Source organism: Cherax quadricarinatus, chromosome 30, assembly GCF_038502225.1.
Source record: "Cherax quadricarinatus isolate ZL_2023a chromosome 30, ASM3850222v1, whole genome shotgun sequence".
Taxonomy (NCBI): Eukaryota; Metazoa; Arthropoda; class Malacostraca; order Decapoda; family Parastacidae; genus Cherax; species Cherax quadricarinatus.
This window is the reverse complement of record NC_091321.1, coordinates 34,929,602-35,073,780: the sequence shown is the minus strand read 5'-3', so window position 1 is coordinate 35,073,780 and position 144,179 is coordinate 34,929,602. Positions and strand designations below refer to the sequence as shown.

Here is a 144,179-nt window from a genome sequence, read left to right as displayed (position 1 = left end):
AGGTACTGTATTATTCTCAGATAGACCAGGTACTCTATTACCTTCAGATAGACCAGGTACTGCATTATCCTCAGGTAGACCAAGTTCTGTATTACCCTCATATAGACTAGATACTGTATTATCCTCAGATAGACCAGGTACTGTATAACCTTCAGATAGACCAGGTACTGTATTTCCCTCAGATAGACCAGGTACTGTATAAGCTTCAGATAGACCAGGTACTGTATTACCCTCAGATAGACCAGGTACTGTTTTACCTTCAGATAGACCAGGTACTGTATAACCTTCAGATAGACCAGGTACTGTATTACCCTCAGATAGACCAGGTACTGTATTACCTTCAGATAGACCAGGTACTGTATTACCTTCAGATAGACCAGGTACTGTATTACCTTCAGATAGACCAGGTACTGTATTACCTTCAGATAGACCAGGTACTGTATTACCCTCAGATAGACCAGGTACTGTATTATTCTCAGATAGACCAGGTACTGTATTACCCTCAGATAGACCAGGTACTGTATTACCTTCAGATAGACCAGGTACTGTATTACCTTCAGATAGACCAGGTACTGTATTACCTTCAGATAGACCAGGTACTGCATTACCTTCAGATAGACCAGGTACTGTATTACCCTCAGATAGACCAGGTAGACCAGGTACTGTATTACCTTCAGATAGACCAGGTACTGTATTATCCTCATAAATAAAATATTTCTTTGTCTATAAAATAAAATGTTTAACGACAACTTGTTTTTTTCCAGCGACCAGTCAGTGTGGTACTTCTGGTGTTTTGCTAAATGTCAGAAGCCGCCGACACCTGAAGATCACACAGCAGCAAGTGACGCTTGAATCATGCTTGTATCAAATTTATTATGTATGGTCTATTAGGTTAAGAAAGAATATACGTGAAAATGACAGCAAAATGATCATAGCGACAGTAAAATGCGAACTATTTCGCTAGACTCTGGTTGTTTGTAGGACAGTTTGGTCCAGTGGTTTCTAGCGTCGTGAGTTTTCGCTCTCTTCCCACGAGACGGGCTAAAACAACACGGGTTCGATCCTCCGGCTAGCCGCAGTTTGTTATTGATTAAGTACCACTTGGTCGTGGTTACAATAATAGGTAAAGTTGGTCAATTAGCAAGAACTCATTTAAAATTAAGTCCTTTCTAAAATTTTCTCTCGAACGATTAAAGATATATTTTTTTCATTAGTGTTAATGTGAAAATGTTTAATTTTGCTCCAAAAGAAAAAGAGGAAAACTTACCTAACCTCATTATAACAAGAACAATTTATTTTAGCCTAACCCAACTAAATATATTTTAGATTTGTTTACAATAATTTAATACTAAACAAACACAGTGAAATATATTTTTTTTCGTTAGGTTCAGAATGATTTTGGCGAAATTATTGCATACAAAAATTTTCACTTGTCCTATATGGCAAGATGAGCGTTGCTATTTAAGCCAAGATCGCAAGTTCTGCCTATTCAGCACCACACACACACACATATATATATATATATATATATATATATATATATATATATATATATATATATATATATATATATATATATATATATATATTATAAGCCAAGGCAGTGGAGATGTATCTAAGAGCAATGTGTAGTGTAAGTATTATGCAGAGAATTAGTATTATGGGAATTAAGAGGTGTGGAGTTACTAAAAATATTCAGAGGGCTGAAGAGGGATTGAGGTGGTTTGGTTATTTAGTGAGAATGGATCAAAGTAAAATGACATGGAGAGCATATAAATCTGTAGGCGAAGGAAGGTGGGTAGGGGTCGTCCTCGAAAAGGTTGGAGGGAGAGGGTGAAGGAGGTTTTGTGGGTGAGGCCTCTTCAAGGGGGGCTCCTTGGCGTGGTGAAGAGGCTCTTGGTCTGAGGAATTAGACCTGTCGGCCTCTTCCTCAGACCGAACCTAATTACCCACCAATCCCCCCTTCCCTATCCCATCCTCCCCTTTCTCCTTTCCTCCTCCTCCTCCCCACTCCTCCCTTTTGCCCTTCCTTTTGGCCTTTGAGATTTTTTCCCACGTGCGCGCTAGTTCCTAGGTAGGGGAAATGGTACCAGGGTCCATCCCATTCCGTTGAGGTTCTTGGCGGTGGCGTAGTTTTCAGTGGAATCTGGATCGCCTTGGGATGTCCCGATCCCTCTCCTGTATCCCGGAGGGTGGCTTTGGGTGTCTTTCGGGCGACGGGTGTATCTCTGGAAGCCACCTTTCGGATTGTAGGGGTGGTGGCCTATATCTGGCCGCCCTTGTGGCAGATATCTAGCCACCCTCTCTTTTGTCCACCGAGGTAGCTCGGCAGATGTGAGGTTGCTATCCCGGATTGCTGGTTTACTGGCATGATGGGTAGGGTATTGCATGGGTTCCATGCTGCATCTGCGCTACTTGCGGTGCTGAGGTCCTCTTGGGCACGGAGAGAGATTTCTGGCCCTTTCATTCCTCCTAGGAACTATCCCTCCCCGGTCCTCCCTTTTGTTTTTATTCTTTTTTTTTTAATTTTCCTCTCTTTCTTTTTTTTCTTAAAAACAAAAAGAAAGAAGCAACCTAACCATGGAGTACCCGATCCATGACCCCGCTACGCCCGGGCACCTTATTGTTACTGCACCCCGCTCTGACCTCGCCTCATCTTTTGGCCACTCTTCGGACATTCCTAAGGCCCCTGTACCTCTTGCTAGTGCTGTTTCGTCACCAGCTTCAGGTGCCGGGGTTTCGACTGACTCCTTCGATTTGTCTGACCTCCACTCTCCTTTGACTATGCTTCCGGCTTCTAACTCTACGGTGTGGCGATTTTCGAATTGCTAGCCCGTCCCACGTCGGACCGACTCTGGTCCCACTTCTAAACGTCAATGACAATCTCCTGAAGTTACTTCGTTACCTTCCCATTCTACTAGGAAAAGACCGACACATCATGCACTCCCTCTCCACACTCAGTTTCGGACCACACGATGGACTAAATTCTTTACATTAAGACCGACTTCTTCTACTGCCTATCTTTCCGACCATAGTATTGGCAAAGTGTTCCTACACCTCGTTGGTAGAGATATTTCCTTTCATGCTCTTAAGAGTGGTATGCACATCATCACAGTCCAGAATTCTACCCAAGCTCATGATCTTTCTCTTTCACATATCGATACTATTCCTATCACTATCGAAAACATCATTCCCTCCATTCTTGAGGTGGTACTGTTATTCTGCCCAATACCATTGTCCAACAGAATTTCCAGAAATGTGGCACTGACATTCTCGAACAGCTGAAACTCCAAGATCTCCCAATTCTCAAGGTAGACACTTATGTTCTTCCTGCCCATGGGCGAAGACGATACCCTTGCAATGTGGCTCGTTTGACTTTTGACAGCCGTGAACTCCCATCCTCTGTTTATGTAGCAAGACATGGGTTACAAGTTCGGAAGGTGATCTCTACACCGCAACAGTGTAGGAATCGCTGGCAATTTGGCCACCCAGCAAAATATTGCAGATCTATAGCTGAATGCCCAGTCTGTGGTGTCGATGACCATTCTAATACGTCTTGCAGTCGAACTCCCTCTTGCCTTAATTGTCATGAGGCTCGCCCTTCATACTCTCCCTGTTGTCAGGTCTACTTACATGAGCGGGAAATTCGATGCCTCAAAGAGGCAGAAGGTCTCCCTTATGCTATGGCGGTTTCTCATCTCCGCCTCCAAGGGAGACTGCCCCATGTTTCTTATTCTCGTGTTTCAAAATGCCCCCCCACTTCTGGGGTCACATCTTCTGCAGCCTTCTCTGCGGTTGCCAGTCCCATAGTCACTCCTGTATCTAATTCTTTTGCTTTCCTGGGCTCAGACGTCCCTACTTCAACTCCTCAGTCTGTCCTCACTTCTTTGTGTTCTCCCTCACAAACCCCGGTATCGACAAGACCTCGTACGACACCTCCTCCCAATCGTCCCTCTACTTCTCAGAGGTCCAAAAAATCTCCTTTAACCCCTCCTTCCCTTCATCCACCTCCACATTTTACCTTCCCGGTCTCTGTACCTGGGTCTTCCCCTTTCACTGGCTCTGTTACAAGTGTGGAGGTTCATCCTCCTCCTCGTACTGTGCCTTCCTCCCCTGTCCCCTCAAGTTTCTTCCTCTTCTGCCACCTCCCAGGCTTCTGCCTCTTCTGTCCCCTCCCACACTTCTCCAGTTCCCTCCACCCTTTCACCCCGCCTACCTTGGTACAGTCCATTACAGCTCCGATCTTTACTCAAACTCCTCCTCCTACCATCTCCAATATTGTCTCCCATATGACGTCTCTGAACTCCGAAACACTTGAGGCAATCTCTGAATATATTGCAGAGACTAAACCATCAATGGACACTGATCCACCCTCTATTCATTCTCTTTCCTCTTCTCCATCTGCGCAACTCCTTTCTTCACAATGCACCGTTCCTTCGCTACCTGAACGTTTTCCTTTGCCACCGCATGTGGGCTTTTCTAACCCCTCTAGTCCATAGGCTCCCATACCTGCGGATTTCAGGTATCTTTATCGTTGCCAATCATGGCCTATTTACAGTGGAATATTCGCGGCCTCAGGGGTAATTGGAGCGAGCTTCAGATGTTGCTCTCCCAGTTTTCCCCTGTTGGTGTTTGCTTACAGGAACCAAAATTACACTCTGCTGTTATCTATCCAATCTCAGGCTATAATTGATTGTATTCTTCAGGTCCTTTTCCTGATGGGACCTTTAATGAAAGTGCCCTTCTTCTACACACTGATATTCCGTACCATCAGCTATTTGTTCGTACTTCGCTGCATTACACAGCAGCCTGTATCCACTTGCATAGGTGGTATATGCTCTGTTCTTTATATCTCTCTCCTTCTCGGGCATTATCTATTCCGGATATTGCCTTTCTTGTTTCGTCATTACCGCAACCGATTCTGTTACTTGGTGATTTTAATGCCCACCATTTCCTCTGGCGGGGGTCTCACTGTGATTCCCGTGGCATTCAGTTAGAGGCTTTTCTTGCCACCCACCCCCTCCATGTTTTAAATACAGGTACTCGCACCCATTTTAATCCTCGGACTCTCTCTTGCATCGATCTCTCAGTCTGCTCTTCCTCTGCCGCATTAGACTTCACTTGGTCTGTTCTCCCGGACTTACATGACAGCGATCATTTCCCAATCATTCTTACTTCCCCTTCATATTCACCACCTCTTCGCATCCCACGCTGGCAATTTGATCAGGCAAATTGGAACCTTTACTCACACCTAACTGTTTTTAGAGAGGTTCCTTCTTCGTCCTCCATTGATGAGCTTTTGCACCTCTTCTCGTCCTCTATTTTAACAGCAGCTTCTCATTCTATACCCCAAACTTCGTGCAGGCATTCTCAGAAATGCGTGCCTTGGTGGTCTCCTGCTTGTGCTCGTGCAGTACATTTGAAACGCACTGCATGGGGCAGGTACCAGTAAAACAGAACCATGGAGAGACTTCTTGATTTTAAGCAGAAGTGTGCGATCACTCGCTGTGAAGGCTTACTCAGCCCTGTAACAACTTCAGACAGTATTACCAAGGCTGGCTCCTCCTCAGGAAAATTAATGAATAGAAAAAGAACAAAAACTGACAGACATAAACACTTTATTATTTAGAAAATATAAAATATAAAACACTTAAATATGAAATATTGATCCTACCTTAAAGAAAATGAAAAATGAAAAATATAACTGAAACCTGGCTAAAGCCTGATACTACAGATGTCTATACCATTCCTGGTTACACAGCCATACACAACTGTAGGCCAGACCAACAAGGGGGTGGCACAGCCATATACTACTCAGACCAACTAGAATGTATCACTAATACTTGCACAAGAGATGAACATGGGGAATATATAATAGCCAAATTCAAATCCAAATACCTACGAAAACCTCTCACATTGATAAACATCTACAGAGTTCCACAGTCAAACATTAGCCAATTTAGTCAAAACCTAGGAAGTATGATAACTGATGCACGCATGAACAAAGATCACTTACTACTCTCAGGTGACTTCAATATAAATCTCCTGCAAGACCAGGACCCACACGTTACTGAATTCACAAACACAATGAGTAACTGTATGTTGCTACCAACAGTAACAAAACCTACAAGAGTTACAGAGACTAGTGTTTCCCTACTTGACCACATCTGGACCAACACCATATCCCCTTTAAAATCAGGCATAATTACAGATAATACCACAGACCACTACCCTACTTTCCTCATAACAACTCTTGGTAAATTACCCCAAGACACTACTAAAGTCACCTTCAGACTTCACAATGAGGCAGCCATTAATAACTTCACAACAGCATTAGCAAACATTGATTGGCACACTGAGCTAGAAATCAATACAGATATTGACGAATGTATTAATAATTTTCTAAAAAAGACTCAATACCTCTATAACAAGCACTGCCCTAAAAAAACTAAGCAGATGACAGCTAAGAGACTGAACAGTCCCTGGCTAACACCCAGCATTCTCAAATCCATAAATACAAAACACCAATATGAAAAACAGTACAGAATGGGTCACATAACCAGAGACCAAACAAAACGTTACTCGTCAATCCTAACCAGCCTGATAAGAAGGGCAAAAAAATTGTATTATGAGAACAGATTATCCAACTTACGAGGTGATATAAAAAAGACCTGGAAAACCCTATCAGAAATTCTGGGAACAAAAAAGATATCACGAAATAGCGAAATAAAATTAGCAAAATCAGATGAACCCCAACTCCCACCAACAGAAACAGCAAACAGACTCAATGATTTCTTCTCCACTATAGGACAAAACCTTGCCAATAAAATCCCAAGCTCAGATACCCCACCAAATGACTACCTCACCGGCAACTACCCGAACACACTGTTCCTAGCTCCGACTAACCCATACGAAGTCTCCCTTATTATCAACGCACTAAAAAACAAGGCAGGAGATTTAAATACCTTACCACCCTTTATATACAAAAAAGTGTCACAAGTGCTATCACCAATCATTGCAACACTCTTTAACAAATCCATTGAATCCTCCACCTTCCCTACAGTACTCAAAATAGCAAGGGTCACCCCGATCCACAAAGGAGGAGACCAAACAGAGTTGAATAACTATAGGCCAATATCCAACTTACACCCTCTCTCAAAAATCTTCGAAAAATTAATTCATAAACGAATCTACTCCTACCTTATCTCCCAAAACATACTCAACCCCTGCCAATTTGGATTCAGGCCTAATAAAAATACTAATGATGCTATTATACACATGCTAGAACATATATACACTGCAATAGAGAAAAAAGAAGTCCCACTGGGGATCTTCATTGACTTACGTAAAGCTTTTGATACAGTTGACCATGACTTGCTCCACGTAAAATTATCACACTATGGTATAAGAGGGCACTCCCTCAACTACCTCAAGTCATACCTCAGCAACAGAAGCCAATATGTGTACGCAAATGGGGCAAACTCTTCTGCACAACCAATTACAGTTGGTGTCCCACAGGGAAGTGTCCTTGGCCCTCTTCTCTTTCTCCTATACATAAATGACCTACCAAATGCTTCTCAATTACTCAAACCCACACTATTTGCTGATGACACAACATACGTCTTCTCCCACCCGAGCCCAGTCACGCTAGCCAATACTGTAAATACCGAATTACAGAAAATATCTACCTGGATGAGTACTAACAAACTTACACTAAACATTGACAAAACCTACTTCATTCAGTTTGGTAACAGAGCTACAGATGTCCCTCTTAACATAATGATAAATGGATCACCTATCACAAAGCTAACAGAGGGAAAATTCTTAGGAATCCACCTTGATAATAGACTCAAATTTCATACACATATACAACAAATTTCTAAGAAAATTTCCAAGACTGTAGGCATACTATCGAAGATACGGTACTATGCTCCACAGTCAGCCCTCCTGGCCCTATATCACTCTCTTATTTACCCCTATCTCACCTATGGAATTTGTGCATGGGGCTCAACAACAAGTAACCATCTCAGACCACTAATTACCCAACAAAAGGCTGCAGTTAGAATGATAACAAATTCTCACTACAGGCAGCACACTCCACCAATATTCAATACACTCAACCTACTCACCATACAAAACATCCATACTTATTACTGCACCTATTACATACATAGAACACTCAACTCTGATATTAACCCTCCCCTCAAACATCTCCTTGCCAACCTCAACAGAACACATGACCATAACACAAGGCACAGATCACTCTTTGATATTCCTCGTGTCCATCTCACGCTATGCAAAAACTCAATGCACATAAAAGGCCCTAAAATCTGGAATTCATTACCTGTAAATATAAAAGAAACACTACCTGTTTATAAATTCAAGTCTCTTCTCAAAGATCACTTACTCACCCAAAACCAAATAAATACTGAATAACTGAACCTTATAAATTGTATATCTTAAATGTTTCTCACAATTATATCACATAAATGTTAAACCTAAAACCCAATCTAACTTTATTATTTTTTAAATTCACTACCTAACAGAATACTCCATTCTACTGAATTTACAACAATGCATGCAACCATATGACCTGTCTTTGTAATACTCACTTGTGCTTTATAGTAATCAGTTTACATTAATGTTTTTCACTGATTTCATCATTGCTTAGTTAATCTTAAGTTAATTTTAAGCCAGCCCGTAATGCTATGCATAGTATAAGTGGCTTTGGCATGCTGCTCTTATCTGTATTTTTTTTGTACCTCTGTAAGTGTGCTCAAATTATAAATAAATAAATAAAAAAATAAATAAATAAATAAATGATATCTGAATTCAACGCTGACATATATATATAAAACTTGGGTGTCTGGTGTTGGTGACACTGCGTGTTGTTGACATCATAGCCGCTGCCGATTATGGGGGATGGGGTCGCAGGTGTTGGTGACAACCCACCGGCTCGTTCTTCACAGATTTTTTTAGCCGTCAATAATCTGTCCAGATGACAGGAAAGCAGGTTTTTTCCACTGCAATGATGAGGGGTTATATCCTGCTACTTGCATACACAAACAGGTAAGTAGATCAAAATTTGGGATGTCTCAGAACGTTAGTCCGTCTCCTTCAATTCTACTCGTTGATTAGCAGGTGACCCTCTCTGTCCTTTCAAGAGTAGTGTTGGGAGCTGTGAGTCGAGAGATTTACTGTTTGACTGGAGCTCCACACGTCACCTTTCGGGGAGGGGGGGAAGAGGTAGGGGAAGGGATAGCGGGAGCTAGACTGACCCTACCTTAACAAGTAGCCGGCAATGAAACTATTGTTATTATATACTCCCTCGCTACTCCTATCTATTGAACTTTTCCCTCAGACTCGCCGTGTTATCCGTGACGCTAAATGCACATGCTGGCGAGATTATGTTTCCACCATCACCTCTGCTTACTCTATGAATGCTGTCTGGAAAAAAGTACGAAAACTGAGTGGTAAATATTCTGCTGACCCGGCTCCTGTTCTGCGGGTTGCCGGTGTTGATATAGCAAACCCACTAGATGTTGCTAATGAAATAGGCAATCATCTGGTCTGTATTTCTTAGGGGCTCCATCTATGCCCCTCATTTCTTTCCTTAAAGTCTGCCAGAGAGTTAGCACCCTTGGACTTTTCTTCTCTCAGAGCAGAGCAGTATAATGTGCCTTTTACACTTCAGGAACTGGAGGCAACACTCTCAGCTTTCCGATCATCAGCAGCGGGGCCCGACGACATTCATATTCGTATGCTACAACATTTACATCAGTCAGCCCTTGCAGTCCTATTACGCTTTTCAATCTTATTTGGTCACAAGGAGTTCTTCCACAGCTGTGGAAATCTGCCATTGTTCTCCCTTTCTGCAAACCGGGTACTACGAGACACGAAGCCTCCCACTATCGTCCCATTGCTCTTACCAGTGCAGTTTGCAAAGTGATGGAACGCCAGGCAAATAGACGTTTAGTGTGGTATTTAGAGACACTCAACAGTCTCTCCACTCGTCAGTGTGGCTTTCGTAAGGGCCGTTCTACCATAGACTCCTTACTACGCTTGGATATTTATGTTCGTAATGCCTTTGCGAATAACCACTCAGTTATTGCCTTATTTTTTGACCTTGAGAAGGCATATGACACAACTTGGAAGTATAATATTTTCGCCCAAGCCCACTCCTTAGGCCTTCAAGGCAATCTACCATCCTTCCTTAGGAACTTTTTAGCTGGCAGACATTTCCGTGTTCAGGTTAATAATGTGCTCTCCCCGGACTTTATCCAAGCTGAAGGTGTCCCCCAGGGGTGTGTTCTGAGCACAACACTTTTTCTCCTTGCTATAAATGATTTGGTCTCTTAGTCTTCCATCCAATATTTGGTCATCACTCTATGTTGATGACTTCGCTATTGCCTGCGCAGGCGCTGACTGTCACCTCATTACAGTTTCTCTCCAGCATGTGGTCGACCGTGTTTCCAACTGGGCCACCACACATGGGTTTAAATTTTCCAGTGCCAAAACTCGCCAAATTACTTTCACTAGACGCTCTGTCATCTCCGATCATCCTTTATACCTCTGTGGCACCCGTATCCCTGAACATAATACAGTCAGGTTTCCAGGCCTCCTCTTTGACAGTAGGTTATCCTGGAAACCTCACATTACCTCTCTGAAGAAAACTTGTCACAGCCGGTTGAACCTTCTTAAAACCCTTGCTCAACTTTCATGGGGAGCTGATCGTCGAACCCTCCTTCGCCTACATTCCACCCTTATTTTATCAAAACTTGATTATGGTGACCAGATCTATTCAGCGGCATCTCCTGCTACTCTCTCTAGCCTTAACCCTATTCATCACCAAGGATTACTTTATGCCTTGGTGCTTTTTGCTCTTCCCCTGTCGAGAGCCTCTATGCAGAAGCGAACGTTCCATCCTTATCCAATCGCCGTGATGCCCATTGCCCTCGCTACTATGTACGCTCTCGTGATCTCCGCAATCCTTCCATTTATAGAATGGTCACTGATATTAGTAGACATTCTTTATTTGTTCGCCACCCCTGTTTACTCCATCCCTTCTCTCTTCGCCTTCATTCGCTCTTGTCTTCTCTTCAATTACCACCTTTCTATGTTCATGTAGCATCTCACTTTTCCCTACCCCCCTGGGAAGTTCCAGTTCCAGCTGTTCGAGTCTGTTCTTTCTCTCTCCCTTGCTCGAAAGCCCAACTGTCTACCGTTGCTTCCCGCTCTCTTTTTCTTGACCACTTTCACTCTCATTCTCATGCCATTGCTCTGTACACAGATGGCTCTAAGTCTTCTGACGGCGTAGGATTCGCAGCAGTGTTTCCCGACAGCGTCGTACAAGGGCCTTTACTATCTTCGGCTAGTATTTTTGTGCTGAATTGTATGCCATCCTTGCAGCACTTATCCGAATTGCATCTATGGCTGTGTCATCATTTGTGGTTGTCTCAGACTCCCTTAGTGCTTTACAGGCTGTATAGAAATTTGATACACCTCACCCCTTAGTCCTCCGTATCCAACTTTGGCTACGCCGCATCTTTACCAAGCATAAAGATGTTGTTTTTTGTTGGGTCCCTGGTCATGTTGATGTACAGGGCAATGAACAGGCAGACACTGCTGCTCTGTCAGCAGTACATGACCTACCAGTTTCATATAGAGGTATTCCATTTATGGACTATTTTGCTGCAATATCTTCCCACCTTCTCACCCGTTGGCAACACCGTTGGTCTACTATGCTCGGCAACAAACTTCAATCTATTAAACCAAGTATAGGTTACTGGCCATCTTCTTATCACCAGTGTCGAGGTTGGGAGACTACTCTCTCCCGTCTTCGTATTGGCCATACTCGTCTTACTCATGGATATCTCATGGAGAGGCGCCCTGCTCCTCTCTGTGAAAATTGCCAAGCTCCATTATCAGTCAGCCACATTCTGTTGGACTGCCCACTTTACCAACGAGCACGCAGAATTTACCTCCATCGTCGTCTTCGCTCCGCTGCTCTCTCTTTACCTTCCCTTCTTGCTGATGGACCCACCTTTCATCCGGACTCTCTCATTGACTTTTTGACAACAACTGACTTCACAAATTCTGATACCTTCAGCCCTTTCTACTTCAATCTCTTGCTACCCTCTACCCCCATACTATCCCCTGCCCTGCTGTTTTCTGTAACCTACTGATCATCGCCTCCCTTCTGCCATCCAATACCCTCGCTAACTTCCCTACCCTGCAGCGCTGTATAGCCCTTGTGGCTTAGCGCTTCTTTTTGATTATAATGATAATATGATATGATTAAAAGAAATATAATTGAATCAAGCTTCATAGAAAAATAATTTTGATTTTAATATGAATATTGGCGTAGAATTAAACAAATTAGACTCATAATTAATAAAATTTGGGAAGAATTAAACTATGTTTGACAAGTCCTTGACCATCTCATTCATATCAACATAAAGGAATGGATAAGGTGTCAGATGTTGACTGTGAGGTGTTATCTAGGATATATGACCTTTCTGCTGCCCCGTTAATTTTAAAGTTAATTGATAATGTGAGAAATCCTGAAAGCACTCAGAATTTCAGTAGTTTTTCCACAGTGGTTTTTTGCATATTGTGATATCACTTGTTTACTGTAACCTTATTGCATGCATGTATATATAATATATATATATATATAAAGAAGTGTAGAGGAGAGAAAGAGACTTTGGGAAATGTCGAGTGAATGCGTGTTTTGAACCAAGTGTGAAAGTACTTGTGGTTGGGGATTTTAATGCTAAAGTGGGTAAAAATGTTGTGGAGGGAGTAGTAGGTAAATTTGGGGTGCCAGGGGTAAATAAAAATGGGGAGCCTTTAATTGAGCTATGTGTAGAAAGAAGTTTGGTAATAAGTAATATATATTTTATGAAAAAGAGGATAAATAAATTTACAAGGTATGATATAGCACGTAATGAAAGTACTTTGTTAGATTATGTATTGGTGGATAAAAGGTTAATGGGTAGGCTCCAGGATGTACACGTTTATAGAGGGGCAACTGATATATCGTATCATTATCTAGTTGTAGCTACAGTTAGAGTAAGAGGTAGATGAGACAAGAGGAAAGTGGTAACAAGTATGAGGGAGGTGAAAGTGTAAAAACTAAGGGAGGAGGAAGTTTGGGTGAGATATAAGCAACTATCGGTAGAAAGGTGGGCTGGTGCAATTATGAGTAGTGGGGGAGGGGGGGTTGAAGAGGGTTGGAATAGTTTTAAAAATGCAGTATTAGAATGTGGGGCAGAAGTTTGTGGCTATAGGAGGATGGGGGCAGGAGGAAAGAGGGGCGATTGGTGGAATGATGAAGTAAAGAGTGTGATAAAAGAGAAAAAGTTAGCTTATGAGACGTTTCCACAAAGCAGAAATGTTATAAGAAGAGCAGAGTATATGGAGAGTAAAAGAAAGGTGAAGAGAGTGGTGAGAGAGTACAAAAGAAGAGGCACTGTCAAGATATTTTAATGAAAAGAAAATTTTCTGGAGTGAGTTAAACAAGTTAAGAAAGCCTAGGGAACGAATGGATTTGTCACTTAAAAACAGAGTAGGGGAGTTAGTAGATGGGGAGATGGAGGTATTGGGTAGATAGCAGGAATATTTTTAGGAACTTTTAAATGTCGATGAAGAAAGGGAGGCGGTAATTTCATGCACTGGCCAGGGAGGTATACCATCTTTTAGGAGTGAAGAAGAGCAGGATGTGATTGTGGGGGAGGTGCGTGAAGCATTGTGTAGAATGAAAGGGGGTAAAGCAGCTGGAACTGATGCGATTATGACAGAAATGTTAAAAGCAGGGCGGGGGGATGATAGTGTTGGAGAGGTTGGTATTATTGTTTAATAAATGTATGAAAGAGGGGAAGGTACCTAGGGATTGGCAGAGAGCATCTATAATTCCTTTATATAAAGGGAAGGGGACAAAAGAAATAGTAAAAATTATAGAGGAATAAGTTTAGTATACCAGGAAAAGTGTATGGTAGGGTTATTATTGAAAGAATTAGAGGTAAGACAGAATGTAGGATTGCGGATGAGCAAGGAGGTTTTAGAGTGGGTAGGGGATGTGTAGATCATTGATGCATATATGTGAACAGTATTTAGATAAAGGTAGGGAGTTTTCATTGCATTTATGGATTTAGAAAAGGCATATGATAGTGGATAGGGGAGCAATGTGGCAGATGTTGTAAGTATATGAAATAGGTAGTAAGTTACTAAATGCTGTAAAGTTTATGAGGATAGTGAGGCTCAGGTTAGGGTGTGTAGAAGAGAGGGAGAATACTTCCCGGTAAAAGTAGGTCTTAGACAAGGATGTGTAATGTCACCATGGTTGTTTAATATATTTATAGATGGGGTTGTAAAAGAAGTAAATGCTAGGGTGTTCGGGAGAGGGATGGGATTAAATTATGAGGAATCAAATACAAAATGGGAATTGACACAGTTACTTTTTGCTGATGATACTGTGCTTATGGGAGATTCTAAAGAAAAATTGCAAAGGTTAGTGGATGAGTTTGAGAATGTGTGTAAAGGTAGAAAGTTAAAAGTGAACATAGAAAAGAGTAAGGTGATGAGGGTAACAAATGATTTAGATAAAGAAAAATTGGATGTCAAATTGGGGAGGAGGAGTATGGAAGAAGTGAATGTTTTCAAATATTTGGGTGTTGACTTGTCAGCGGATGGATTTATGAAGGATGACGTTAATCATAGAATTGATGAAGGAAAAAAGGTGAGTGGTGCATTGAGGAATATGTGGAGTCAAAAATGGTATCTATGGAGGCAAAGAAGGGAATATATGAAAGTATAGTAGTACCAACACTCTTATATGGGTGTGAAGCTTGGGTTGTAAATGCTGCAGCGAGGAGGCGGTTGGAGGCAGTGAAGATGTCCTGTCAAAGGGTGTAAATATTATGCAGAAAATTCTGAGTGTGGAAATTAGGAGAAGGTGTGGAGTTAATAAAAGTATTAGAGGACTGAAGAGGGGTTGTTGAGGTGGTTTGGTCATTAAGAGAGAATGGAACAAAGTAGAATGACATGGAGAGCGTGTAAATCTGTAGGGGAAGGAAGGCGGGGTAGGGGTCGTCCTCGAAAAGGTTGGAGGGAGGGGGTAAAGAAGGTTTTGTGGGCAAGGGGCTTGGACTTCCAGCAAGCGTGCGTGAGCGTGTTAGAAGTGAATGAAGACGAATGGTATTTAGAACCTGACGAGCTGTTGGAATGTGAGCAGGGTAATATTTAGTGAAGGGATTCAGGGAAACCAGTTATTTTTATATAGCCGAACTTGAGTCCTGGAAATGGGAAGTACAATGCCTGCACTCTAAGGAAGGGTTCGGGATATTGGCGGTTTAGAGGGATATGTTGTGTATCTTTATACGTATATGCTTCTAAACTGTTGTATTCTGAGCACCTCTGCAAACACAGTGATTATGTGTGAGTGAGGTGAAAGTGTTGAATGATGAAAGTATTTTCTTTTTGGGGATTCTTTCTTTTTGGGTCACCCTGCCTCGGTGGGAGTCGGCCGACTTATAATATATATATATATATATATATATATATATATATATATATAATTAGATATAGATATCTTGTCGAATAAGTAAAACTGGTCAGTTAGCAAGAACTCATTTAAAATTAAGTCCTTTCTAAAAATTTCTCTTATACTTTTAAAGATATATTTTTCTCAATAATGTTAATGTCAAAATTAACAATTTTGTACCAAAAAGAACCTTAAAAAACTTACCTAACTTAATAACAAGCGCAATTTACTTTAACCTAAATATGTTTTATATAAGTTTACAGTAATTTAATAATAAAGAAACAATGAAATATATTTTATTTATTAGGTTCCGAATAATTTTTGCGAAATTATTGCATACACAAATTTTCGCTTGTCTTATTCGGCAAGACGAGCGTTGCTCTGTAAGCCAAATTCTTATTCTGCACGACATATATATATTTAAAAGGCACATACAGGAATACAATAATACATCAGTAGAAGACCAAACCGGGTTCCATGAGTATGAGCAAGAATCTGAGACTAATGTGTACAAACTCACCAGGACTGGACACTTAGTAACTGGGTAAACGTCACTGATCTGACTTACCATGATTCCTATTGTGACATGCAAGTGGAAGGGTTAGATCTGATGTAACATTTGTTGTGTGGTGGAATGAGCAATCTACAGCAACTATGTGATGCTGTGCCAACGTGGACCAGAATCTCTATGCAGTGTTTCTAGTGCCTTGTTGAATCTTTGCCACCAAGAATTCAGGCCGTTTTGGAGAGCAACGGAGAACTGAGCGCAGTACTAAAAGGGTGTAATTAATAAAGTGGCCACTGGCTGAATTTAACATTCCCTTTGTAGTTTTTCTTCTTAATATATTAGTTCTCAAAATTCTAGCATAACTTAATCATCTTTAAAATATGTTAGCTATAAGCTAATACATATATATTAATTGTTGTGATTCGTATAGATTAAGTTATCTTAGATGTGTTACTTAATTCTTGCTGTAGATAAAATTTTAAATATTTAAGAAATCGATCTTTATTTTCATTGTAATAATTTTTAGGTTCTAATGAATAGTGAATAAATAACCGAAATGTTAATAAAGATATCAGACATTTAAAGTTGGCATTTTTCTTGGTCCCTTACCATGACAACCTTCTTCATATACTTTTTTTTTTTTTTTTACACAGGGTTTGACAAGGTTAAGGATCCCTAGCTTTATTGACAAGCTATTTACAGGTTAATGATTCCTAACTTTATTGACAAGCTAAGAGCTGTTACCTACATCAGCTCATTTGAAAGCATTTTTATTGTTATGAGACATACAAGTAGGAAACAGGATGAAGTTGGAGCCATCTCTTATTAAGAAATTTTATAATCAGAGTTGTATTTAACCCTTTGACTGTTTCAGGGCCCTGTCTGAAACTGTCATTCTATGTCGCCAAATATTCGAAAAAAAAAAAAATTATTTTTTCTTATGAAAATGTTAGGAATATTTTTACTAGTGTTTTAAGCCTAAAAAAAAATTTTTGCCATCAGTACTTACCGAGATATAGAGCTGCAAAGTTTGCAGAAATCGACGTGCGTATGGCAACAGCGGCGACTGCCGCCCGCCCGGTATTCTTTTATTTACTCTAATTCAAAGGTTTCTTGCATTTTTCAATATTTTTCTTTTCCAGGTAACTTATGTGGCCTGTGAGACCAATGTAAGGTGCATTGTTCAAATATACACTCATTATTTACAACACAATAACAGAACAAACTTTATCACTATTAGTTTGTGTATACACTTTGTTTACACAAACAAACAATACAAAACAATGTTTATTACTATTGTTCCATAATATATATACATATGTACAGTCACTAACCACGTTCCTAGAACTGCTGCAGCTTGTGGAACTCTTTGAAACATGGGTATATGCAGAGGGGCACTTCACACTCCTCACACATAAAACGAGTGTCTCTGCGTGTTTGTGGGCGTTTTGTGGTATGCATACATACATAACACCTCTTCTGAGCATTTTTCTTGGCAGTAGTAGGAGGCAGTTGTATGGGGTAGTGATCACCAGGCCTCAAACGAGATGACGTCTGTGGGCGCTGGTCTATTGCAGGAGTTGCTCCTTTGTACTTTGCAATTATTTGTCTGATTACTGACAGGCAAAATTCACCATATTTTGGTGTTTTGTTGGTCTTCAACTTGTATATGTTATAAGCATTTAGCATAGAGATATCAACAAGATGGAAAAAAAGTTTGATATACCACTTATAACTCTTGCGTACACAGTCTGCAAACCCAATCTGCATGTCACATTTGTCCACTAAGCGCATATTGAGGTTGTAGTCCATGACAGCTGCAGGCTTTAGAATGGGTTCATTGGTCTCTCTGTTGTCCCTGCCACTGGGTACCATTTCGTTTGTGTGAACTGATGTCAACAATGTGACATCACGTTTGTCATGCCACCGAAATGCCATGATGTCATTGGCAGCAAAGGCTTGCACCTCACCTCTGCGAGTGCCAGCGTCGAACCTTGGCATATGTTTGCGATTACCACGCACTGTGCCACACACGTCTGTCAAGTTCACTCGCAAGAAATCACTGAGTAAGGGGCTTGTGTACCAGTTATCAGTAAATAACATATGCCCCTTACCAAGATATGGTTCCATCATTGTTCGAACCACATCACCAGAGATACCCAATAACTTCATGGTATCTCTCAAAGTATTACTGCCAGTGTACACAATAATATCTAAAACAAGACCACTTCTGCAATCACACAGTACAAATAGCTTTATACCAAAGCGTTTCCTCTTGCTTGGTATATATTGCTTGAATGAGAGTCTTCCTTTGAATAAAATCAAGGACTCATCAATAACAAGCTTCCTGAAGGGATAAAAATACATGCAGCACTTTTGTTTCAGGTACATAAACACATTTCTTATCTTATATAACCTGTCGCTTCTGTCAGGCCTGGTTTTGTCTGAAAAGTGTAACATACGCAACAGTATCAGGAAACGATTGACACCTATAATGTCACTAAAACCTGGAGTTGAAATCAGGCGATCTGTTGTCCAGTATGTGGTGACAGTGTGCTTATACACATGTGGCATAAGCATTATTGTGGCAAAAAACAGGTACATCTCTGCCACAGTTGTCTCCTTCCACTTGTGTAGCCGTGATTTTGGTGAGAGAATTGTATTTGCCATGGTGTATTCACAGTATGTGTTGGTTTCCCTGACAATGATGTCCATCAGGGGTTCATCGAAGAATAACTCAAAGCAGTCCAGTTCACTGGCATTGTTCCCAAGTGGACAAGATGGCTTTATTCCACTTTGTGTTTCATCAAAGTCATGGGGACTGGGAACAAACTCGTCACCGTCCTGCCAATCCCAGATGCGGTCTGCTGGTGGGGTCTGGATATTGTACCGTGGTTGTGGCTGTGGTTGTGGCTGTGCAGGTTGTGGTGGTGCAGGTTGTGGCAGTGTGGGGTAGGGTGAGGCTGGTTCTTCTGCTGAGTCAGCCGCGTGGCTAGTAGCGTGGCCCGGTGATGGTGCCACATGGGCCGTGCCACCCTCACTATCACCACCACTGCCTCCTCCCTCACTGTCACCATTCATACCCATCGTTACAATATCATCATCTTCACTATCAGGTCGTGGTGTTGGGCCACGGGATGTGCTCCCAGAGTTTCTCCTTCCCCTTGGAACAACATATGAAACACTACCAGACCGCATGCTACGTCGTACATACTGGCGCTTCACTGGGGAATATTCACTCTCACTGTCACTAGAACTGCTTTCAATGACCTTGAAATCACTATCACTATCACTATCACTATCACTGCTATCATCAGGGTGTTGTACACGACCAAATAGTTTCCTCTTTCGTCCTGGTACAGGCGAAGGTGAATGTGAACAAGCCGGCACAGCACCAGAGGTCGAAGGTTGTGGGTCATCTGGGTTTTCGTCACTATTTACGTTATCCTGGGCACTTTTTTCGGTAACACTCACTTGAAAACCCTTGAATTCACTGTCACTGACATTTTCATCGCTGTTAGAGCTATCACTTGGGAACAAAAGACCTCCAATCCGGCGAGGAGTGAGGAACTTCTTACCGAGAGGCATGGTGAAAATGGACTGACAACATGGCGTTCCCACAATGCACCGCTAGGTCCGAGATTCTTTTCACAGGGTGCACACCGACCACTGAGACCCATTCTCTCCCGTGTAGGCCTACCAGGCCTTTGGCGCGCGATTTGAAGCCGCTAGAATTTGTGCGTATAAATACGTCAGAAACATTGGCTCGTAAGACGTATTTATACGTCGGAAACAGTCAAAGGGTTAAAAATCCTAATAGAGTAAAAAGACTGGCTAAAAATTCCTCCAAAATGCTGATGGATATATGTACGAGATTACGTGTAAAAAAATGTGATAGTTTATTACGGTCAAAGTGAAAAAAAGTCTTAAACTAAGATTACAACAACATAAATATAACAGAATTGGACAAGAATCTAATGTTCTGTTTATTTGTGTGAGAGATTTTAATCATTCAATTGATTTTGAAAATACCAAGAAAGTTGCATCAAATAGGACTATGGTCAAAATTCATATAAAATATTTTTTATTTTAATATGAATATTGGTTTACGATTAAACAAATTAGATTCATTTATAATTACTTTAAATTCTTCCAAAATTTTATTATGTCTAGTCTTTGATAATCTCACTCGTATCATCGTAAAGGGATGGATAAGGTGTTATCTTAGCTTTATAACCCCTCAAGGAAGGTTCCTTGATGCTGGTGAGGGGCTCTTGATCTAGGGAACTGGATCTGTGCTCCAGTTCCCTGAGTTAAACCTGAATACCTTCCATCCCTCCCCCAAGCACTGTATAATCCTATGGTTTTAGTGCTTCCCCCTTGATTATAATAATAATTAGCTTTATAAGCCTTCTGCACTTCCATTATTTTTACAGTTCCTTGATAATGTAAGAAATGACGAATGTAAATGGAAGTTCACTTTCTCTCTCTCACACACACAGTAAAGTAGGAAGAACTGAAAAAAATACAAATGTTAGAGATGCAAGCTGCAATTTTCATGCATTATTTGTATGTCACAATAAACTTCTGTGCAAAATTTCAGACAATTTCAGCATCGCGATCGACTTTTCGTCAAATTATACACCATTAAAAGCAGTTAGTTATAATTTATTGGTTGTCAGGATAATCAAGTGTACATGATTTATATCACTTTTGGTTGTGAAGATTATGTAATTAAATGTACATGGGTTATATCAATCATCGACTATTTAATTTTAAACTATAATAAGTTATAAGTTCAGCGCTTCCCCCTTGATTATAATAATAATTATATAAGTTATAAGTGAAGTCTTTCCTGATGCGGAACTTGGCCATCACTTTCCTGAAAAATATTCTTTGTGTAATATATCCATCTCTTGCCTTCTGTCCAGTCACTTCAGTGTAAGCTTCAGTCACTTCAGTGTAAGCTTCAGTCATCAGTTTTATCCCTCTCTCAACAGCTTGAGTGTTGTTTAGCTTCATGGGCACCTCAAGTGGAGTCTCAATAATTTTTAGAACCTGTTGATCTGATAGAGAAACAATGAGAAGAGGCTCAGTTTTGAGTTCAGTCTTCCAATCATGTAATGATAGTTCTTTGCTAGCCACTTTATTATGGGATTCACTTCTTTTCTTCAGTTGACAATAGGAGCCACATTGTCATTCTCTTCATCTTCATTGTCAACTTCATCATCAGTGTAGATTCCACCTCTTCGAGGGAGGGGGGGGGCTCCTTGTACAGGTGAAGAGGCAAGTGTTCTGAGGAATTAGACCTTATGGTCTTCTTCCTCAGACTGAACCTAATTACCCCCCAATAATTCCTTCCCTATCCCATCTTCCCCATCCCCCCTTTTTTCCCTCTCCTTCCCACTCCCAACTCCCCCCTCCTCCCCTTTTCCCCATCCCGTTTGTAGCCTCTGGGGTCCTAGCCTCTGGCATTACGGTTTGTAGGCAGGGAGAAGTGTGCCAGGGTTCATCTCGCTCATTGAGGTTCCTCAGGTGTGGTATAGTTTGCCGTGGAATCTAAATTGTCTGGTGGTGCCCTCCTCCCTTCCCGGGGGCAGGGTATCCTGCAAATGGCAGGTGTATCTCCAGAGGCTGCCTGTTGGTTCTGGGAGGTGAAAGAAGGAGGTATACTTTGTGGTGGATTTCTGACCGCCCTCTCTTATATCCACTGAGGTGGCTCGGTAGATGCCAGTTTGCTATCCGGGAGTGCTGGTTTACTGGCGTGTACTACTTGCGGGTTCGAGGTCCTCTTGGATGAGGGGGGGGGAACTTATGGCCCTTTTATGCCTTCTAAGGATTGTCCCTCTGCTGTCATTTTTTCTTTCCTTCTTTCTTTTTTTTCTTTAAAATAATACTAAGAAAGAAGTACCACTATCATGGAATCTTCCGTCTGATAACCCTGCTCCTCACTGATCCCTTGCTGTTCCTGCATCCTGTTCAGACCTGGCCTATTTTGTTGTAATAGCTACCCACCTTCACACCCGTTGGCAACAACGTTGGTCAACTCTGCTTGGTAACAAAGTTCATTCTATTAAACCGAGCATAGGTTACTGGCCGTCTTCTTGTCATCAGTGCCGAGGTTGGGAGACCACTCTCTTCTGCCTTCGCATTGGCCATACTCATCTTACTCATGGGTATCTCATGGAGAGGCACCCTGTTCCTCTCTGTGAGCAGTGTCAAGTTCCTGTATCGATTAGTCACATTCTGTTAGACTGCCCTCTCTATCAATGAGCACACAGAATTTACCTCCGTCGTCGTCTTCGCTCTACTACTCTCTCTTTACCTTCCCTTCTTGCTGATGGACCCACCTTTAATCCTGTGTTGCAACCCCTGAATGGGTTACAATGATTATGTATATATATAATGTATATTACCTTTTCATTTAATTTTATATTGCTTATATTTGCGATAATAGCTAAATCGTAAATGTATGACTTTATATTATTATTTGACTGTTATATTGTTATTTGACATAATATGTGCTCAGTTCAAGTCTTGATTGTCAAACTACTGTAATTATCGCTTGTCGCTCGTTATACTGCCGGCTTCTGAGCTGTGCTGTCCACGGGGCTATCATGTGATCGAGGGGGGGGGGGTGTCCTCACCTCTCGTGAAGTATTCAGTCTGCTCGAGACTCGCTTGGTGGTTGGACAGATTATCTGTCTCATTATTCTTGTTAGTTCTGTAGAACTCAGTTCACAGAACATTGTATAGACTTAGTGATTTTCGACGTTGTACTGAGGTTGTGTGTCACATAGACACTCTGAACATCTCAGGTCCTTAGCTATAGCTTCTGACCTAATTTTGTACTGGTTTCTGTGTATTGTCACAGTCAGGGTTTTTCCTATGCTGAACTTAGATTCAGTAGTATGGGAGTTTTGTAACTTTTGTGGAGGATCTGCTGATGGTCCCTACTTAGTGTCGTTATATTAACTCCTTGATCCTGATTGTGTCGCAGTCACTTGTTATATGGCTATTGGGCTTAGCATTCTTTTCATTGTTCAAGCAGACTGTTCTGGTTGCCAGTCGGTCAAGAAGTTAGTTTATGTGAGGACTTTGTCAGTCACTTGTTTAAGTCTAGTCGAGTCGTGAGACATAGCGAATTACTTAGAGCACTTACACACATACACAAACTTACTTGTACATATTTGTAATATCTTATTAAATGTTAATGTACCTGACGGTACTTAAGAATTATAAATGTGATATGTGCTTTCAGCACAATAATATTGTACTTGAGAGAAGTGATGTTATTTTGATTATTGTGATTAATTTAATTTAATTTAATTTGATAATATACCTCTAGACAACTTAATGATTAATAAATTTATTAAATTTTAATTTCTCTAGTTAGTAGCCTACCAGTTGTAATCCTGAAGCACTATTGAATAATACTGAATTTTAATGGATAATTGGACAAGGATACTGACTACTTGTTACGAAAACCCAGTAACAGGCTGGATGCTAGAAGGGCAGTCCTTTCTAGTATTCACTGGAGATCTCTAAGCTTTTAGAATCGCATTTTTTGTAACATCCTGACTCATTGACTTCTTGACAACGACTGATTTACTCCACAAACTCTGATGATGATACCTTTCGCACTTCCCTCAGCCCTTTCTACCTCAATCTCTTGCTGCCCTTTACCCTTTCACCATCCACTGCCCCGCTGTTCTCCATAACCTATTACTCATCCATCTCCCTTTTGCCACCTGATGCTCTCGCTTCCTTCCTGCACTGCAGCGCTGTATAGCCCTTGTGGCTTAGCACTTCTTTTTGATTATATTATTATAATCAAAAAAGAAGCACTAAGCCACAAGGGCTATACAGCGCTGCAGGGTAGGGAAGGAAGCAAGGGAATTGGATGGCAGAAGGGAGTGGGGATGATCAGCAGGTTACAGAAAACAGCGGGGCAGGGGATAGTACGGGGGTAGAGGGTAGCAAGAGATTGAAGTAGAAAGGGCTGAAAGTATCAGAATTTGTGAAGTAAGTCAGTCGTTGTCAAAAAGTCAATGAGAGAGTCCGGATGAAAGGTGGGTCCATCAGCGAGAAGGGAAGGTAAAGAGAGAGCAGTGGGGCGAAGACGACGACAGAGGTAAATTCTGTGTGCTCGTTGATAAAGTGGGCAGTCCAACAGAATGTGGCTGACTGATAATGGAGGTTGGCAATTCTCACAGAGAGGAGCAAGACGCCTCTCCATGAGATATCCATGAGTAAGACGAGTATGACCAATGCGAAGACGGGAGAGAGTAGTCTCCCAACCTCGACACTGGTGATAAGAAGACGGCCAGTAACCTATACTCGGTTTAATAGACTGAAGTTTGTTGCCGAGCATAGTAGACCAACGTTGTTGCCAACGGGTGTGAAGGTGGGAAGATATTACAGCAAAATAGTCCGTACATGGAATACCTCTATAAGAAACTGGTAGGTCATGTACTGCTGACCGCACAGCAGTGTCTGCCTGTTCATTGCCCTGTACGTCAACATGACCAGGGACCCAACAAAAAACAATATCTTTATGCTTGGTAAAGATGCGGCGTAGCCAAAGTTGGATACGTAGGACTAAGGGGTGAGGTGTATCAAATTTTTGTATAGCCTGTAAAGCACTAAGGGAGTCTGAGACAACCACAAATGATGACACAGGCATAGATGCAATACGGATAAGTGCTGCAAGGATGGCATATAATTCAGCAGTAAAAATACTAGCCGAAGATAGTAAATGCCCTTGTACGACGCTGTCCGGAAACACTGCTGCGAATCCTACGCCGTCAGAAGACTTAGAGCCATCTGTGTACACAGCAATGGCATGAGAATGAGAGTGAAAGTGGTCAAGAAAAAGAGAGCGGGAAGCGACCGTAGACAGTTGGGTTTTCGAGCAAGGGAGGGAGAAAGAACAGACTCGAACAGCTGGAACTTCCCAGGGGGGTAGGGAAAAGTGAGATGCTACATGTACATAGAAAGGTGGTAGTTGAAGAGAAGACAAGAGCGAATGAAGGCGAAGAGAGAAGGGACGGAGTAAGCAGGGGCGGCGAACAAATAAAGAATGTCTACTAATATCAGTGACCATTCTATAAATGGAAGGATTGCGGAGATCATGAGAGCGTACATAGTAGCGCAGGCAATGGGCATCACGGCGATCGGATAAGGATGGAACGTTCGCTTCTGCATAGAGGCTTTCGACAGGGGAAGAGCGAAAAGCACCAAGGCATAAACGTAATCCTTGGTGATGAATGGGGTTAAGGCTAGAGAGAGTAGCAGGAGATGCCGCTGAATAGACCTGGTCACCATAATCAAGTTTCGATAAAATAAGGGTGGAATGTAGGTGAAGGAGGGTTCGACGATCAGCTCCCCACGAAAGATGAGCAAGGGTTTTAAGAAGGTTCAGCCGGCTGTGACAAGTTGCCTTCAGAGAGGTAATGTGAGGTTTCCAGGATAACCTACGATCAAAGAGGAGGCCCAGAAACTTGACTGTATCACGTTCAGGGATACGGGAGCCATAGAGGTACAAAGGATGATCGGAGATGACAGAGCATCTAGTGAAAGTGATTTGTTGGGTTTTAGTGCTGGAAAATTTAAACCCATGTGTGGTGGCCCAATTGGAAACACGGTCGACTGCATGTTGGAGAGAAACTGTAAGGAGGTGACAGTCAGCGCCTGCACAGGCAATAGCGAAGTCATCAACATAGAGTGATGACCAAATATTTGATGGAAGACTAGAGGCCAAATCATTAATAGCAAGGAGAAAAAGTGTTGTGCTCAGAACACATCCCTGGGGGACACCTTCAGCTTGGATAAAGTCCGGGGAGAGCACATTATTAACCCGAACACGGAAATGCCTGTCAGTTAAAAAGTTCTTAAGGAAGGATGGTAGATTGCCTCGAAGGCCTAAGGAGTGGGCTTGGGCTAAAATATTATACATCCAAGTTGTGTCATATGCCTTCTCAAGGTCAAAAAATATGGCAATAACTGAGTGGTTATTTGCAAAGGCATTACGAACATACGTATCCAAGCGCAGTAAGGGGTCTATGGTAGAACGTCCCTTACGAAAGCCATATTGACGAGTGGAGAGACTGTTGTGTGTCTCTAAATACCACACTAAACGTCTATTTACTAGACGTTCCATTACTTTGCAAACTGCACTGGTAAGAGCAATGGGACGATAGTGGGAGGTTTCATGTCCCGTAGTGCCTGGTTTGCGGAAAGGGAGAACAATGGCGGATTTCCACAGCTGTGGAAGAACTCCTTGTGACCAAATAAGATTGTAAAGGCGTAATAGGACTGCAAGGGCTGACTGATGTAAATGTTGTAGCATATGAATATGAATGTCGTCGGGCCCAGCTGCCGATGATCGACAAGCTGAGAGCGTTGCTTCCAGTTCTTGAAGTGTAAAAGGCACATTATACTGTTCTTCTCTGAGAGAAGAAAAGTCCAAGGGTGCTAACTCTCTGGCAGACTTTGAGGAAAGAAATGAGGGGCATAGATGGAGTCCCTGAGAAATACGGACCAGATGATTGCCAATTTCATTGGCAACATCTAGTGGGTTTGCTATATCAACACCGGCAACCCGCAGAACAGGAGCCGGGTCAGGAGAATATTTACCACTCAGTTTTCGTACTTTTTTCCAGACTGCACTCATAGAGGAAGCAGAGGTGATGGTGGAGACATAATCTCGCCAACAAGTGCGTTTAGCGTCACGGATGACACGGCGAGCGATCGCACGCTTCTGTTTAAAATCAAGGAGTCGCTCTGTGGTTCTATTGTACCGGTACCTGCCCCATGCAGCGCGTTTCAAACGTACTGCACGAGCACAAGCAGGAGACCACCAAGGCACGCATTTCTGAGAATGCCTGCCCGAAGTTTCGGGTATAGAATGAGAAGCTGCGGTGAAAACGGAGGACAAGAAGAGGTGTAAAAGCTCATCGATGGAGGACGAAGAAGGAACCTCTTTAAAAACAGTTAGGTGTGAGTAAAGGTTCCAATTTGCCCGATTAAATTGCCAGCGTGGGGTGCGAAGAGGTGGCGAATATGAAGGGGAAGTAAGAATGATTGGGAAATGATCACTGTCATGTAAGTCCGGGAGAACAGACCAAGTGAAGTCTAATGCGGCGGAGGAAGAGCAGATTGAGAGATCGATGCAAGAGAGAGTATGAGTCCGAGGATCAAAATGGGTGTGAGTACCTGTATTTAAAACATGGAGGGGGTGGGTGGCAAGAAAAGCCTCTAACTGAATTCCACGGGAATCACAGTGAGACCCCCCCCAGAGGAAATGGTGGGCATTAAAATCACCAAGTAACAGAATCGGTGGCGGTAATGACGAAACAAGGAAGGCAAAATCCGGAATAGATAATGCCCGAGAAGGAGAGAGATATAAAGAACAGAGCGTATACCACCTATGTAAGTGGATACGGGCTGCTGTGTAATGCAGCGAAGTATGAACAAATAGCTGATGGTACGGAATATCAGTGCGGAGAAGAAGGGCACTTTCATTAAAGGTCCCATCAGGAAAAGGATCAGAAGAATACAATAAATTATAGCCTGAGATGTGAGAAATAACAGCAGAGTGTAATTTTGGTTCCTGTAAGCAAACACCAACAGGGGCAAACTGGGAGAGTAACATCTGAAGCTCACCCCGATTACCCCTGAGGCCGCGTATATTCCACTGTAAATAGGCCATGATTGGCAATGATAAAGATACTTGAAATCCGCAGGTAAGGGTTCCTACGGACTAGAAGGGTTAGAAAAGTCCACATGCGGAGGCAGTGGAAAATGTTCAAGCAGCGAAGGAACGGTGCGCTGTGAAGAAAGGAGTTGCGCAGATGGAGCAGAGGAGAGAGAAAGAGCGGAAGGTGGATCAGTGTCCATTGATGGTTTGGTCTCTGCAATATATTCAGAGATTACTTCAAGTGTTTCGGAATTCAGAGATGTCGTATGGGAGACAATATTGGGAATGGTAGGGGGAGGATGAGTAAAGATTGGAACTGTATTGGACTGTACCAAGGTAGGAGGGGGCGAAAGGGTGGAGGGAACTGGAGAAGCGTGGCAGGGGACAGAGGAGGCAGGAACCTGGGAGGTGGCAGAAGAGGAAGAAACTTGGGATGGAACAGGGGAGGAAGGTACATTACGAGGAGGAGGGTGAACCTCTGCACTTGTAACTGAGCCAGTGAGAGGGGAAGAACTAGGGACAGAGACAGGGAGGGTAAAATGAAGAGGTGGAAGATGGGTAGGAGGTGTTACCGGACCTTTTTTTGACTTTTGAGAAGTAGAGGGACGATTGGGAGGAGGTGTCGTACGAGGTCTCGTCGATACTGAGGCTTGTGAGAGAGAACTCGAAGAAGCGAGATTAGACTGAGGCGTTGAAGTAGGGACGTCTGAGCCGAGGACAGCAAAAGGATTAGATACAGGAGTGATTATGGGAGAGGTAACCACAGAGGTGGGTGTAGAAGATGGGATACCAGAAGTGGGGGGACGTTTTGAAACACGGGAATAAGAAACACGTGGGAGTCTCCCTTGGAGGCGGAGATGAGAAACTGCCATGGCATAAGGGAGACCTTCTGTCTCTTTGAGGTAACGGATTTCCCGCTCGTTTAAATAGACCTGACAACGGCGAGAGTACGAAGGGTGAGCCTCATGACAGTTAAGGCAAGAGGGAGATCGATTGCAAGACGTATTAGAATGGTCATCGGCACCACAGACTGGGCATTCGGCGATAGATCTGCAATATTTCGCTGGATGGCCAAATCGCCAGCAATTTCTACACTGTTGTGGTGTAGGGATCACCTTTCGAACTTGTAACCGATGTCCTGCTATATAAACTGAGGATGGGAGTTCTCGGCTGTCAAAAGTTAAACGAGCCACATTGCTAGGGTATCGTCTCCGCCCACGGGCAGGAAGAACGTAAGTGTCTACCTTGAGGATTGGGAGATCTTGGAGTTCCAGCTGTTCTAGAATGTCAGTGCCACATGTCTGGAAATTTCGTTGAACTATGGTATGGGGTAGAATGACGGTACCACTACAAGAATTGAGGGAATGATGTTTATCAAGAGTGACAGGAACAGTATCGATATGGGAAAGACGAGAGAGCTCATGAGCCTGGGTAGCATTCTGTACAGTAATGATGCGCGTACCGCTCTTAAGAGCATGAAAAGAAATATCTTTACCAACATGGCGTAGGAGTGCCTTGCCAATACTATGGTCAGAAAGATAGGCAGTAGAGGAAGTTGGTCGTAAAGTGAAGAATTTAGTCCACTGTTCAGTCTGAAACTGAACGTGGAAAGGTAGTGAAGGACGTGTCGATCGTTTCTGAGAAGAACGAGAAGGTGGAGAAGTATCATCAGCAGGTAATTGTCGTTGGCGTTTAGGCGTGGGACCAGAGTTGGTCCGACGTGGAACGGGTCGGCGATTTGAAAATTGCCGCACCGTAGAGGGAGAGGCCGGAAGCATAGTCAGAGGAGAGCGAAGGTCCGATAAATCGAAGGAGTCAGTCGAGGCCTCAGTACCTGAAGCGGGTGAGGAAACAGCACCGGCAATAGGTACAGAGGCACGAGGAATGTCTGAAGAGTGGTCCAAAGACGAGGCGGGGTCAGAACGGGGTGCGGTATCAAGAAGGGGCCCGGGGGTACCAGGTTCATGGACTAGGGCTGCCATGGTTAGGTTACTTCTTTCTTTCTGTTTTTAAGAAAAAAAAAGAAAGAAGAAAAGAAAATAAAAATAAAAAAAAGAAAAAAAAAGGGGGGACCAGGGAGGGATAGGTCCTAGGAGGAATGAAAGGGCCAGAAATCTCCCTCCGCGCCCAAGAGGACCTCAGCACCGCAAGTACCGCAGATGCAGCATGGAACCCGTGCCATACCCTACCCATCATGCTAGTAAACTAACAATCCGGGATAGCAACCTCACATCTGCCGAGCTACCTCGGTGGACAAAAGAGAGGGCGGCCGGATATCCGCCACAAAGCATACCTCCTTCGGCCACCACCCCCGGAATCCGAAAGGTGGCTTCCAGAGATACACCCGTTGCCCGAAAGACACCCAAAGCTACTCCGGGATACCGGAGAGGGATCGGGACATCCCCAGGCGATCCAGATTCCATGGCAAACTACTCCACCGCCAAGAACCTCAACGGAATGGGATGGACCCCGGTATCCTTTCCCCTACCTAGGAACTAGCGCGCCTGTGGGAGAAATCCCAAAGGACAAAAAGAGGAAGGGCAAAAGGGAGGGGTGGGGAGGGGGAGGAGGAAAGGAAAAAGGGGAGGATAGGGAGGATGGGATAGGGGAGGGGAGATTGGGGGGTAATTAGGTTCGGTCTGAGGAAGAAGACCGATAGGTCTAATTCCTCAGACCAAGAGCCTCTTCACCACGCCAAGGAGGCCCCCTTGAAGAGGACATGGCGTAGGAGCGCCTTGCAAATACTATGGTTGGAAAGATAGGCAGTAGAGGAAGTCGGTCGTTAAGAATTTAGTCCATTGTGCATTCCGAAACCAAGCGTGAAAAGGGAGTGCATAACATGTTGGTCTTTTCCGAGTAGAACGAAAAGGCAGCGAAGAAGTATCATCAGGCAGTTGTCGTGGGCATTTAGGAGTGGGGCCAGAGTTTGTCCGACATGGGACAGGCTGGCTATTCGAAAATTGCCGCACCGTAGAGGGAGAGGCTGGAAGCATAGTCAAAGGAGAGCGGAGGTCAGACATATCGAAGGAGTCAGCCGAAACCCCGGTACCTGAAGTGGGTGATGAAACAGCACCAGCAAGAGGTACAGGGGCATTAGAAGTGTCCAAAGAGTGATAAAAAAAAATGAGGCAGGTTCAGAACAGGGTGCAGTATCAGTAAGGGGCCTGGGGGTAGGAGGTTCATGGAGTGGGTCTGCCATGATTAGGTTACTTCTTTCTTGTGGTTAAGAAAAATAATGAAAGAAAAGAAAAAGAAAAAGGAGAAAAAGGAGGGAGGGGAGAACGGAGAGGAACAGCTCCTAGGAGGAATGAAAGGGCCGTAAATCCCCCTCCGTGCCCAAAAGGACGGCAGCACCCCAAGTAGTGCAGATGCACCATGATACCTGTGTCATACCCTACCCTTCCTGCCAGTAAACCAGCAATCCAGGATACCAACCTCACATCCACCGAGCCACCTTGGTGGACAAAAGAGATGGTAGCCAGATACCCGCCACAAAGCATTCCTCCTTTGGCCACCACCCCCGGAATCCAAAAGGCAGCCTCCAGAGATACATCCGTCACCCGAAAGACATCCAAAGCCAGCCCCTTGGAGACCGGAGAGGGATTGGGATATCCCCAGGCAATCCAGATTCCATGGCAAACTACACCACTGCCAAGACCCTCAATGGAATGGGATGGACCACTGTACCCTTTCCCCTACCTAGGAACTAGATTGTCTGTGGGAAGAATCCCAAAGGCCGAAAAGAGGAATGGAATAGGGAAGGGATAGGGACGAAGAGGAAAGGGAAAAAGGGAGGATGGGATAGGGTAAGGGGGATAATTAGGTTTGGTCTGAGGAGAGACCAAAAGGTCTAATTCCTCAGACCAAGAGCCTCTTCACTACGCCAAGGAGCCCCCCCCCCCCCTTGAAGAGGACAAACCATACCAACCATTCAACCTATTTGGATGAATCTTATTGTGGCTAGCTGGCCCAGTGGCTAACATAACAGTCCGGAGTTTTGAGACTCTCTGGTAGCGAGTTCTAACCCTGCCCGTGGTATGGTTTATTTGCAATCGTATCATTACAATTTCGTGAGTCGGTTAAGTTACTGGTGTTTGACTAGAGAAAACGTAATTCTTCTGACATTCATACAACCCACTTGGTAAACAAATCTCATATTTATGTCAATTTTTACACTGTGCGTGTATGCATCATGTTTATATGTTACATAGTGTATTTATTATGTAATTTTGAAAAAAAATCAGATGAATTAATGGAAATGTCTATATTAACATAATATACGACAGAGTAGAGAGACTCTTAGTGATTTTAATGTGCACCTGCATGCCAGCACAATAAGTATATTTAGGTACAGGTACACATAAGTATAATTATCAGAGTTTATATAAAATACACTAACTTTAAAACACTTGAAATTTTGGAAAATTTCCAGACGTAAGAGATGTGCTCACGGAGAATGTAAACAAACTAGGTGGGGCACACCATAACTGAAAGACTGCTTGCCGTATAGCAAGGTTTGGTCAAAATTTGAAATCACCATATATTAGCGGAATGCGATAAGGCAAAACGCCGCAAAACTATATTTGGTTTGGTCTGAATAAGATAATTATATATATATTTTTTTATTCACAAAAAATGCACTAAACTTCAATGGGTTACACTATACTGGCCAATACCTGCACGTACAGTGTAACCTTTTATTAAGCTGGCCATTATGGCCTTTTCCATATTCTTTCAAACTTCAGTGACATCAGTTAAATCTAATATATTTAATATACAGTAGGGCCCCACTTATACGGTGGGTTAGGTTCCAGGCTGTCGCCGGAAAGCAAACATCGCCGGAAGGTAGAACGCCATTTTTTTCCATTTATAAATGCATATAAATGCCAGGCAACAAGTTTACACTAAATTATATTAAGTTAGTAATAGAACCAGGCATTAAAAACACACAAAGTAAAATACATTCACAGTAAATTCATTACTTATCTTAAAGTATTTGTAATCTTAATGTAGGGAGAGAGGTGAGTAGTACTTATTTGTAGGAAGTCAGGTGTAGGTAGCCCAGGTGTAGGTAGCCCAGGTGTAGGTAGCCCTGGCTCCCCGTCTCATACTTAATATACGATATTTAAAACATCCCAGAGAGGTAAAATACACATACAGTACACTCATTATTTACCTTAAAATATATGTAGTCTTAATATAGGAAGAGAGGTGAGTAGTATTTATTTGTAGAAAGTCAGTGTAGGTAGCCGGTAGGTGTAGCCCGCCTGGGCTACACCTACCGGCTACCTACACTGTGGGCCAGAGCCATATTAGTAACATCGACATAACTTGTTCACTGAATTTAATCATTTCTAACAACTACCTTTAGATGCCATCATAAACGAAGGTAGAAGTAATGAATAATTCATGCCAAATATTGTAAACAAAAGCGGAGTGAGGGAGTGGCTGGGCCAAACGCAGATTCATACACGCTTTCTCTGATGGCTGAGCAGAGAAAACGTAATGTTGTCCCTCCACCCGGCTCCACACAGCTCCACAAGTATTATCAGAGCACATATAAAATATGCAATAAATGCCAGACAACAAGTTTACACTAACTTATATTAAGTTAGCAATAGAAATAGGCATTAAAAACACAATAAAAGGTAAAGTACACACAGAGTGCACTTATTACTTACCTTAAAATATTAATTTCATGTGTGAGAGGTGATTGGCAGGGTGTTTATTGAATAAAATCAGAATGGCACACCATCATCCTCTAACTTGGCACTTAAAGCAAGAGGCTTACGGCTTCTCTTTTTATCACAGCTAACCTTAGACGCCATCATCAATGAGAGCCAACTAGTTAACGAAAGAGTAAACGAGAGAGAGAACGAGATACAGAGTTGAGACAATGTAAGAACACAAACTTAACAGGTAGTGGACGATCACTTGGTCAGCCGAAATAAATGCGTATTAATATGTGTCTACTTTTAGTTCATTCATGTACGTTTGTAAGTTTGTAAAACTTTTACCTCAATATTTTTTATTATAATAATAATTACCTCACAATACAAATACTCTTACATTGTGTACAAGTTGTACAAGTTTGTTCAGAATAAACAAACAGCAACACACTATTTTTAGAGTGAATGAAGATGATAATAATAATAATAATAATAATAATAATAATAATAATAATAATGGAGGGATATGTTGTGTATCTTTATATGTGTATGCTTCTAAACTGTTGTATTCTGAGCACCTCTGCAAAAACAGTGATAATGTGTGAGTGTGGTGAAAGTGTTGAATGATGATGAAAGTATTTTCTTTTTGGGGATTTTCTTTCTTTTTTTTTTTTTTGGGTCACCCTGCCTCGGTGGGAGACGGCCGACTTGTTGAGAAAAAAAAAAATTATTATTATTAATAATATTATTATTATTTATAAAAAGCACTAAACCCTCAAGGGTCATGAATTGCTATATATAGAGTAAAGGCATACGAAAAGAATATTTTTCTACAGGTATACCCCAGTTTGACTAGAGAAAACATAATTCTTCCGACACTACCTACACAGCTGCTTTGTAAACAAATCTTATATTTACATCAATTTTTATTCTGTGAGTGTATGTATCAAGTTTATATGCTATGTAATGGGTTTCATATATAATTTTGAGGAAAATATCATAGATGGATTAATGAAAATGCCTATATTGATGTAAAGTAAGACATTTAGTGTGCCCAAGAGTGATTATTATTACGTAGTATTGGCGTCATGAGTAGAGAGAGACTTAGCGATTTTAATGTGTACCTGCACACCAGCACAGTGTGTAAGTATATTTAGGTACAGGTACACTTTAAGTATAATTATCAGAGTACATATAAAATATGCAGTAACTTTAAAACACTTGAAATTTTGGAAAGTTTCCTGACATAATAGACGAGGTCACGGAAAATGTAAACAAACCGGGTGGGGGGGCGCCGCATTTGAAAGACTGCTTGCCGTATAGCAAATTTTGGTCATGATTTGACATCGCCGTATTAGCGGAACGCCGTAAGGCGAAACGCCGTAAAGCAAGGCCTTACTGTATTAGATTTGGGCTGTCATTTGAAAAGAAAGCAATAATCTTTAATTTGTACAAGAATGATAAATTTCTGAACAGTAAAAAACATTATAAAGTGAAGCACAGCTTAAAACCTGTTCAGAATAAATCAGTTACAGGCAAGTTGTAATATTTACTTGGAATAAGGTAGCTTAACCTCTTTACACCCATAATCAATGTTCACTAAGTGAAATATGTAGCCTAGTGTTTATTGCTGGTTTGAGACTGGTATGCTGAAGGATGGTTAAATACGTCTTAGGCAACCTGATCAATCAAGGCCTCTCTCTTGCTTTATCATTTACTTTCAGAAAACAGTAAATACTAAACTGCACATAAATAATCTTGACCATTTACTTTTTCAGGTTACAAAAGCACCTGAGACACTAGTACCAACTGAGGTCAACTTTTACAGAAAGGATTATAATCTAATATTAACACCACATCTGATATAAAGATACCAAGAATCTGTACTGTAGTCAGAGTGTACATTTTGACTTAGTGGTGCCTTATGGGTATAAACTGTATGACTAAATGTAAAAACTTTCTATACATCAGTTTACATACATCTGCCACCTCCAGTACTTTAAGAAACATATTAATATTGTTAAGTCTTAAGATAAATCATAAAGTATATAGACAAACAGCAGAAAAATTTGACAATATATGTGAGTGTACTGTTTGTTAGCCATAAAGATGCTACTTACTAACATGACAACATGGCTTTATATGTTTAATTTTACATTGGTACACAAGTGATATTTTTAGCTAAGTGGTGAGCATACTGTTCCTGCAAATATTCTCTCACATCTTCCAGCTCTTTTATTAAGCTCTCTACTTCCTTCAGTCTTGCTGTTAAATTTGCATTACTCAAAGTTTCCACTTCATCATCATCCAAGAAATCTAAAAAAATAAAAAAATAAAACAATATACTGTACTATATATTGAAGATAATCAAACATTAGTCTATAGATAATTTTACAAGAGATGCTTTGAAAAATACACATCCTAACCCCCTCTTCCTACCTTCTTTTGTTTTTTCTTGAGTTTGTATGCACTGGTATCAATAGTTAGGAGAGCACTGCCAAGTATTATTGGTTAAAATTTATTAGCAGAAACTGGAATATGGATTTTCTTGTAAGAAAGAATTCAAAATGAAGGGCAAGTGTTATATAGGAGAGTACTGGGGTAGGGGGGGTTCATTATTAATAAACACTGTTATATAGGAGAGTACTGGGGTAGGGGGGGTCATTATTAATAAACACTGTTATATAGGAGAGTACTGGGGTAGGGGGGGGTTCATTATTAATAAACACTGTTATATAGGAGAGTACTGGGGTAGGGGGGGGTCATTATTAATAAACACTGGGAACATTGCTTGTAGTGGATATAATGCCTACATTATTTGGGGAATTTTTTTTTCAAGTTATTTGATGAAGTGTAAAACTGGCCAAATTACCAATTTCTGGGCACATAATTAGGTGGTTCTGATGGCTGAATAGCATGGAATACTTCAGGAAGGAATAATCACTCCAGAATTTCTCGTACATGTACATAAATTAGGTCGTCTCTTTCTAACCTACATTCCAAGGAACAGTTTTTGAAAGTGTTGGTGGCAGCTTGCATCATGCTTGCATCATGCTTATGCAATTTCATCTTTAGTCTGTGAGACACTTGTATACATAAGCATATCTTTTCTTAAAACAGGTTACAGATAACACTGATGTACCAGTAGTTAATGATGTTATAACTTTTTATCATCTCAATCCTCCCATAACTCATTGCAACTGATATTTTTAACCTTCAACTAGCAATTTTAACTATGGTAATAGCATCCGGTACATTTCGTGGCACTAGAAAATATGTATTAAATTAATAAAAAAATAAAATGCCAAACATTACTAAACACAAGTTAAAAAAAATTAATGTAAAGAGAGAGAAAAATAAAAGACTTGTAAAATAAAGAAGAATTTCACCACCATTGATATGAAAGATTTACAAAGGCAAGGGAGGGAAAAAGAAAGCAAAATAAGGGAGAGAGAAAGAAGGAGAAAGTGTGGGAGGTAAAAATGAAAGAGCAAAAAAAGAGAAGAATGCAAAGCTATGAAAGAAAAATAGAGAGAAGAGAGCACTGGCCAGAGAGCACTGGCCAGAGAGCACTAGCCAGAGAGCACTAGCCAGAGAGCACTAGCCAGAGAGCACTAGCCAGAGAGCAATGGCCAGAGAGCATTAGCCAGAGAACACTAGCCAGAGAACACTAGCCAGAGAACACTAGCCAGAGAACACTAGCCAGAGAACACTAGCCAGAGAACACTAGCTAGAGAGCATTAGCCAGAGAACACTAGCCAGAGAGGTTTGAACTCACCTGAGAAACTAAGAAGCAGTGACATGTCTGGTGAAGAACCCTGACTTATCTGCCGGCAGATGGTTACCATATCCTTCAACTGTGTGTAAAACAACATAAAACAAATTACAGGTCCTCCATCACAAATCTGGCATCATTGGGACCTGTAGTGTGCCAGATTACTGAGTTTGCCGGATTACAGAGTGGTTAGGTTAGAATACACTTAATAAAATTAACTAACCTGACTGCCACAAAGTTCATTGAACATCGGCAAAAATCAAACATTTCCGCTACTTTGAGCCCAATTTCAAGGTACTTTTCGTCATGAAAGCAATCAAAATCATGTCTATTTCTGTAATATATCTTCCATTCTATCAAATGAGACCAAAAACACGAGAATACAACCATAAAAACCATGTGAAAATATACCGCAAAGAGGCGGCTAATGGCCGAGAAGTGAACTCCCTTATTTATCTTCCTTCTTTTTTTATTTTTGTTGTATGTTAAGAAGCATCTTTCCATCATACATTGCCCAAGTTCCAATAAGACAGCCCAACAAACTGAAAAAAAAAATATTTACCAAAAATCATATATGGCAAGCCCCAGCCAGGTACTGGAAATCAGTCACTTTGTCTGACTCTTTTGGGCTATCCTAGGTTCTCTATACATACGCTGTTATGCATGATAATCTATGTAACTGTATTTAAGTATACCTGAATAAACTTACTTATTTACTTACTTCTAATCTGTCGACTGAGTACAAGAAACCACCCATTTAAATTGGCAATTTTGCAATTTTTCACACAAATTTCAACAGATGCCAATTTCAATACAGGGTCCAGAATAAACAATGCAGACATTCCTGGCACTAAAATGACATTTTCTCTGTTCATTAGTCATGGCTACAGGCCCCTCTTATATTACTCTTGTTTTCCATTTGGAATTTTTATTCACAAAAAAAAATAGATTTACTGTTATGCAGACTGCTGCATTATTGTAATAATTGTATAAATAATGTCAACCCATTCTTGACTCCATATTGGAATTTGGACTGGCAGGCAGACAGGTATTGGACGGTGATGTCATTTGTTTACTCTTGAGCTTTGCTAAAGAATAGAACATTTTCGCTACTGTGAACACAATTTCAAGGTACTTTTTATCATAAAAGCAATCAAAATCATATCTATTTCTGTAATATATCTTTCATTCTATCAAATGAGACCGAAAAAACAAGAATATAACCATATAAACCATACAAAAATATACTGCTAAGCGGCCGCTAATAGCCGAGAAGTGAACTCCACTATTTATGGTTTGATTTCTTTCATTTTTGGTATACATTAAGAAGAATCTTTCCATCATACATTGCCCAAGCTTCAATAAGATAATCCAACAAACAACTGAGAAATAATAATAATAATAATAATAATAATAATATAAATAACATATTTATAGATGGGGTTGTAAGAGAAGTAAATGCGAGGGTCTTGGCAAGAGGTGTGGAGTTAAAAGATAAAGGAATCACACAAAGTGGGAGTTGTCACAGTTGCTCTTTGCTGATGACACTGTGCTCTTGGGAGATTCTGAAGAGAAGTTGCAGAGGTTGGTGGATGAATTTGGTAGGGTGTGTAAAAGAAGAAAATTGAAAGTGAATACAGGAAAGAGTAAGGTTATGAGGATAAGAAAGATTAGGTGATGAAAGATTGGAAATCAGATTGGAGGGAGAGAGTATGGAGGAGGTGAATATATTCAGATATTGGGAGTGGACGTGTCAGCAGATGGGTCTATGAATGATGAGGTGAATCATAGAATTGATGAGGGGAAAAGGATGAGTGGTGCACTTAGGAGTCTGTGGAGACAAAGAACTTTGTCCTTGGAAGCAAAGAAGGGAATGTATGAGAGTATAGTTTTACCAACACTCCTGTATGGGTGTGAAGCATGGGTGATGAATGTTGCAGCGAGGAGAAGGCTGGAGGCAGTGGAGATGTCATGTCTGAGGGCAATGTGTGGTATGAATATAATGCAGAGAATTCGTAGTTTGGAAGTTAGGAGGAGGTGCGGGATTGCCAAAACTGTTGTCCAGAGGGCTGAGGAAGGGTTATTGAGGTGGTTCGGACATGTAGAGAGAATGGAGTGAAACAGAATGACTTCAAGAGTGTATCAGTCTGTAGTGGAAGGAAGGCGGGGTAGGGGTCGGCCTAGGAAAGGTTGGAGGGAGGGGGTAAAGGAGGTTTCGTGTGCTAGGGGCTTGGACTTCCAGCAGGCATGCATTAGCGTGTTTGATAGGAGTGAATGGAGACAAATGGTTTTTAATACTTAACCTGCTGTTGGAGCGTGAGCAAAGTAACATTTATGAAGGGATTCAGAGAAACCGGCAGGCTGGACTTGAGTCCTGGAGATGGGAAATACAGTGCCTGCACTCTGATGGAGGGGTGTTAATGTTGCAGTTTAAAAACTGTAGTGTAAAGCACCCTTCTCGCAAGACAGTGATGGAGTGAATGATGGTGAAAGTTTTTCTTTTTCGGGCCACCCTGCCTTGGTGGGAATCGGCCAGTGTGTTAATAAATAAAAAAAATAATAATTTTATTAACTACACGTGCATGTACAAGGTATACAGGCCTAGCTGACATCAGTGGCATACTGCTATATAGAAAGCTGCTTGTTAGGCAGAGTATTTCAAGCAAATTAGGTCAGTATCCCAGGATAACACCCACATCAGTCAATTAACACCCAGGTACCCATTTACTGATGGGTGAACACAGACGACAGGTGTAAAGAAACACGCCCAATGTTTCTACCCTGGCTGGGAATCGAGCATTTACCAAAAAACATATATGGCTAACCCAAGCCAGGTACTAGAAATAAGCCACACTGTCTGACTTTTTTGGGTTATCCTAGGTTCTATACACACATGCTGCTGTGTGTGATAATCTATATAGAGAAAATAACTTTTTGTCTCAGGTTTATGGTACAGTATGAGTGTATATCACAGTTAGCCCTGTGCTATACTCTGTTTTCTCTAATATAAGCCCCCAAGACAGGGATAGGAGAATGGTATTTGTATACCATATCCTCTTCATACCTCCGTCGAACTGCTCGGTATTATGCAAAATATTATTCATTCTGGAGTATTTAACATGTTTTATGTCATTTATATTGTTTATTATGTCATATTATATCAATTGTTGACAGGTAATAAGCTGTAGTGTTGATATTAGCATATAATAAAGCACATTTTCCTGCATCACGAGATTGAGCTCATGGCAACCGACAGTAGCTTCAAAGCCACCTTATCTTTAACCCTTTGACTGTTTCAGGCCCCTTTCTGAAACTGTCATTCTATGTCGCCAAATATTCCAAAAAAAAAAAAATTATTTTTTCTTATGAAATGATAGAGAATCTTTTCCCGATGGTAATGACACCAAAAGTTCGAAATTTGGTCGAAAACTCACGGAATTACGCTCCCACAAAGTTAGCGGAATTGGCGACATATGTGTATCGTCAATTTCGCCGACTTTGAGCCCTGTTTTCAGCCAATTTCGTTGTTCCAGTTGACCAAACTCATAGCTATTTCTTTAGAACTCCATTTTATCTATCAGCTGAGTACAAGAAACCACCCATTTACCAATTTGAACTACCCAATATAGTGGTCAGAAATTGGCAATTTGGCCAATTTCACACAAATTAAAAAAGATGCCAATTTCAAAATAGGGTCCAGAATAAACAAGGTAGACATTCTTGGCACTAAAATAGCATATCCTCTGTTCATTAGTCACATCTTTAGGCCCCTCTTGTATTATTATTGCTTTCTATTTTGATTTTTTATTCATACAAAAAATACAAAATTTACTGTTATGCAGACTACTGCATTATTGTAAAAATGGTATAAATAATATCAGTGCACTAGTGAAAGAATATTAGACTCCCCAGTTGACGTGTATTGGACGTGTGGTGTGATTTGTTTACTCCTGAACATTGGTAAAAATCGAACATTTCTGCTAATTTGAGTTCAGTTTCAAGGTCGTTTTCATCGTCAAAGTAATGAAAATCATCTCTATTTCTGTAATATGTTTTCCATTTTATCACCTAAGACCATGAAAACACAAATACAACGATAAATACTATACGAAAATACACCTCAAAGTCGGCGTTTTATTCCAAAAAAAACGGTCAGTTTTTTTTTCTCATTATGCAATGTGTGCTGCAGGATTTTTTTTATGTGGTGCACACTGACCACACTGACCCATTCTCTCACATGTGGGCCTACCAGCTTTCTCCCGCTTGATTTGAAGCCGCTAGAATTATTGAGTATATATACGTCAGAAACATTAGCTCGTAAGACGTATTTATACGTCGAAAACAGTCAAAGGGTTAATGGACAATGTACTGTGTAGGTGCTTTACACAACGAGAAGCATTTTTTTATTCACTGGACCCATGGCTAGGGCTAAAAGTAAGCAGGTTATAACAAATGGAGAAAAAGAAATTAAAATGACTTGTGTAGCAAGTAGCATCGCCAAACAGTACCAACAGGTTGGTGTGGCGACCCTTGAAATTTTAAATTATGGTAGCCAAAATTATTGCTGAATAACTGAAGGAACCGAATAACTGATTGCCGGATTTGTGATGGCGGACCTGTACTCAACATCAATTATTTGTAAAAATAAGGTCCCCACAATATGTCATACTTGTCAAAAAATAATTTCAATGGAATTTTTTTTTAATATTTATGGGGAAGTGCTAAACTCAATGGGGAGACAATCAGGTGTGATAAAAGTGAAGGGTAATGCAATTCCCTGGATCAAGAGCCTTTCACTGCCATCAAATGAGATATAAGCACTTTAGTGTATGAATCACAAAATACTGGCAAAGTGCTGTGAAAATACATACCATACAAAATTCTGTTTTCTTTCATTATACACTGTACCAGCAACTCTACTTAGCCTTTAAACTGTCCAAACATAGATCTACATTTTCACTGCCAGCAGTCTAAATGTTTTGATTTTTTTTTTAAATTAAAGAGGGCAATTTTCTGTGTAATAAGAAAAAAAAAATTTTTTAGTCACGTACTTACCGAGATATAAGGTGGCTAAGTTGGCGCTGGATGCTTACCTGAAGGCAACATGGAGTCCTGCTGCTTACAGAAGTGTTGCCAATATACCTTTTTTATTTTAATTTATATAATTTTTGTTCTTATAATTACAATTTGTAGTAGTTCTTGTGATTTCATAGGCAATGTCTGTTCTGACACTAATATTAGGTACTGAAATAGTAATCAAATAGTCACAAACACACTGACAGGTGAACATATTCACATGCCTTGGTCACATACTATTGTCTAGAAATATATGCAAAGTATTTATAGGCCTCAGCAATGTTTTAGACATGGTGGAGTATATATGAAACTCCTTGAAGCACGGTGTAAGACGAGTGTTACTCCACTGCTGCATTGTCAGCATTGGAGTGACACCTGATCATCAAGCACTGCTCCAGGGAACCATGAATAACAAAAAAAGGCACAATACCGTGACTGGAATGATACACAAATAACCCGCACATAAAAGAGAGAAGCTTATGATGACGTTTCGGTTCGACTTGGACCATTTACAACGTCACCCTAACCAGAAGTGGAGCAGGACGGCTATATATAGGCAGGAAGAGGTGGTGGTGGTAGTAGTAGTAGTACAAGAATGGTATATAATACCGACAAGATGAAATTAAGACACATGTGCAACACCCGGGCATCTCTATCGTAGACGCTTCGCCATCCAGCCAGCCACTGGATGGCAAAACGTCCACCCAGACCATGAATATTTGTTTGCACTGTTATGCAAACATGTCTGTCTGTGTCTGTGTATCTGTATCTGTGTCTAGCTCTATCTGCTTATTTGTTTTTCTGTCTGCCTGTTTGTGTCTGTCTTCCTGTCTCTCTCTGCTTGTCTCTGTCTCAGAGAGCTGCTCATGAACCAACAGGTATTACACACAATGCAGAATCATGTCTGAATCCTGAACAAGTGAAAATGTGTATTATTTGCTAGTCATGCTTATTATGCCTTATATCTACAAGCACACTACAGCACTTAATCTGGATTTTTGGGTTATCCTAGATAGTTTACACTATGTATAATAATTATTTATGTGTACCTATAAGACAGATAGACAGCCGAAGTCAATCAGCCAACCACCCACCCAGCCAATCGGCCATAATAAAGTGATCGGAATTTGGCAATTTGGCCAATTTAATGCAAAGTTCAAAATACAGTGGACCCTCTCCCAACGAACGCATCGCGTAACATTAAATCCGCCTAGCGATACATTTCAACACAAAAATTTTGCCTCGACTAGCAATAAAAAACTCGACCAACGTGATTCGTTCCGTTCAAGACGCGTCCACGTGTGGCCTGAGCGCGCCTCACTTGTCCCGTGGGTGCCAGTGTTTACAAGCCAGCCACCGCGGTCGCATCCAAACATGCAATCGGAACATTTCATATTATCACAGCATTTTTAGTGACTGCACCTGCAAAATAAGTCACCATGGGCCCCAAGAAAGCTTCTAGAGCCAACCCTGTGATAAAAAGGGTGAGAATTAGTATGGAAATTAAGAAAGATATTGAAGGGTTTGGGGCTAACCCTGAGACGCCTATGCCAGTTGTATAATCCATTGTGCCTACGTCAAAGATTAAGGAAATGTGTGCAAAGTGGGTTGAACTGCAAACCTTTATGGATGAAAATGACCCTAACACAGCTATTGCAAGCTGTGCTGGTGACTATTACAATTACCATGTTATGGCCCATTTTAGACAAATCTTAAAAGGAACGGGAGGTACAGAGCTCTATGGACAGATATGTTGTGCGACAGAGGTCCAGTGACTCTCAAGCTGGTCCTAGTGGCATTAAAAGAAGAAGGGAAGTAACCCCGGAAAAGAACTTGACACTTCAAGTCCTAATGGAAGGGGATTCCCCTTCCAAACATTAACACCATCCACACTCTCCCCTCCTCCCATCTCATCAATCATCATCAGATCTTCAATAAAGGTAAGTGTCATGTAATTGTACATGTCTTCTTCAGTTTGTGTGTATTAACTCTTTCAGTGTCAGTCCCATAGATCTACGACTTTATGTTCAGGGTCCAAACCGTAGATATACGCCAAAATTCTAGTGGCATCAAATTTAGCGTGAGAAGACTGGTAGGCCTACATCTGAGAGAATGAGTCTGGGTGGTCAGTGTGCACACTATAGAAAAAATCTGGATGCCCGCATGGCACTGTGGGAACACCGCCAAAGTAGCTTTGTTCATCATGCCTGGCGGCAAGGAAGCTCTCACTCCCCACTCACTCTCTGGGCGCATTCTGACTCTCCTCTTCACAACTTACAGTTCTAAGACTGATGGAAGTAGAGCTGAAGAGGAATTCTATGGTTTTGAACCATATGGTACCATTGTACCATATGGTACAATGGTACCATATGGTACAATGGTGCCATGTCATACAATGGTATCATATGGTACAATGGTACAATGTGCCATATGGTACATTGTACCATACAGTACAGGGTACAGGGACCCTAATGGAAATAAGTGTCTGACTTTTTTGGGTTATCCTAGGTTCTCCAAACATATGCTGCTAAGTATGATATGCTATGTAACTTTATTTGTGTATAACTAAATAAACTTACTTATGATGCCACACACACTTGAGTAAGTTTATTCAGGTGTACACAAATACAGTTACATAGATTATCATACATAGCAGCATATGTATAAAATCCTAGGATAACCCAAAAAAGTCAGGGTGACTTATTTCCATAGGGATTCCTGTATCTGTACCATATGGTACCCTGCACTATATGGTACCCTGCACCACATGGTACCCTGCACCACATGGTACCCTGCACCACATGGTACCCTGCACCACATGGTACCCTGCACCACATGGTACCCTGCACCACATGGTACCCTGCACCACATGGTACCCTGCACCACATGGTACCCTGCACCATATGGTACCCTGCACCATATGGTACCCTGCACCATATGTTATCCTGTACCATATGTTATCTTGTACTGTATGGTACCCTATACCATTTAGTACAATGTACCATATGGTACCCTGCAACATACGATACCATGTACCATATGGTCAGTAGGATGTGTTGGTGGCAGCAGGCACCAGCCAAGACTGAGTGGCGACGCAAGCTAGCTACTGACTCGGCAGTTTCCAAGACAAAGCGCTCTGTCATCCACCTCAAGTAACATGTCGAGTTCCTGTGCGTTTGTAAATATATAACATTACTAATATATAACATTTTTGTACATTTTTGTTGTAAACAATTATTGTAAACAAAATAAAGATGAAAATATTAGTGTGTTTGTGTTGAATACAACAGTACCATATGGTACCATTGCACCATATGGTACCATAGCACCATATAGTACCATTGTATCATATGATACCATTGAACCAAATGGTGCCATTATACCATATTCTACCATATGGTACCATTGCACCCTATGGCACCATTGTACCATATGGTACTATATGGTACCATTGTACTCAACACAATAACTGCACTAATATTTTCATCATTTCGTTTACAACTTATAAACAAGTTTTGTAAGCAATATAATGATAAACAAATTAGTGCAGTTATTGTGTTGAATACAATGAGTATACACTTATACAATATAGTTTATATTGGTCTCACAAGCCACAAATGTTACTAGAAAAAGAAAAAAATCAGAAAAGAAAAGAAAAAAGTATAAAAAACGTAAAATAAAAAAATGTGATTTTGCAGAAGTTGGGTCATTTTGGGTCAACTTCCCGCCGCTGTATCTCGGTAAGTACTGATCAGAATTTTTTTTTTTTTTTTGGGTTTTATTACCTTCACAAAAATATCATCTTTAATTCTGTAAGAAAAAATAATTTTTTTTTTTTCAAAACTTCTTGGACACTGGAGCACCACTTCAGATTTTGGCCTTGAACCCTGAAAGGGTTAAAATTAATATTTCATGTGGTAAATTTTTTTTTTCATACTTTGGGGTGCCAGGAACGGATTAATTTGATTTCCATTATTTCTTATGGGGAAAATTAATTCGGCTAATGATAATTTCGCCTAACATTGAGCTCTCAGGAACGGATTAATATAGTTAGGCGAGGGTCCACTGTATTCCAATTTTAAAATAGGGTCCAGAATAAACAATGCAGGCATTCCTGGCACTAAACTAACATTTCCTCTGTTCATTAGTTACGTTTTCAGGCTTTACAAATGAATTCCATTTTGATTTTTTATTCACAATGAATTTTTATTCAAACCAAAAAATAGAAGATTTACTGTTATGCAATATTGTAATAATTGTATAAATAATATCACCACATTTGTGAGCGTATATTAGACCCACCAGCTGGTGTGTATTAGATGCGTGAGGCCATTTGTTTACTCTTGAACATTGGCAAAAATTTACCATTTCCACTACTTTGAGCTCAGTTTCAAGCCATTTTCAATACTAAAACTAATCAAAATCATCTCTATTTCTGTAATGTATCTTCCATTCTATCAAATGAGACCAAGAAATCGCAAATACAACTATAAAAAAAACATACGAAAAAACACTGCAAAGTCGCTGTTTTAATTGAAAATTATGGTCTCAGTTTTTTCTCTCATTATGCACTGTGCTGCAGGATTTGTTTTATGTGGTGCATACATACCACATAGATGTATTGTCTCGTATCTAGGCCCAAATTTACCACTCACAGCTTATCAGAGTGAGCTGAGCTCACGTCGTAGATCTACAGTTTGGACCCTCAACGTTAAGCTGTAGATCTATGGCACAGACCTGGAAAGGGTTAATACATGACACCAGTGAATCTCTCATGTTTGCTACACTGTTTGCTCTAGCTGGCACTCAATTGAACTGGTGCTCCCACAAGGTACTAAGTGTTCCCAGACTTTTCTAATACTGCACATACCGAGTGTTAAGACCCATTCCATACTGACCAGGCATCTCAGGCCAACTGTGCCATATCTGGAGGCAGGAAAAATAAAATGTTGATGTACTTTTGAGTGCTAATGGTAACAATGCAAATCTACATTTGGACAGTTTAAGGGCTAAAAATATAAACTTTATTCAAAACTGGCCTGATTAACAGCAATGTGCAGGTTTTTTACAAGTGATCTGATGAGAGAAGACATCTTGCTCTGAGACACCACTTGCTCCATCATTCTCTCAAGTCTTTGTTCTGTTTTCTTCTGCTTCCCTTCTACGCTTGCCAATTTATTTTTCATCTGTAAAATATGAAGATGCATTAAGGTAACTTCATTTATTTACATACCCGGTATTCATTTTTTCACATTTAGTACAGTGAAACTTCACTTTTTTTTAATTTAATTCGTTACAAATGTCGATTCGACAACCACCAAAGCAATTTTTCCCATAAAGAATAATGTAAATAGAAGTAATCCATTCCAGACCCCCAAATGACAACACAGCCTCTCCTCACTTAGTGATGTACTCGTTTACCGATGCCTTGGACTTATGACAGGCTCTCTGACCAGTATTCATACCTAAATAATGTATATTAGAGCTGATTTCCACTATTCTGCATAAACATTTAAAAATATACTAAAAATGTTATAAATGGTGCAAAGGTGACAAACTCACTACTACAGTGGACCCCCAGTATTCGATATTAATCCGTTCCTGAGAGCTCATCGAATACCGATAATATCGAAAACCGAATCAATTTTCCTCATAAGAAATAATGAAAATCAAATTAATCCGTGCAAGACACCCAGAAGTATGAAAAAAAAATTTTACTACATGAAATATTAAGTTTAATGCAATAGAATAATTACAATAACAATAAAATAATTGACACTTACCTTTAATGAAGATCTGGTGATGATTGATGGGATGGAAGGAGGGAAGAGATGTTAGTGTTTAGAAGGGAAATCCCCTTCCATTAGGACTTGAGGCAGCAAGTCCTTTTCCAGGGTTACTTCCCTTCTTCTTTTAATGCCACTAGAACCAGCTTGAGAGTCACTGGACCTCTGTCGCACAACAAATCTGTCCATAGAGCTCTGTACCTCCCGTTCCTTTACGATTTGTCTAAAATGGGCCATAACATTGTCATTGTAATAGCTGTGTTAGGGTGATTTTCATCCATAAAGGTTTGCACTTCAACCCACTGTGCACATTTCCTTAATTTTTGAAGTAGGCACAATGTATTCCACAACTGGTATAGGCTTCTCAGGGTTAGCCCCAAACCCTTCAAAATCTTTCGTAATTTGTATACTAATTCTCACCCTTTTTACCACAGGGTTGACACTAGAAGCTTTCTTGGGGCCCATGGTGACTTATTTTGCAGAAACAAGCACCAAACACAGTGATAATATGGATAATATGGAATGTACCGAATGTATCCTTAGATGCGCGCACACTGGCTGGCTTGTAAACACTGGCACACAAGGGGCAGTTCAGGCCACATGTGGACAGGTCTCGTATGAATCGTATCGAATACCGGGTTTTCAATCGAATACCGAGGAAAATTGTTTGCGATATAATGCATCGAATACCGGATTTATCGAATACCGATGCCATCGAATACCAGGGGCCCACTGTATTATAGTATGGTCGTCAATTAGCAACGAATTCGTTTAGTGACGTGGCCTCAGAAACAGAACTCTGTCATTAAGTGAGGAGAGGCTGTATAATAAATTAGTAATGTATTGTAGCAATAGGTTGGTAAACAGCAAACACCCAGGGAAGTACAACCTCTCCTCGCTTAATGATGGGGTTTCGTTCCTAAGAGTAGGTCAGTAAGCGAACTGATCATTAAGCAAGGCAAGAAGCATACTGTATTGGTAGTGGGTTTGTGTCAACTGTCTTTACATTTTTTAATATCACCTTTGCACCATTTATAACATTTTTAGTAGACAGTCTCTCCTCACTTACCAATGGAGTTTCATTCCAAAGGCCACGTCGGTAAATGAATTCGTCGCTAATCGAGGAATCGCTCCTTACTGATACTTCAGAAATGTCACCACTCAAAATTAAAATATTCAGTCTTATGTTCGTTGTGAAAATGCTTTCAATCCATTCATTATTAACAGTGATTCGCATAGCTGATTACTTGGGGGGGGGGGTAAAAAAAATTCACTTTTTTTCCATCTTTGCATAGGATAAGTGATTTTTTATAGTTACCCATTAGGTGCATAATGTTTTCTGTAATGGTAGTGGTCTTTTTTTTTATCCCTCCCGGCTCTCCACCGTCCACCCTTCAATACCTCTTCATATGTCATTTTTTTATTCATTTGGACATCTTTATCATACTTCTATTTTATTTATGTTTTACCTAATATTATTCTGTAATAAATATAATAGGTAACCTTTATTGACAGTAACAGCATAATTATACAGGGTTTTATAGTGCCATGAGCCCATGCCTTCTCCCTCTCTCATATAACCCCACCAACTCTCCAATAACCCTTCATATGTCAGTTTTTATTAATTTGGGCACCTTTATCATGTTTCTACGTTATGTTTCACCTAATATTATTCTGGAATAAATATGATAGGTAGATAATGTTTATTGATAGTAATAGCATAATTCTATTTTATAAAGGGATAAGGCATATCTCCTTACGGCATGGGATTGCATCAGTTACTGAGACACTGCTCGCTTCTCTCACTGCTATAGCTAGCTCCACCCACTTTGTAACAATGCCAAATGATGAATTAAACATGTATATTCGAAAGAAAAAAATAAATAAAAAGGAAACTCCAACGTGATAACTTCGTTTTAATCTGCATAACTCTTACATATAACAGGAAACAATAAAAAAGTAAAATATACATACAGTCCACTTATTACTTACCCTAAAATATTTGTAGTCTTAACCTTTAAACCGTCCAAACATAGATCTACGTTTGTACCGCTAGCACTCCAAATGTAGATCTGTTTTATTTTTCCTGTCTCCAAATTTGGCATGATTGGCCTGAGATGCCTGGCGAGTTTAGAATGGGTCCTAACACTCAATGTGTGCAGCATTAAAAAACTCTGGGACCACTCAGTATCTTGTGGGAGCACCAGTTCAACTGAGCGCCAGTTAGAGCAAATAGCGTGGCAAACACCAGGGATTCACTGATGTCATGTCATATTAACACTCCCCTTTTAAGAGGAAAGTGATGAATGTGGCCACAAGTGGCTGAGGAAATATTAAAAACCTCAATAATAACTCATGTGTAACATTTGTGCAATGTCCTTTCATTTTTGATACCACTGGCTGTCTATGTCTGTCTGTGTCTATATCTCTGTCTATATCTTTGTCTCTCTCTCACATGTACACCTAAGTACAGTTATTATACATAGTGTAAATTACCTAGGATAACCCAAAAATTCCAGGCAAAGTGCTGTACAGTGCTTGTAGATATAAGACATAATAAGCATGACTGGCAACTCAGTGGCAAGTAATACGCATTTTCACTTCATCAGGAATCAGATGTGACTACTGCATCATGTGTAATACCTGTTAACAAGCTGCTCTCTAAGATTGAGAGACAAGCAGATGGAAAGACACACACATACACACAGGCAGATAGAAAGACCGAGACACGCAGGCAGACAGAAAGACACACACACACACACACACACACACACACACACACACACACACACACACACACACACACACACACACACACACACACACACACACAGGAAGACATAAGCAGAACTAGACAGATACAGATAGACAGACATACATGTTTGTGAGTAACAGTGAAAACAAATAAAGCCAGGGTTCCCTGCAGCAGTGCACTATCATGTCACTCCACTGCTTACTCTGTCAGCAGTTTGGCGGTACTCGTTATAAACACCATGCTTCAAGAAGTTTCACATATACTCCAGCATGTCTAAAACATTGCTAAGACCTATAAATACTTTGTCTACATTTCTACACAATAGTAAATGACCAAGGCAGGTGAAAATGTACACCTGTTGGTGTGATTGTGACTATTTGAATACTATTTCAGTACCTAATATTAATGTCAGAACAAAGATCAAGGGTTTCTAATATAGTTAGAGCTAAGGAAGGAGTAGCGACCATATAAGATTAGAGACGTATGAGGACTGGAAGGGCTGACAGATGTAAATGCTAGTGCATACAGATATGAATGTCATCCGCCCCAGCTGCCAATGATCGGCAAGCGGAGGAGTGTGTTGACTAATTCTAGAAGCATAAAAGGCACTTTTCTAGGTAGTAGGTTGGTAGACAGCAACCGCCCAGGGAGATACTACCGTCCTGCCAAGTGAGTGTAAAACGAAAGCTTACGATTGTTTTACATGATGGTAGGATTGCTGGTGCCCATTTTTCTGTCTCATAAACATGCAAGGTTTCAGGTATGTCTTGCTACTTCTACTTACACTTAGGTCACACTACACATACAAGTACAAGCATATATATACACACCCCTCTGTGCTTTCTCCTATTTTCTTACTAGTTCTTGTTCTTGTTTATTTCCTCTTACCTCCATGGGGAATTGGAACAGAATCCTTCCTCTGTAAGCCATGCGTGTTGTAAGAGACGACTGAAATGCCGGGAGCAAGGGGCTAGTAACCCCTTCTCCTGTATATATTACTAAATGTAAAAGGAGAAACTTTCGTTTTTCCTTATGGGCCACCCCGCCTCGGTGGGATACAGCCGGTGTGTTGAAAGAAAGAAGAAAGAAAAGGAGAAACTTTCGTTTTTCCTTTTGGGCCACCCCGCTTCAGTGGGATACGGCCGGTGTGTTGAAAGAAAGGAAAGGCACTTTGCAAGTCTCTTCTCCATTAGAAGAAAAGTCTAATGGCTCAGACTCTCTGGCAGATTTGGAGGAAAGGAGGGGCAGAGATGCAGCTCCTAGGAGATACAGACAAGATAGTGACCAAGTTCAGTGACAACGTCAAGAGAGTTAGCTATAGTGACATTGGCAACAAGAAGGATGGGAGCCAGGTCGGGAGTGTATTTGCCACTCAGTTTCCGTACTTTTCTCCAGATTCCACTCATAAAGGAAGCTGAAGTGATGGTATAGACAATCCCACCAACAAGTGCGTTTAGCTTCATGGATGCACAGCGGGCAGCTGCTCTCATCTGCTTAGAAATCAAGGAGGCACTCTGTGGTCCTACTGTACCAATAAGTGCCCCATGCAGCATGTGTCAAACGTATTGCACGAGCACAGGCAAGAGACCACCAAGGCACACACCTCTGAGAATGCCTGCCCAAGGTTTGGTGTACAGAATGTGAAGCCGCTGTTAACCCTTAAATGGTCCAAACATATATGTAAGTTTTTTCAACATCTGAAAGTATGTAAAAAATGTAGATCTTCTTTTTTGTTTTACATTTGAAAACGTAAAAAAAACTTTTATCTACATTTTTTTTTTTGTTATATTTGAAAATATGTAAAAAAAAGTAGATCTACTTTTGTAGCACTACGAATTTGAACGTCGATCTGTTTGGACTGTTTAAGGGTTAAAACTGAGGTCAAGAAGAGGTGAAAAAACTCATCAATGGAGGAAGAAGAAGGATCCTCACTAAAACCAGTTTGAAGTGAGTAAAGGTCCCAATTCGCTCGGTCAAACTGCCAGCGTGAGCTGCGAGGTGGTAAATACGAATGAGAAGGATGATTGAAAATTGATCACTGTCATGTAAATCCAGGAGGACAGACCAGGTAAAGTCTAGTACAGTTGAGGAAGAGCAAACCGAGAGATTGATGCAAGAGAGAAATTAACCCTTTGACTGTCAAAACCCCAAATCCTGAGGTGTCTCCTGGTGTCGAAAAATTTATGAAAAAAAAAAAAAATTATTTTTCCTTTTGAAATGATAATCTTTTCCCAATGGTAATGACACCGTAAGAATGAAATTTGACGGAAAGCTTATGGAATTACGCTCTCACGAAGTTAGCGACCTCAGCAATATTTACAAATTGGTGATTTCGCCCACTTTGAGCCCTATTTTTGGCTAATTCCATTGTTCCAGTCGACCAAACTCTTAGCTATTTCTTTAGAACTCCATTTGTTGTATCGATTGAGTACAAGAAACTGCCCTTTTGCCAATTTCAACTACCCAATAACGTGGTCAGAAATATGAAATTTGGCCAATTTCATGCAAATTAAAGAATATGCCAATTTCAAAATAGGGTTCAGAATGAACAATGCAGACATTCCTGGCTCTAAAATAACATTTTCTTTGTTCATCAGTCATGTCTCCAGGTCCCTCTGATATTACTCTTGCTTTCTATTTTGAATTTTTAGTCAAACAAACAATAGAAGATTTACTGTTATGCAGACTATTGCAATACTGTAATAATTGTACAAATAATGTGAACCCATTCATGACTGCATATTCGAATGGCCAGTTGGACATTTATTGGACAATGACATCATTTACTTTTGAACATCGGCAAAAATCAAACATTTCCCTATTTTGAGCTCCATTTCAAGGTTCTTTTCATAGTAAAACCAATCAAAATCACTTCTATTTCTATAATATGTTTTCCATTCTATCAAACGAGACCAAGAAAATGAGAATACAACAATAAATACTATACGAAAATACACAACAAAGTTTGCGTTTTAATCTAAAAACATGGTCGGAGTTTCTTTTTTTTCTCATTATGCACTGCATACTGCAGGTTTTTTTTTTTATATGGTGCACACTGACCACACAGGCCAATTCTCTCACATGTGGGCCTACCAGCTTTCTCCTGCTGGATTTGAAGCTGCTAGAATTTTTGAGTACAGTGGACCCCCGCCTTACGAACGCATCGCCTTACATTAAATCCGCCATACGAAGCATTTGAATGCAAAAATTTTGCTTCGCCTCACGATAAAAAACTCGCCTTACATGATTCGTCCAAGACGCGTCCCGCATGTTGCCTCAGCACCAGTGTTTACAAGCCAGCCAGTGTGGTCACATCTACGCATACATTCGGTACATTTCACATTATCTCGGTGTTTTTTAGTGCTTGTAACTGCAAAATAAGTCACAATGGACCCCAAGAAAGCTTTTAGTGCCATCTCTGTGGTAAAATGGGCGAGAATTAGTATGGAATTGAAAAAGAGAGATTAAGGAAATATGTGCAAAGTGGGTTGAACTGCAAACCTTTACGGATGAAAATCACCCTGACACAGATACTGCAAGCCATGTTGGCAACCTGTACAATGACAATGTTATGGCCCATTTTAGGAAAGGAAGGTACAGAGCTCTATGGACAGATTTGTTGTGCGACAGAGGTCCAGTGACTCAAGCTGGTCCTAGTGGCATTAAAGAAGAAGGGAAGTATCCCCGGAATAGGACTTGCTACCTCAAGTCCTAATGGAAGGGGATTCCCCTTCTAAACAATAACTTCCACACTCTCCCCTCCTCCCACCAATCACCACCAGATCTTCAGTAAAGGTAAGTGTCATGCATTCTATTCTTAGAAGAATAGTAACTGTGCATGTCTTTCGTTTGTGTGTATTAAAATTAATATTTCATGTGGTAAAAAAAATTTTATTTTCACACTTTGGGGTGTCAGGAATGGATTAATTTGATTTCCATTATTTCTTATGGGAAAAATTAATTCAGCTAATGATAATTTCAGCTTACGATGAGATCTCAGGAACGGATTAATATCGTAAGGCGGGGGTCCACTGTATACAGTGGACCCCCGGTATACGATGGCATCGGTATATGTTAAATCAGTGTACGATACATTAACGCAAAAATTTTGCCTCGTCACTTGTTAAAAAACCCGCCACACGCGATTCGTCCAGGACGCATCCACATGTGGCCTGAACTACCCCGTGCATGCCAGTGTTTACAAGCCAGCCAGTGTGCTCGCATCTAAGCATACATTCGGTACATTCCATATTATCACAGTGTTTTTGGTGCTTGTTTCTGCAAAATAAGTCACCATGAGCCCCAAGAAAGCTTCTAGTGCCAACTCTGTGGTAAAAAGGGTGAGAATTAGTATGGAAATTAAGAAAGATTTTGAAGGGTTTGGGGCTAACCCTCAGACGCCTATGCCAGTTGTGGAATCCATTGTGCCTACTTCAAAAATTAAGGAAATGTGTGCAAAGTGGGTTGAACTACAAACCTTTTTGGATGAAAATCACCCTAACACAGCTATTGCAAGCCGTGCTGGTGACTATTACAATGACAATGTTATGGCCCATTTTAGACAAATCTTAAAGGAACAGAAGGTACAGAGCTCTATGGACAGATTTGTTGTGCAACAGAGGTCTAGTGACTCAAGCTGGTCCTAGTGGCATTAAAAGTAACCCTGGAAGAGGACTTGCCACCTTACTACACTCTCCCCTCCTCCCATCCCATCAATCATCACCAGATATTCATTAAAGGTAAGTGTCATGTATTCTATTGTTAGTAGAGTACTACAAACTGTGCATGTCTTCTTCAGTTTGTGTGCATTAAACTTAATATTTCATGCGGTAATATTTTTTTTTTCATACTTTTGAGTGTCTTGCACGGATTAATTTGATTTCCATTATTTCTTATGGGGAAAATTAATTCGCCTTCCGATAATTCTGGCATACGATCATCTCTCAGGAACGGATTAATATCGTACACTGGGGTTCCACTGTATATACGTCAAGCACGGTGGCTCGTAAGACGTGTATATATGACCAAAACAGTTAAAGGGTTAAGTACAAGGATCAAAATGGGTGGGAATAGCCGTGTTTAAAACAAGGAGGGGGAGAGAAGCGAGGTAAAAGTCTCCAACTGAATTCTGCAAGGGTCAAAGTGAGACCCCATCCCCCAGTGGAAATAGTGAGCATTCAAACTGCCAAGTAACAGAAGGGGTGGCAGTAAGGAAGAAACCAGAAATGCAACATCTGGGATAGATAATGCCTGAGGAGGAGAGAGATAGAAAGAACATATTGTATACCACTTATTCAAGTGGATGCAGGATGCAGTGTAATGCAGTGAAATATGAACAAAGAGCTGATGGTATGAAATACCTGTGCATATAAGAAGTGCACTTTCATTAGAAGTTCAATCAGGAAAAGCATCCGATGAATATAATAAAACATAGCGCGAGATGGGACGGATAACAGCGGAGCATAATTTGGGTTCTTTTAAAGAAACACAAATGGGGGGAAAACTGGGAGAGCAACACCTGAAGCTCACCCCAGTTACCTCAGAGGCCTCAAATATTCCACTGTAAATAAGCCGTGATTTGCAAAGAGAAGGATACAAGAAATCTGAAAGTAGAGGTATCTATGGACTAGCAGGGTTAGGAAAGTCCACACATGGAGGCAGCAGAAAAAGAACAAGCAGAGAAGGGTTGGAACACTGCGAAGAAAGGAGTTATGAGGATGGAGAAGAGTGAAGAGGAGTGACAGGAGGTGGATCGGTGTCCATCAATGGCTTAGTCTCCACAATAATATTTTATTTTGACATAATACATGTATGTACAAAGAAGTATAATAGTTGGGTGTACATGCCAAAAGCCCCTTTATATGCAGGGTATTTCAGGCAAACTTAAGGCCTCTAGCATGCCTTAGAATGGTTTAAGTGTTAATTTTATCAAATTAACTTTCTAAAAAAATGTTTTTGGATAAATGGCATTTTCCAAAGAGCAAATTTTGTGAGAAATGGCATTTCTACTCTCTCTGAAGATTATTTTTCCAGAATTGCTTACCATTTCTTCCTGCAACTTGTATTGCTCTACCTCTCTTTCTAAATGCTGCACAGTTTCTTTAAGTTTCTCCCCAACCTCAACTTCTGCTTGAAGCTTCTTGGTATGTTCCTTGTTTTGTGCTAAAATCTCTTTTTGAAATGACTCCAACTTTTGCTTTCTGTAGCTCAGTAACTGAAAAAATTAATAATGTCCTTCAAGAGTGACAACATTTAGATTACTTAAAAAACACAGCACAATTCTTGACATTATCACTAACATACATTATAAGTCAACTGTATTAGAAAATTATTAAATACGAAAGGTTAGAGCATTTATGAAGAATTATACAAAATTGCAATAAAATATCGAGATTAGTAGTAAGAAAGCAACAGAACTGCATTAAATTCAAGAACTGCATCATATATAGAGAAGTGTGATATCTCAAGGACAGTCATTTACTTTACTGAAGACATTTTAATGGTACAGAAAATAGTCTTAGTAAAAAAGTATCAATTCCCAGGCAGGTAAGAGCCTTCTTATTGCTACTGCCCCTGTTTATCTTCCACTAAATAGATGCCTGGGTATCATTCAGCAATTATGAATAGTATCCTTGAAAAGGAAGGCAAACTAGTGTACCTTAAAATAAGAACTAGGCTAGATGACGACTTGAGGAGAGGTAACAGCTCTTAACCTGTAATGTCTATTCTAAAAAAAAAAGCCAATAAGCTGTACATTAGAGTAACACTTGCTGCAGTGTGAACCACATCTCTCGACTAAAAACACGACTCTAAATTTCATTTAACATGTTACTATGCTTCTGATTCCTCCATTTCCACTGAGCACTTAAGGTTTTCACTTTTTATCAATCACACAGTGAGAAATGAAAGACTGGATATCATAGAGGAATGGAGGAGAATGAACAAGTCAATGTGCTTGAACACTGAGGAGTGAACATGAGTAGATGAAAAGAAAAGGTAAGCAGGTATCTATAGGAAGAAAAGTTTATACATGGAAGCAAAAAAACATAATGGGTGAAAGAATAGTGTACCAACACTTCTCCAGTGTATTAGTGTGAGGCAAGGCTTGGGCTCGGTACATTCCAATGAGGTCATGTTTGAAAACTAAGTGTGACATGAAAGAGTAAAAATTAGTTAGCAGAGTTATGAAAGGTATAATGCAGAGTAGATGAGGGGTTCTTGATGAAGTTTAGGCATTAAGAGGATGGAAAGGCACTGGGTAACAAAAATATTGTATAAATTAGAGTTGTAATGAAGGAAGCGGTAGAGGTTATCCCAGGAAGACTGTCAAGGAGGTTTAAATAGTAAAGAACTGAGAATTGATCAGGTGTGCAAGAATGTATTAGATTGGAGTGAATAGACTCAAGTTCTTTTTTTTTTTAATTTTGTGTGCTGCTGAAGTGTTAACAAGATAACATTTATGAGGACCTTCAGGGAAACCAGTTAACCAGATTTAAGATTTAAAGGTAGAAGAGACTGCACAAACACAAAGAAGTATGGGGATGTTACAGTTGAAAGTCATTTGAATTGTAATGTCTGCACATTTCTGCCAAGACTGGTACTGAATGAATGATGGCTAAAGTCCCCATTTTCTAGGTCACCCTAGGGACCTTGCCGGCAGAATGCCAGTGTGAAAATTAAAATATGAAAATGAGAAACGGTGGAAACTATATTAGAACAAGTAACTGAAGCTATTAAACTACTGCCAGGAAAATATGAAAAACACTGCTGGGACAAATGTCAAGGTTCTGCAAGTAGTATCAGTGTCTTGTCAAGTAATGACTAGAGCACCCTGACAAGTAGGACAAGTACTTAAAGATATAATACCACGAAGTAGGCGCTGGATGCTCACCTGATGGCAACATTGAGTCCTGCTGCTTGCAGAAGTGTTATCGATACAGTGGTACCTTGACTTATGAGTAATTCATTGGGTGACCGAGCTTGTGCCTCAATTTGCTGGTACAGTGGACCCCCGTATTTCGTAGTCGTCAGATTTCGTAATACACCTACCATCCGACTTATGACCTGCTCGACATACGTCCACTCGACTTACGACCGTGCATCTGGCAGCTGGGCTGGGTCGGCTGATGCACACCACTGTACAATATTTGACAATACTCGCGGCGGCAATGCGTCACGCAGGCAGCATCAGTTTGAGTAACCCTGTCCTATCAGCAGCATCATACTGTATTAACTGTACTAACTGGACAGTAAATTTCACCATGGCCCCTAAGATGAAGTCTGAATCTTGCACTGGAGATTGTGGCAAGAAAGGCTCTTACTCTAGTACTCACTGTTGCATATAAACCTGTCTGTATCTGTCTGCCTATATATTTGTGTATCTCTGTGTCTGTTTATCTGTCTATCTACCTGTGTCTATGTCTACCTGTGTGTCTGTCTTTATGTCTACCTGTGTGTGTCTTTCTGTCTACCTGTGTGCCTGTCTACCTGTGTGTCTTTCTGTCTACCTGTGTGTCTTTCTGTATGCTTGTCTGTCTCAGAGCCACTCATTAAGAGTGTAATTGGTCTTGAAGATGCCATATTAATAATGATAATAACACAATAAAAAACACTGAGGCGCATTAAATGTGTATAAAACGTTGATATAGACATTTTGCTTAATCAATCTATGATTTCTTTTTCAAAATTATATAATAAACATGCTACATAACATATAAACATATAAATTAACAAATATGAGATGTTTTTCTAGTCGGCTTGACAGAGTGCAGGAATCATTCGTGTCCGGGCTGGTAACAACAATGTTTGTTTACATAACTCGCCAACCTTCTACACACTCATTCGTTTATTCATTTAATCTTGTTTACTCACCTCTCACTCTACATTAAGACTACAGATATTTTAAGGTAAGTAATGAGTGGACACATTATATTATACTTTAATAATAATAATATTATTATTAGTACATATGTATTATTGTAATAATAATATTATTATTAGTACATATGTATTATTGTAATAATATTATTATTATTAGTACATATGTATTATTGTAATAATAATTATTATTATTATTATTATTAATTTAGGGCACTGGAGCACAGATCCACTGTATAGCACTTTGTCTGGATTATTTGGGTTATCCTAGGTAATTTATACTATGTATGATTACTTACGTGTACCTGTGAAAGAGAGAGAGAGAGAGAGAGAGAGAGATACAGAGAGAAATACAGAGACAGAGAGAGAGACAGAGAGAGAGAGACAGAGAGAGAGAGAGAGAGAGAGAGAGAGACAGAGACAGAGAGACAGAGACAGAGAGACAGAGACAGAGACAGAGACAGACAGAGACAGACAGAGACAGACAGAGACAGACAGACACAGACAGACAGACAGAGAGAGAATGTTGACAACCAAGTGGAAGCCTTCACTGGACACATCCTTAATCTGCAACAAGAACACATTCCTCACCGGCAATATGTGACGAAGCCTACCTATCAGCCTTGGTTTGGCTTTCGTTGTAGAGAGGCTGCTACTGCTAAGTACAAAGCATGGCGACATCCTACCACCTATAACAGGAACTTGCACAGGCAAGCCTGTAGACATATGGGTGATGTTCAAAAGTGGGCCATTGCTAAATGGGAGGTGGACACTAAAAGAAAGGTAGCATCAGGTAGGGTAGGCTCCAAAACCTGGTGGTCCCTGGTCAAGGACAGACAAGGTTATCTGCCTGATGAACTCATTCCACCTCTAAATCGACAGGATGGGACCACCTCTACTAGTAGTCAAGAGAAGGCGGACCTCTTTGCTGAACACTTTGCTACCAAAATGCAAGTTCCTGATCCAGCAAGGGACCCTCCTTGGCTAGCTGCAAGAACTGTGTCAAAACTGTCAGTGGTGACAATAAGGCAGGAGGAGGTGCAGCACCTCTAACTCGCATCTTTCAGCACTGTCTAGTACAGTGTAAATGGCCCTCTCTATGGAAAGAGGCAAATGTAGTCTCTGTTCACAAAACGAAGAGCAGAGCAGAAATCAGCAACTACAGACCAGTGTCACTCCTGTCAATCACTGGTAAGATCCTTGAGACAATCTCAAGACAAATGACAGAGTTTTTTGACTACCACTCACTACTTTGTGATCGTCAATATGGCTTCCACTAAGTGGCACCAGTCACTGGATGAATCCAAAGTCAGCTGTGTGGTAGCACTGGACATTGCTGGCACTTTCGACCGGGTGTGGCACCAGGGCCTCTTAGCAAAACTTCAAGCACTGGGAATTGCAGGCTCTATGCTATGTCTCCTCAGTGATTACCTTCAGGGTAGATCTCTAAGTGTAGTTCTCAATGGAACAGAATCAGCAAGACATCCTATTGGGGCAAGTGTTCCACAAGGAAGCGTGCTGGGACCATTGTTATGGAATGTCTACTTCAACAACCTTCTTCATCTCATCCCAGAATCACATGCATATGCAGACGACTGCACACTGACATTCACTTATCCAAGAGAAGAAATGCCAGCTGCTCTAAGCTACATCAATCACCAGCCGAGAGCTATATCAGCTTGGAGAAACAGATGGCAAGTAACATTTGCACCTGAGAAAACGCAAATGATGATCGTCTCTAGGCACCATGATGGTAATGCTGGTGCAGTAGTAAGGATGAATGGGAGGGTGTTGGCACCTGGAGAAGAAGTTGATATCCTTGGGGTGAAATTTGACTCCAAACTAACCATGAAGAACCATGTTGTAAATCTTGCAAACAAGGCAGCCAGGAAGCTTACAGCACTTCGCCGTATCTCGCATCTACTTGACAGTAGGGGTTGCAAGATTCTGTACGAGACACAAGTACGCTTGCACCTTGAGTATGCTCCACTTTCTTGGTTTGCCTGCCCCCCCCCCTCTCATCTGCGACTGCTTGACAGAGTAGAGAACAGAGCAAGACGTCTCATCTCTCGCCTGGACCCATCCTGGATAGATCTGTCACTTCAGCAGAGCCTTCAACATAGGAGGGATGTGGGTGGCCTTACTGTTATGTACAAGGCCAATATTGTCAAAGTACCACACTTGGATCCACTTCGAGGACAGCATGAAACAAGCTTTTATGCCACAAGACGGGCAGAAAGCAGCAACTTCACTCTGGCTGTACCCTTCTCCAGAACATCACTCCATCTGAGATCCTATATACCCAGGATGACTCGAGTATGGAACACATTCGTACAGCATAATGATGTCAACGAGATAAAGTCAGTTGATCAAATGAAAATGCTGGCCCACAGATGGCTCCAACTTCATCCTGTTCCCTACTTGTATGTCTCATAACAATAAAAATGCTTTCAAATGAGCTGATGTAGGTAACAGCTCTAAGCTTGTCAATAAAGCTAGGGATCCTTAACCTTGTCAAACCCTGTGTAAAAAAAAGAGATACAGAGAGAGATGCAGAGAGAGATACAGAGAGAGAGAGAGAGAGAGATACAGAGAGAGAGATACAGAGAGAGAGAGAGAGAGAGAGAGAGAGAGAGAGAGATACAGAGAGAGAGAGAGAGAGAGAGATACAGAGAGAGAGAGAGAGAGAGAGATACAGAGAGAGAGAGAGAGAGAGAGAGATAGAGAGATAGAGAGATAGAGAGAGAGAGAGAGAGAGAGAGAGAGAGAGAGAGAGAGAGATAGAGATAGAGATATAGAGATAGAGATATAGAGAGAGAGATACAGAGAGAGAGAGAGAGAGAGAGAGAGAGCCACATTCAGTCAGCCAATCACCCACCCGGCTCCCACCCACCCACCCGGCCAGCCAGCCAGCTACGTATTACACATGTTCCAGAGTTGTTTCTCTTTACTTAGGGTATAGGCTATACAACATTCTGGTAGGATGACACTACCAGTGGTATTCTCCCATTCACTGTGTCGACAATACAATACATAAAGATAACAGTAACATATGATACTGTATGCGATGTAAAATTTACAATACAGTTCACTACCATGTATACATTATATACAGTAAATAAATAATTAAAATATAACAGTAGAAGTAAATTATGGTAATAAGAATGAAATAATGATTGTACATTACATTACAGTACTATGTAGGTAGTTTATATAGGAAAAGTTTGACATTATGCCCTACCCAGTATGTCGGCAATTTTCAAAGGTTCGATTTACGTCCATTTTGGCTTACGACCGGTTGGTCAGAACCAAGCTTGGTCGTAAGTCGGATGGTAGGTGTATTTGGAAATAGTAACGTTTTTTCGTCATAATATTGGCTCGGTGATCATCATTGAGCTCGGTAAGTCATCCGTTCCGAACGTGTCTGCATGGCAACGCGTCTGCATGGCAACAGCGACCTGACACTCAGCGTGCCATTGCTTATCAGCCAGTGAGCACGATCCCAAGCGTTCATACGATACATTTCATATTCCATTATTTTTAGTGCTTGCAACTGCTAAATAAGCCACCATGGGCCCCAAGGAAGTTCCTAGTGCCAGCCAGCCCTTTGGTAAAGAGCTGAGAGAGAAGGGAGAATGTGCCTTCTTCAGTGATTCTGCGATATGTACGATACCAAAGCAGCAGGAGTCAATAAAGGCTACAGCGCCAGCCAGCGATAAAGTGTAGCATTAACACTGTAACAAGTAAGTTAAGCGATTAATCGATAGAAAAAGGAGAGGACGAAACTGACTCCTCCAATGTTGTTGGAGGTACAGTGGACCCCCGCATAGCGACCTTAATCCGTGCAAGAGGGCTGGCTGTTATGTGAAATGTTCGGTATGCGAATGAATTTTCCCCATAAGAAATAATGGAAATCAAATTAATCCGTGTAAGACACCCAAAAGTATGAAAAAAAAATTTTTACCACATGAAATATACATTTTCCTACACACAAAGAGAAGGATACATGCACAATAGTAAAGTAGTACATGCACAATAGTAGAGTAGTACATACACAATATATATTGTGCATGTACTACTCTACTAAATGAAGAATAAATGACACTTACCTTCATTGAAGATGCAGCAATGACTGATGAGACACTGTGTCCTGGGAGTGCCTTTTCCTCCTGAGTACTGTAGGTCCTGTTTGGCATTTTCTTCCAGAACAGGCCTTATCACACTGTGTATGTCACTACGATTCTTAAATCTCTCAAACCAACCTTTGCTGGCTCTAAATTCACCAATATGAGCACTAGTTCCAGGCATTTTCCCTGTTCACCTGGGTGTTAGTCGACTGGTGTGGGTTGCATCCTGGGAGACAAGATTAAGGACCCCAATGGAAATAAGTTAGACAGTCTTCGATGACACTGACTTTTTTGGGCTATCCTGGGTGGCAAATCCTCTGGGGTTAATTGTTTCTTGGTATTCTCAATAAGCCACACCAACAACGGTGCTACAGCAGCAGCAGCAGCTGACGGTGGTACAGCAGCAACAGACGATGCTACAGCAGCAGCAGACGATGCTACAGCAGCAACTGACGATGTTACAGCAGCAGCAGACGATGCTACAGCAGCAGCAGCAGCTGACGGTGGTACAGCAGCAACAGACGATGCTACAGCAGCAACTGACGATGTTACAGCAGCAGCAGACGATGCTACAGCAGCAGCAGCAGCAGACGATGCTACAGCAGCAGCAGCAGCTGTCGGTGGTACAGCAGCAACAGACGATGCTACAGCAGCAACAGACGATGCTACAGCAGCAGCAGACGATGCTACAGCAGCAGCAGACGATGCTACAGCAGCAGCAGACGATGCTACAGCAGCAGCAGACGATGCTACAGCAGCAGCAGACGGTACTACAGCAGCAGGAGCAGCTGACGGTGGTACAGCAGCAGCAGCTGACAGTGCAGCAGCAGCTGACAGTGCAGCAGCAGCTGACAGTGCAGCAGCAGCTGACAGTGCAGCAGCAGCTGACGGTGGTACAGCAGCAGCAGCAGCTGTACCACCAATAGTAGCGATGGTTGATTGGGGTTTATTATACAACCTGGCCAGCTCGGAGACACGCACTCCACTTTCATACTTATCAATGATCTTTTTCTTCATCTCCATAGTAATTCTCACCCTTATTGCTGTAGGGTTGGCACTAGAAGCTTTCTTGGGGCCCATGGTCACTTATTTTCCAGAAAAAAATCACCAAAAACACTGTAATAATACGAAATGTTCCGATTGTATGCTTGGATGTTACCGCGGAGGCTGGCTGGTAAACAATGCCACCGGCGGAACATGTGAGCGTGGCTCAGGCCGCACATTGGACGCGTCTCGGACGAAGGGCGCTGAGCGGGTTTTTGGGCGGTATGCGAGGCAAAATTTTAGCAATCAAAGCGTCCGGTATGCGGATTGTCTGTTATGCAAGGCGTCCGGTATGCGGGGGGTCCACTGTATATAGGGCTACTGAAAACACTGCTGCCTCTTGCTGCTGCCTTCACCACCACTCCGTAAGGCTCGTCTTTCAGTAGCCCTTATACACCCAACATCAACACACATACATAACATTTTATTCATTCTGGAGTATATATCAAGTTTCTATATTATTAATATTGTTTATTATGTCATATTAGATGAATTGTGCTCAATAAGTAAGCCGCAGAGTTGATATTAGTGTCATATTGAAGGACTATCTTGTCCTGTCTCCCAAAACTCCCCTGCCACCGCCACAATTCCTGACATACGCAAGAAACAGACCTCTCTGGAACACTGAGTGACAGGTCCAGTGACTCAAGCTGGTCCTAGTGGCATTAAAAAAAAAAAGGGAAGTAATCCTGGAAAAGGACTTGGTACCTGAAGTCTTTATGGAAGGGGATTCCCCTTCCAAACAATAGTAACTCCTCCATCCTCTCCCCTCCTCCTGTCTTCCATACATCAACAAATCTTCAATAAAGGTAAGTGTCATTTTATTATTTTATTCTGCATGTCTCATTGTTTTCTGTGTAGGTAAACGTATATTTCACGTAAAAAAAAAAAGTTTTTCTAATACTTCTGGGTGTCCGGAATGGATTAATTGGATTTACATTATTTCTTATAGGGAAGACGAATTCAGAAATCATCTGATTCAGGTTTAGCCACTCTCTCAGGAACGGGTTAATTACGATAACCGGGGGTCCACTGTATAACAAATCAATTTTCCTCATCGAAATTAACAGAAATGCCATTAACCCTTTCAGGGTCGACAGGCCCTCTCAGACTTGTTCTCAGGGTCAGCCAAATAAAAATAATAAAAAAAAAAAAAAAAAAAAAAAAAATCTCATGAAAAGATAGAGAATCTTTTCCCGATCATAATGACACCAAAAGTATGAAACTTGATGGAAAACTTACGGAATTATGCTCTCACAAAGTTAGCGGTCTCGACAATGTTTACACATTGGCAATTTTGCCCACTATGGGCCCTATTTTCAGCCAATTCCAGTGTACTCGTCGACAAAAATCATAACTATTTCACTAGAACTCAGTTTTTTACTATCGAATGAGTACAAGAAACCACCCATTTACCTATTTCAACTATCCAATACAGTAGTCAGAATTTAGCAATTTTGGCAATTTCACACAAATTTCAAAAGATGCGAATTTCTGAATAGGGTCCAGAATAAACAAGAAAGACATTCCTGGCACTAAAATAACATTTTCTCTGTTCATTAGTCACGTCCCCATGCTCCTCTTACATTCTTTTGCTTTCCACTTTGAATTTTTATTCTCACAAAAAAAATTGAAGATTTACTGATATGCAGACTACTGCATTAGTGTAGAAATGGTATAAATAATATCAGCGCACTTGTGAAAGAATATTAGAATCACCAGTTGACGTGCATTGGACGCATAGCATGATTTGTTTACTTTTGAACTTAGGTGAAAATCGAATATTTCTGCTACTTTGAGCTCAATTTCAAGGTACAGTGGACCCCCGGTTAACGATATTTTTTCACTCCAGAAGTATGTTCAGGTGCCAGTACTGACCGAATTTGTTCCCATAAGAAATATTGTGAAGTAGATTAGTCCATTTCAGACCCCCAAACATACACGTACAAACGCACTTACATAAATACACTTACATAATTGGTCACACTCGGAGGTAATCGTTATGCGGGGGTCCACTGTACTTTTCTTTGTAAAACCAGTCAAAATCATCTCAATTTCTGTAATATGTCTTCCATTCTATAGAATGAGACCAGGAAAACTAGAATACAACAATAAATACCATACGAAAATGCAGTGCAAAGTTGCTGTTTTAATCCAAAAACACGGTCTTTTTTTTTTTCCTAATTACGCACTGTGTGCTGCAGGATTTTTTTTATACCGCGTGCACTGACCACATAGACACATTCTTTCATAAGTAGGCCTACCAGCTTTCTCTCACTAGATTTGAGGGCGCTAGAATTTAAGCGTACTAGTACGTCAAAAACCCTGGTGCGTAAGCCGTACTAGTACGGCCGAAACCCTGAAAGGGTTAATCCATTCTAGCCCCCCAAAAACCACCCCAATTTTTTTGTTAAGGGTTTCTAAATAAGAAAAATGTATTTATAACTAAGACATGATTTTTGCTCTTTTTTGCCAGGTCCCAGCAATGTTTCAGAAATGCTGGAGTATATATGAAACTCCTTGAGACACAGTGTAAGATGAGTGTCACTCCACTGCTGAGAGTGCAGCAGTGGAGTTAGAAAAAATGAAGGGGAGGGGGGGTAGCTATAGGAGAGCTGGAACACTGCAGATATCTAATATATAATCCCTATAAACTTGTAGCACTATTTAAATTACTGTATTTAAATTAAGGAGACTGCATTTTTCCTGAAAAGTCAAAACAAATAATTGTAAAAATTTGTGGGTATTCTCATGTTAACCATTTTGATATTATTACAGCCTCTCCTCACTTAACGACGTACTCATTTACTGATGCTTCGGATTTACGACGGGCTCTCTGACCAGTATTTAAAGATAAATTATTATTATAATCAAAAAGAAGCGCTAAGCCACAAAGGCTATACAGCGCTGCAGGGTAGGGAAGGGAGCGAGGGTATTGGGCGGCAGAAGGGGGAAGGGATGATCAGAAAACAGCGGGGCAGGGAATAGTGCAGGGATAGAGGGTAGCAAGAGATTGAGGAAGAAAGGGCTGAAGGTATCATCAGAGTTTGTGAAGTAAGTCAGCTGTTGCCAAAAAGTCAATGAGAGAGTCCGGATGAAAGGTAGGTCCATCAGCGAGAAGGGAAGGTAGAGAGAGCAGCGGAGCGAAGACGACGGAGGTAAATTCTGCATGCTCATTGATAAAGTGGGCAGTCTAGCAGAATGTGGCCGACTGAAAATGGAACCTGACAATTCTCACAGAGAGGAGCAGGGCGCCTCTCCATGAGATATCCATGAGTAAGACGAGTATGGCCAATGCGAAGACGGGAGAGAGTAGTCTCCCAACCTCGGTACTGGTGACAAGAAGACGGCCAGTAACCTATACTCGGATTAATAGAATGAAGTTTGTTACAGGGTAGAGTAGACCAACGTTGTTGCCAACGGGTGTGAAGGTGGGTAGCTATTGCAGCAAAATAGTCCATAAATGGAACACCTCTATATTAAACTGGTAGGTCATGTACTGCTGACCGCACAGTAGTGTCTGCCTGTTCATTGCCCTGCATGTCAACATGACCAGGGATCCAACAAAAAACAATATCTTTATGCTTGGTAGAGATGCGGCGTAGCCAAAGTTGGATACGGAGGACTAAGGGGTGAGGTGTATCAAATTTCTGTATAGCCTGTAAAGCACTAAGGGAGTCTTAGACAACCACAAATGATGACACAGGCATAGATGCAATACGGATAAGTGCTGCAAGAATGGCATACAATTCAGCAGTAAAAATACTAGCCAAAGATAGTAAAAGCCCTCATACGACGCTGTCCAGAAACACTGCTGCGAATCCTACGCCGTCAGAAGACTTAGAGCCATCTGTGTACATTGCAATGGCATGAGAATGAGAATGGAAGTGGTCAAGAAAAAGAGAGTGGGAAGCTACCGTAGACAGTTGGGCTTTCGAGCAAGGGAGTGAGAAAGAACAGACTCGAACAGCTGGAACTTCCCAGGGGGGTAGGGAAAAGTGAGATGCAACATGAACATAGAAAGGTGGTAATTGAAGAGAAGACAAGAGCGAATGTAGGCGAAGAGAGAAGGGACGGAGCAAACGGGCGGCGAACAAATAAAGAATGTCTATTAATATCGGTGACCATTCTATAAATGGAAGGATTGTGGAGATCATGAGACCGTACATAGTAGCGAAGGAAATGGGCATCACGGCGATCGGATAAGGATGGAACGTTCGCTTCTGCATAGAGGCTCTCGACAGGGGAAGAGCGAAAAGCACCAAGGCATAAACATAAATTTAAAGATAAAGATGTTTATTTTGACAAATCACAAGGTTGTACAGAGGAATATAAAAGTTGGATGTACATGCCAAAAGCTCCTTTGTATGCAGAGCATTTCAGGCAAGCTTAGAGACTAACTTAAGAATCGTAAGGCAATAATAGTTCATATGGTCATTAGTCGAGTTGCAGCGAGTAGAGTAGAATTGTATATTCTATCAGGTAATGCTACATGATTTTGATAAGTCGAGTAGAGAGTTATTACACTATTGAATTAGTTAATAAAGATTACAGTATCACAATGTAACAATTTAAAACAATTTACAATATGATGCATTACAGTTTAGCACTATTTAAATCAATGAAATTTGGTATTACAATAGAACAATTTACATAATCATGTACTGTATTACAATCTACTACTAATTAAAACAATGGCAAAATAGACATCCTAAATTCAAAGCAGTAAGTGGATAAGCATTCATCAGCACAATGTGAGTAGCTTTTGAGAAACTGGTAGTGATTAGGTACGGATTGTCTGGTTAATTTTAGGTGATGAGATGATTTCTTATTAGATTTTCGGGTCTTATGTGCATAGCATTTTTGCACAGGGAGAGATGAACACGAGGGATATTGAAGAGTGATCTGTGTCTTGTATTATGGTTGTATGTTCTGTTTTAGATATCAAGGAGTGTGAGAGGAGGGTTTACATTAGAGTATAGTGTTCTGTGTATGTACCAGGCACAATAATACGTGTGGATGTTTTGTACATTTAGCAAGTTAAGACTCTTGTAAAGAGGTGGAGTGTGTTGTCTAATGCAGGAGTTAGTAATCAATCACATTGCAGCTTTTTGCTGGGTTATTAACCCCTTGAGGGTTCGTGCCATAGATCTACGGCTTTACATTGAGGGTCCAAACCGTATATTTACGTCATGAGCTCAGCTCACTCTGATAAGCTGTGAGCAGTAAATTTTGGCCTTGATACGAGAGAATACATCTATGTGGTATGTGTGCACCACATAAAACAAATCCTGCAGCACATAGTGCATAATGAGAGAAAAAACCAAGATCATAATTTTCGATTAAAACAGCAACTTTGCAGTGTTGTTTTGTATGTTTTTTATAGCTGTATTTGTGATTTCTTGGTCTCATTTGATATAATTACAGAAATAGAGATAATTTTGATTGGTTTTAGTACTGGAAATGGCTTGAAACTGAACTCAAAGTAGCGGAAATGCTAAATTTTTGCCGATGTTCACAAGCAAACAAATGACCTCACACGCCTAATACACACCTGCTGGTGGGTCTAATATATGTTCACAAATGTGCTGATATTATTTATACAATTATTACAATATTGCATGACAGTAAATCTTCTAATTTTTGGTTTGAATAAAAATTCATTATGTGAATAAAAAATCAAAATGAAATTCATTAGTAAAGCCTGTAAACATAACTAATGAACAGAGGAAATGTTAGTTTAGTGCCAGGAATTTCTGCATTGTTTATTCTGGACCCTATTTTGAAATTGGAGTATTTTGAGCTTCACATTAAATTGGCCAAATTACCAATTTCTGATCACTTTATTTTGTAGTTGAAACAGTTGACTTGGAGAATTCTTGTGCTCAATCGATAGAATAGAAGTAATACTAGTGAAACAGCTAAGAATTTGGTTGACTGGAATAATGTAACTGGCCTAAAATGGGAGTCAAAATCAGCAAAATTGGCGATGCATAAATATAGCTGACACATCAAAATTCGCGAGAGCGTAATTTCGTCAATTTTCCATCAAATTTCATACTTTTTGTTTTATTACCTTCAGAAAAAGATTCTCTACCATTCCATAAGAAAAAATAACAATTATTTTTTGAAAATTCTTGGACACTGGTGCACCATTTGAAATTTGGCATCTGGACCCTGAAAGGGTTAAAGGCTTAAAGTGATTTGCTGTGGTTGAGCCCCATGCACAAATGCCATAGGTGAGGTAAGGGTAAATGAGAGAGTGGTACAAAGCTAGAAGAGCTGATTGGTATACATAGTACCGTATCTTTGAAATGATGCCTACTGTTTTGGAGACTTTCTTGGAAATTTCGTGTGTGTGTGTGTGTGTGTGTGTGTGTGTTGTGTGTGTGTGTTGTGTGTGTGTGTTGTGTGTGTGTGTTGTGTGTGTGTGTTGTGTGTGTGTGTTGTGTGTGTGTGTTGTGTGTGTGTGTTGTGTGTGTGTGTTGTGTGTGTGTGTTGTGTGTGTGTGTTGTGTGTGTGTGTTGTGTGTGTGTGTGTTGTGTGTGTGTGTGTTGTGTGTGTGTGTGTGTGGTGTGGTGTGGTGTGTTGTGTGTGTGTGTGTGTGTGTGTGTGTGTGTGTGTGTGTGTGTGTGTGTGTGTGTGTGTGTGTGTGTGTGTGTGTGTGTGTGTGTGTGTGTGTGTGTGTGTGTAAATTTCCTGACTGTTTTGGAGACTTTCTTGGAAATTTCCTGTGTGTGTGTGTGTGTGTGTGTCCCCTCCCTGTCCTGTCTTTGTCCACCTTGTCTATTCCACGCAGTGTGTGTGTGTGTGTGTCAGGCCGATTTCCCTTAATCTTTCCTCATAGTGTCCGTAACCTTGTCGCAAACCTTTGTACTTTCTCTAGTTTCTTGACGTGTTTATCAAGTGTGTGCTCCATACTCCAGTATGGGCCTGTGTGTGTGTGAATGTGTGTGTGTGTTTGCCAGGCGCCCATGTGTGTGTGTGTGCTTCCGGAGACATGCTCGTGTTATACTCACCCCAAGATCTTTCTCCTTGAGTGAGGTTTGTGTGTATACTCTGTGTGTGTGTCCCCCATCTTCATGTTTGTTTGTGTGTGTGTGTGTGTGAAGTCCTGCCTGTGTGTGTGTGTGTGTGTGTGTGTGTGTGTGTGTGTGTGTGTGTGTGTGTGTGTTCCTGTTATATGCGCCTGTGTGTGTGTGTGTGTGTGTGTGTGTGTGTGTGTGTGTGTGTGTGTGTGTGTGTGTGTGTGTCAATGACACAGGTCTATAGTTTAGTGCCTCTTTTCTGTCTCCTTTTTTAAATTTGAGACTGCAGTCAAGGTGGAGACCTAGAAATTTGCCCTCTGCCTGTCTTGAAATAGGTAAACCATTTATCAATATGTTTAGCGGAACATATGAAGCTCTGTTTCAAAAAAGCATGAAGTAGGTTTTGTCTATGTTGAGAGTAAGTTTGTTGGTAATCATCCAAGTAGATATTTTTAGCAGTTCATCATTTACTGTGGCTGTTAGTACGGTTGGGTTTGGGTGAGAAAAGACCCAAGTTGCGTCATTTGCAAATAAAATAGGTTTAAGGAGATTAGATGTGTTTGGTATGTCATTGATGTAAATGAGGAAGAGAAGTGGGCCAAGAACACTCCCTTGTGGGACTCCAATAAGAACAGGTTGTGTAGTGGAGCTGGCTCCATTTGTGTATACATACTGGGTTCTAATGTTAAAATAAGATTTTAGGTAATCGAGAGTGTGTCCTCTGACCCTGTAATGTTTCGAGTTTTTGGTGCAAAAGGTCATGGTCAGCTGTATCAAAAGCTTTTTGTAAGTCTATGAAGAGTCCCAGAGAAAATTAATTTTTCTTAAGTGTAGAATATATTAGTTCAAGCATATGTATAATAGCATCATTAGTACTTTTTTTTCGGTCTAAACCCAAACTGACAAGGGTCGAGTATGTTATGGGATACGAAGTAGGAGTAGACTTGTTTGTGAATTAATTTTCCAAAGATTTTAGATTGTAGGGGCAGGCTTGATATAGGCCTATAATTGTTCAATTCAGTTGGATCACCTCCTTTGAGGATCAGGGTGACTCTTGCTGTCTTGAGTATGGATGGGAAGGTGGAAGATTCAATGGATTTGTTAGAAAGAGTTGCAATAATTGGTGACAACACATGTGAAGCTTTTTTTATACATGACTGATGGTAAGTTATTTAGGTCTCCTGTCTTGTTCTTAAGCATTTTGATGATAAGCGAGATTTCAGTAGGGTTTGTTGGGGCTAAAAATAAAGAGTATTTGGGTAGTTGCCAGTGAGGTAGTATTTTGGTTGAATGTTTGTGTTTGGGATTTTACTTGCTAGTTATGTTCCTATGGTAGAGACAAAGACATTAAGTTTGCTGGCAGTATTGGTTGGCTGAAGGAGAGGTTCGTCTGGTGCGGTTAAGGTAATCATTCGGTTTTGCGACAGCTTTTTTGGTCCTAGAATTTCAGATAAGGTTTTCCAGGTCATTTTCATATCACTTTTTATGTCATGAAATCTATTTTCATAATACAGTTTTTTGGAACTCCTTATTAAATTGGTTAGTACTGACGAGTAACTTTTGTGAAATCCTTTGTTATTAGACCCATTCTGTACTGTTTTTTGTAGATATTTTTTATCAACCTAGGTAGTAGGTTGGTAGACAGCAACTGCCCAGGGAGGTACTACCGTCCTGCCAAGTGAGTGTAAAACAAAAGCCTGTAATTGTTTTACATGATGGTAGAATTGCTGGTGTCCTTTTTTCTGTCTCATAAACATGCAAGATTTCAGGTACATCTTGCTACTTCTACTTACACTTAGGTCACACTACACATACATGTACAAGTATATATATACACACACCCCTCTGGGTTTTCTATTTTCTTTCTAGTTCTTGTTCTTGTTTATTTCCTCTTATCTCCATGGGGAAGTGGAACAGAATTCTTCTTCCGTAAGCCATGCGTGTTGTAAGAGGTGACTAAAATGCCGGGAGCAAGGGGCTAGTAACCCCTTCTCCTGTATATATTACTAAATGTAAAATAAGGAACTTTCATTTTTCCTTTTGGGCCACCCCGCCTCGGTGGGATACAGCCGGTGTGTTGAAAGAAGAGTTTTTATCAATAGATTTGAGGATGCTGCTTGTAAGCCAGGGGCAGTTTAGTCTCTCTGCTTTGATGTGCTTAGTTTTTATTGCGCAATGCACGTTATAGAGGTTTTGGTTCTTTGTAAAAAATATTAACACATTCATCAATATCTAAGTTGTCTGCTAGTTCGTTTTGCCAGTCAACGTCACTAAATGCTGAAATGAAGTTATTAACAGTTGACTCGTCATGTAGTCGGAATGTGATCTTAGTGGTGTCCTGGGGCACTTTACACAAGTTGGTTATAAGAAAGATGGGATAGAGGTCAGTGGTGCTATCTGTGATTATGCCTGCTTTTTAAGGGGATATAATGGGGTGTGTGAACCAGGTGTTTACAGTGAAACATACAAGTGAACAGTATTTAGATAAGGCTAAAGAGGTCTTTGTGGCATTTATGGATTTGGAAAAGGCGTATGACAGGGTGGATAGGGGGGCAATGTGGCAGATGTTGCAGGTGTATGGTGTAGGAGGTAGGTTACTGAAAGCAGTGAAGAGTTTTTACGAGGATAGTGAGGCTCAAGTTAGAGTATGTAGGAAAGAGGGAAATTATTTCCCAGTAAAAGTAGGCCTTAGACAAGGATGTGTGATGTCACCGTGGTTGTTTAATATATTTATAGATGGGGTTGTAAGAGAAGTATATGCGAGGGTCTTGGCAAGAGGCGTGGAGTTAAAAGATAAAGAATCACACAAAGTGGGAGTTGTCACAGTTGCTCTTTGCTGATGACACTGTGCTCTTGGGAGATTCTGAAGAGAAGTTGCAGAGATTGGTGGATGAATTTGGTAGGGTGTGCAAAAAAAAGAAAATTGAAAGTGAATACAGGAAAGAGTAAGGTTATGAGGATAACAAAAAGATTAGGTGATGAAAGATTGGATATCAGATTGGAGGGAGAGAGTATGGAGGAAGTGAATGTATTCAGATATTTGGGAGTGGACGTGTCAGCAGATGGGTCAATGAAAGATGAGGTGAATCATAGAACTGATGAGGGGAAAAGGGTGAGTGGTGCACTTAGGAGTCTGTGGAGACAAAGAACTTTGTCCTTGGAGGCAAAGAGGGGAATGTATGAGAGTATAGTTTTACCAACGCTCTTATATGGGTGTGAAGCATGGGTGATGAATGTTGCAGCGAGGAGAAGGCTGGAGGCAGTGGAGATGTCATGTCTGAGAGCAATGTGTGGTGTGAATATAATGCAGAGAATTCGTAGTTTGGAAGTTAGGAGGAGGTGCGGGATTACCAAAACTGTTGTCCAGAGGGGTGAGGAAGGGTTGTTGAGGTGGTTCGGACATGTGGAGAGAATGGAACGAAACAGAATAACTTCAAGAGTGTATCAGTCTGTAGTGGAAGGAAGGCGGGGTAGGGGTCGGCCTAGGAAAGATTGGAGGGAGGGGGTAAAGGAGGTTTTGTGTGCGAGGGGCTTGGACTTCCAGCAGGCATGTGTGAGCGTGTTTGATAGGAGTGAATGGAGACAAATGGTTTTTAATACAGTGGACCCCCCACATACCGTACGCATCGCATACCATACAATCCGCATACCGATTGCTTTGATCGCAAAAATTTAGCCTCGCATACCGCCCAAAAACCCGCTCACCGCCCTTCGTCCGAGACGCGTCCAATGTGCGGCCTGAGCCACGCTCACATGTTCCGCCGGTGGCATTGTTTACCAGCCAGCCTCCGCGGTAACATCCAAGCATACAATCGGAACATTTCGTATTATTACAGTGTTTTTGGCGATTTTTTCTGGAAAATAAGTGACCATGGGCCCCAAGAAAGCTTCTACTGCCAACCCTACAGCAATAAGGGTGAGAATTACTATAGAGATGAAGAAAAAGATCATTGATAAGTATGAAAGTGGAGTGCGTGTCTCCGAGCTGGCCAGGTTGTATAATAAACCCCAATCAACCATCGCTACTATTGGTGGTACAGCTGCTGCTGCTGCTGTACCACCGTCAGCTGCTGCTGCTGTTGTACCACCGTCAGCTGCTGCTGCTGTTTTACCACCGTCAGCTGCTGCTGTAGTACCGTCTGCTGCTGCTGTAGCATCGTCTGCTGCTGCTGTAGCATCGTCTGTTGCTGCTGTAGCATCGTCTGCTGCTGCTGTAGCATCGTCTGCTGCTGCTGTAGCATCGTCTGCTGCTGCTGTAGCATCGTCTGCTGCTGCTGTAGCATCGTCTGCTGCTGCTGTAGCATCGTCTGTTGCTGCTGTAGCATCGTCTGCTGCTGCTGTAGCATCGTCTGTTGCTGCTGTAGCATCGTCTGTTGCTGCTGTACCACCGTCAGCTGCTGCTGCTGCTGTAGCACCGTTGTTGGTGTGGCTTATTGAGAATACCAAGAAACAATTAACCCCAGAGGCTGTGCCACCCAGGATAACCCAAAAAAGTCAGTGTCATCGAAGACTAACTTATTTCCATTGGGGTCCTTAATCTTGTCTCCCAGGATGCAACCCACACCAGTCGACTAACACCCAGGTGAACAGGGAAAAATGCCTGGAACTAGTGCTCATATTGGTGAATTTAAAGCCAGCAAAGGTTGGTTTGAGAGATTTAAGAATCGTAGTGGCATACACAGTGTGATAAGGCCTGTTCTGGAAGAAAATACCAAACAGGACCTACAGTACTCAGGAGGAAAAGGCACTCCCAGGACACAGTGTCTCATCAGTCATTGCTGCATCTTCAATAAAGGTAAGTGTCATTTATTCTTCATTTAGTAGAGTAGTACATGCACAATATATATTGTGCATGTACTACTCTACTATTGTGCATGTATCCTTCTCTTTGTGTGTAGGAAAATGTATATTTCATGTGGTAAAATTTTTTTTTTTCATACTTTTGGGTGTCTTGCACGGGTTAATTTGATTTCCATTATTACTTATGGGGAAAATTCATTCGCATACCGAACATTTCGCATAACAACCAGCCCTCTTGCACGGATTAAGGTCGCTATGTGGGGGTCCACTGTACTTGACGTGCTGTTGGAGTGTGAGCAAAGTAACATTTATGAAGGGGTTCAGGGAAACCGGCAGGCCGGACTTGAGTCCTGGAGATGGGAAGTACAGTGCCTGCACTCTGAAGGAGGGGTGTTAATGTTGCAGTTTAAAAACTGTAGTGTAAAGCACCCTTTTGGCAAGACAGTGATGGAGTGAATGATGGTGAAAGTTTTTCTTTTTCGGGCCACCCTGCCTTGGTGGAAATCGGCCAGTGTGATAATAATAAAATAAAAGAGGGTAAGGTACTAGGGATTGGCAGAGAGCATGAATAGTTCCTTTGTATAAAGGCAAAGGGGACAAAAGAGAGAGTAAAAATTTTAAGGGAATAAGTCTGTTGAGTTCTCCATGAGGAAGTGGAACAGAATTCTTCCTCCATAAGCCATGTGTGTCGTAAGATGCGATTAAAATGCCAGGAACAAGGGGCTAGTAACCCCTTATCCTGTATACATTACTAAAGTTAAATTTTTTTTTTCCACCACCCTGCTTCGGTGGGATACGGCTGGCTTGTTGAAAAAAGAAATTGTTGAGTATACCTGGTAAAGTGTATGGTCGAGTTATTTTTTATAGAATTATGATTAAGACGAAGAGCAGGATAACATATGAACAAGGCGGCTTCAGGAAAGGTAGGGGGGTGTCTAGACCAAGTGTTTGCAGGGAAACACATAAGTGAACAATAATTTGGATTAGGGTGAAGAGGTTTTAGTGGCATTAATGGATTTGAAAAAGGCACATGATAGGGTGGATAGGGGGGCAATGTGGCAGATGTTGCAAATCTATGGAATAGGAGGTAGGTTACTGAAGGCAGTGAAAAGTTTTTACGAGGATAGTGAGGCTCAGGTTAGTGTGTGTAGGCGAGAGGGGGATTATTTCCCAGTAAAAGTAGGCCTTAGACAGGGATGTGTGATGTCACCATGGTTGTTCAATATATTTATAGATGGAGTTGTAAGAAAAGTGAATGAAAGGGTGTTGGCAAGAGGTTTGGGGTTAAAAGATAAAGAATCTAACAAAATGGGAGTTGTCACAATTGCTCTTTGCTGATGATAATATGCTTTTGGGCGATTCTGAAGAAAAGTTGCAAATGATGATGAAAGTTTTTCTTTTTCAGACCACCCTGCCTTGGTGGGAAATGGCCGGTGTTAATAACAATAATAAAAATTTAATGAAGAGCCAGATGTTAGTGGGGAAGGGGGAGGTGCATGAGGCATTGGGTGGGAATCGGCCGATGTGTTAATAAAAAAATAAAAAAATGACAGAAATGTTTAAGGAAGGTGGGGATACAGTGTTGGAGTTATTGGTACTTTTGTTCAATGAACATATGAAAGAAAGGAAGGAGCCTAGGGACTGGCAGTGTGCATAGTCCTTTATATAAAGAGAAGAGGGATAAAAGAAAAAGAGAGAGTAAAAGTTGTAGAGAAATAAGGCCAGGTAATAGACAATGTCCACATGATTCTTTAACAGACTGGGTTGTATAAGAAGTGAATGCTAGTGTTGGGGAAACAGGCAAGATTAAAATATTCAGAATCAAATACAAAATGGGAGTTGGCACAGTTAGTCTTTGCTGATAATACTGTGCTTCTGCAAGATTCTGACAAGAAGTTGGAAAGGTTAGTGGATGAGTTAGAGGGTTTGTACGGGTAATAAGTTTAAAGTGAACACAGATAAGAGTCATATAAGGGTATCAACTGAATTAAGTAAGAAAAAACTGAATGTCAGATTGAAGTAGTGTGTGTGTGGAAGAAATGAATAAGTTCAGATATTTGGGAGTGGACATGTTCGCAGATAGGTACAGGAGGGCCCCACTTATACGGCAGGTTAGGTTCCAGGCTACCGCCGTAAAGCGGAAATCGCCGTAAAGTGGAACACCCTTTTTTTCCACTTATAAATGCATACAAACACTAGATAACAAGTTTACACTAACATATATTAAGTTAGCAATAGAACCAGGCATCAAAAAACAATAAAAAGGTACAATACACACATAGTGCACTCATTACTTACCTTAAAATATTTATAGTCTTAATCTAGGGTGAGACAAGTAGTATTTATTGTAAGAAATCAAGTGTGGTATGTATTGTAATAGCCAGGCTACCTTACCAGGCCACCCCACCCACACATACTATTCTATGATATTTAAGCATCCCAGAGCGATAAAATGTATATACAGTTCACTCATTACTTACCTTAAAATATTTGTAGTCTTAATGTAGGGTCAGGAGTAAGTAAATGAGATAAAACGAATAAATGAGAGAGAGAAAGAATGAGTACATGAGAGGTAACAGGCGCAGAGTTATGTAAACAAACCAGGCTCCCACATCTTATATTTATGTTTATTTATTCTATTGTGGGGTGTATTTATCATCTTTTTATGTTATGTATCGTGTTTATTATATAATTTTGAAAAAAATATCATGGATGGATTAATGAAAATGTGTATATTACCGTAATATACGACATTTAATGAGACTCGGTGAGTATTGTTATTATGGCGTCACTTGTGGAAGTCGTCTGCTCACATCTCACATTTATGTTTATTTATTCTACTGTGGGGTGTATTTATCTTATTTATATGTTATGCATCGTGTTTATTATATAATTTTGAAAAAAATATCATGGATGGATTAATGAAAATGTGTATATTACCGTAATATACGACATTTAATGAGACTCGGTGACTATTGTTATTATGGCGTCACTTGTGGAAGTCGTCTGCTCACATCTCACATTTATGTTTATTTATTCTACTGTGGGGTGTATTTATCTTATTTATATGTTATGCATCGTGTTTATTATATAATTTTGAAAAAAATATCATGGATGGATTAATGAAAATGTGTATATTACCGTAATATACGACATTTAATGAGACTCGGTGACTATTGTTATTATGGCGTCACTTGTGGAAGTCGTCTGCTCACATCTCACATTTATGTTTATTTATTCTACTGTGGGGTGTATTTATCTTATTTATATGTTATGCATCGTGTTTATTATATAATTTTGAAAAAAATATCATGGATGGATTAATGAAAATGTGTATATTAACGTAATATACGACATTTAAATGACTCGATGTATGTAAGTTTATTTAGGTACAGGTATACATAAGTATAATTATCAGAGTATATATAAAATATGAAATAACTTTTAAAAACATTTGAAATTTTGGAGTTTCCAGACAAAATGGAGAGACTTAGTGTTTACTGAGCTCATGGAGAATGTAAACAAACAGGGTGGGGCACGGTGACCGTATTAGAAAGTCAGGTGGGGGGAGCCGTATAGTGAGTTTTGGTCATAATTTGAAATGTCCGTATTAGCGGAACGCCGTAAAGTGAAACGCCGTAAAGCGGGGCCTTCCTGTATATGAAAGATGAGGTAAACTATAGAACTGATAGAGAAAGGTTAGTGGTGCACTGATGTATCTGTGGAGATGAAGAAATTTATCCATGGAGGCAAAGAAGAGAATGTATGAGTATAGTGGTACCAACACTCTTATATGGGTGTGAAGCATGAGTGGTGAATGTTGCAGTGAGGAGGAGGCTGGAAGCAGTAAAGATGTCATGTCTAAGGGCAATGTGTGGCATCAATATTGTGCAGAGAATTTGTAGTTTGGATATTAGGTGCAGGTTTACTGAAAGTATTATCCAGAGGGCTGAGGAGGGGTTGCTGAGGGGGTTTGGTTGTTCAGAAAGGGTGGAGCAAAAATAGGATGACCTGAGGATGTATAAATCAGTAGTTAAGGAAGGCAGGGTACGGGGTTCATCCTAGTAAAGGTTGGAGGATCATTATAATCATGGGGAGAGCTAAACCTGTAGGGAATATACAGCAGCTGTTGGGGAAGGGATGGAAGGTATTCAGGCTCAATGCAAGGAACTGGAGCACAGATCCAATCCCTAGATCAAGAGCCTCTCACCAGCATCAAGGAACCTCCCTTGAGGGGACAAAAAAAGGTTGGAGGAAAGGGGTAAAGGAGGTTTTGTGTTGAAGGGGCTTGGACATACAGCAACCATGTGTAAGCATGTTAGAAAGGAGTATAGACAAATGGTTTTTGGGACTTGAGCTATTGGAGTTTGAGCAGGGTAATAGTTTGTGAAGAAATTCAGGGAAAGCAATTAGCTGGACTTGAGTCCTGGAAGTGGAAAGTACAGTGCCTGTACTCTAAAAGGAGGGGATTGCGATATTTGCTGTTTAGATTGACATCTAAACTGTCGGATCTGTGCACTTCTGACGAGACAGCGATAGTAAGAATGATGGAGAAACCTTTGCTTTTTCCTGTCACTTTGCCTCGGTGGAACACAGCCAGCATATTGATAAAAAATGATACACACTGTTAAAAAACGAAATGCCAAATAAAACAAACTAGAATAAGCATGGAAAACATTAATGCATATGCTAACATGGCAACCCCCTAATACTGTAACACAAATACAAATACCTTCCTGGCATTTTCTAGTTCCTTCTTCAGTTGGTCTAAAGTCCACAATAAATCCTCTTTGCTGTACTGGCCTTCAGAAGCTTCAGCTCTCTGGGTTTCCAATGTCTGAGGGCAAAGAACTATCAATAATTTCATGGGTAAGAACTACATCCATAAGTATCATACAGTGCCTGGTGAATGGGAAGTAAAGGGGTTTGATTCAGGGAAAGAGTATAATAATATTTCTACAAGTACATGATACAAATTATACAGGCCATAGCTGACATCAATGACCTACTTTATAGCAATCCCCTGGTAATGTACAACATTTTGGGTAACTTGGGTCAATTTTATCCTCAGGATGTGACCCACACTAGTCGACTAACACCCAGGTACCTACTTGCTGTTAGGTAAACAAGGACAGCAGGTATCTTAAGGAAACATGCCTAAATGTTTCAACCTGTACCAAGGATCAAACCATGGACCTCAATGTGTGAGCTGAGAGTGCTACGAACCATAGCTCCATTTTCATAGATTAAGAACCCTTTACTATCATAAAGGCAATTTCCCTTTTAGAGTGACAAGAGAAAACATCTCAAATTTCTTGCCTTCTTTTCCTGATTTTTAATTTTCTTTTGATTATTAATCTTAATCTATCTGGAATGTTCTTTTCATTATTTCACTATCCCTCATTCTCTCTTCTTAAATATCTTGATTATCAACCCCAGACAAAATGTGTCCAAACATTTAGCCCTTTCACAGTCGGTCCTGTTGTATCGTGGCTTTGAAGCCAATCTCGGTCCCGTAGTTCAACGCCATAACCTCAGATCACTCAGATAAGCTGTGACTGGTAAATTTGGGGCTAGATATGAGAGAATAGGTGTGTGTGGTAAGTAAACACCAAATAAAAAAAGTCCATCAGCACAGTGCATAATGAGGATAAAAACCCGACCGTGTTTTTGGTGAACAACAGTGACTTTGTGGTGTCTTTTCATATGGTTTTTATGGTTGTGTTCTCGTTTTTTTGGTCTCGTTTGATAGAGTGGAAGATATATTATAGAAATAGAGATGATTTCGATTGGTTTTCAGGACAAAAAGTACCTTGAAATTGAGCTCAAAGTTCGATCTTTTCCATAGTTCCAGAGTACACAAATGAAGTCACTCATCCAGTAAGTGTCCAATTGGCCAGTCTAATATGTGGTCATGAATGGGTTGACGTTATTTACACACTTATTACAATAATGCAGTAGTCTGTATAACAATAAATCTTCCATTTTTTGAGTGAATAAAAACTCAATATGAAATGCAAGAGTAATATAAGAGGGGCCTGGAGACGTGACTAAAGAACAGAAATTATTTTCGTGCTAGGAATGTTTGTACTGTTTATTCTGGACCCTATTTTGAAATTGGGATCTCTTTAAATTTGTGTGAAATTGGCCAAATAACCAATTTCTGATCACTATTAGGTAGTTGAAATAGGTAAATGGGCAGTTTCCTGTACTCAATCAACAGAATAGAAATAACAGCAAAATAGCTATGAGTTTGGTTAACTGGAACAATGGAATTGGCCAGAAATAAGGCATAAAGTGGCAAAAATCGCCAATGTGTAAATATCGCCGAGAATGCTAAATTTGTGAGGGCATTATACCCTAAGTTTTCTATCAAATTTCGTACTTTTGGTTTCATTACCTTCAGAAAAAGATTCTTTATCATTTCAAACAATAGTTCTTTTTTTACCCTTTGAGGTTTCAAGCCACAGATCTACATCATGAGCTCGTCTCACTCATAAGCTGTGAGTGGTAAATTTGGGCCTAGATATGAGAGAATGCATCTATGTGGTAAGTGTGCACCATATAAAAAATTCTGCAGTACGCAGTGCATGAGAAAAAAAATGCGAGTGTGTTTTTTTTGGATTAAAACACTTAAATTTGTGGTGTATTTTTGTATGGTTTTTATGGCTGCATTCTTGGTTTCTTGGTCTCATTTGATAGAATGGAAGATATGTTACAGAAATAAAGATAATTTTGATTGATTTTAGTTCTGAAAGTAAGCTGAAATTGAGCTCAACATACCAGAAATGTTCGATTTTTGCCGATGTTCAAGAGTAAATAAGTCACATCATGCGTCCAAAACACGTCAGCTGGTGAGTCTAATGTGCATTCATGAATGTACAGTGGACCCTTGACCAACGATGGTATCGTGTAATGATAAAATCACCTAACGATGCATTTGAGCGTAAAAATTTTGGCCAGACCAACGATGAAAAACACGAGTGACAACATTCATCCCGAACGCGTCCATGTGTCCGTCTGGCCTGAGTGCACCTCAGTTGCCCTGTCTTCAGTTAGTGTGCTAGTGTTTACAAGCCAGTGCAGTCACTTCCACACATATTTGGAAATTGTGGCCAGAATGTGTACACGAGAGGGATTTTGAAGGGTTTGGGGTAACCCTGAGAAGCCTATGCCAGTTGTGGAATCTACTGTGGCATTGGGGAAGTCCTTGGGGGTTGGAGGTTAGTGGGGAGGAGTTGGTGGAGAACGACGATGAGGAACTAACCACTGACGAGCTGCAAGAGCATCTGCAACAGCAAGGGGCAACAACTGAGGAAATTGCATCAGAGGAGCGGAGAGAGAAATGGAGGAAGTTGCCTTCTTCAACGATTAAGAAAATTTGTACAATGTGGACAAAGGTGCAAACCTTTATGGAAGAAAATCACCCTGACACAGCTATTGCAAGCCGTGCTGGTGACTTTTTACAATGACAATGTTGTGGCCTATTGCGACCCCTGAATGGGTCACAATGTATATAATGTATATTACCTGTTCATATAATTTTATATTGCTTATATTTGCAGTATTAGCTAAATCGTAAATATATTGCTTTATATTATTATTTGACTTAGTTATATTATTAGGTAGGATGTAACATTTATATACTATTCAGTGCTCATAGTTCAAGAGTGTTAAGTAGCTGACAGCATTGTCTAACTACTGTAATTATCACTTCGCTTGTTTCCCTGCTGGCTTCTCTGTAGTTGCTGGGCAGCAGCAGTCCACGGAGAGTCACGTGATCAGTGTGGGGTGATCACACCTTGCCTGGAGGAGAGTCTGCCAGGCCTGTGCTTGCTCTCTTGTCTGTTTGACGTTGCTTCCAATAAGACGTGCCTCTCCAGCTCTCCATTGCGGGCCCTTGTTGGAAGATCATCTCTGTTGCTTTCTTGTTGTTGGTTCTGTGTAACTCTGTTCACAGAACATAGCCTAGACTTAGTGATTTTCGATGTTGTACTGAGGTTGTCTCTCTCATAGACACTCTGAGAAACTCAGGTCCTGAGCTGTAGCTTCTGACCTAATTTGTACTGGTATCTGTGTACTGTCACAGTCAGGGATTTTCTAATGCTGAACTTAGATTCAGTAGTATGGGAGTTTTGAGACTTTTGTGGAGGATCTGCAGATGGTACCTACTTAGTGTCGTTATATTATCTCCTTGTTCCTGATTCTGTGTCGCTGTTGCTTGTTATATTGCTGTTCGGCTTACCAGTCGTTTCATTATTCAAGTAAGCTGTTCTGATTGCCAGGTTGGTCAAAAAGTTAGTTTATGTGAGGACTTATAGTCAGTTACTGGTTAAGCATAGTCGAGTCTTGAGACATAGTGAACTACTTAGAGCACGCACACACACACTTGTACAGTGGACCCCCGCATAGCGATATTAATCCGTGCAAGAGAGCTCATTGTTATGCGAAATTATCGTTATGCGAATGAATTTTCCCCATAAGAAATAATGGAAATCAAATTAATCCGTGCAAGACACCCCAAAGTATGAAAAAAAAATATTTTTACCACATGAAATATTAATTTTAATGCACACAAACTGAAAAAAGCATGCACAATTACATGACACTTACTTTTATTGAAGATCTGGTGATGATTGATGGGATGGGAGGAGGAGAGTGTTAGTGTTTAGAAGGAGAATCCCCTTCCATTAAGACTTGAGGTGTCAAGTCCTTTTCTGGGATTACTTCCCTTCTTCTTTTAATGCCACTAGGACCAGCTTCAGAGTCACTGGAGTTCTGTCGCACAACATATCTGTCCATAGTGGCCTGTACCTCTCGTTCCTTTATGACTTCCCTAAAGTGTTTCACAACATTGTCAGTGTAATAGTCACCAGCACGGCTTGCAATAGCTGTGTGAGGGTGATTTTCATCCATAAAGGTTTGCACTTTCAGCCACATTGCACAGATTTCCTTAATCTTTGTAGTAGGCAATTTCTTCAATTTCTCTCTCCCCTTCTTCGAACCAGCTTCCTCAGGTCTGGCCTCTTGCTGTTGAAGTTGATCTATCAGCTCATCAGTGGTTAGTTCTTCATTTTCCTCCTCCACCAACTCTTCCACATCATCCCCACTAACCTCCAACCCCAAGGACTTTCCCAATGCCATAATGGATTCCTCAACTGGCATAGGATTCTCAGGGTTAGCCTCAAACCCTTGAAAATCCCTTTTGTCTACACATTCTGGCCACAGTTTCTTCCAAGCAGAGTTCAAGGTCCTCTTAGTCACTCCCTCCCAAGCCTTACCTATAAGGTTTACACAATTGAGGATATTAAAGTGATCTCTCCAAAACTCTAAGAGAGTCAGTTGAGTTTCTGAGGTCACTACAAAGCACCTTTCAAACAGAGCTTTTGTGTACAGTTTTTTGAAGTTTGCAATAACCTGCTGGTCCATGGGCTGCAGGAGAGGAGTGGTATTAGGAGGCAAAAACTTGATGTTAATGAATTTCATGCCCCCATAAAGTCGCTCTGCCACGTCTGTAGGAAGACCAGGGGCATTGTCTAACACCAGGAGGCACTTAAGTTCTAATTTCTTTTCAGTTAGGTAATCTTTCACATTGGGGGCAAATGCATGGAGTAACCAGTCATAGAAAAAGTCCCTAGTGACCCATGCCTTACTGTTTGCCCTCCACAGCACACACAAATTTTCCTTGAGGACATTCTTTTGCCTGAACGGTCTGCGTGTTTCAGAGTGATACACTAATAAAGGCTTCACTTTGCAATCACCACTAGCATTGGAACACATCAACAGAGTAAGCCTGTCTTTCATAGGCTTATGTCCTGGGAGTGCCTTTTCCTCCTCAGTAATGTAGGTCCTGCTTGGCATTTTCTTCCAAAACAGGCCTGTTTCATCACAATTAAACACTTGTTCAGGTTTCAGTCCTTCACTTTCTATGTACTCCTTGAATTCCTGCACATATTTTTCAGCTGCTTTGTGGTCTGAACTGGCAGCCTCACCATGCCTTATCACACTATGTATGCCACTACGCTTCTTAACCCTTTGACTGTCGAAGGGCCAAATCCTGAAGTTGCTTCTGGTGTCGCAAAATATTCGAAAAAAAAAAAATTATTTTTTCTTATGAAATGATAGAGAATCTTTTCCCGATTGTAAAGACACCAAAAAAACGAAATTTGATGGAAAACTGACGGAATTACGCTCTCGCGAAGTTAGCGACTTCGGCGATATTTAAAAATCGGCAATTTCGCCCACTTTGAGCCCTATTTTCGGCTAATTCCGTTATTCCAGTCAACCAAACTCATAACTATTTCTTCAGAACTCTATTTTTTCTATCGATTGAGTACAAGAAACTGCCCATTTACCGATTTCAACTACCCAATAACATGGTCAGAAATTTGCAATTTGGCCAATTTCACGAAAATTAAAAAATACGACAATTTCAAAATAAGGTCCAGAATGAACAATGCAGACATTCCTGGCTCTAAAATAACATTTTCTTTGTTCATCAGTCATGTCTCCAGGTCCCTGTGATATTACTCTTGCTTTTTATTTTGAAATTTTATTCAAACAAAAAATAGAAGATTTACTGTTATGCAGACTACTGCAATACTGTAATAATTGTAAAAATTACATCAACCCATTCATGACTGCGTATTAGAATGGCTATTTGGACATTTATTGGACAATGACATCATTTGTTCACTTTTGAACATCGGCAAAAATCAAACATTTCCTGTACTTTGTGCTCCATTTCCAGGTTCTTTTTATAGTAAAATTAATCAAAATCACCTCCATTTCTATAATATAGTTTCCATTCTATCAAATGAGACCAAGAAAACGAGAATACAACCACAAATACTATACGAAAATAGACCACAAAGTCGGCATTTTAATTAAAAAAAACGGTCGGAGTTTTTTTTTTCTCATTATGCACTGCGTGCTCCAGGATTTTTTTTATGTGGTGGACACTGACCACACAGACCCATTCTCTCACATGTGGGCCTACTAGCTTTCTCCTGCCTGATTTGAAGCCGCTAGAATTTATGAGTATATATACGTCAAACACGGTACCTCGCAAACGTATATATACGGCCGCGACAGTCAAAGGGTTAAATCTCTCAAACCAACCTTTGCTGGCCTTAAATTCACTCACTTCATCACTAGTTGCAGGCATTTTTTTAATTAAATCCTGATGCAACTTCCTAGCCTTTTCACTTATGATCACTTGAGAGATGCTATCTCCTGCTATCTGTTTTTCATTTATCCACACCAATAACAGTCTCTCAACAACTTCCATCACTTGCGATCTCTGTTTCGAAAACACAGTTGAACCTTTGGCAAGAACAGCTTCCTTGATTGCCTTTTTGTTGCCCACAATAGAAGCGATGGTTGATTGGGGTTTACTATACAACCTGGCCAGCTCGGAGACACGCACTCCACTTTCATACTTATCAATGATCTCTTTCTTCATCTCTATAGTAATTCTCACCCTTATTCCTGTAGGGTTGGCACTAGAAGCTTTCTTGGGGCCCATAGTCACTTATTTTGCAGATAAAATCAGCAGAAACACTGTAATAATACGAAATGTTCCGATTGTATGCTTGGATGTTACCGCGGAGGCTGGCTGGTAAACAATGCCACCGGCGGAACACGTGAGGCTGGCTAAGGGCGCGCATTAGACGCGTCTCGGACGAACAGCGTTGAGCGGGTTTTTTAGCGGTATGCGAGGCAAAATCTTAGCGATAAAATGTAGCGGTATGCGGATTTAACGTTATGTGATGCCAACGGTATGCTGGGGTCCACTGTATATATTAGTATTAAGTTATTAAATGCTAACAATGTACCAGACGGTACTTAAAAGCCATAAAGATATGATATGTGCCTTCAGCAAAATACTACTGTACATGAGAGAAGTGTATTATTATTATTATAATAAAAAAGAAATGCTAAGCCACAAGGGCTATACAGCGCTGCAGGGTAGGGAAGGAAGCGAGGGTATTGGGCGGCAGAAGGGGGGAGGGATGATCAGTAGGTTACAGAAAACAGCGGGGCAGGGGATAGTGCGGGGGTAGAGGGTAGCAAGAGATTGAGGTAGAAAGGGCTGAAGGTATCAGAGTTTGTGAAGCAAGTCAGTTGTTGTCAAAAAGTCAATGAGAGAGTCCGGATGAAAGGAGGGTCCATCAGCGAGAAGGGAAGGTAAAGAGAGAGCAGCGGAGTGAAGACGACGACTAAGGTAAATTCTGCGTGCTCGTTGATAAAGTGGGCAGTCCAACAGAATGTGGCTGACTGATAATGGAGCCTGGCAATTCTCACAGAGAAGAGCAGGGCACCTCTCCATAAGATATCCATGAGTAAGACGAGTATGGCCAATGCGAAGACAGGAGAGAGTAGTCTCCCAACCTCGACACTGGTGACAAGAAGACGGCCAGTAACCTATACTCGGTTTAATAGATTGAAGTTTGTTACCTAGCATAGTAGACCAACATTGTTGCCAACGGGTGTGAAGGTGGGTAGCTATTGCAGCAAAATAGTCCGTAAATGGAATACCTCAATATTAAACTGGTAGGTCATGTACTGCTGACCGCGCAGCAGTGTCTGCCTGTTCATTGCCCTGTACGTCAACATGACAAGGGACCCAACAAAAAACAATATCTTTATGCTTGGTAAAGATGAGGCGTAGCCAAAGTTGGATACAGAGAACTAAGGGATGAGGTGTATCAAATTTCTGTATAGCCTGTAAAGCACTAAGGGAGTCTGAGACAACCACAAATGATGACACAGGCATAGATGCAATATGGATAAGTGCTGCAAGAATGGCATACAATTCAGCAGTAAAAATACTAGCCGAAGATAGTAAATGCCCTCGTACGACGCTGTCCGGAAACACTGCTGCGAATCCTACGCCGTCAGAAGACTTAGAACCATCTGTGTACACAGCAATGGCATGAGAATGAGAATGGAAGTGGTCAAGAAAACGAGAGCGGGAAGCGACCGTAGACAGTTGGGCTTTCGAGCAAGGGAGTGAGAAAGAACAGACTCGAACAGCTGGAACTTCCCACGGGGGTAGGGAAAAGTGAGATGCTACATGAACATATAAAGGTGGTAATTGAAGAGAAGACAAGAGCGAATGAAGGCGAAGAGAGAAGGGACGGAGTAAACAGCGGCGGCGAACAAATAAAGAATGTCTACTAATATCAGTGACCATTCCATAAACGGAAGGATTGCGGAGATCATGAGAGCGTACATTGTAGCGAAGGCACTGGGCATCACGACGATTGGATAAGGATGGAATGTTCGCTTCTGCATAGAGGCTCTCAACAGGGGAAGAGCGAAAAGCACCAAGGCATAAATGTAATCCTTGGTGATGAATGGGGTTAAGGTTAGAGAGAGTAGCAGGAGAGGCCGCTGAATAGATCTGGTCACCATAATCAAGTTTCGATAAAATGAGGGTGGAATGTAGGCGAAGGAGAGTTCGACGATCATCTCCCCATGAAAGATGAGCAAGGGTTTTAAGAAGGTTCAGCTGGCCGTGACAAGTTGCCTTCAGAAAGGTAATGTGAGGTTTCCAGGATAACCTACGGTCAAAGAGGAGGCCCAGAAACCTGACTATCACGTTCAGGGATACGGGAGCCATAGAGGTACAAAGGATCATCGAAGATGACAGAGCGTCTAGTGAAATTAATTTGGTGAGTTTTGGTGCTGGAAAATTTAAACCCATGTGTGGTGGCCCAATTGGAAACACGGTCGACCGCATGCTGGAGAGAAACTGTAATAAGGTGACAGTCTGCGCCCGCACAGGCAATAGCGAAGTCATCAACATAGAGTAATGACCAAATATTGGATGGAAGACTAGAGGCCAAATCATTTACAGCAAGGAGAAAACGTGTTGTGCTCAGAACACATCCCTGAGGGACACCTTCAGCTTGGATAAAGTCCGGGGAGAGCACATTATTAACCTGAACACGGAAATGCCTGTCAGTTAATAAGTTCTTAAGGAAGGATGGTAGACTGCCTCGGAGGCCTAAGGAGTGGGCTTGGGCCAAAATATTACACCTCCAAGTTGTGTCATATGCCTTCTCAAGGTCAAAAAATATGGCAATAACTGAGTGGTTATTCGCAAAGGCATTACGAACATACGTATCCAAGCATAGTAAGGGGTCTATGGTAGAAAATCCCTTACGAAAGCCATGTTGACGAGTGATGAGACTGTTGTGCGTCTCTAAATACCACACTAAACGTCTATTTACCAGGCGTTCCATCACTTTGCAAACTGCACTGGTAAGAGCAACGGGACGATAGTGTGTTGCTAATTAAGACACATATGCAACAGTTAGGTATCTTTATTTCGAAACGTTTCGCCTACACAGTAGGCTTCTTCAGTCGAGTCCAGAAAAGTCGATAGAAGCAGAAGATACTTGAAGACGATGTAATCAGTCCATCACCCTTGAAGTTTTGAGGTGGTCAGTCCCTCAGTCTGGAGAAAAGTGTTGTTCCATAGTCTGAAACAATATGGAGTTGAAGCGACAGGATAGAGCCTATATACCGCCAGGAGGTGAGATGTAGGCCACTAGTAGAGGTAAGAATGTTGTCGTTGGAAGGTCAGATCCCTCTGAAATCCAGCCATTCTTACTAGAAGTTGACAAAGTTGATTTCAGGTCTGTACCAAGATACCCTTGTGTTGCAGTGTCTGACAGAGTGAACATTAAAATGGTATAAAATACCGACAGGTTGTTAGGTAAGACACATATGCAACAGTTAGGTATCTTTATTTTGAAACGTTTCGCCTACACAGTAGGCTTCTTCAGTAGAGTACAGAAAAATTGATAAAAGCAGAAGATACTTGAAGACGAAATAAAGATACCTAACTGTTGCATGTGTGTCTTACCTAACAACCTGTCGGTATTTTATACCATTCAATACTCTTCTCCAGACTGAGGGACTGACCACCTCAAAACTTCAAGGGTGATGGACTGATTACATCGTCTTCAAGTATCTTCTGCTTCTATCAACTTTTCTGCACTCGACTGAAGAAGCCTACTGTGTAGGCGAAACATTTCGAAACAAAGATACCTAACTGTTGCATATGTGTCTTACCTAACAACCTGTCAGTATTTTAAACCATTTAAATGTTCACTCGGGACGATAGTGGGAGGCTTCATGTCCCATAGTGCTTGGCTTGCGGAAAGGGAGAACAACGGCAGATTTCCACAGCTGTGGAAGAACTCCTTGTGACCAAATAAGATTGAAAAGGCATAATAGGACTGCAAGGGCTGACCGATGTAAATGTTGTAGCATACGAATATGAATGTCGTCGAGCCCAGCTGCCGATGATCGGCAAGCTGAGTGTTGCCTCCAGTTCTTGAAGTGAAAAAGGCACATTATACTGTTCTTCTCTGAGAGAAGAAAAGTCGAAGGGTGCTAACTCTCTGGCAGACTTTGAGGAAAGAAATGAGGGGCATAGATGGAGCCCCTGAGAAATACGGACCAGATGATTGCCAATTTCATTGGCAACATCTAGTGGGTTTGCTATATCAACACCGGCAACCCGCAGAACAGGAGCCGGGTCAGGAGAATATTTACCACTCAGTTTTCGTACTTTTTTCCAGACTGCACTCAGAAGAAGCAGAGGTGATGGTGGAGACAATCTCGCCAGCAAGTGCGTTTAGCATCACGGATGACACGACAAGCGATCGCACGCTTCTGCTTAAAATCAAGAAGTCTCTCCGTGGTTCTATTGTAACGGTACCTGCCCCATTCAGCACGTTTCAAACGTATTGCATGAGCACAAGCAGGAGACCACCAAGGCACGCATTTCTGAGAATGCCTGCCCGAAGTTTGGGGTATAGAATGAGAAGCTGCGGTTAAAACGGAGGACGAGAAGAGGTGTAAAAGCTCATCAATGGAGGATGAAGAAGGAACCTCACTAAAAACAGTTACGGTAGTTGTGAGTAAATGTTCCAATTTGCCTGATCAAATTGCCAGTGTGGGATACGAAGAGGTGGTGAATATGAAGGGGAAGTAAGAATGATTGGCAAATGATCGCTGTCATGTAAATCCGGGAGAACAGACCAGGTGAAGTCTAATGCAGCGGGGGAAGAGCAGACTGAGAGATCGATGCAAGAGTGTGTGAGAGTCCGAGGATCAAAATGGGTGCGAGTACCTGTATTTAAAACATGGAGGGGGTGGGTAGCAAGAAAAGCCTCTAACTGAATGCCACGGGAATCACAGTGAGACCCCCCCTTCCAGAGGAAATGATGGGCATTAAAATCGCCAAGTAAAAGAAGCGGTGGTGGTAATGACGAAACAAGAAAGGCAAGATCCGGAATAGATAATGCCAGAGAAGGAGAGAGATACAAAAAACAGAGCATATACCACCTATGCAAGTGGATACAGGCTGCTGTGTAATGCAGCGAAGTACGAACAAATAGCTGATGGAACGGAATATCATTGCGTACAAGAAGGGCACTTTCATTAAAAGTCCCATCAGGAAAAGGATCTGAAGAATACAATAAATTATAGCCTGAGATGGGATAGATAACAGCAGAGTGTAATTTTGGTTCCTGTATGCAAACATCAACAGGGGAAAACTGGGAGAGTAACATCTGAAGCTCACCCCGGTTACCCCTGAGGCCGCGTATATTCCACTGTAAATAGGCCATGATTGGCAATGATAAAGATGCCTGAAATCTGCAGGTAAGGGTTCCTACGGACTAGAGGGGTTAGAAAAGTCCACATGTGGAGGCAGCGGAAAACATTCAAGCAGCGAAGGTACGGTGCGCTGTGAAGAAAGGAGTTGCGCAGATGGAGGAGAGGAGAGAGAAGGAACAGAGGGTGGATCAGTGTCCATTGATGGTTTGGTCTCTGCAATATATTCAGAGATTGCTTCAAATGTTTTGGAATTCAGAGACGTCGTATGGGAGACAATATTGGAGATGGTAGGGGGAGGATGTATAAAGAGTGGAACTGTAATGGACTGTACCAAGGTAGGGGGGGCGAAAGGGTGGAGGGAACTGGAGAAGCGTGGAAGGGGACAGAAGACACAGAAACCTGGGAGGTGGCAGAAAAGGAAGAAGCTTGGGAGGGAACAGGGGAGGAAGGTGAACCTCTACACTTGTAACAGACCCAGTGAGAGGGGAAGAACCAGGTACAGAGACAGGGAAGGTAAAATGAGGAGGTGGAAGAAGGGAAGGAGGGGTTAAAGGACCTTTTTTTGACTTCTGAGAAGTAGAGGGAAGATTGGGAGGAGTTGTCGTACGAGATCTCGTCGATACTGAGGCTTGTGAGGGAGAACACGAAGAAGCGAGAACAGACTGAGGCGTTGAAGTAGGGATGTCTGAGCCTAGGACAGCAAAAGAATTAGATACAGGAGTGACTATGGGAGAGGTAACCACAGAGGAGGCTGCAGAAGATTGGACCCCAATAGTGGGGGGAGGTTTTGAAACACGGGAATAAGAAACACGAGGTAGTCTCCCTTGGAGGCGGAGATGAGAAACTGCCATGGCATAAGGGAGACCTTCTGCCTCTTTGAGGTAATGGATTTCCCGCTCATTTAAGCAGACTTGGCAACGGCGAGAGTACGAAGGGTGAGCCTCATGACAATTAAGGCAAGAGGGAGGTCGACTGCAAGACATATTAGAGTGGTCATCGGCACCACAGACTGGACATTCGGCTATAGATCTGCAATATTTCGCTGGATGGCCAAATTGCCAGCAATTTCTACACTGTTGTGGTGTAGGGATCACCTTTCGAACTTCTAACCGATGTCCTGCTACATAAAGTGATGATGGGAGCTCACGGCTGTCAAAAGTTAAACGAGCCACATTGCTAGGGTATCGTCTCCACCCGCGGGCAGGAAGAACATAAGTGTCTACCTTGAGGATTGGGAGATCTTGGAGTTCCAGCTGTTCAAGAATGTCATTGCCACATGTCTGGAAATTTTGTTGAACTATGGTATGGGGTAGAATGACGGTACCACTACAAGAATTGAGGGAATGATGTTTTTCATTAGTGACAGGAACAGTATCGATATGGGAAAGAAGAGAAAGATCATGAGCTTGGGTAGCATTCTGTACAGTGATGATGCGCGTACCGCTCTTAAGAGCATGAAAAGAAATATCTTTACCAACATGGCATAGGAGTGCCTTGCCAATACTGTGGTCAGAATGTTAGGCAGTAGAGGAAGTCGGTCGTAAAGTGAAGAATTTAGTCCATTGTGCATTCTGAAACTGAGCGTGGAAAGGGAGTGCAGGATGTGTCGATCTTTTCTGAGAAGAACGAGAAGGTGGAGAAATATCATTAGCAGGTAATTGTCGTTGACATTTAGGCGTGGGACCAGAGTTGGTCCGACGTGGAACGGGCCAGCGATTCGAAAATTGCCGCACCGTAGAGGGAGAGGCCGGAAGCATAGTCAAAGGAGAGCGGAGGTGAGATAAATTGAAGGAGACAGTCGAGACCTCAGTACCTGAAGCAGGTGAGGAAACAGCACCGACAAGAGGTACAGAGGCATGAGGAGTGTCCGAAGAGTGGTCCAAAGACGAGGCGGGGTCAGAACGGGTTGCGGTATCAAGAAGGGGCCCTGGGGTAGCAGGTTCATGGACTAGGGCTGCCATGGTTAGGTTACTTCTTTCTTTTTGTTTTTAAGAAAAAAAAGAAAAAAAAAAAGAAAAAAAAAATAAGAAAAAGGGGGGACCGGGGAGGGATAGTTCCTAGGAGGAATGAAAGGACCAGAAATATCCCTCCGTGCCCAAGAGGACCTCAGCACCGCAAGTAGCGCAGACGCAGCATGGAACCCGTGCCGTACCCTACCCATCATGCCAGTAAACCAGCCATCCGGGATAGCAACCTCACATCTGCCGAGCTACCTCGGTGGACAAGAGAGGGTGGCCGGATATCCACCACAAAGCATACCTCCTTCGGCCACCACCCCCGGAATCCGAAAGGTGGCTTCCAGAGATACTCCCGTCGCCCCAGAGACACCCAAAGCCACCCTCCGGGATACCGGAGAGGGATCGGGACATCCCCAGGCAATCCAGATTCCACAGCAACCTACGCCACCGCCAAGAACCTCAATGGAATGGGATGGACCCTGGTACCCTTTCCCCTACCTAGGAACTAGCACCCCTGTGGGAAAAAATCCCAAAGGCCAAAAGGAAGAGAAAAAGGGAGGGGTGAGGAGGAGGAGGAAAGGAAAAAAAGGGATGATGGGGAGGATGGGATAGGGAAGGGGGGATTGGGGGTAATTAGGTTCGGTCTGAGGAAGGAGACCGACAGGTCTAATTCCTCAGACCAAGAGCCTCTTCACCACAACAAGGAGCCCCCCTTGAAGAGGTAGAGAAGTGTAGGACCTTGTATCCTATATTATATTCAATTGATTACTTAAATTTACTTTGATATTATACACCTAGACAACTTTATTGTTATTAATAAACTTATTAAATTTTAATTTCTTTAGTTGGTAGCCTACCAGTTGTAATTCTGAAGCACTATTAAATCTTACTAAATTCTAATGGATAACTGGACCAGGATACTGACTACTTGTTACAAAAACCCAGTAACAGGCTGGATGCTAGAGTGGCAGTCCTTTCTAGTATTCACTGGAGATCTCTATCATTATTAGATATCACATTTTTTGTAACATGGCCCATTTTAGGAAAATCTTAAAGGAAGCGAGGTACAGAGCTCTATGGACAGATTTTTGGTGCGACAGAGGTCCAGTGACTCGAGTTGTTCCCAGTGGCATTAAAAATAGAAGAAGAGTAACCCCAGAAAAGGACTTGGTACCTAAAGTCCTCATGGAAGGGGATTCCCCTTCCAAACAATAATACACCTCCATCTCCCCTCCTCACATCTCATCACTCATCACTACATCTTCAATAAAGGTAAGTTTCACTTATTCATCATTTAGTACTGAATTTATTGTGCATGTATCCTTGTTTTTCTGTGTAGGAAAATGTATATTTCATGTGAAAAAAAAAAATTATACTTTTGGGTGTCTGGAACTGATTAACTGGATTTCAATTACATATTTCTCATACGGAAAATTAATTTGGCTGACAATAAATTCGACTAAGGACATGCTCTCTGGAATGGATTAATATCGCTGGTCGAGGGTCCACTGTACTATTATTATTTATACAATTATTACAATATTGCATGACAGTAAATCTTCTATTTTTTGGTGTGAATGAAAATTCTTTGAGTGAATAAAAATCAAAATGGAATGCACGTGTAAAGCCTGGAAAGGTAACTTATCAACAAAGGAAATGTTATTTAAGTGCCAGGAATGCCTTCATTGTTTATTCTGGAAACTAATTTGAAATTGGAATAGTATTTTGAACAGTGTGAAATTGGCCAAATTACCAATTTCTGATCACTTTGTGTAGTTGAAATAGTCGATTGTGCTCAATCGATAAAACAGAAGGCATACTAGCAAACTAGCTATGAATGTGGTCAACTGGAATACTGTAACTGGCCTAAAATAGGAGTCAAATTGGGCAAAATCGCTAATGCGTAAATATTGCTGAAGCAGCAAAATTTGCAATTGTGTAATTTCATCAATTTTCCATCAAATTTTGTACTCTGTTTTATTACCTTCAGAATTTTTTTTTTTTTTTTCAAAATTCTTGGACCCTGTGGACAAGTTTCACATCAGGGGTCTAGCCCATGAAAGGGTTAAGTACCTTTTGTGTAGTCTTTGATCCCTGATTCTTAATCGCTGATTCCAAATCAGACTGCTAATGCTTGATCCCTAATACACTTGAACCTCTTGTCACAACCATAATTCTTTCAAAAACTCTGGTCGCGACCTGATTTGGTCATGACCCGAACGCAACTTCCCAACTGGATTGTATGCAAATGCAATTAATCCATTTCAGACACCTACAAACTATATGTAAATATTGTTTAAGATTTTAAGCACAAAAATAGTTAATTATACCATAGAATGCAGTGTAATAGTAAACTAAATGTAAAAACCTTGAGTAACACTAAGAAAACCTTGAATAGAGAAAACTAACACTACACTAATATGTTCTAGACCCATACAAACCGTTATCTGTAAATTTTTTTTTTTCAAGTTTTAAGCACAGAAAAAAATAATCAAAGTCTGAAAAATCCTTAATTGCACAAAATAGTGCACAGTTTAATAGAGAAAACCTTAAATAACAGAGAAAAACACATTGTAAACAACCAAGAAAAACAAGCACAAGGAGTTCACAGTGAATGAATGCATGTCTGACCGAGACTGACTACAAGGCGAGGGTCTTTGTTAGGAGTACACAAACAACAGGAAGTGGGGAAAATTGACGTGAGAGTAAAAAAATGTGTAAATTGGAGCTAATGTGTTTGTTTGGCACCTGATTGTGTGTTCATGACCAGATGCAAAAACCTTGCGAATATTCTTTGGTCGTGAACCAATCTGTACATGATCAGAAGTGTTCGTGACCAGAGATTCCACTGTACATTAGTAACACAAAGTATTACTTTAGTAACAAACTACAATTCAGCTTTAAAACAAAGATTACTATGCAAGTGTTAATCAATTTCCGAGCTCTACTTAGTTCAGCCAATTATGAAAATAACAATTGGATAAATGTGAAAATTAAAAATAATTGACGAGAGAAAACTAACCTTCAGGAGGTTTTCAGTAAGGTTGAGTTTTAAGGAAAAGTCATCTCTCTCCTGTGTGAGAGCTTCCACCCTGGCTTCTTGCTCTCTCTCTCTCTTTGATAATTTTTTCACTTCCTCTGAAAAAATAAAAGGAACCATTAAAAATATATTTTTTTAACACCATCTCCCACTGAAGTAGGTCAGCCCCAAAAAATAATAAATATATAATTATTTCTACAAGTATATGATAAAACTTACACAGACCTAATTGATATCCATGACATGCTATATACGAAGCCCCTGGTTATGCTCTGCATAACCAGGGGCTTCCATTTCAGGCAACTTTGGTTCATTTTATACCTACAATGCGACTCACACCAATTGGCTAACACCCAGACACCTATTTGTTGTTAGGCGAACATGGACATCAGGTGTCTTAAGGAAACAACACACCCTATGTTTCCACTCGTACTTGGGATACAAGTTCAGATGTCCCTCAAAAGAGGAAATATCTCTAACCCCTCCTTAAGAGTGAAAGCACTATACTTCCTACCTCCAGGACTCAAGTTTGGCTAACTGGTTTCTCTGAATCCCTTCACAAAATGTTACCTTGTTCATACTCCAACAGCTCATCTGGTCCCATTTATATTTGGCTTGTATGTTTGTGTCAACTACATACCATACTTAATGAAAGTTCTAAATGTACTACACATGCAAACTACTCAAATCTTAACCCTTTCAGGGTCATGAGCGCTGCTTGCAAACTTACTCTCGGGGTCAAGGAATTAAAGAATAAAAAAAAGTCCAAGTGTGCACATGCATGCGCACGCGCATGCACATGCGCACACACACACACACACACATATACACACACACACACACAAGGGTGCTCCAAGACCATGACAGAACAAGAACAGAATAACAGCAGCTGAGGAAGAGGACACAGAAACGAAAGGGTCTAGGAAGAGAGACAAGGACAGAGTCAGCAGAAGACAACCAGAGTAGGGCAAAGCAACAAGTGGAAGCACACACAGAGCCACCCTCAGAACCCCACAGCCTAACACACTACCCCAACACAACCCACAATCCACATTTACAGCCCCCACCCCACATTATGCTGTCGAATCTCACAGCACACTGCCAGCTACCACAGAAACCAGGCTCACGGGAATGATAACAGATGCCTTCTTTCCAATGGAATATCTGATCCTGAGGAAAGACAGAGGGAACAGAGGGGGGTGAAGGAGTGGCACTGCTCATCAAAAACTAATGGGAATTTGAGCTGGAGAGAGGAGACAGAGGAGAAGCAAGAGACTACATAATAGGAACAATTCAGTCTGGAGGTCCCAAGGTGGTAACTGCAGTGATGTATAACTCACCACAGAACAGCACGAGGCCAAGGCAAGAGTATAATGAAAGTAACAGAGTGATGGTTGACACACTGGCTGAAGTGGCCAGAAGGGCTCATGTGAGCAGAGCAAAGATGATGATTGTGGGTGACTCAGTCACATGGAAACTGACTGGAAGAACCTGGAGCCACATGGGGGCCTAGAAACATGGAGGGTGATGATGATGGAGGTGGTACTGGAAAACCTCATGTACCAACACATAAGGAACGCTACCAGAGAGAGAAGAGAGGATGAACCAGCAAAACTGGACCTAGTATTCACCCTGAGTAGTGCAGATATTGAGGACATCACATATGAAAAACTTCTAGGGGCCAGTGACCACGTGGTTCTGAGCTTCGAATACACAATAGTCACAAGTGGGCAGGGAAGCAGGAGGGGCAGGACGAATGAAGCCAAACTACAAGAGGGGACTACACAGGCATGAAGAATTTCATGCACGGGGTTCAACGTGACAGAACTGGCAAGGAAGTCAGTAAATGTGTTGATGGAATATGTGACAACAATATGAAAGGAAGCCGAGGAGACGTTTGTACCCAAGGGTAATAGAAATAATGAGAAAGCCGGGATGAGCCCTAGGTTTACTCAAAGGTGTAGAAAGGCCAAAACCAAGTGTGCTAGAGAATGGAAGAAGTATAGAATGCAAAGGATGCAGGAGAAAAGGGAGAGCAGTCGTAGAGCCAGAAATGAATATGCACAGGTAAGAGGGAGGCCCAACGACAACACAAAAACACCATAGTAGTGAAAGCCAAATGTGACCCAAAGATGTTGTACAGCCACATCAGGAGGAAAACAAGTCATGGACTAGGTAATCAGACTGAGGAAGGAAGGAGGGAAGATCACAAGAAACTACCGCGAAGTATGTGAGGAGCTCAACATGAGATTCAAAGAAGTGTTCACAGAGGAGACAGAAAGAACTCCACAAAGATGGAGAGGTGGAGTACACCAAGTGTTGCACACAATACATACAACTGTGGAAGAAATGAAGAGGATTTTAAGCGAGCCAGATACCTCAAAGGTGATGGGGCTGGATAACATCTCTCCATGGGTCCTGAAGGAGGAAGCAGAGGCACTATGTGTACCACAAACAGCAATCTTCAACACATCTCTCAAAACAGGGCGACTACCTGAGGTATGAAAGACAGCAAATGTGGACCAAATTTTTCAAAAAAAAAAAAAAAAAAAAAAAAAAAAAAAAAAAAAAAAAAAAAAAAAAAAAAAAAAAAATAAAAAAGGCATGAAGCATTAATTAAACTAGAGACCAGTGTCACTGACATGTATAGCATACATAGTCATGGAGAAGATTATCAGGAGAAAAGTGGTGGAGCACCTAGAGAGGAATGAGCTTATCAACAACAAACAGCATGGTTTCCGGGACGGGAAATCCTGTGTCACAAACCTACTGGAGTTCTATGACAGGGTGACAGCAGTAAGACAAGAGAAGGGTGGGTAGACTGCATCTTCTTGGAGTGCAAGAAGACATTTGACACAGTTCCACACAAGAGATTAGTGCAAAAGCTAGAGGACCAGGCAGAGATAACGGAAGGCACTGCAATGGATCAGGGAATACCTGTCGAGAAGACAACAGCAAGTCATGGTACATGATGAGGTGTCAGAGTGGGCACCTATAACGAGTGAGGTTCCACAGAAGTCAGTCCTAGGACCGGTGCTGTTTCTGGTATATGTGAATGACATGACGGAAGGAACAGACCCGGAAGTGTCCCTGTTTGAAGATGACGTGAAGTTGATGAGAAGAATTCACTCGGACGAGAACCAGACAACTACATGTGGATATGGACAGGCTGCAGGCCTGGTCCAGAAACTGGCTCCTGGAGTTCAACCGCACCAAGTGCAAAGTCATGAAGATTGGGGAAGAGCAAGAAGACCGCAGACAGAGTACAGTCTAGGGCGCCAGAGACTACAAACTTCACTCAATGAAAAAGATCTTGGAATGAGTACAGCTTTTCCTTACTTAATGATGTCGTCCTATTCCTAAGACCACATTGATGAACAAATCTGTCGCTAAGTGAGGAGCATACAGTGGAACCTCAAATTTTGAACTTAATCCGTTCCAGGAGCTAGTTCTAAATTCGAAAAGTCTGAAATTCGAAGCAATATTTCCCATAAGAAATAATGGAAATACAATTAATCCGCCGTTCCAGAAACCCAAAAATATTCACAAAAAAAAATACATTTTATAGAAATTAATTACAGTTTTACATACACACAAATGCTATAGTCTTTAATTATGTATAATAATATAAAATAACATTCTTACTTACCTTTATTGAAGATTGGTGATGGCATCTGGAAGATAGGGAGGAGGAGAGAGGGAGTTGGGGTTATTGTTTGGAAGGAGAATCCCCCTCCATGAGGACTTCTGGTATCAAAGCCCTCTCTGGGGTTGCTTCCCTTCTCTGTATTTTAATGCCACTAGGACCAGCTTGAGAGTCATTGGACCCCAGTCTCACAAAATAACTGTCTACAGTCCTCTGTTTCTGTCTCACAAAATAACTGTCTACAGTCGTCTGTTTCTGTCTCACAAAATAACTGTCCACAGACATCTGTTTCTGTCTCACAAATTAACTGTCCACAATCGTCTGTTTGTCTCACAAAATAACTCCACAGTTGTCTGTTTTTCTCTCACAAAGTAACTCCACAGTCGTCTGTTTCTGTCTCACAAAATAACTGTCCACAATCGTCTGTCTCACAAAATAACTGTCCACAGTTGTCTGTTTCTGTCTCACAAAATAACTGTCCACAGTCGTCTGTTTCTGTCTCACAAAATAACTGTCCACAGTCGTCTGTTTCTGTCTCACAAAATAACTGTCCACAGTCGTCTGTTTCTGTCTCACAAAATAACTGTCCACAGTCGTCTGTTTCTGTCTCACAAAATAACTGTCCACAGTCCTCTGTACATCCTGGCAAGCTCAACAAGTCTCACTCCAATCTCATACTTCTGTATTATTTCCCTCTTCACATCTATGGTGTTTCTCACTTTCTTTACCACAGGGGTACCACTAGCAAGTTTCTTTGGGCCCATGGCAGCTTATTTCACAGCTCCACAAGCACTAAACACAATTAAATAATCGTAAAATGTGTGAATGAGATCGCAGGTTAGTGTTCACTCAAGCATAAACAAAGCTAGACTGCTCACGGAGCCTGCGCGGTGATGCGGACAGAGCGGGCCAGCGGACAGGTCCCGTACCCGACGGTCCGAAAATAGGGGCGCGTTCGATAATAGGGACACAGTTTGTCCGAAAAAATGGTCTTATTTTTGAAACGTTCGATATGTGATACGTTCGATTTTTGAGGTTCCACTGTACTATAATGGTAGTGGATTTGTGTCAACTATCTTTAATATTGTTTTCATGTCACCTTTGCACCATTTATAATATTTCTGGAATACAGTGGACCCTCGACATTCGATACTAATCCGTTCCTGAGAGCTATCGAATGTTGAAAATATCGAAAGTCGAATTAATTTTCCCCATAAGAAATAATGGAAATCAAATTAATCCGTGCAAGACACCCAAAAGTATGAAAAAAAAAATTTTACCACATGAAATATTAAGTTTAATGCAATAGAATAATTACAATAACAACAATAACAATAGAATAATAACAATAGAATAATTGACACTTACCTTTAATGAAGATCTGGTGATGATTGATGGGATGGGAGGAGGGGAGAGTGTCGAAGTTATTACTGTTTAGAAGGGGAATCCCCTTCCATTAGGACTTGAGGTAGCAAGTCCTTTTCCGGAGTTACTTCCCTTCTTCTTTTAATGCCACTAGGACCAGCTTGAGAGTCACTGGACCTCTGTCGCCGTTCTTTTAAGATTTGTCTAAAATGGGCCATAACATTGCCATTGTAATAGTCACCAGCACGGCTTGCAATAGCTGTGTTAGGGTGATTTTCATCCATAAAGGTTTGCAGTTCAACCAACTTTGCACACATTTCCTTAATTTTTGAAGTAGGCACAATGGAGTCCTCAACTGGCATAGGCTTCTCAGGGTTAGCCCGAAACCCTTCAAAATCTTTCTTAATTTCCATACTAATTCTCACCCATTTTACCACAGGGTTGGCACTAGAAGCTTTCTTGGGGCCCATGGTGACTTATTTTGCAGAAACAAGCACCAAAAATAGTGATAATATGGAATGTATCCTTAGATGCGCGCACACTGGCTGGCTTGTAAACACTGGCACACACGGGGCAGTTCAGGCCACACGCTGAAACGTCTCGTACGAATCGTATCGAATGTTGGGTTTTCCATCGAATGTTGAGGCGAAATTTTTGCATTAAAATGCAACGAATGTCGGATTTATCCAAAGTCGATGCCATCGAATGTCAGGGGTCCACTGTATTTTTAAATGTTTATACAGTAGTGCACTGTATACTGAAATGAACAGAATAAGGAAATGAGCTTTAATATACACCATTTAGGTATGAATACTGGTCAAAGAGCCCGTCATAAGTCCGAGGCGTCGGTAAACTAGTACATCTCTAAGAGAGGAGAGGCTGTATAACACCGGGCACATCTCATGAGCAAGAATAGTATTCCAACATGTCAATAAGGAATCATTCAGGACCCTGTACACTGTGTATTAAGCCTATATTGGAGTATGCAGCACCAGTTTGGAACCCACACCTAGCCAAGTATGTAAAGAAATTAGAGAAAGTGCAAATGATGACAACGAAGGACAGGAGAGACGGGGGGGGGGGGATGTGATAACGACATATAAAATACCGAGAGGAACCGACAAGGTGGACAGAGAGAGGATGTTCCGGACATGGGGACACGGCAATAAGGGGTCGCAGTTGGAAGTTGAAAACTCAGATGAATATTTGTAGTCCTAATGTAGGGAGAGTATTGTAGAAAGAGGAACAAAGACTGGAAGAAGCACGAAAGAAATTCACAGTAAAGGATTAGCTGGTGCGTTCGTTTGTGTGTTTATATTCTTGGTGTCTCTCGTGGCAGCTTAAGAACTGATTAAACTCAGTGAACATGGTATGTCAATGGTAATAATAAGTGTTCTAGAGAGATTATTTATTATTATTATTATTTTTTTTTAACAAGTCGGCCGTCTCCCACCAAGGCAGGGTGACCCAAAAAAGAAAAAATCCCCAAAAAGAAAAAACTTTCATAATCATTCAACACTTTCACCTCACTCACAAATAATCACTGTTTTTGCAGAGGTGCTCAGAACACAACAGCTTAGAAGCATATACGTATAAAGATGCACAACATATCCCTCCAAACTGCCAATATCCCAAATCCCTCCTTTAAAGTGCAGGCATTGTACTTCCCATTTCCAAGACTCAAGTCCGGCTATATAAAAATAACTGGTTTCCCCGAATCCCTTCACTAAATATTACCCTGCTCACACTTCAACAGCTCGTCAGGTCCCAAATACCATTCGTCTCCATTCACTCCTGTCTAACACACTCACGCATGCTTGCTGGAAGTCCAAGCCCCTCGCCCACAAAACCTCCTTTACCCCCTCCAACCTTTTCGAGAACGACCCCTACCCCGCCTTCCTTCCCCTACAGATTTATACGCTCTCCATGTCATTCTACTTTGATCTATTCTCTCTAAATGACCAAACCACCTCAACAACCCCTCTTCAGCCCTCTGACTAATACTTTTATTAACTCCACACCTTCTCCTAATTTCCACACTCTGAATTTTCTGCATAATATTTACACCACACATTGCCCTTAGACAGGACATCTCCACTGCCTCCAACTGTCTCCTCGCTGTAGCATTTACAACCCAAGCTTCACAACCATATTATCATCGTCATTATTAGTACTACTGACATACCTTGTTCACCGAGTTTAATTTCTTAAGCTGCCACGAGACACACCAAGAATGTAACCACAAACCAATACACCAGTTAACCCCTTTACTGTGAACTCCTTTCTTACTTCTTCCAGTCTTTGTTCTTCTTTCTACAGTAAATACTCATCTTACATTAGGACTACAAATATTCATCTGAGTTTTCAACTTCCAACTGTGACCTCTTGTTGCTGTGTCCCCATCTCTGCAACATCCTGCCTTGAACAGCCTTCAACATCAACAGCTAGCCTTGAACAGCCTTCAACATCGACAACTAGCCTTGAATGGCCTTCACCATCAACAGCAGCACTCATTCCTGCAAGTGTGTCACACAAGTCTCTAAAACGAATAAAATTAGTTGAAGAATCAAAGGATGATAATGTGCCATCTCCTGATTTTATTCAATACACTGCCACTCAAAATTCTCACATTCATATTAAGGTAATAAGTGTACTCTGTGTGTATCTTACTTTTCACTATGTTTCTTTTAACCCTTTGACTGTTTTGGTAGCATATATACATCTTACGAGCCACCATTTTTGACATATATACTCAAAGTAGAATGACATGGAGAGCGTATAAATCTGTAGGGAAAGGAAGGAGGGGTAGGGGTCGCCCTCGAAAAGGTTGGAGGGAGGGGGTAAAGAAGGTGTTGTGGGCGAGGGGGTTTGGACTTCCAGCAGGCGTGCGTGAGCGTGTTAGATAAGAGTGAATGGAGACAAATGGTATTTGGGACCTGACGAGCTGTTGGAGTGAAAGCAGGGTAATATTTAGTGAAGGGATTCAGGGAAACCAGTTATTTTATATAACCGGACTCGAGTCCTGGAAATGGGAAGTACAATGCCTGCACTTTAAAGGAGTAGTTTGAGATATTGGCAGTTTGGAGGGATATATTGTGTATTTTTATACATATATACTTCTAAACTGTTGTATTCTGGGCACCTCTGCAAAAAGAGTGATTATGTGTGAGTGGTGAGTGAGGTGAAAGTGTTGAATGATGATGAAAGTATTTTCTTTTTGGAGATTTTTTCTATCTTTTTGGGTCATCCTGCCTCGGAGGGAGACGGCTGACTTGTTAGACAGAAAGAAAGAAAAAGAAAAAGAAAAAAAAAAAAAACTCAAATTCTAGCAGCTTTAAATCAAGCAGGAGAAAGCTGGTAGGCCCACATGTGAGAGAATGGGTCTGTGTGCACCATATATAAAAAAAATCCTGCAGCATGCAGTGCATAATGAGAAAAAAAATCTGACTTTTTTTTTTAATTAAAATGCTGACTTTGTTGTCTATTTTCGTATAGTATTTATGGTTGTATTCTCGTTTTCTTGGTCTCATTTGATAGAAGGGAAAACATATTATAGAAGTAGGTAGTAGGTTGGTAGACAGCAACCACCCAGGGAGGTACTACCGTCCTGCCAAGTGAGTGTAAAACGAAAGCCTGTAATTGTTTTACATGATGGTAGGATTGCTGATGTCTTTTGTCTGTCTCATAAATATGCAAGATTACAGGCATGTCTTGCTACTTCTACTTACACTTAGGTCACACTACACATACATATACACATTTATTCATACACACTCATCTGAGTTTTCTTTGATTTTATCTTAATAGTTCTTGGTCTTATTAATTTTCCTTTTATATCCATGGGGAAGTGGAATAAGAATCTTTCCTCCGTAAGCCATGCGTGTTGTAAAAGTCAACTAAAATGCCGGGAACAATGGGCTAGTAACCCCTTTTCCTGTAAAGATTACTAAAAAGAATAAGAAGAAGAAAATTGTCAAAGTGGGAAGTCTGAATGTGCGTGGATGTTGTGCAGATGATAAGAAAGAGATGATTGTGGATGTTATGAATGAGAAGAAGCTGGATGTCCTGGCTTTAAGTGAAACAAAGCTGAAGGGGGTGGGAGAGTTTCAATGGAGAGGAATAAATGGGATTAGGTCAGGGGTTTCAAATAGAGTTAGAGCTAAAGAAGGAGTAGCAATAATGTTGAAGGATAAGCTATGGCAGGAAAAGAGGGACTATAAATGTATTAATTCAAGGATTATGTGGAGTAAAATAAAGATTGGATGTGAAAAGTGGGTTATAATAAGCGTGTATGCACCTGGAGAAGAGAGAAGTGTAGAGGAGAGAGAGAGATTTTGGGAAATGTTGAGTGAATGCGTGGGGAGTTTTGAATCAAGCGTGAGAGTAATGGTGGTTGGGGATTTCAATGCTAAAGTGGGTAAAAATGTTATGGAGGGAGTAGTAGGTAAATTTGGGGTGCCAGGGGTAAATGTAAATGGGGAGCCTTTAATTGAGCTATGTGTAGAAAGAAATTTGGTAATAAGTAATACATATTTTATGAAAAAGAGGATAAATAAATATACAAGGTATGATGTAGCACGTAATGAAAGTAGTTTATTAGATTATGTATTGGTGGATAAAAGGTTGATGGGTAGGCTCCAGGATGTACATGTTTATAGAGGGGCAACTGATATATCGGATCATTATTTAGTTGTAGCTACAGTTAGAGTAAGAGGTAGATGGGAAAAGAGGAAGGTGGCAACAACAAGTAAGAGGGAGGTGAAAGTGTATAAACTAAGGGAGGAGGAAGTTCGGGCGAGATATAAGCGACTATTGGCAGAAAGGTGGGATAGTGCAAAGATGAGTAATGGGGGGGTTGAAGAGGGTTGGAATAGTTTTAAAAATGCAGTATTAGAATGTGGGGCAGAAGTTTGTGGTTATAGGAGGGTGGGTGCAGGAGGAAAGAGGAGTGATTGGTGGAATGATGAAGTAAAGGGTGTGATAAAAGAGAAAAAGGTAGCTTATGAGAGGTTTTTACAAAGCAGAAGTGTTATAAGAAGAGCAGAATATATGGAGAGTAAAAGAAAGGTAAAGAGAGTGGTGAGAGAGTGCAAAAGGAGAGCAGATGATAGAGTGGGAGAGGCACTGTCAAGAAATTTTAATGAAAATAAGAAAAAATTTTGGAGTGAGTTAAACAAGTTAAGAAAGCCAAGGGAAAATATGGATTTGTCAGTTAAAAACAGAGTAGGGGAGTTAGTAGATGGGGAGATGGAGGTATTAGGTAGATGGCGAGAATATTTTGAGGAACTTTTAAATGTTAAGGAAGAAACAGAGGCAGTAATTTCATGCACTGGTCAGGGAGGTATACCATCTTTTAGGAGTGAAGAAGAGCAGAATGTAAGTGTGGGGGAGGTACGTGAGGCATTACGTAAAATGAAAGGGGGTAAAGCAGCTGGTACTGATGGGATCATGACAGAAATGTTAAAAGCAGGGGGGGATATAGTGTTGGAGTGGTTGGTACTTTTGTTCAATAAATGTATGAAAGAGGGGAAGGTACCTAGGGATTGGCGGAGAGCATGTATAGTCCCTTTATATAAAGGGAAAGGGGACAAAAGAGACTGTAAAAATTATAGAGGAATAAGCTTACTGAGTATACCAGGAAAAGTGTACGGTAGGGTTATAATTGAAAGAATTAGAGGTAAGACAGAATGTAGGATTGCGGATGAGCAAGGAGGTTTCAGAGTGGGTAGGGGATGTGTAGATCAAGTGTTTACATTGAAGCATATATGTGAACAGTATTTAGATAAAGGTAGGGAAGTTTTTATTGCATTTATGGATTTAGAAAAGGCATATGATAGAGTGGATAGAGGAGCAATGTGGCAGATGTTGCAAGTATATGGAATAGGTGGTAAGTTATTAAATGCTGTAAAGAGTTTTTATGAAGATAGTGAGGCTCAGGTTAGGGTGTGTAGAAGAGAGGGAGACTATTTCCCGGTAAAAGTAGGTCTTAGACAGGGATGTGTAATGTCACCATGGTTGTTTAATATATTTATAGATGGGGTTGTTAAGGAAGTAAATGCTAGGGTGTTTGGGAGAGGGGTGGGATTAAATTATGGGGAATCAAATTCAAAATGGGAATTGACACAGTTACTTTTTGCTGATGATACTGTGCTTATGGGAGATTCTAAAGAAAAATTGCAAAGGTTAGTGGATGAGTTTGGGAATGTGTGTAAAGGTAGAAAGTTGAAAGTGAACATAGAAAAGAGTAAGGTGATGAGGGTGTCAAATGATTTAGATAAAGAAAAATTGGATATCAAATTGGGGAGGAGGAGTATGGAAGAAGTGAATGTTTTCAGATACTTGGGAGTTGACGTGTCGGCGGATGGATTTATGAAGGATGAGGTTAATCATAGAATTGATGAGGGAAAAAAGGTGAGTGGTGCGTTGAGGTATATGTGGAGTCAAAAAACGTTATCTATGGAGGCAAAGAAGGGAATGTATGAAAGTATAGTAGTACCAACACTCTTATATGGGTGTGAAGCTTGGGTGGTAAATGCAGCAGCGAGGAGACGGTTGGAGGCAGTGGAGATGTCCTGTTTAAGGGCAATGTGTGGTGTAAATATTATGCAGAAAATTCGGAGTGTGGAAATTAGGAGAAGGTGTGGAGTTAATAAAAGTATTAGTCAGAGGGCAGAAGAGGGGTTGTTGAGGTGGTTTGGTCATTTAGAGAGAATGGATCAAAGTAGAATGACATGGAAAGCATATAAATCTATAGGGGAAGGAAGGCGGGGTAGGGGTCGTCCTCGAAAGGGTTGGAGAGAGGGGGTAAAGGAGGTTTTGTGGGTAAGGGGCTTGGACTTCCAGCAAGCGTGCGTGAGCGTGTTAGATAGGAGTGAATGGAGACGAATGGTACTTGGGACCTGACGATCTGTTGGAGTGTGAGCAGGGTAATATTTAGTGAAGGGATTCAGGGAAACCGGTTATTTTCATATAGTCGGACTTGAGTCCTGGAAATGGGAAGTACAATGCCTGCACTTTAAAGGAGGGGTTTGGGATATTGGCAGTTTGGAGGGATATGTTGTGTATCTTTATATGTGTATGCTTCTAGACTGTTGTATTCTGAGCACCTCTGCAAAAACAGTGATAATGTGCGAGTGTGGTGAAAGTGTTGAATGATGATGAAAGTATTTTCTTTTTGGGGATTTTCTTTCTTTTTTGGGTCACCCTGCCTCGGTGGGAGACGGCCGACTTGTTGGAAAAAAAAAAAAAAAAAAAAAAAAAAAAAGTGGTGATTTTCATTGGTTTTACTATAAAAAGAACCTGGAAATGGAGGTCAAAGTAGGGGAAATGTTTGATTTTTGCCCATGTTCAAAAGTAAACAAATGATGTCATTTTTCAATAAATGTTCAAGTAGCCATTCTAATATGCAGTCATGAATGGGTTGACATTATTTATACAATTATTACAATATTGCAGTAGTCTGCATAACAGTAAATCTTCTACTTTTTGTTTGAATAAAAATTCAAAATAGAAAGCAAGAGTAATATCAGAGGGGCCTGGAGACACGACTGATGAACAAAGAAAATGTTATTTTAGAGCCAGGAATGTCTCCACTGTTCATTTTAGACCCTATTTTGAAATTGTCATTTTTTATTTTCGTGAAATTGGCCAAATTGCAAATTTCTGACCACATTACTGGGTAGTTGAAATTGGTAAATGGGCAGTTTCTTGTACTCAATCGATATAAAAAATGGAGTTCTAAAGAAATAGCTACGAGTTTGGTCGACTGGAACAGTGGAATTAGCCGAAAATAAGGCTCAAAGTGGGCGAAATCACCGATTCGTAAATATCGCCGAGGTCACTAACTTTGCAAGAGCGTAATTCCATTAGTTTTTCATCAAATTTCATTCTTTTGGTGTCATTACAATCGGGAAAAGATTCTCTTATTTCATAAGAAAAAATAATTTTTTTTTTAAATTTTGCGACACCAGGAGACACCTCAGGATTTGGGGTTGCGACAGTCAAGGGGTTAATGCCTAGTTTTATTGCTACCTTAATATAAGTTAGTCTAAAGTTTTTGTCTGGCATTTATATGCATTTATAATTGGAAAAAAATGGCGTTCCGCTTTTCGGCAATGTCCGATTTAAGGTGGTAACCTGGAATGTACCCTGCTATGTAAGTGGGGCCCTAATGTAGACAAAATTTTTTGCATTTTTTTTTTTGTTGTAAACAAGTTTTGTAAATATAATGAAAAATATTAGTGCGGTTATTGTGTCAAATACAACGAGTGTACATGCATACATTATGCATTATATTGCTCTCACAGGCCACAAAAGTTATTGGAAAAAAAAAATTAGAAAAAAAGTAAAATAAAAAAAAAAACAACTTTATGGAAGTCACCAATGTTGCTGCCACCCAGTCATTGAGGGTCAATTTCACGTCTCTATCTCGTTAAGTACTGATCAGAATTTCATTGTTTATTACCTCTAGAAAAATACAGTGGACCCTCGACCAACGATATTAACCCGTTCCTGAGAGCTCATCGTTAATCAAAATTATCGTTAGTCGAGTTAATTTTCCCCATAAAAATAATGGAAATCAAATTAATCCATTCCTGACACCCCGAAGTATTGAAAAAAAAATTTTTACCACATGAAATATTAATTTTAATACACACAAACTGAAGAAGACATGCACAGTTACATGACACTTACCTTTATTGAAGATCTGGTGATGATTGATGGGATGGGAGGAGGGGAGAGTGTTGACGGTCTTAGTGTTTAGAAGGGGAATCCCCTTCCATTAGGACTTGAGGTGGCAAGTCCTTTTCTGGGGTTGCTTCCCTTCTTTTAATGCCACTAGGACCAGCTTGAGAGTCATTGGACCTCTGTTGCACAACATATCTGTCCATAGAGGCCTGTACCTCCCGTTCCTTTATGACATTCCTAAATTGTTTCACAACATTGTCAGTGTACAGGTTGCCAACATGGCTTGCAGTAGCTGTGTCAGGGTGATTTTCATCAAAAAAGGTTTGCACTTTAAGCCACATTGCACACATTTCCATAATCTCTGAAGTAGGCAACTTCTTCAATTTCTCTCTCCCCTCCTCCGAAGCAGTTTCCTCAGGTGTGGCCTCTTGCTGTTGAAGATGATCTAGCAGCTCATCAGTGGTTATTTCTTCATTGTCCTCCTCCACCAACTCTTCCACATCCTCCCCACTAACCTTCAACCCCAAGGACTTCCCCAATGCCACAATGGATTCCTCAATTGGCATAGGATTCCCAGGGTTAGCCTCAAACCCTTCAAAATCCCTTTTGTCTACACATTCTGGCCACAGTTTTTTCCAAACAGAGTTCAAGGTCCTCTTAGTCACTTCCTCTCAAGCCTTACCTATAATGTTTACACAATTGAGGATGCTAAGGTGATCTCTCCAAAACTCTCTTAGAGTCAATTGAGTTTCTGAGGTCACTACAAAGCACCTTTCAAACATAACTTTTGTGTACAGTTTCTTGAAGTTGGAAATGACCTGCTGGTCCATGGGCTGCAGGAGAGGAGTGGTATTAGGAGGCAAGAACTTGACCTTAATGAAGCTCATTTCTGCAAAAAGTCGCTCTGCCACGTCTGAAGCATGACCAGGAGCATTGTCTAATACCAGGAGGCACTTAAGGTCTAATTTCTTTTCAATTAGGTAATTTTTCACAGTGGGGGCAAATGCATGGTGTAACCAGTCATTGAAAAAGTCCCTAGTGACCCATGCCTTACTGTTTGCCCTCCACAGCACACACAAATTAGCCTTGAGGACATTGTTTTTCCTGAACACTCTGGGAGTTTCAGAGTGATACACCAATGAAGGCTTCACTTTGCAATCACCACTAGCATTGGCACACATCAATAGAGTAAGCCTGTCTTTCATAGGCTTATGTCCTGGGAGTGCCTTTTTCTCCTGAGTAATGTAGGTCTTGCTTGGCATTTTCTTCCAAAACAGGCCTGTTTTGTCACAATTAAACACTTGTTCAGGTTTCAGTCCTTCACTGTCTATGTACTCCTTGAATTCCTGCACATATTTTTCAGCCGCTTTGTGGTCCAAACTAGCAGCCTCACCATGCCTTATCACACTATGTATGCCACTACGATTCTTAAATCTCTCAAACCAACCTTTGCTGGCCTTAAATTCACTCACATCACCACTAGTTGCAGGCATTTTTCTTATTAAATCCTCATGCAACTTCCTAGCCTTTTCACATATGATCACTTGAGAGATCCTATCTCCTGCTATCTATTTTTCGTTTATCCACACCAATAACAGTCTCTCAACATCTTCTATCACTTGCGATCTCAGTTTCGAAAACATAGTTGCACCTTTGGCAAGAACAGCTTCCTTGATTGTCGTTTTCTTGGCCACAATAGTAGCGATGGTTGATTGGGGTTTTGTGTACAACCTGGCCAGCTCGGAGACACGCACTCCACTTTCATACTTAGCAATGATCTCTTTCTTCATATCCATAGTAATTCTCACCGTTTTTGCTGTAGGGTTGGCATGTAGGGGCCCATGGTGACTTATTTTGCAGGTGCAATCACTACAAACGCTGTGATAATATGAAATGTTCCGATTGTATGTTTGGATGGGACCGCGGTGGCTGGTTGGCTTTTAAACACTGGCACCCACGGGGTAAGTGAGGCGCGCTCAGGCCACAAGTGGACGCGTCTCGAACAGAACAAATAGCGTTGGTCGGGTAAATTTTTGTGTTAAAATGTATCGCTAGTCGGATTTAACGTTAGACGATGCCAACGTTGGTCGAGGGTCCACTGAATCTTTAATTTTTTTTTTTTTTTTTTTTTTTTTTTTTTTTTTGAAAATTCTTAGACCCTGGCTATTACTCCAAGATTTGGCATCTGGACCCTCCATAGGTTAAAAGTTCAAGGTGATTGGCTGTGGTCGATGCCCAAGCACAAATACCATAGGTGAGGTAAGGGTATATTACAGTGAGATATAATGTAAGAAGTGCCATTTGGGGTACATAGTATCATATCTTGGAAAGGATGCCTACAGTTTTCAAAACTTTCTTAGATATATGCTGGATGTGGGTCTGAAATTTCAGATCACAGTCAAGGTGAAGACCTAGAAATTTGCTGTGTCTTGTAAAGGGGGAATCATTTATTGATATGTTTAGCTAGATATTTATTGCTTCATTTCCAAAAAGAATGAAGTAGGTTTTGTCTATATTGGGAGAGTTGGTCGTCATCCAGTTAGATATTTTTAGTAGTTCATCTTTTGTTAGGTTTGAGTGGGAGAAGACACGTATGGTGTCATCTGCGAACAGAACTGGTTTACGGAGTCGAGAGGCATATGGTAGGTCACTGATGTAAATAAATAGTAGAGAATCTAGGACACAACCCTGTGGCACAGGCTGCATAGTGGAGGTCATGCCATTTGTGTATACAAACTGGTATCTATCACTAAGATAAGATTTTAGGTAACTGAGGGAGTGTCCTCTGACTCCATAGGTGCAAGAGATTGTGGTTTAATGTATCAAATGCTTTCCATAGGTCTATGAGGAGCCCAAGATGATATTAATTTTTTTTCAAGTACATGTACTGTATATAGTAGTTCGAGAATCTGAATAATTGCCTCATTTGTGGTTTTTTCGGCCAAAACAGACAGAGGTCCTGTATGTTGTGGGATATGAGGTAGGAGTAGATTTGTTTCGAAGATTTTAGAGAGGAAAGGCAAGTTTGATATCAGTTTGTAGTTACAGTTGACCCTCATATTACATGCATTTATTTGGCACGTTTTGGTTATTACACTACTGAAAATTTTCGGCATAATTTTATACAACACTCCGTAAAATTAACTTAACACAATTCGGTCTACGGGGAGGGGGAAGATTTGGAGCATCACCCTTAAAATATTCCCCTAGCACAGGCCACTGCCTGGCTGTGGGCGAGACCACTGTCTCCACAGGGCTGCACTGGGCTTCAAGGCAGCAAAGGATTGCTTCACCTTGCTCCTTTATGGTAATGCATCAGGCAATTTCAAGTGTAAGCCCATGGTTATTTACCGCTACGAATCCTCATGCTTTGAAAGGTGTAGATAAAAAATCTTACCAGTAATTTGGAGGTCAAACTAGTCAGCTTGGATGACAGAGGAAATATTAATCGACTGGTTTAACCCTTAAACTGTCCAAACGTAGATCTACGCTGGCGTGCATAGCGCTCCAACCTTGATTTTCTCCATAAGAAAGCATGTAAAAAACTTAGATCTACATTCAGAGCGCTACTCGAGCGAACGTAGATCAATGTTTGGACAGTTTAAGGGTTAAGCAACACTTTATTCCTGAAGTCAAGTTTTACCTGCACAGCGAGAACCTTGCTGTGCAAGGTTCCCGTACTCCTCCAGAAGCTTTACTGGATGTGACACCACATGTAAAAGTTGTATTTTTACCTTCAAATACAACATCTTTAATACAACCACTGAATCCGGGAGTTTTTATGTCATTCCAGTGTAACTACACAAGAAAAGTGATGAAAAAAATAGATGCATCAATGGCCTCAGACTCCAACCTGGCAGTACCAAGCTTCTGGAATAATGTATAATGTACTGTAGGGTAAAAGAAGCCAGAGATCCATTACAGAATATATGAACACTTGGGAGTTGACGTGTCGGCAGGTGGATTTATGAAGGATGACGTTAATCATAGAATTGATGAGGGAAAAAAGGTGAGTGGTGCGTTGAGGTATATGTGGAGTCAAAAAAACATTATCTATGGAGGCAAAGAAGGGAATGTATGAAAGTATAGTAGTACCAACACTCTTATATGGGTGTGAAGCTTGGGTTGTGAATGCTGCAGCGAGGAGGCGGTTGGAGGCAGTGAAGATGTCCTGTCTAAGGGCAATGTGTTGTGTAAATATTATGCAGAAAATTCGGAGTGTGGAAATTAGGAGAAGGTGTGGAGTTAATAAAAGTATTAGTCAGAGGACTGAAGAGGGGTTGTTGAGATGGTTTGGTCATTTAGAGAGAATAGATCAAAGTAGAATGACATGGAGAGCATTTAAATCAGTAGGGGAAGGAAGGCGGGGTAGGGGTCGTCCTCGAAAAGGTTGAAAGGAAGGGGTAAGGGAGGTTTTGTGGGCGAGGGGCTTGGACTTCCAGCAGGCGTGCGTGAGCGTGTTCGATGGGAGTGAATGGAGATGAATGGTATTTGGGACCTGACGAACTGTTGGAGTGTGAGCAGGGTAATATTTAGTGAAGGGATTCAAGGAAACTGGTTATTTTTAAATAGCCGGACTTGAGTCCTGGAAATGGGAAGTACAATGCTTGTACTCTAAAGGAGGGGTTTGGGATATTGGCAGTTTAGAGGGATATGTTGTGTATCTTTATACGTATATGCTTCTAAACTGTTGTGTTCTGAGCACCTCTGCAAAAACAGTGATTATGTGTGAGTGAGGTGAGAGAGTTGAATGATGAAAGTATTTTCTTTTTGGGGATTTTCTTTCTTTTTGGGTCACGCTGCCTTGGTGGGAGATGGCCGACTTGTTAAAAAAAAAAAAAAAAAAAAAAATTACAACCATTAACTTCAGTACCAGAACCTCAACCATCCACCTCTGCCAACAACCAACAACTATCCACCTCAGCCCAGTAGGGCTACACTATGCATCTCCACTCACTTCACAATCACTAACATACACCAGCAATCACAATTTAAATTAAAGAATATTATTTCGCACTTTAGTCTTGAGCAACAAAAACACGATTTTTGTTTTTGTAAGGACTGGAGGTCTAATTTTTTTTTTTTTGAGGGGGTCCCAGGAATGTAACCCTATTTTCCCGTAGTTCTTCCCTATGTATAACATGGATTTATCTAGCACGACATTATCAGAAACGTAACTACAGTGTACTGAGGCTCTACTGTGTTTAATTCTGTTGGATCACCACCAGCAATGCATATGTAGATCACCATGATCAACATTCACACTTCCTGGCATGGCAAGACACTAAACTCATCACTGAAAAGAAAAAGGCCAGAAAATGTTAGGATACTGCTTTAATTTTTGTAGCATAAAGAACACTAAAGAACAAAAATAAGGTGTATTTTTAGCACAGACCACTGGCTCATCATACTACATAAACATTCTTGGCAAAGGAGTCAAGACAGATGTGCTGGATAGAAACCACAAGATAGTTCAAGAATAACAACCACTAGACTTCTCAGTGCTCTGGAGACCCAAGATTAGTCACAGTTCAATAAATTCACTCACCTCACCTCTTCCTTCGCTGTCAGAAGTACATATATACATGCATTCTGTATCTACTGTATGATTTTAGACTCTAGACATATCAAACTTTGTCCCAATAAAATTTAGGTCTGCAAAAGTATATTTTCTTTACTACTCAGGAACCAAGAAGCAGAGCAATGCAAAAAAATAAAATTACTGAAGCTCATCACACAAAAACAAAGCAGAAGAAAAAGCTATAACTCAAAAGTAATGTTACTGTGAGTACCTATCTGGAAATAGAGAATTTTGAATTATGTTGTTTGTGCACACACTAATATGGTATAAACCTTGGTAATAAATACCGACAAGTTGGTTTAGAAAGACATGTAAGCAAACACTATGACATAGTGTTTGCTTACGTGTCTTTCTAAACCACACACTAATATACCTGCACTCTGAAGGAAGGGGTGGGGATATCTGCAGTTTGGAGGGGCAACTGAACTGCAACAGCTACACACTTCTGGTAAGACAGTGATGGAGTGAATGATGGTGAATGTTTTTTCAGATCACCCTACCTTGGTGGTAGACAGCAAGTGTTAAGAAAAAAAACTATCAAAGTGCGATACAAACATTCCATGAAACTTCAACATTATCATAGCCAAGCGTAATTAAGAGATAAACAAATCAGACCTCAACTTACGTGACAGATGATCAACTTTACTAGACAAGTGAGAAATTTGAGCAGATTTTTTAGCAATTTCTTGCTGAAGCTGCTGATGCTCTTCATGTGTAGGAAGGTCTCGCAGATATTCCTTCAGTCTAGTCAACTGATCTGAAGCTGACTTGTGTCTTTCTCCCAGGATCTGGTGCCTGTCTTGTATATCATTAAGCTAAAATAATTTCATTAATTAGTAAAATACATCTTGCCCAATATAACGACATTCCTTACAAAATTTCTATAAAGAGAAAATAGGTGATGTACAAGGCAAAACATACACATCTTCCATGACTACTGGATATCACAGTACTCTCCAGATAAAATAGTGGGAAAAATGTACATGGTATTAATAATGACATTTATCAATACCATGGGAAAATGTATATGTTACTTGCATTTTCCTGTTATTTTTCCATGGAAATAATAATGATTCCTTATTTACCTATCTTCCATTTTTCCATTTCTGGAGAAAGTTATCATAAAAAGTACTAGATGATGTTGCTACAAACAGTACTGCAGGATAATGCAATAAACTCCTGCTATACTTTCTGAATCAATATTTCAGCAGTGCAACTTGTGTTCTAGAATGAAGATGGATATATTGGTACTTGCAATCATCAACCCATCATTTATTTATTTATTTATTTATTAATTTGAACATGATACAGAGAAGTACAAGGAATACAATTTTTAAAGTGCAGCATGCCAAAGCCCCTTGTATGCAGAGCATTATGGGCAGGCTTAAAATTAACTTAAGATTAACTAAGCAATGATATATTCAGTGGTACAAAAATTATTGTAAAACAGATAACAATTTAGTACAAATGAGTATTACAAAGACAGGTCATAGGGTCATTTACTGTGTTGCTGTGTAATCAGTAGAATGGAGTATTATGTTAGGTAATGAAGTTAAATAGTAACAAAGTTTGATTGGGTCACAGGTTGACATTTATGAGATACAATATGAGATACATATATGAGATACAATTTATGAGATACAATTATTCAGTATTTATTTAGTTGTGGGTGAGTAAGTGATTTTTGAGAAGAGACTTGAATTTATAAACAGTGTTTCTTTTATATTCACAGGTAATGAATTCCAGATTTTAGGGCCTTTTATGTGCATTGAGTTTTCGCATAGCGTGCGATGGACACGAGGAACATCAAAGAGTGATCTGTGCCTTGTGTTATGGTCGTGTGTTCTGTTGAGGTTGGTAAGGAGATGTTTGAGGGGAGGGTTTATGTCAGAGTTAAGTGTTCTATGTATGTAGTAGGTGCAGTAATAAGTATGGATGTTTTGTATTGTGAGTAGGTTTAGAGTTTTGAATATTGGTGGAGTGTGCTGTCGGTAGTGGGAATTTGTTATCATTCTGACTGCAGCCTTTTGTTGGGTGATTAGTGGTCTGAGATGGTTTATTGTTGCTGAGCCCCATGCACAAATTCCATAGGTGAGATAGGGGTAAATAAGTGAGTGATATCGGGCCAGGAGGGCTGACTGTGGAACATAGTAATGTATCTTCGATAGTATGCCTACAGTCTTGGAAATTTTTTTGGAAATTTGTTGTATATGTGTTTGAAATTTGAGTCTATTATCAAGGTGGATTCCTAGGAATTTTCCCTCTGAGTTTTGTGATAGGTGATCCATTTATCATTATGTTAAGAGACACATCTGCAGCTCTGTTACCAAACTGAATGAAGTAGGTTTTGTCAATGTTTAGAGTAAGTTTGTTGGTCCTCATCCAGGTTGATATTTTCTGTAATTCAGTATTTACAGTATTGGCTAGCATGACTGGGCTCGGGTGAGAGTAGACGTATGTAGTGTCATCTGCAAATAGTGTGGGTTTGAGTAGTTGCAATGCATTTGGTAGGTCATTTATGTATATGAGAAAGAGAAGAGGGCCTAGGACACTTCCCTGTGGGACACCAACTGTAACTGGATGTGCAGAAGAGTTTGCCCCATTTGTGTACACATATTGGCTTCTGTTGCTGAGGTATGACTTTAGGTAGTTGAGGGAGTGCCCTCTTATACCATAGTGCGACAATTTTACGTGGAGCAAGTCATGGTCAACTGTATCGAAAGCTTTACATAAGTCAATGAAGATCCCCCAGTGGGACTTCTTTTTTCTCTATTGCTGTATAAATATGTTCTAGCATGTGTATAATAGCATCATTAGTATTTTTATTAGGCCTGAACCCAAATTGACAGGGGTTGAGTATGTTGTGGGAGATGAGGTAGGAATAGATACGCTTATGGATTAATTTTTCAAAGATTTTAGAGAGAGGGTGTAAGTTGGATATTGGCCTATAGTTATTCAAGTCTGTGTGGTCTCCTCCTTTATGGATCGGGGTGACCCTTGCTATTTTGAGAACTGTAGGAAAGGTAGAGGATTCAATGGATTTGTTAAAGAGTGTTGCAATGATTGGTGATAGCACCTGTGACACTTTTTTGTATATAATGGGTGGTAAGGTATTTAAATCTCCTGTCTTGTTTTTTAGTTTGTTGATAACAAAGGAGACTTCAGTTGGGTTAGTCGGAGCTAGGAACAGTGTGTTCGGGTAGTTGCCAGTGAAGTAGTCATTGGGTGGGGTATCTGAGCTTGGGATTTTATTGGAAAGGTTTTTTCCTATAGTGGAGAAGAAATCATTGAGTCTGTTTGCTGTTTCAGTAAGTGGGAATTGGGGTTCATCTGGTTTTATTAATTCAATTTCGCTATTTCATGTTATCCTTTTTGTTCCTATTATTTCTGATAGGGTTTCCTAGGTCTTTTTTATGTCACCTCGTAAGTTGCATAATCTGTTCTCATAATACAATTTTTTAGCCCTTCTTATTAGGCTGTTTATGATTGACGAGTAACGTTTTGTTTGGTCTCTGGTTATGTGGCCCATTCTGTACTGTTTTTCGTATAGGTGCTTTGTATTTATGGATTTGAGGATGCTGGGTGTTAGCCAGGGACTGTTCAGTCTCTTAGCTGTCATCTGTTTAGTTTTTTTAGGGCAGTGCTTGTTATAGAGGCATTGGGTCTTTCTTAGAAAATTATTAATACATTCATCAATATCTGTATAGATTTCTAGCTCAGTGTGCCAGTCAATGTTTGTCACTGCTGCTGTGAAGTTATTGATAGCGGCCTCATTGTGAAGTCTGAAAGTGACTTTAGTAGTGTCTAGGGGTAATTTGCCAAGGTTTGTTATGAGGAAGGTAGGGTAATTGTCTGTGATATTATCTGTGGTTATGCCTGATCTTAAGGGGGATATGGTGTTGGTCCAGATGTGGTCTAGTAGGGAAACACTAGTCTCTGTAACTCTTGTAGGTTTTGTTACTGTTGGTAGCAACATGCAGTTACTCAGTGTTTGTGAATTCAGTAACATGTGGGTCTTGATCTTGTAGGAGATTTATATTGAAGTCACCTGAGAGTAGTAAGTGATCTTTGTTCATGCGTGCATCAGTTATCATACTTCCTAGGTTTTCACTAAAATGGCTAATGTTTGACTGTGGTACTCTCTAGATGTTTATCACTGAGAGGTTTTTGTAGGTATTTGGATTTGAATTTAGCTATTATATATTCCCCATGTTCATCCCTTGTGCAAGTATTAGTGATACATTCTAGTTGGTCTGAGTAGTATATAGCTGTGCCACCCCCTTGTTGGTCTGGCCTACAGTTGTGTATGGCTGTGTAACCAGGAATGGCATAGACATCTGTAATATCAGGCTTTAGCCAGGTTACAGTGAGAGTAATGATGGACATATTGGCATGTAAGGAATTTAGTAATGCTATGAGGTCATCGTAATGTTTGCTTAAAGATCTGATATTGTAGTTAAAGACAGTTATGTTGTTGCTGGCTCTGAGAAGTGCCTTTGATTGTTCTGCAGTGTAGTAATTACAGTAACTGTTTGATTCATTTAAGTCATTAGATAAGAGGTTGGTATCAGGATTAATGCTTGCAATCATAAGAATTGTAGTGTATCTATAGTTAGAATTAAGTATAAAACAAAGTAAATAGTCTAAAGCTAAAAAATAGCATCTGAATTATTTTAACAAATGTAAAAAAATATTAGCTAAGGTAGCTCTTTAAAGCTAAAATAAATGAGGCAATATAAAAGGGACTAAAATAATTTATGGTGAACAAAAAAGTGGTAATCAAATGAATATAATGGCAAAATAATGAGCTTATTACACTTTAGCACCTGAGAATAGCACCTTGATTATTTTAACAATTGTGAATATATGAACTAAGGTTGTTATATAAAGCTAAAATAAAAGAGAAAAAATATAAGGGGCTAAATTAAGTAATGGTAAACAAAGTTAAAATGACAGACAGTCACTATAATATAATATTGATTTGGGAGTAAGATCTGATTTGTTATATATAATAAGTTGAGCAATACATTATACTATAAAAAGTAAAAAAAATAATATGAGTTAGTTGGTACTAGTTAGCAAAAGATAGTTAAGGGCCTTGAACAATGATTTAATTGAAATATACACTAATTGCACACACAATATAGTCACTAAGATATGAAAATAATATTAGAGTAGGACTTATAAACTTATAATATAAAAAAACAAATGAAAATGGTACTTGCAATTGCACTAGGGTCTGATATAGGTTGTTAACAAAATCAAGAGTATAACTAGATTTAAATTGACAAAATAAAATTCACAAATTAAAGTACCAAAAGAATAATAAGTAAAAAAATAACAATGGCAATAACTTGGTTATAATTTGATAGTAAGATGGTAGACAGGTACACAGGTAGAGAGGTACACAGGTACAGAGGATAATATAAAGGTTGGAGCTGAATGTACAAACCTGAAAATTTGGCAACAAAATGTTATGAAAAGTATAAAATAATGATTAACCCTTTGACTGTCGCGGTCGTATATATACGTTTTACGAGGTGCCGTGTTTGACATATATATACTCATAAATTCTAGCGGCTTCAAATCAAGCAGGAGAAAGCTGGTAGGCCCACATGTGAGAGAATGGGTCTGTGTGGTCAGTGTGCACCATATAAAAAAAATCCTCGAGCACGCAGTGCATAATGAGAAAAAAAAAACTCCGACCATTTTTTTTAATTAAAATGCCGACTTTGTGGTCTATTTTCGTATAGTATTTATGGTTGTATTCTCGTTTTCTTGGTCTCATTTGATAGAATGGAAAACATATTACAGAAATAGAGGTGTTTTTGATTGATTTTACTATAAAAAGAACCTAGAAATGGAGCTCAAAGTAGGGGAAATGTTTGATTTTTGCCAATGTTCAAAAGTAAACAAATGATGCCATTGTCCAATAAATGTCCAACTAGCCATTCTAATATGCAGTCAAGAATGGGTTGATGTTATTTATACAGTTATTACAGCATTGCAGTAGTCTGCATAATAGTAAGTCTAATATTTTTTGTTTGAATAAAAATTCAAAATAGAAAGCAAGAGTAATATCAGAGGGGCCTGGAGACATGACTGATGAACAAAGAAAACGTTATTTTAGAGCCTGGAATGTCTGCATTGTTCATTCTGGACCTTATTTTGAAATTGTCATATTTTTTAGTTTTCGTGAAATTGGCCAAATTGCAAATTTCTGACCACATTATTAGGTAGTTGAAATCAGTAAATGGGCAGTTTCTTGTACTCAATCGATAGAAAAAATGAAGTTCTAAAGAAATAGCTATGAGTTTGGGCGACTGGAACAATGGAATTAGCCGAAAATAGGGCTCAAAGTGGGCGAAATCGCCGATTTGTAAACAGCGCCGAGGTCGCTAACTTCACGAGAGCATAATTCCGTCAGTTTTCTATCAAATTTCGTTTTTTTGGTGTCATTACAATCGGGAAAAGATTCTCTATCATTTCATAAGAAAAAATATTTTTTTTTTTTTTTAAATTTTGCGACACCAGGAGACACCTCAGGATTGGGGGTTGCAACAGTCAAAGGGTTAATGTACAAAAGTAAAACTGACTGGTAGTAAATATGGTATTTAATAAAATTTTAGTAAGTAATAATGATTACAAAAAAAGATTAATTAGCAAAAAAAAAAAAAAGTGAAGTAGTAGTTTATTTCAAGTACTAAATTTTAAAAAGTTATTTGTATTCAATATTGCAGTGGTAGTTATACTAGAGGTTATTTGGCAATACAAGGTATTTAACCCTTTCAGGGTCCAAGGCCCAAATCTGGAGTCACGCACCAGTGTCCAAGAATTTTAAAAAAAAAAATTTGTTATTTTTTCTTATGAAATCGTAGAGAATCTTTTTGTGAAGGTAATAAAACAAAAAGTACAAAATTTGGTGGAAAACTGACGAAATTATGCTCTCGCGAATTTTGATGTGTCAGCGATATTTACGAATCGGCGATTTTGCCGACTTTGACTCCCATTTTAGGCCAATTACATTATTCCAATCAACCAAATTCTTAGCTATTTCACTAGTATTACTTCTATTCTATCGATTGAGCACAAGAAATCGCCAAGTCAACTGTTTCAACTACAAAATAAAGTGATCGGAAATTGTTAATTTGGCCAATTTAACACAAAGTTCAAAATATTCCAATTTCAAAATAGGGTCCAGAATGAACAATGTAGGTATTCCTGGAACTAAACTAACATTTCCTCTGTTCATTAGTTATGTTTTGAGGCTTTACAAATAAATTCCATTTTGATTTTTTATTCACATAATAAATTTTTATTCACACCAAAAAATAGAAGATTTACTGTTATGCAATACTGTAATAATTGTATAAATATCATCACCATATTTGTGAATGTATATTAGACCCACCAGCCGACGTGTATTAGATGTGTGAGGTCGTTTGTTTACTCTTGAATATCGGCAAAAATTTAACATTTCTGCTACTTTGAGCTCAGTTTCAAGCCATTTCCAGTGCTAAAACCAATCAAAATCATCTCTATTTCTGTAATATGTCTTCCATTCTATCAAATGAGACCAAGAAATCGCAAATACAACTATAAAAAACATACGAAAAAACACTGCAAAGTTGCTGTTTTAATCGAAAAATCATGATTTCATTTTTTTCTCTCATTATACACAGTGTGCTGCAGGATCTGTTTTACGTGGTGCACACATACCACATAGATGTATTCTCTCATATCTAGGCCCAAATGTACCACTCACAGTTTATCAGAGTGAGCTGAGCTCATGGCGTAGATCTACGGTTTGGACCCTGAACGTAAAGCCGTAGATCTACGGGACGGACCCTGAAAGGGTTAAGAGTACTCTAAGATAGTAAATGTTGTATTAAAACAGGCTATGGTAATTAGACAAGTAATGGTAATTAAATGATGTCAAAAATGTTAAGAGTAAATTGTACTGATAGCAAAAATGATTTATATACATTTGTAACCTAATAAGGGGAAAAAACTTTTGAAAATAGAAGTTGATAACAACGAAAAACCGAAGCCTGTAATTGTTTTACACGATGGTAGGACTGCTGGCGTCTTTTTTTTTCTGTCTCGTACACATGCAAGATTTCAGGTACGTCTTGCTATTTCTACTTACACTTAGGTCACACTACACATACATGTACAAATATATATATACACACCCCTCTGGGTTTTCTATTTTGTTTCTAGTTCTCGTTCTTGTTTATTTCCTCTTACCTCCACGGGGAAGTGGAACAGAATTATTCCTCCATAAGCCATGCGTGTTGTAAGTAGCGACTAAAATGACGGGAGCAAGGGGTTAGTAACCCCTTCTGTATATATTACTAAATTTAAAAAGGCTGCATACATTTTGTACACAATGGAAAACAATTCAAGAAAAACTTCTAAAAGTACAAATTACACAGTACCTTATGTAAGAGTTCTTTTTCAGATGTCGAAGTGCTCTTCTTAAAATCATTGTAAGACATCTTAAGTTGTTGTAGTGCATATTCTGTTGACCTGTTAATGTAACAATTAAGTATAAATTACTTGACTTCACACTTATTAAATATATTAAAAGAGACACTACTGGGTGGCAGGGTGAAGGTTTGACAAAGATAAGAAACAGAGGTGTGGTAGCTAGGCGGAGGGATAAAAACGTTTTCTCTGGTCTAGAACCAGAGAAAATGTTTATCAATCTGCCATTGACCCAGTCATTTCTCATCTATTTATTTATTTTATTTATTTATTTACAGTGGAACCTCAAATATCGAACTTTCTTCGGTCCAGAAGTCTATTCGAGTGCCTTTACCGAATGAATTTATTCCCATCAGGAATAATGTAAATTAGATTCGTCCATTTCAGACCCTTAAAAATACACTTATAAAAGCACTAACAAAAATACACTTACATAATTGGTTGTGTTGGGAGAAGTTCGATTTTTGAGGTTCCACTGTATGTATTTCATTTTTCTTTTTGGACCACCCTGCCTCGGTGGGATATGGCCGGTTTGATGAAAAAAAAAAATGATTTATGTCTTTGCAAATAGTACATTGAGATTATGTATTTAAAATAATGGGTTGCAGTGCAAAGAGAGCCTCTATTATGCCTAGGCATTATGGGCTAACTTAACATTATTGGCTTACTGACTACTTAACACTAAGAATTATATCATAGTTGTACAGTAGATTATTAATTGTAAGTGAAAATAATTTATATAAGACAAAAGATATATTCATATATTCAAAAATGCTTTTTGTGAAACAATGATTCAATTATATTCCTGCCGACAACGGATAAAAGGTTCGAAAGTAATTGTTGAAATTATGATATGGGAATACGTATTGAGTATGCGAGTCCTGAGTATTGAGCATTTAGTCTAGGGTGATTAAGTGGCTTTTGAGAAGAGTCTTAAATTGAATTTCAGACCGGGTTACTTTAGTATCTTCTGGTAATGAATTCCAAATTTTGGGTCTCTTTATGTGCATAGTTTTTTTACAGTGTGATATGGACACGGGGAACATCAAAAAGAGATCTGTGTCTTGTGTTATAGTCATGTTTCCTGTTAAGGTTGGCGAGGAGAAGTTTGAGTGGAGGGTTTATATTTATGTGTATTGTTCTGTGTACGTAGTAAGCACATGAATAAGTATGGATGTTCTTAATGGTTAGCAGATTTAGACTTTTAAAAATTGGTGGAGTATGCTGTCGGGAGTGGGAATTTATCATCATTCTGACTGATGCCTGTTGCTGGGTTATTAGAGGTCTTAGGTGATTTAATGTTGTTGATCCCCATGCACAAATTCCATATGTGAGGTAAGGGTATACGAGTGAATGGTACACTGCCAGGAGAGCTGATTGTGGAACGTAGTACTGTATCTTTGATAGTATGCCTACAGTCTTAGAGATTTTCTTGGTGATTTGTTGTATGTGTGTCTGGAACTTAAGGCTACTGTCAAGGTGGATACCTAGGAATTTTCCCTCTGCAAGTCTTGTGACTGGTGATCCGTTTAGCATTATGTTAAGTGGCACATTTGCAGCTTCGTTTTCAAACTGAATGAAATAGGTTTTATCAGTATTCAGGGTAAGTTTATTAGTCATCATCCAGGCAGATATTTTCTGCATTCAGCTTTGTTTACAATTCTCGGCATGACTGCTTCTCATCACTTCTCCCTTCGTTTATGATGGCATTTTAAAGTAGTTGTTACAAATTATTAAACTCAGTGACCAAGGTATGTTGATTGTGATAATATCGCTCTGGGCAGCTTTAAATATCATATAACTATGTAGGTAGGTGTAGCTATGTAGCCCTCCTGGGCTACATAGCTACACCTATCGGCTACCTACACCTGACTTCGTACACATAACCACTCACCTCTCATCCTACATTAAGACTACAAATATTTTAAGGCAATTAATGAATGTACCGTGTATGTACGCATTTTACTTTTTAGTTAATGCCTAGTTCTACTGCTGGATTAATATATGTTAGTGCAAACTTGTTATCTGGCATTTGTATGCATTTAAAAGAGGAAAAAGTGGCGGTCTGCTTTCCAGCAATGTCCGCTTTCTGGCAGCAGCCTGGAACCTAACCCGCCATATAAGTGGGCCCTTATGTATATATATTTGAACAATATTAGAATAGAAAGCACTGGTACACTGGGTATAGTCCCTAAGAAACAAACAAACAATGGACATGTTAAAAAAAAATTACAGACGAGCTCACTGACTGAAGAAAAAACATAATAAAGGAATTTAACATAAAAACAATACAAGAAAGACTTGTTGACACTAACAGAAGAATAAGACACTTGTAAAGTGAGAAAGAAGAGGTGAAAAAAGGATGCAATTGCAAGTTCTTAACAGAGAACACTGGAATGGGTTATAAAAGTGGTTTGCAGTCTCTGAAAATATAAACCAAATATGTAGTAGTGTAAATACTGAAGGCAAGACACAAGCATAGTGTTGCTCCTGTAGGTACAGACAGCTATGGAATCAATGTGAAGGGAATTACTACAATCAGTATAATAATTATGTGAAACAAAATTATTCATTACATGAATTAAATATTACAAACCCCAAGGCTGCTTCCAAATTCAGCTTCTCAGAAAGTAACTCTTGGTATTCTGAACTTCCTGTGACATCACCTGACAACTTGCTTTGAATTTCTTTTACCTATAAAAAGGGAAATGTATGAAACTATTATTAGTCAAAGTCTAATATTTATAATCAAATATAGTTCAAACCTCAAAAACCCTGTTCTCCCTTCAACAAACATCTTGGCTTCCACTTATCTTTTATTAACATGCAGTCATCCATCTCATCAGCACTGTCATATCATTCCATCCAAATGTGAAATTCTCCACTGATATTTATCTATTACCTCTTATGTAATTCTCCTTACTCTCCACATCCACACTCGTAATAGCACTAACAGGATACACCAGGTCATGAACATACACTTTAGGTAATGAGGTCTGGAACAGGTCAATATTAACCCCTTGACCGTCGCAACTCCCAATCCTGAGGTGTCTCCTGGTGTAAAAAAAAAAAAAAAAAAAAAAAAAAAAAAAAAAAAAAAAACTTGTGAAATGATAGAGAATCTTTTCCCGATTGTAATGACACCAAAAAACGAAATTTGATGGAAAACTGACAGAATTACGTTCTCGCGAAGTTAGTGACCTCAGCGATATTTACAAATCAGCAATTTTGCCCACTTTGAGACCTATTTTCAGTTAATTCCATTGTTCCAGTCGACCAAACTCATAACTTCTTTAGAATTCAGATTATTCTATCGATTGAGTTCAAGAAACTGCCCATTTACCAATTTCAACTACCCAATAACGTGGTCTCAAATTCGCAATGTGGCCAATTTCACGAAAATTAAAAAATATGACAATTTCAAAATAAGGTCCAGAATGAACAGTGCAGACATTCCTGGCTCTAAAATAACATTTTCTTTGTTTATCAGCCATGTCTCCAGGCCCCTCTGATATTACTCTTGCTTTCTATTTTGAGTTTTTATTCAAACAAAAAAATAGAAGATTTACTGTTATGCAGACTACTGCAATACTATAATAATTGTATAAGTAACATCAACCCATTCATGACTGCTTATTAGAATGGCTAGTTGGACATTTATTGGACAATGACATCATTTGTTTACTTTTGAACACTGACAAAAATCAAACATTTCCCCTACTTTGAGCTCCATTTCCAGGTTATTTTTATAGTAAAACCAATCAAACTCACCACTATTTCTATAATATGCTTTCCCTTCTATCAAATGAGATCAAGAAAACGAGAATACAACCATAAATACTATAAGAAAAAAGACCACAAATTCTGCATTTTAATTAAAAAAAAAAAGTTTCTTTTTTCTCATTATGCACTGCGTGCTCCAGGATTTTTTTTTTATATGGTGCACACTGACCACACAGACCCATTCTCTCACATGTGGCCCTACCAGCTTTCGCCTGCTTGATTTGAAGCTGCTAGAATTTATGAGTATAAGAACATAAGAACATAAGAAAGGAGGAACGCTGCAGCAGGCCTGTTGGCCCATACTAGGCAGGTCCTTTACAATTCATCCCACTAACAAAACATTTGCCCAACCCTATTTTCAATGCCACCCAAGAAATAAGCTCTGATGTGAAAGTCCCACTCAAATCCAACCCCTCCCACTCATTTACTTATCCAACCTAAATTTGAAACTACCCAAAGTCCCAGCCTCAATAACCCAACTAGGTAGACTGTTTCACTCATCAACTACCCTATTTCCAAACCAATACTTTCCTATGTCCTTTCTAAATCTAAACTTATCTAATTTAAATCCATTACTGCGGGTTCTCTCTTGGAGAGACATCCTCAAGACCTTATTAATATCCCCTTTATTAATACCTATCTTCCACTTATACACTTCGATCAGGTCTCCCCTCATTCTTCGTCTAACAAGTGAATGTAACTTAAGAGTCTTCAATCTTTCTTCATAAGGAAGATTTCTAATGCTATGTATTAATTTAGTCATCCTATGCTGAATGTTTTCTAACGAATTTATGTCCATTCTGTAATATGGAGACCAGAACTGAGCTGCATAATCTAGGTGAGGCCTTACTAATGATGTATAAAGCTGCAGTATGACCTCTGGACTTCTGTTGCTTACACTTCTTGATATAAATCCCAGTAATCTATTTGCCTTATTACGTCCGCTTAGGCATTGCTGTCTTGGTTTAAGGTTGCTGCTCACCATAACCCCCAAGTCCTTTTCGCAATCTGTATGGCTAAGTTCTACATCATTTAACTTATAAGTACTAGGGTTATGGGCACTCCCAAGCTTCAGAACCTTGTATTTATCTACATTGAACTGCATCTGCCACTTTTCTGACCAAGAATAGAGTTTGTTTAAATCCTCCTGAAGTTCCATAACATCTACGTTTGAATCAATTATCCTACCTTTGTGTCATCGGCGAATTTGCTCATATCACTAGTAATTCCCTCATCAAGATCATTGATATATATTATAAACAACAACGGGCCCAAGACTGATCCCTGTGGAACGCCACCTGTTACAGATCCCCACTCGGATTTAACCCCATTTATGGACACTCTCTGCTTCCTGTCTGTGAGCCATGGCTCGATCCACGAGAGCACTTTTCCCCCAATGCCATGAGCTGCCACTTTCTTTAACAGTCTATGGTGCGGAACTCTATCAAAAGCCTTACTAAAATCTAAGTAAATAATATCAAATTCTTTATTGTGGTCAACAGCCTCAAAAGCTTTACTGAAGAAAGTTAATAAATTAGTTAGACAAGACCAGCCTCTTGTGAATCCATGCTGAGTATCATTAATCAAGCTATGCTTATCGAGATGGCTTCTTATAATCTCAGCTATAATTGACTAGTAATTTGCCTACAATTGAGGTCAGGCTTATTGGGCAGTAATTTGACGGTAACGACTTGTCCCCTGTTTTAAAAATAGGAATTACATTAGCCATCTTCCACATATCAGACACTACACCTGTTTGAAGAGATAAATTAAAAATATTAGTTAATGGTTCACAGAGTTCCATTTTGCATTCCTTAAGAACCCTTGAAAAAACCTCATCAGGACCCGGCGACTTATTTTGCTTCAGTCTGTCTATCTGCTTCACAACCATTTCACTAGTGACTGTGATATTACATAATTTTGCAGTGTTTTTTCGTATGTTTTTTATAGTTGTATTTGTGATTTCTTTGTCTCATTTGATAGAATGGAAGAATATTACAGAAATAGAGATCATTTTGATTAGTTTTAGCACTGGAAATGGCTTGAAACTGAGCTCAAAGTAGCAGAAATGTTAAATTTTAGCCGATATTCAAGAGTAAACAAGCGACCTTACACGTCTAATACACGCCAGCTGGTGGGTCTAATATGCATTCACAAGTATGATGATATTTATACAATTATTACAGTATTGCATAACAGTAAATATTCTATTTTTTGGTGTGAATAAAAATTCATTATGTGAATAAAAAATCAAAATGGAATTTATTTGTAAGGCCTCAAAACGTAACTAATGAACAGAGGAAATGTTAGTTTAGTTCCAGGAATACCTACATTGTTTATTCTGGACCCTATTTTGAAATTGGAATATTTTGAACTTTGTGTTAAATTGGCCAAATTAACAATTTCCGATCACTTTAATTTGTAGTTGAAACAGTTGACTTGGCGATTTCTTGTGCTCAATCGATAGAATAGAAGTAATACTAGTGAAATAGCTAAGAATTTGGTTGACTGGAATAATGTAATTGGCCTAAAATGGGAGTCAAAGTCGGCAAAATCACCGATTCATAAATGTCGCTGACACATCAAAATTCGGGAGAGCATAATTTCGTCTATTTTCCATCAAATTTCGTACTTTTTGTTTTATTACCTTCACAAAAAGATTCTCTACCATTTCATCAGAAAAATTAATTTTTTTTTTTAAATTCTTGGACATTGGGGCACAACTTCAGATTTGGGCCTTGGACCGTGAAGGGGTTAAAGAGGGGGGCCACTAGGACACCTAGCATGGCTAGGCATTTCAGGCAGACTTAGATGAATTCTTAAGATTAAATCCTTACAGATTATGGAAATAAGGCTATGTGACTACATCATAATTTGTGAGTTTAGCAATGTGAATGCTTTCACTTTGGCACAATACAAAGTGTCTATATTGGAGTATCATAGGCAAACTTATGACTAGTTAAAATTTATTATTTTAAGATTAAGATTATTATTTCTGGGTTTATAGTCAGTGGGTGAGTGAACCACCAGGTGGTTATCATGGAGTTAGTTGTCGGGGTGTATCAGGGAGATAAGATGTTTTCTAACTGTAGTTTTGAAAGTGATGAATGTTATGCCTGTGGATCCTGACACAACTATCAAGAAAGTGCTTTAGGTCAAGATTAATATTGGAATCTAAGGTCCTGTAGATATAGATTGCACAGTATTAAGTGTGGATGTTCTGAACAGGGAGTAAGTTCAGATCTATGAAGAGTGGGGAGAGTGTTGACCAGGGATGGGATTTAGTGATTATTCTTACTGCGGCTTTTTGTTGGGTTATTATTGGGTTTAGGTGTGTTGCTGCAGTTGAACCCCAAGCACAGATAGCATATGTGAGGTATGGATATATAAGTGAATGGTATAATGTGAGAAGGGCAGTTTGCAGCACATAGTATCGTATCTTGGAGAGGATCCCCATTGTTTTGGATACTATTTTTGTTATGTGTTGGATATGGGTGCTGAAATTTAGGTTGTTGTCGAGGTATAAGCCAATGAATTTGCCCTCATTATGTCCGGCAATTAGAGTGTTGTCGATCTTAATGTTAAGTTGCACAACACCTGCTCTGCTACCAAACATAATACAGTAGGTTTTGTCAGTGTTAAGTGTAAGTTTATTGGCTGTCATCCAAGTCGATATTTTGAGCAGCTCCTCGTTAACAATGGTGTTGAGGGTGGGATGATTAGGGTGGGAGATGACATAAGTCGTGTCGTCAGCAAAGAGAATGGGTTTCAGGTGTTGGAATATGTTTGGAAGATCATTGATGTAAATGAGGAAGAGCAGGAGTCCAAGGACACTTCCCTGCAGAACTCCAGTATCAAGTGGCTGTATTGATGAGGCTGTGTCTTTAATGGTGACATACTGATACCTATTAGAAAGGTAGGATTTGAAATATGCAAGCGCATGGCCTCTTATACCATAGTGGTCAAGTTTGTGGAGTAGGATGCCGTGGTCTACTGTGTCAAACGCTTTTCTTAGGTCAATAAAAATTCCTAGCGGATATTCCTTATTTTCCAATGCTGTGTAAAGCAGGTCTAGCATTTTTATAATTGCATCATTAGTGCTTTTATTTTTCCTGAATCCAAATTGGCAGGGGTTGAGTATGTTTTGTGACGTTATAAATTAATATAGTCTCGAATATAGTCTCCTGTGCAAGAGTTTCTCGAAGATTTTGGATAGCAATGGTAAGTTTGATATTGGCCTATAGTTGTTTACATATGTAGGGTCACCACCTTTATGTATTGGTGTAACCCTTGCTGTCTTGAATAGTGTCGGGAAAGTGCTAGTTTCTAGTGACTTGTTAAAAAGTAATGTAATAGCATGTGAAAGGACATGGGCCACTCGCTTGTACAATAATGGTGGGACGTGAGACAGATTACCCGAGTTATTTTTAAGTGACTTTATGATCGCGGTGACTTCCGTGGGCTGAGTTGGTACAAGATAGAAGGAATTTGGGAAATTCCTATCTAGGTAGTCCCCGGCACGGGCATTGGTATGTAGGATTTTACTGGCGAGATTAGATCCTACGTTTGAGAAGAAGTCGTTTATCTTGTTAGCTGTATCAGTGGGATGCAGTGGTGCTTCATGAAGTTTAGTTAGGACAATATTCTTTTTTTTTTTCAGTTTGTGGGTCCCCAGAATCTGGGAAAGTGTTTTCCAGATCTTTTTTATATCTTCTCTTGTGTCAGTGAATCTGCTGGAGTAGTACAGTTATTTGGCTTTCTTTATTAATTTGGTGAGAACTGTTGAATATTGTTTAAGAATATCTTTGTGTATTAAGCCCTGTCTATATTGCTTTTCATATTGGTGCTTCGTAGCAATGGATTTCAGAATGCTGCTGGTTAGCCATGGGCAACCAAGCCGTTTATTCGTGATGTTTCGTTTTTATAGGACAATGTTTGCTGTATAGTCTAAGTATTTTGTTAAGAAAAATGTCTGTCCAATCGTCAATACCATTGGCATTGGAGAATTCTGTAGGCCAGTCAACAGTCTCTAGGTCTGCTGTGAAATTCCTTATTGAGGCCTCGTCATGGAGTCTAAATGAAACTTTGTTGTATTCGAGTGGTGGCTTACTAATGTTTGTTAAGAGGAAGGTTGGGTAGTGGTCAGTAGTGCTGTCTGTGATTATCCTTGATTTAAGGGGGGCTAGTATATTGGTCCATATTTGGTCTATTATGGTTGCACTTGTCTCAGTCAGCCTGGTTGGTTTAGTTATTGTTGGTATGAGAAGTGTGTTGTTCATATTATTGATGAAATAAGTTACAGTCTGATCATCTGGTAGGCCAAGGTTGATATTGAAGTCTCCAGCTAAGAGAAGGTGGTGCTTGTTCATTTGTCTGTTTGTTATTAGTGACTTTAGATTCTCACTGAAGTTTGGGATGTTTGTTTGGGTATCCGCTATATGGCTCCAATTGTTATAGATGTCTTGAGGTTTTTTACAGTAAAATTGCAAAAATGTATTCCCCATATTCATTACTAAAGCAATTAGTGCTAATACAAGATAGTTGGTTAGAGTAATAGATTGCAATACCACCCCCAACTTGGTATGGTCTGCAGTTGTGGATTGCTGTGTATCCTGGTAGAAGGCAGATATTGTGTCCTGCTTAAGCCAGGTCTCAGTAAGAATAATGCAGGAGAAGGGTGTCTTTAGTGACTCAAGGAGTGCCAGGAGGTCATCATAGCGTTTGCTTAAGGACCTGATGTTATAGTTAAGAACTGATAGACTTTGAGCAGTGTTCAGGATAGTGCTGGCTTGTGATGCTGCATAATAAAGGCAGTTACTTTCCAATAAGTTTTGACTGTGTGTTAGATTATGGAGGTTTAGATCAGGGTCAACGTGATCATTCATCTTTTAGGTTTAAATAGTGGCTGTTTATATCCTGTATTTTGTGGCGAGTTCTAATATGTTCTAATGTATGTGTGTGTATGGGTGTGCAAAAGAAGAAAATTAAAGGTGAATACAGGAAAGAGTAAGGTTATGAGGATAACAAAAAGATTAGGTGATGAAAGATTGAATATCAGATTGGAGGGAGAGAGTATGGAGGAGGTGAACGTATTCAGATATTTGGGAGTGGACGTGTCAGCGGATGGGTCTATGAAAGATGAGATGAATCATAGAATTGATGAGGGAAAAAGAGTGAGTGGTGCACTTAGGAGTCTGTGGAGACAAAGAACTTTGTCCTTGGAGGCAAAGAGGGGAATGTATGAGAGTATAGTTTTACCAACGCTCTTATATGGGTGTGAAGCGTGGGTGATGAATGTTGCAGCGAGGAGAAGGCTGGAGGCAGTGGAGATGTCATGTCTGAGGGCAATGTGTGGTGTGAATATAATGCAGAGAATTCGTAGTTTGGAAGTTAGGAGGAGGTGCGGGATTACCAAAACTGTTGTCCAGAGGGCTGAGGAAGGGTTGTTGAGGTGGTTCGGACATGTAGAGAGAATGGAGCGAAACAGAATGACTTCAAGAGTGTATCAGTCTGTAGTGGAAGGAAGGTGGGGTAGGGGTCGGCCTAGGAAGGGTTGGAGGGAGGGGGTAAAGGAGGTTTTGTGTGCGAGGGGCTTGGACTTCCAGCAGGCATGCGTGAGCGTGTTTGATAGGAGTGAATGGAGACAAATGGTTTTTAATACTTGACGTGCTGTTGGAATGTGAGCAAAGTAACATTTATGAAGGGATTCAGGGAAACCGGCAGGCCGGACTTGAGTCCTGGAGATGGGAAGTACAGTGCCTGCACTCTGAAGGAGGGGTGTTAATGTTGCAGTTTAAAAACTGTAGTGTAAAGCATCCTTCTGGCAAGACAGTGATGGAGCGAATGATGGTGAAAGTTTTTCTTTTTCGGGCCACCCTGCCTTGGTGGGAATCGGCCAGTGTGATAATAAAAAAAAAAAAAAAAAAAAATTCTAATACTGATTTCTGTAGTGATGGTGGGAGGTTTGGATAAGTATATCGCTAAAGCACTTTGGTCATATAGAGTATAGTCACTAATAAACATAATGAAATTGATAGTCTATGTGTTGTGCTAGAATGAGCTAAAGTACAACTAGGTATAAACTAATACTATAAAAATAAAAAAAAAATTACAAGTGGCACCAGACTCACTCTTGTAATTGCACTAAGGTCTAATATAATGAATTTAGTGTTGTCTATGTATTGAGCTAGAATGAGCTAAAGTACAACTAGGTATAAACTTATAATATAAAAATACAAATTAAAATGGTGCTTGAAATTGCACTAGGATCTGATATAAGTTGTTAACAAGATCAAGAGTATAACTAGATTTAAATTGACAAAATAAAATTCACAAATTAAAGTACCAAAAGAATAATAAGTAAAAAATAACAATGACTTGGTTATAATATGATAGTAAGATGGTACAAAGGATAATATAAAGGTTGGAGCTGAATATACAAACTTGAAAATTTGGCAACAAAATATTATGAAAAGTATAAAATAATGATTACTGTACAAAAGTAAAATTGTCTGGTAGTAAATATGGTGTTTAATAAAATTTTAGTAAGTAATAATGTATCCAGTCTACAACAATTCTAAGACATCAAGAAGGTAAATTTGAAGATACTCAAGTAGTTAAAAATATTCATAACAGTAGTGAAGAAATCTCAAAAATCTCGAAAATACTAACACACTCCTCTGACTTGGGGGGAGGGGGGGTCCACCCTGCCTCGAAAGGAACAGTTAAAAAAAAAAAAAAGTACGAGTTCAAGAATTAAGTAGAAATAAACCTTCTGTGTATACTGGATAAAGTGTGTGGTAGAATTATTATTAAAAGACTTAACCCTTTGACTGTTTCCGTCGCATATATACGTCTTACGAGCCAGTGTTTTTGACGTATTTATACTCCAAAATTCTAGTGCTTCAAATCAAGCGGAAAAAATCTGGTACTCCCACATGTGAGAGAATGGATGGATGGATGTGTATGTGTGTGTGTGTGTGTGTGTGTGTGTGTGTGTGTGTGTGTGTGTGTGTGTGGTGTGTGTGTGTGTGTGTGTGGTGTGTGTGTGTGTATGTGTATATATGTATATGTGTATATGTGTATATGTGTGTGTGTGTGTGTGTTTGTGTATGTGTGTGTGTGTATGTGTGTATGTGTGTGTGTATGTGTATGTGTGTGTGTGTGTGTGTGTGTATGTGTGTGTGTGTACTCACCTAATTGTGGTTGCAGGGGTCGAGACTCAGCTCCTGGCCCCGCCTCTTCACTGTGTGTGTGTGTGTGTGTGTGTGTGTGTGTGTGTGTGTGTGTGTGTGTGTGTGTGTGTGTGTGTGTGTGTGTGTGTGTGTGTGTGTGTGTGTGTGTGAGTGTGTGTGTGTGTGCACGCGCAGGGGGGGGGGGGGGCAGTATAAAAAAAATCCTGCAGCACGCAGCATATAACGAGAAAAAAAAAAAAAAAACGACTGTTTTTGGATTGAAACGCCGACTTTCAGGTGCATTTTCGTATAGTATATATGGTTGTATTCTCGTTTTCTTGGTTTCATTTGATAGAATGGGAGACATATTACAGAAACAGAGATGATTTTGATGGGTTTCAGGATGAAAATGACCTTGAAATTGAGCTCAAATTAGCGGAAATGTTCGATTTTTGCCGTATGAAGGACTTTCAAGATCTAACCAGGTGGCAAGATTATGAACAGTTAATCCGTAACTATCTTGAACCGGTGCGAGAAACTGATCCTTTTGTCGTTCTCAAAGAATTAGTGTGTACAGCTCAGAGGCCAGAGGAGTCATTAGATGAGTTTGCCCTTCGTCTTAATAACCTAATGTCCTCATTCGTTAAAGCAGGTCAGAATTCCAAGTACCTTAAAGATAATGATAAACCAGCCCTTGAGGGTTTTGCTAAATTAGCAGCATTCGGAGTTATCAAACAGCTAATGCCACCGACATCAATGTATGTGTACAATTCTAGTCCTCTAAATGCTACTATCGGACCGCTCGCAGCTCTCATCCATGTACGTAATTTGTGTCCCGAGGGAACCTTCAGTTATCGAAAGTCTATGCCAACCACTTTGTCTACTCCTGTACTTCCTCTAGTTTGTGCTACTACCAAAACTCCCAATCTAAATCACTCGCGATCATCATCCAAAGCTAGTGTTAAGAGTCATCATTCCCGTAGCACTCGTAGCATGTATAGTACCTATAGTCAAAGAACTTGCTACAATTGTGGTTTCCGTGGCCATATTGCAATTAATTGTCCTGATAGTCACCCTAAGAGGCGTCGTACTGATGATGAGTACCAGTCAGATCTTCCCTACTGTACTTATCATAGAATACATGGACATGACACATCTGAGTGCAATGCTCTCTACAACCTTCAGTACTCTAGATCTTTCCGTGGCCGTTCCAACCGCAGAGCCAGGAGAGGAAATTGAGATCGGGATTTGCAGAATAACCAGAACCAGCCTCGTTCTTCCAATTCGGGGGAATCCAAGTGCCCCAGTCTACTCGTCCAGTCGTGACAGTAGGTGATAATGAGTACACCATCCCAGTTCAAAATTCCTATGAAGCCTTGGCCAGTCTTGAGAATGATAACCTCGCTGTTGCTGCTGCTTCACTTGTCTCTGACATAGAGGAATTTGGGGATGAAGTAGAAAATGCCTTCTCCGATGACAACCCACCCTTCTGTTTGCACATAACTCCAAACAAAACGATAGGTCCTTTGGTACAAGCTTCTATCCATAATGCGCCCGTTCATGTGTTCATGGACTCTGGTGCACAAGTTAATATCACCAGGTCTAGCTTGTTTAAAGAGAAGCAGTTACGACGTGTCCTCCTCGCTGAACCAACTACTGTAACCTTCCTTAGTGGAGTAGCTGGTTCCCTTCTGCGTGTTCGAGGTCAGACTTCACTCACCTTTTCTATCCAAGGTAGAGACTTTACTGCTGCTTTTCTTGTTGTCGACCAAATTACTTTCCCTGGTGATCTTCTACTGGGATTTGCTTCCATGCGAGACTTACGCATTGTGCTTGACCCTTACCAATGGCATGCCCAAATTGACGACTTGATCGTTCCATTTTGGGGTTACAAGCTTGGATCAGAAATCTGCCATACTGCCGCAGAGTATGATGTAAGGATTAAGTCCTTACAAGCCAATGCATTCTCCAGTAGCATACCCAAGCAGTCAGGCATTGGTAACTCTGTCACTCCCATCTGTGTTCCACCTACACCTTCAGACATGCAAGATAGTGTATTGCCTCAAGTGTCCGAGGACACTCGGACTGCCTTGAGTGCTCAGCCTATCTCTGCAATGCCTGCTAGTCCATGTAGTAGTTTCTCCACAGGGGATGCCTTGTCGGAAAACGATTACTTGAAACTAGTAATGCCATCTCTTGTTGATGTCACATGCCATCTGCAGAAAGATGTCTGTTGCGGCTAGTGCTCTCATTAGTGTGTTGTTGTTGTTCCTAATGTTCCAGATGGTGATAACGTCCTAGTTGACAGTGATTCCTGCAAGGTCAAGGGTTTATTTGTTGAACCTTCCTTACACGTTGTAAGAGACAGTAAGATCCATTTATTCCTTGCTAACACTTCGGGTCACAGTGATCGTCTCAGAGCAAATACCAATCTTGTTGACCTGGTTCACTATCCTTACCCTGTTCAAATACAGGATGACGTGCCACCTGACCAGTGGGTCGGTGCTATTTCAACAGGGGAGACCTCATCCACTCCACTGGATCAATCCATTTCACCAGTTGAGGAGAAAGACTTAGCACCCACTAACTTCCCAGACGAAGTCAAGCGTTTGTCGACTCTGTTGAACAAACGTCGTAAAGCCATTGCCTTACCAGGTGAGAAGATGGGTGTAACGAACTTATTGTCCCATCGTATTCCACTTGAACCTGGTACTAGACCTATCTATATACCTGCGTACAGAATGCCTCATTCCCAAGTTGCTGTCGCATAGGAATTCATCAATCAAATGCTCGATGATGGAATTATTGCACCTAGTAATTCACCCTGGAATGCGCCCTTGATCCTAGTACCTAAGAAGGACGGTACTTGGCGCCCGGTGATTGACTTTAGGAAGTTAAATGCGAAAACTATTCCAGATCGCTTCCCACTTCCTTTACTAGGTGATCTTTTACGCAACATTGGAGATAACGAAGTCTTCTCGACCCTGGACTTGTTACGAGGACAGCCAAGAGTTAACCGCATTCTCCACTCCCACAGGTCATTATCACTTCCTTCGAATGGCTTTTGGATTATGATCCTCTCCTATCACGTTCTCTAGACTCATGACCAATATCTTTAGAGGTCTTATAGGTAAAGCACTTATGGTGTATACTTAGATGACGTAATCGTCATGTCCGAAGATGTGGATACACACCTGAAAAGACTTGATATAGTACTTGGTAAGCTTGAAGAAGCCAATTTAAAGATCAAACTGTCTAAATGTCAATTTTTCAGATCAGAAATTAAGTTTCTTGGTCACGTAGTCACTCCTAGAGGGGTTACGACTGATCAAAGTAAAGTAACAGCAGTACTAAATTTTCCATCCCCCAAAACTGCTGATGCTACATGTAAGACCCTTTGTGGGTCTAGCAGGTTTCTACAGATCTTTCATTTGTAGATGAATGGTTCAGAGAACCGACATGTTGATAAATTAGACACATGTGCAACTCTTGGGTATCTTTATTGAGAAAACGTTTCGCCACACAGTGGCTTCATCAGTCCATACATAGGAGAAACTTGAACTGATGAAGCCACTGTGTGGCGAAACGTTTTCTCAATAAAGATACCCAAGAGTTGCACATGTGTCTAATTTATCAACAGATCTTTCATTGCTAATTTTTCTTCAATAGCAGCCCCTCTAACCTCTAACTGAATTGCTTAAGAAAGATGCGCCTTTCATCTGGACCTTCCGTCAAGAAAGAGCATTCCAGACACTAAAAGAAAAGCTAACGTCCGCTCCCATTTTGAAATTCCCAGATTTTTCTAAGCCTTTCTATCTGACAACTGATGCTAGTTCAATTGGCATAGGTGCCGTACTAGCTCAGAAAACTGATGACAAGTACAACGCAGTTGCATTTGCTAGCCGAGTCCTTACGAAGGCTGAACGTAATTAAACAGTAACGGAGCAAGAAGCTTTAGCAATAGTATGGTCTTTAACCCTTTGAGGGTCGACAGGCCCTCTCCGAGACTTGTTCTCAGGGTCGGCCAAATTAAAAAAAAAAAAAAAAAAAAATTTCTTATGAAAAGATAGAGAATCTTTTCCCGATCATAATGACACCAAAATTATGAAATTTGATGGAAAACTTATGGAATTACTCTCGCGAAGTTAGCAGTCTCGGCGATGTTTACGCATCGGCGATTTTGCCCACTTTGAGCCCCATTATCAGCCAATTCCACTGCACTAGTCGACAAAAAACATGAATATTTCGTTAGAACTCCATTTTTTCTATCGAATGAGTGCAAGAAACTACCCATTTACCAATTTCAACTATCCAGTACAGTGGTCAGAATTTAGCAATTTTGCCAATTTCACACAAATTTCAAAAGATGCCAATTTCCGAATAGGGTCCAGAATAAACATGAAAGACACTCCTGGCACTAAAATGACATTTCCTTTGTTCATTAGTCACGTCTCAAGGCCCCTCTTACATTCCCTTTGCTTTCCACTTTGAATTTTTATTCTCACAAAAAATAGAAGATTTATTGTTATGCAGACTACTGCATTAGTGTAAAAAATTGTATAAATAATATTGGCGCACTTGCAAAAGAATATTAGACTCACCAGATGACGTGTATTGGACGCTTGGCATGATTTGTTTACTTTTAAACTTTGGTAAAACTCGAACATTTCTGCTACTTTGAGCTCAATTTCAAGGTACTTTTCATTGTAAAACCAGTCAAAATCATCTCAATTTCTGTAATATGTCTTCCATTCTATAAAATGAGACCAAGAAAACTAGAATACAACAATAAACACCATACGAAAATACACTGCAAAGCCGTTGTTTTATTCCAAAAAAACGGTCAAAGTTTTTTTTTTCTCATTATGCACTGTGTGCTGCAGGATTTTTTTTACTGTGCACACTGACCACATAGACCCATTCTTTCATATGTAGGCCTACCAGCTTTCTCCCACTAGATTTGAGGGCGCTAGAATTTAGGCGTACTAGTACGTCAAAAACCCTGGGTCGTAAGCCATACTAGTACCGCCGAAACCCTCAAAGGGTTAAAGCACTGCCGAGACATTATTTACCAGTACCCTGTTCATGTCTTGACAGACCATGCACCAGTGATACCTTTATTCCAGAACAAACAACCTACTGGAAGGTTAGCCAGATGGACCCTGACTATCCAAGTGTTCAATCCCACTTTTGAACATTTACCGGGCAAGTCAAATGTAGTCGCAGATGCTTTATCGCGACATGTTAGTGTAGTAACAGCAGATCCTCCATTTACTGCCGAGGATGTAAAGAATGCCCAAAGAACAGATCCCATGTGGTCTGGTGTGATTCGATTCCTGCTCCAGGAAGATCTTATTCTGACTGTGAAGCCACCAGCACCCATTAGTGACTTTGTAATGAGCCAAGAATTACTGTATCGAACAGCCGAGTTGGGTACTCCAAGTAGAAGAGTGTACCAGTTAGTAATTCCACAGTCACTAGTGAGCATAGCTCTACAGCTAGTTCATGATGCACCAGGTGTTGCACACCCTGGTATGGATCGTTCTGTGAAACAAGCCAGAATGAAGTACTTTTGGCCACGTATGGCAACTGACATTTCAGAGTATGTTAAGAAATGTAGTGTTTGTATGCAACATAAAGGAAATGTCAATGGTCCTAATCCAATCCAAGTGTACTCAACCACTAGCGAACCGTGGGAAAGAGTTGCCCTTGATTTGTTAACCAATTTTAAATGTTCCCTCCGAGGCAACAAACATCGGTGTGTTATAGTAGACCATTTCACCAGATATTGTGAGTTAGTTCCTATTGCAGATAAGACTGCAGAGACAGTAGCTAAAGCGTGTAATTAAAGAAAGCATTATCTGCAGGCATACCACCCCTAAGTCCTTATTAACAGATAATGGGGGTGAATTCTGTAATGAGATTCTTGAAAATTTGTGTATGTTGTACAAGATCTCTAAATCCACCATTGTTCCTCATCATCCTGCCAACAATGGGTTAGCTGAATGAACCAATAAGAAAGTACTTGATATCTTGAGAGCCACTATCAACCCCAATAGTGAAACTTGGGATGAAGTTATACCAGAGGTTCAATGTGCCATAAATTCTGCTTACAATGCTTCC

General features: G+C 40.4%; 2 protein-coding genes across 5 annotated transcripts in view; one reads left to right on the top strand and one right to left on the bottom strand.

Annotated features, from left to right (window-relative positions):
• Positions 1-1,501, top strand: part of LOC128692777 (organic cation transporter protein-like) — a 146,301-nt gene extending 144,800 nt beyond the window's left edge. The window contains exon 8 of the mRNA XM_070090097.1: positions 765-1,501. Coding sequence (XP_069946198.1) covers positions 765-852 — 88 coding nt within the window. The 3' untranslated portion in view covers positions 853-1,501. The remainder of the gene's footprint in view (positions 1-764) is intronic.
• A 33,621-nt stretch (positions 1,502-35,122) lies between these two features.
• On the bottom strand, positions 35,123-128,828 carry LOC128692776 (centrosomal protein of 85 kDa). 4 transcript variants are annotated; one of them, XM_070090092.1, is made up of 9 exons: positions 128,696-128,828; positions 126,051-126,141; positions 118,235-118,424; positions 98,312-98,427; positions 81,423-81,527; positions 56,858-57,028; positions 47,313-47,459; positions 37,201-37,279; positions 35,123-35,738 (listed from the first exon to the last, which is right to left on the bottom strand). In XM_070090092.1, exons 2-9 carry the CDS (start codon positions 126,108-126,110, stop codon positions 35,575-35,577), a joined length of 1,032 nt encoding a protein of 343 aa, XP_069946193.1. In that variant the 5' UTR covers positions 126,111-126,141; positions 128,696-128,828; the 3' UTR covers positions 35,123-35,574. The 4 variants fall into 4 exon arrangements, with proteins under 4 accessions (XP_069946193.1, XP_069946194.1, XP_069946195.1 ...); XM_070090093.1 differs by having other exon boundaries at positions 47,343-47,459; XM_070090094.1 differs by lacking the exon at positions 56,858-57,028.
• Between the last annotated feature and the right edge of the window lie 15,351 nt (positions 128,829-144,179).

Excerpts from the sequence above, each read along its gene's own strand:
- LOC128692776 (XM_070090092.1), bottom strand. The coding sequence starts at position 126,110 with ATGTCTTACAATGATTTTAAGAAGAGCACTTCGACATCTGAAAAAGAA. Across the intron at positions 81,528-98,311 it reads TTACTGAAAACCTCCTGAAG|ACATTGGAAACCCAGAGAGC; the intron begins GTTAGTTTTCTC and ends CTTTGCCCTCAG. Across the intron at positions 47,460-56,857 it reads ACAAGTTGCAGGAAGAAATG|ATGAAAAATAAATTGGCAAG; the intron begins GTAAGCAATTCT and ends CATATTTTACAG.